The sequence below is a fragment of the Natator depressus genome, chromosome 1 (assembly GCF_965152275.1).
Source record: "Natator depressus isolate rNatDep1 chromosome 1, rNatDep2.hap1, whole genome shotgun sequence".
NCBI classification, from domain to species: domain Eukaryota; kingdom Metazoa; phylum Chordata; order Testudines; family Cheloniidae; genus Natator; species Natator depressus.
This window is the reverse complement of record NC_134234.1, coordinates 214,093,580-214,215,406: the sequence shown is the minus strand read 5'-3', so window position 1 is coordinate 214,215,406 and position 121,827 is coordinate 214,093,580. Positions and strand designations below refer to the sequence as shown.

Sequence of the window (121,827 nt, the reverse complement as noted above, 5' to 3'; positions counted from 1 at the left end):
TCTTTTTGTTTTCTGTTAGCCTCTTTGTGTGTGTGTGTGTAATTTCTTTACAGAAGTTTTCCTTTAGGCAAAATGTTAAAAAGCAAGCCTTTGTTTGGGGAGAGAGGGGGTTGGCAGGCAGGGCTGAGAGAGAGAGTTTTAATATCATACTCTGGCGATCTTTATTTCACTACCAAACTCATCTTAGTCACAGTGTTGTTTTTCATGTTAGCAAAAGACTTTAAAAAAGGGTTTATCTTACATCTTCAAACAGTTGGATGTGGGGGGGTCTCTTGTTTTAAAATCTTGGTATGATATGATTGATTCAGGAAAATGCATTCTATGACATAGCTATAGAACAGCTTCTGATTGGTCAGACCGAAAGGCGTGGTTTGCACCCAAGGCTCGCTGCCCAGAATAGTTGTCATTTCACTACAGGCAGCCGCTGGGGTAAGCTGCTTCGCTCCCTCACTCTCACTCTCTCTTTGACTGATCTCCAGCCACCACACATAAAGTCTCACTTAAAATCTTTGCACAAGTGAATGAAGTGAAAATATCATCCAGAACAACAAGCTGTGCACTTCCCCCTGCTCGCTGCGCCACTGTGATGGTGCAGTCTGGGAGCTACTGGAACTGCTGTGCTCCGTAACCATTCAGCTGGCCTCTCTCACACTGCTCTGCTGGTGACACAGCCAGCCTCTCCAGGCCCTGTTATCACCCAACATGACAGCAGGTGGCACCACATCCACAACTGAGCTACGTGAGTGCTTTACCTAAGCTACTCAAGGGCAAACAGGAGACAACAGCCAATTTCCCAGCTTCCCAGCCTTGCACCCCTACAGGAACCTAAACCCAGAAATACATTGGCTTGCACTGCACAGGGATCTATACAGGGAAAGCTCATTAATATAGTTTGCTTCCCCCTTGATGTGGGAAAGATATGCAACAGCCTTTGTTTACTGAGCTGAGATTGTCCCAGACACTTCACTCAAAACACACTGGTTAAGATAAAACATAAACAAGTTTATGAACTACAGATAGATTTTACGTGATTATAAGTGATGGTAAACAGACCAAAGCAGATTACCTTGAAAATAAACAAAAACGCAAGCTAATCTTAATATATTAGATAGCTAGGATTTGAATTAGCCATATCTCACCCTGACTGATGATACAAGCAGGCTTGCAGTTTCTTAAGGCACAGACTGCAACTGCTATGCAGCCTGGGTTTCCCTCCCCCATTCCAAGTCCTTTGTCTTCCAGAGCTTCTTTCAGGTGTTGAGTTGTGGGGGAGTGAAGACAAGTCATGATGTCACTCCCCACCTTATATAGTCTCTCCATATGGCGGGAACCCTTTGTTCCAAGCTAAATTCCCAGCCCAGTTTGTGGAAAAATACAGGAAACAAAATGGAGTTCAGTGTCATGTGGTTTGGTCACATGCCCTTGCATGTCTTGCTGAATCATAGCAGCCATTATCCATAGGTTGCCAGAAGCGTTCCCAGGAAAGCTCACCAGGTGGGGGATAAGCTTCTTCTAAGGCCTATTGTTTCTCTTAATGGCCTATAACCTTGAATATGCCCTTCACAACCAGCTGTCTAAACTGGAAACATCTTGCCTAGTGGGTGTTACCTAGGTGTAACCACATTTGAAATACAAATGCATAGTCAGTCTTCATTACTTCAGATACAAAAATTATACACGTGTACGAATAGGATAATCATATTTAGCAAATCATAACTTTTCCATAGACACCTTACATGACACATTTTGTACAAGATGCATCATAACTATGTCACTATTATATCATAATGATACCACTATGATGAATATGGGGTGCAGTGTCACAAGGGTTACAAGCGGTTTATGGTATATTAGCATTGTAAATCAATCCAGTTCACACATATATCTGTAGAAATTCTCACATGCCCGTACACTTGCCAGGAACCCTTTTCAATCTGTCCATATCATTTTTCTGCTTCTGTGAGTGTGTGAGAGCAGAATGCAACTGGCTTTCACACTCAGAGCCATGTCATTGCAACAATACATCACCTAGGCCAAAGCTGCTTATATCTGCATGGACCATTTTGGGTTTGGTCAGATTGGAGTACTTGAGAACTGGAGCTGTTAAGATAATTTCTTTTGCCTTTTTGAAGGCAATTTCTTGATTTGGCCCCCATAGCCAAGATGCGTTGACCTTTAGCAGTTCATTCAGGGGTTTTATCACTGTAGAAACAACTTGTATGTATCCACCAAGGTAATTTACAGACAGTTATACATCTCAGTTCTTTTACATTAGTTGGTGCATTCAGTTCTCTAATTGCTTTTACTTTCTCAGGGCTGTGACTGATTCCATCTTTGTTTAGTGTTGGTCCCAAAACCTCCATATGGGTAGGTATAAAATACATTTTTCCTTGTTTCCAGACTGACTGATTAGGCTTTGGACTTCACTGAGGGTTTTGTTGTGTTCTTCCATTGAAGACCCATATATCACAGTATCATCCATGAGAACAACAACTTCATTTGTGTTCGTTAACAATTCTGCCATCTTTCTTTGGAAAGCAAAAATCTCCCAAAAGGTGTGATAAATGTAGTCAGTTTAGCACTTTGTCTAAAGGAATTTTCCAGAATCTGCTTGAGGCATACAGCTTGGTGAATACTGTAGCTCCTTTCACTTTGGGGATGAAGTCATTCAGTGTTGGGAGAATATATTTTTCTCTCACAACTGCTTCACTAAGTCTATTAAGATTCACACAGATTCATATTTTTCCATTTTTCTTTATAACTGATACAATTGGGGCACATCATGCTGTTGTCTCAGAGATTTTCTCAATTATGCCACTCTGCTCCATTTTTGTTAACTTAATTTCCACTTTATGAAGTAATGGGATAGGAATCCTGTGAGATGTATGTACTCTATATGGTTCAGCATTGTCTCCTAAGATTATTTATACTGGCTCTCCTTTCAAAGTCCAATATCAGCAAATATTCCATAGACTTCTTCCACCTTTCTCACTAGGCCCATCATGGCTGCCATGCAGTGGCTGAGAAGACTGTTTGTCCTTTGATTACATATACTCTGAATGCATAGCTTTTGTCTTTGTAAGTTGTTCCTGTGGTGAACTGCCCTATGCAGTTCAGAATACCTTCAGGGCTGTGTCAGGTGACTTCAGCTCTGGGAGAGGTTGAAGGTGAGTGTAAATCCCTTCTGAGATGACTCTGACATCAGCCACTGAGTCAATCTGAAAGTCAATAGTCTTGCCATGAATGTTCAGTTTCACTCTCCCAGCTGGCTCTGGATAGATCCCAGAAACAATGGCTCTTCATTGTCTGCTTTGGTACAGCAAACAGCTACAAAATGTCCATATTTCATGCATTTATTACACCATGTGCCTTTGACTGGACACGCATTTTGGATATGACTTTTTCCTCATCTTGTGCATATATGCTGGAATTTGTCTCTGTTAGCCTGGGAGTTCTCTCTCCTTGCCTCAGGGATCTTATGATAATGACTTCTGACATTCAGGAGTCTGTTTACAGTTTGTAAGCTAGTTTCAGGTTTGTCGAGTTTTTCAAGTTTCTCTAGGTTTTGCTGTTTCACCGGTTAAGACTGTTTTGCTATTTGAATAGCTGTGGCTAGGGTTAAATCTCACTTCAATTGTAGATGCTCTGGAAGGTTTTTATCTGTTAACCCAATACCCAGCCTGGTATTTTCATGTTTTGCATTCCCCAAAATCAGAGTTTTCAGCCAATGTATGTAGACTCTTATAAAACATTCAGCATTTCCCCCTGATTCTTGAATTCTCTGGTGCAAACATGATATGTCATAAATCAGATTTCTCTGAGGTATAAAGAGTGCATCAAAGATAGCCAGAACCCTTTTATAGTCATCTTTGTGACTGTCTTCAGTAAAATCAAAGGATTTAGAAATATGCTCTGCCTGCTTCCCCAAAGCACTAATTGAAAAAAGATACCTGTATTTTGCCAGTTTCTTTGTGGAGCTTGGTGGCAACGTGAAATCTTGCATAACATTGTTTCCAGTCTGTCCATTTTAAGGTTTGCCACAGCTGAATTTCTCTGGGGCATTGAAGAGTGGCATGTTGATGAGATCCTGCAACTGCTGTTGATTTGTTCCTTCTGTTTGCACCCTTTGTTGCTGTTTTCCTTTTGTCTGTTAGTTTACTCCTGACACCATGTCATTTACTTCTGTATCAGATATGGACTGGCTACAGAGCTCGCTTATACACACCAGATGTGTTCTTCATAAGCTCCTTTAAAGCTCTGCCAGATATGGCTGAGGTTCGTTTAAATAAGGTATTTTACACATAGTGCCACTTAGTCCTAGAACAGGACCTGGACCAATGATAGGCAGAAGAACTTGTGACCATCTTGCTTGGCAGGCTTTGCACTCCTTGTGTGTCCAACAGGGCCAATATTGACTTTGAAGACTTTAAGGAAAAGGTTGTGGCTGCAGTTGGGTCACAAACACCTGAGAACCAGGGCCAGACTGTCACCCACATGCTGAGCCTGGGTTACCCATACCTGGCCCTCAGGCCCATCCAAGGGTGGACTGAAGTTTTCCAGCTAGCATACAGAGAGACCCACAACATCATCACTCAAGACACAGAGGCAGGCTAGCAGCAAATGACCCATCTTTCCTGAGTGTGACCAAGCATCCTGGCCTCCACACACCTTTCTATTAAAATGGTGGGTTTAGTTGCCATCACCTTGGCTTGGGGGTTGCATGAAATTCAAACTCTATGGGTTGGAGCCTCTTATACAATATTTCATAAAGATAGTCAGCCTCTGTGGCTTGTGTCAGAGAGGTCCCTATTTCCAAAATCTGGAGAGCAACTATCTGGAGTTAAGTTTACATTCACCAACTGTTACTCCATTGTCCCAGCTTCTGGCTCAGTTGCCACATTTGGCAATGCTGTACTTCAGTCATTATCTAGATAGGGACTCTAATCACCCACCTTCTTAGGGAGCAACAGCTAACTGCTCACCTGCAGGGGCTGTGTGTGGCCAAATGAAGAAGACAAGGCAGTTACTAACCTTTCTGTACTAACCAGGACAAATTGGAGGATTGGGCCAAAAGAAATCTGATGAGGTTCAATAAGGATAAGTGCAGGGTCCTGCACTTACGATGGAAGAACCCAATGCACAGCTACAGACTAGGGACCGAATGGCTAGGCAGCAGTTCTGCAGAAAAGGACCTAGGGGTTACAGTGGACGAGAAGCTGGATATGAGTCAGCAGTGTGCCCTTGTTGCCAAGAAGGCCAATGGCATTTTGGGATGTATAAGTAGGGGCATTACCAGCAGATCGAGGGATGTGATCATTCCCCTCTATTCGACATTGGTGAGGCCTCATCTGGAGTACTGTGTCCAGTTTTGGGCCCCACACTACAAGAAGGATGTGGATAAATTGGAGAGAGTCCAGCGAAGGGCAACAAAAATTATTAGGGGTCTGGAACACATGACTTATGAGGAGAGGCTGAGGGAACTGGGATTGTTTAGTCTGCGGAAGAGAAGAATGAGGGGGGATTTGATAGCTACTTTCAACTACCTGAGAGGTGGTTCCAGAGAGGATGGTTCTAGACTATTCTCAGTGGTAGAAGAGGACAGGACAAGGAGTAATGGTCTCAAGTTGCAGTGGGGGAGGTTTAGGTTGGATATTAGGAAAAACTTTTTCACTAGGAGGGTGGTGAAACACTGGAATGCGTTACCTAGGGAGGTGGTGGAATCTCCTTCCTTCGAAGTTTTTAAGGTCAGGCTTGACAAAGCCCTGGCTGGGATGGTTTGATTGGGGATAGGTCCTGCTTTGAGCAGGGGGTTGGACTAGATGACCTCCTGAGGTCCCTTCCAACCCTGATATTCTATGATTCTATGATTCTAACCTTTCTGTAACCTTTGAGATATGTTGCACATGTCCATTCCATGTTAGTTATGTGTGTGCCCCATGCACAGTGACTAGAAACTTTTCCCTCAGTGGTACCCATTGGGTAGGATCTAGTGCCCTCTGGTGAGATCTGCTCATGGTGGGTATAAGGGGACCAGCTGACCACTCACCCTCTAAGTTCCTTCTTGCTGGTTAATTCCGGCAGATGGGCAAGAAGGTGAATTATGGAATGGACATGTGCAACACATCTTGAAGAACAACACTTACAGAAAGGTTAATAATTGTTTTTTCTTCTTCAAGTGCTTGCACATGTCCATTCCATGTTAGGTGACTGCCAAGCAGTACCCTAGGAGGTGGTCTCAGAGTTCATGGACATGAGGATTCCAACACTGCTCCACCAAACCGGGCGTCATCCCTAGCTTGCTGGGTGATGGCATAGTGGGAAGAAAAAGTATGCACTGATGACCAGGTTGATGCTCTGCAAATGGCCTGGATTGGGACGTGGATCAGGAACATTGCTGAGGAAGCTTGTGCTTTCATAGAATGGGCAGTCAGGATGGCAGGTGATGGGACGCCCTCCTGCTCATTGCACATGCCAATGCAGGAAGTGATCCAGGATGAAATTCTCTGAGCCGAAATGGGTAGGTCTTTCATCTTATCTACTAATGTCACAAAGAGCAGCATGGATTTACAGAATGGTTGGTCATTTCTATATAGAAAGCTAGCACACGCCTAAAATCCAGCATATGGAGAAGCTGCTCTTCCCTATTCTTGTGTGGTTTCGGGAGGAAAACTGGCAGGAAAAGAACCTGGTTACTATGAAACTGTGAAACCACCTTTCGAAGGAATGCGGGGTGGGGGCAAAGTTGTACCTTGTCCTTAAACAACATTGTATATGGTGGTTCTGAAGTAAGGGCCCTGATCTCTGAGACCCTCCTCGCCAAGGTAAATGCTACCAGAAAGATGACCTTCCAGGAAAGGCATGGCAGAAGGAATGATGCCAGTGGATCAAAAGGAGGGCCCGTAAGTCTTGTCAGGACCAGGTTTAAGTCCCATGTGGGAATGGGTTCCCGCATCTGTGGGTATAGCTTTTCTAAGCCCATGAGGAAGCAAATGGACATTTTGTGCGAAAAAACCTGACTGACCATCCACAGGAGGGTGGAAAGTTGAGATGGCTGCCAGGTGTACTTCAGTAGATAAAATAGCTAGGCCTTGCTGTTTCAGATGAAGTAGATATGTCAGCACAGTCTGGAGAGGTGACCGAGTGGGTGACAGGCCTCGATGGGATGACCAAATGGAGAAACGCTTCCACTTGGTGAGGTAAGTAGCTCTAGTAGATGGTTTCCTGCTGCCTAGCAAAACCTGGCGGACTTGCTCTGAACAGGCCAGCTCCGCAGGATTTAACCACGGAGCTTCCACACAGTCAGGTGGAGGGTTTTGAGGTCTAGGTAGAGCATTCAACCGTGATCTTGTGAGATCAGCTCCAGGAGGAGGGGGGGAGAGGCATTACGGTTTGTGCTGACAGGTCTAGTAATGTGCCAAACCAGTACTGGCATGGCCAGACAGGGCCTATAAGAATAACCCCTACTCTGTCCTGCTCGACCTTCAGTAAGATCTTGTGCATCAGAGGAATGGGGGGAAAGGCATTGTCCGAGGGAGCAGGAAGACATCTGTGAGAGAGCCCTGGCTCTGGCAGTGCAGGGAGCAAAACTGATGACATTTCCTGTTCTGCCTGGTTGCGAACAGGTCTATGAGGGGAGTCCTCCACCATGGGAAAATGGTCCTTGCTATGTCGGAGCAAAGGAACCACTCGTAATGAGAGGAGAAAGACCTGCTGAGGTGATTTGCTTTCTGGGCTCCCTGAAGGTGAGAAGCTTTGAGGTGAATCCAGTGCTTCATATAGAAGCAAACAGCCTCTTGACACAGGGAGGAAGTGCCGCTCTCCCTGCCTGTTGAAAAGATTGTTATTTCTGAATCAACATTTTGGGGAACTTTTCATTCTGTGAAAAAACTTATTTCCAATTTTCATCCCCTTTGGCTCAGCTCTAATTTAAACATAGCTCAATTTGTAACCAGGGTCAGTAGAGATGCATTAAGATTTACTGGGGCTCTGGACACAAAGAACATTACCCCCCTTCACACTCTCCCCCAGTGAGTGCGGATTAATTATTCAGCTTTTATAAAGCAGCTTGAAGTTTAAAAACATGAAATATAAGCTACATATTTATTGGAAAAGCACTAGACTGTAAGCTGTTCAGAGTGGGAGCCTTGTTTCTTTAAACGTGAAAGAATAAACCACTAATATAAAATAGTCAGCACAGAAATAAATATGAATGAAAATAGGTGGTCAATGCACTAAACATGTGGCTATTTTAAAGTTGTTATATTGTACGGTTTTGAATTAATAACCCTGCTGATACTTGTGACGGTAGTTTTGGAGCATGTAGTTTCAGATGAGTGTGGACAGCTGCAGGGGTCTGTACACATAAGACAGTATTATGCCAGAGAACTCTGCCTAAGTGCCAAATATTGTAATAGCTGAGACATGAGGTTTTTTTATTAAAACAATATCTATCGTAAGTGTTGGAGACTGGCAGTCAGGAATCTTGAGTTTTCTAACTAGCAGTGATACTTGATTCACTTTGTGCGTGACTGTAGGCAATTCACTTAACCTCTGGGTGTTTCACTATACCCATGTGTAAAATGGGGGGAAGGAGAGTGTCTGGGGGGGCAGCTCCACATGGGAGGGAGGGGGAGGAGAGGGGCTGGGGGGCAGCTCTGCACAGTGGTAGCATGCTCAGTGCTCACCCTACCACAGCTCCTGCATCTGTCCAGCCTGGCCAGGGGGCAGGGCCCCAGGGGCGGGAGAGGAGGAGCGGAGGGGGGGGGGGGCGGGGCTCCGGCCTGAGGTAGGGTTGCCAACTGTCTAATCACACAAACACACTTGCCCCGCCCCTTCCCAGAGGCCCCGCCCCTTCTCCACATCCCCACCCCCACCCCCACTCACTCCATCTCCTCTCGCTCCATTGCTCGCTCTCCCCCCCCCACTCACTTTCACTGGGCTGAGGAAGGGAGTTAGGGTGTGAGAGGGGGTGCAGGCTCTGGGCTGCGGGGGGCAGTTTGGGAGGGGGCTCTGGGCTGAGCCTGGGGCACGGGGTTGGGTTGCAGGAGGGGACGGGGGGTGCAGGCTCCAGGAAGGAGTTTGAGTGAAGGCGGGGGCTCAGGTCTGTGGCAGGGGATTGGGGTGCGGGAGCGGGTGACGGATGTGGGCAGGCGGCTCTTACCTTGAGTGCTCCCAGAAGCCACGTGCATGTCCAGCTTCTAGGTTCAGGGGCAGCCAGGCAGCTCTGCATGCTGCCCCTGCCTGCAGGCACCGTCCCTGCAGCTCCCATTGGCCAATGGGAGCTTCGGAGTCGGCGCGCAGGGTAGGGGCAGCATGTGAAGCCCCCGTGTCTGCCCCATGCCTAGGAGCCAGTGGGACGTGCCAGTCGCTTCTTGGAGACACGGTGAGCCAGGGCAGGTAGGGAGCCTGCCTTAGCCCTGCAGCGCCACCGACCAGAGTTTTAGCAGCCTATTAAAATCTCCCAGGAGATCAATTCTGATTCCAGGAGACTCCCAGCCAATTTGGGAGGGTTGGCAACCCTAGCCTGCGGGGAAACCTCCCTATTGGCCAGGGCCCCTAGGCACAGGCCCCGTGGACCCATAGGTAATCCGCCACTGTAGTGCAGACAGGCCCGTTAGGGTGTGAATAATGGGCCCCCCACAGCAGGAGACAAAGACCACATAAAATAAGGTGAAAAGCTGGAGAACTAGATGGAAGGATTTCTTTGTTCAGAGAGAAAACTCCTGGAACAGACATGCTGAGAAAGGGCTGAATAAAGTGACCTATGAAGGTATTTTGAAATAAGTGAATATGCATAGTATCAGAGGGGTAGCTGTGTTAGTCTGGATCTGTAAAAGCGGCAGAGAGTCCTGTGGCACCTTACAGACTAACAGATGTATTGGAGCATAAGCTTTCGTGGGTGAATACCCACTTCGTCAGATGCATGTAGTGGAAATTTCCAGAGGCACGTATAAATATGCAAGCAAGAATCAGGATAGGGATAACGAGGTTAGTTCAATCAATTTGCAAATGAACTGAAGCTCAGCAGTTGAAGTGTTCTCCTACAGGTTTTTGTATATTGCTATTCCTAATATCTGGTGAATGAACAATACAGACAACCCGCCAACGTGAAGCATATTCTCATCAGCAACTACACACCGCACCATAGTAACTCTAACTCAGGAACCAATCCATGCAACAATCGATGCCAACTCTGCCCACATATCTACACCAGATCACAGGACCTAACCAGATCAGCCACACCATCACCGGTTCATTCACCTGCACGTCCACCAATGTAATATACACCATCATGTGCCAGCAATGCCCCTCTGCAATGCACATTGGCCAAACTGGACAGTCTCTACGTAAAAGGATAAATGGACACAAATCAGATATTAGGAACGGCAATATACAAAAACCTGTAGGAGAACACTTCAACCTCCCTGGACACACAATAGCAGATTTAAAGGTAGCCATCCTGTAGCAAAATACTTCAGGCCCAGACTTAAAAGAGAAACTGCTGAGCTTCAGTTCATTTGCAAATTTGACACCCTCAGCTCAGGATTAAACAAAGACTGTGAATGGCTAGCCAACTACAAAAGCAGTTTCTCCTCCCTTGGTGTTCACACCTCAACCGCTAGAAGAGTGCCTCATCCTCCCTGATGGAACTAACCTCGTTATTCCTAGCCTGATTCTTGCTTGCATATTTATACCTGCCTCTGGAAATTTCCACTACATGCGTCTGATGAAGTGGGTATTCACCCATGAGACCTTATGCTCCAATACATCTGTTAGTCTATAAGGTGCCACAGGACTCTGCCGCTTTTAAATATGCATAGTTTGGCTAAATAATGAATAACTAGAAGGCACAATTCACTACATGCATTTAAAGGGAAATTCTTTAGGGGACTTGAACAGGTAACATTAGGAGTAAATGGGCTGAAACCGAGAAAAGGGGAGCATTTCAGGAAACATTTTCTAATTGTGACGGGGCTCCCAGACTGTGGAGTAGTTTCCCAAAGGGAAGGGGGTCGGAAGTCCCATTAGCTGAGGCACTTACAACTAGTATTATATAAATCCCTGGAACATGCCATTCAATTCTAGGACAAACCACTTGTCACAATGCTACATGCTGTGGCCGGTGGCACTTCATGGGAGCAACAGGGATGGAACTTACAGGCTGGTGTTCCAAACCCCCAGGCCTCGACCACTTCATCCAAAGGAGACCCCGTTACATGTTAGCCGTATCAGGCCCTGGCACACAGCTGAGTATTTCTGTTTCCATCCCGTAGTGGGCAGAGAGTATCTACAGTCCCACAGTTCATGTTTACAAGTAAGAAACAATCCCGTACTAGTCGCTAACTGGAAAAGGTGAGGGCTACTGGACACAATGGTGCTTAGTAGATCTTTTCGCACAGACCCTTTCCCCCTGGCTGGCTGTACAGGGCAGGGCCCTAGCTGGATGGGACACATGTTGGCCTGAGAAGTCCTGGGGCTGAGCAGGGATAAGGGGGTTGGGAACAGAGAGGCCAGGAGCCATTGGTCAGGGTGGTGAATTCATTTATTTGTAATGTTTGTTTCCCTCTTGTTGCGGCTGTTTTCTCTCTGTCACTCCCTCCAACCACCTCAGCCTGCGCAGAGGCTAAGCGGGTGGGACGCAGGAGGCTCGGAACACGACTCCATCCCTCACACATTGCTCTGCTCGGCTCCCACTGTGAGGGGGAAAGGAGCGGGAACAGGAGGGGTTTAGAGAAGAGACTGGCTAGGCCTCTCCCGGGGCTTGGGCACAGAGCTAGCAACACACATCCAGGGCTGGGCACAACTGCTCTGCCGCAGGGAGCACAGCCCTGCCAGGGCCCCAGGCAGGAGATTCCGTGGCCCTGATCTCTCCCTCCCAGGGACAGGGCCTTGCCTCATCTACCTCCACACGGAGCGTCTCATAGCGCCGGGGAGTTACAGGACAGGATCCAGCACAGGCTGTGTCAGCCTAGAACCATGCCTGCTGTGTCTGACACTGCAGAGCAGGGATGGACCTGGGGCCACAGGATGCATAGGCTCAGCTCGGACATTTGCTTTAGGAGCGAAGTGCAATGTTCCCTCTAATTTTTGACATGCTGTGTGAGCAAAAAAATTTCTTCTGTGCAAATTTTTGACAGGCCGTGTACACAAAAAACTTCTTCTGTGCAAATTGTTGTGCTTCTGTGCAAATTTTTGTGCGTGCAGTGTTTCGCCATGTGCGCAGGGTTTAGGATCTGTGTGTGCGCACACACGTGCACAGCTTAGAGGGAACAGCGGCGAGGTGCTGATCTGGGGAGCACGTCCTCTCCCTGCCCCTTTGTTCCTATGGGACCCGGCCCAGAATGGAGTGAATCCATTTACACAAGAGCCATCAGTGCCCACGGGAGGGAAGGGAGCTCCCTGCATTGGGACTGAGCACCTGCCTGTGGATCAGCACCAGGGGCATGAAGCCCAGAGTAGCCCCTGGATGCTGAGATCCTTCCCTGGGCCTCTCAGTCCTGCAGAACAAGGGCTGGGAGAAGGAGGCTTCTGCTGAGTCCTGCTACTGGGAGACCCTCCCCTCCTCTGTCTGCCTGGCTCTCCTGTGCTTTGGTTCTTTCATTCACTCTCTGATCCTCCCTGTCACAGATATTTTGGCTCCTCTGATCCTAGCCAGAAGCAGGAAGCTCAGACCCAACTGCTGGGGAGAGGGGTAAAGAATCTGAGCTTATAGGACAGGCTGAGAGGCCTCAGGTTCTTATTTTATCTGAGCCCGCACAGCCCATCTCTGAAAACTTCACAGAAACAAGCTGCCCAGTGAGATGGCAGGGACTTGTTGGCTCTGATTGGGCTGGAGCCCTCGCCCCGCCCCAGGAAGAGCCTCTCACAAACCATTGCAATGGCCCAATTTCCATAGGGCTCATGAGGCAGAGGCTGCGGGGTGAATGGAGCACCTATCCCCTGGAATAAGCAAAGATGCCATCAGTGCAGGCAACAAACCCCTGTGCAGGGGAAAAAAGCCACCAGCTCTGAGTGCACGGGGGATGCACTGCCTGGAGCTGAGCTCTCGCAGCGGGGAGTAGATCTGGGGGTGCTGTGAGCAGGACGAGGGGAGGAAATGGCTCTTCATACGCTACCTTTGCTGCAGGGGGCACTGTACTCGGCGATGGCAAATTCATCTGGAAGACACAAGGGAAGGGAGATGTGATCAGGGCTGTGTGAGACCCAACCAGGACTCCTCACACTTCCACCAGGCCCTGCGGCAGAGAGCTGGCACCGCACCAGAGATCTCAGGAAGGAGGCGAGGGAGCCTTCTCTCCAGGGGCACTGGGGGAACCTCAGCTGGGCTCCATGGGAGGAAGGCAACAGTTACCCCAAGGCTACAGCGCAACAGGCATCTCCAGAGGGTCTGTGCCAGGTGCCCTATGTCCGTTTGCACCTCGCCTGACACACGACTGCCAGGATTGCCGTTGGACTCTGGTTTTGTCACCCGATGTCCTAGCTGGGGAGGCAGAGAAGCGAATGTGCCTCCCCCAGGTCACCCCCAGAGCTGGGATCTCAGGGCAGGATCTGAACGCAGGACCCTCCCAGATCCCTGGGTTGGCACCTTCCCTCTACAGTGCGGGAGGGGTCTGGGCTCATGGTGCGAGCATGAGGCCAGTGGAATATGATCCCTCGCCCATAATCCCTGTGTGCCCCACATTCTCATCTGGGAGAGGGGAGATGCTGCTGAGATGGGCCTGTTGTGTCCAGAGATGAGAGGGGGACGCTGTCTGTGTGGGGCAAACCAGTGTCAGGGATGGTGGCGGCAGGGCCGTTCAGGTTCGAAGCAGGAGGAGAAGGGAATGGGGTTTGCCCTTGAACCTGAACGGGCAGTCGCTGAGCAGGCACCGCTGGCGTGAGGTTCTCAGCTCAGCCCCAGGCCTGTCCCCACCCTCAGGAGGCAGCACAGGGGTGGGGAGGTGGATCATCAAGAGAACGAGGCCAAACAGAACCCTGAGCCCAGCGGGTCCCCCTGTGGCTGTGACTGTGGCCTCTCCCCTCCCTATGACAGGCCCATGGTGGCTAACGTCCCCCCAGCCCTGCCCCCACACACACCCGTCTCGTAGTAATCATAGACTTTCACCAGCGCCGGCTTCAGGCTCTGCACGGGGAAGTCCTGCTCCACCGTGAAGGAGAAACTCTGAGTCACATTGCTCACCTGGGGTGTGGGGGGGAAAACAGACGAGATTCAGGAGGACGCTCTGAGCCACTTCACCCCCTCCTTCCCTATCTCCCCACCCCTCATCCTGCAGGTCCAGCATCTGCCCTCCTTGGCTGCAGGGCCTGGCAGGGATTCAAAAAAGGCCCCGAGGGAGAAGGGAGACACCCTGCCCCCCCGATTCCCCTCCCCCCAGGTACAAGCTGCTCTCCCTGATACCCATAGGCTGGGGGGAGAACAGATCCCCAGCTCTGTATGTTGCGGGGAGCAGGAAGTGCTGCACAGAAATGCTGGAGAGCAGTAGCAGCTGTGCAGGAATACATATGTTTGTTTTCCCTGGCCAGTGCCTGGGAGATCCCCGCTCAGTGCCTCTATGAAAGGTATGTCAGGGGATGACTCTCCCTGGCCCATCCCGGCCCCATGTGAGCGCTCACCTGCTCCATATACAGCAGCACATGGTTGGTGCTCAGATCTGTGCGTTGGATGTGGTTATGTCCTTCCAGCTGCCAGTGGTAGAGAGAGAAGCAGGGTGTTACTGAGCCCCCTTTGAACCACCCCAGAATCCTAAGGAATGGGACGCTGAAGCAAACTCAGAATCGTTAGCATTTATCTTTGAGTTCTCCTGGGGGGACGGGTGATTTCCCAGGGGATTGGAGGCAGGCAAACAGAGTATCTAGCTTTAAAAATGGGAACAAAGAGGACCCAGGAATTCATAGACCAGTCAGCCTAACATTCATACATGGAAATATGGCAGAAGAAATTATTACAGTCAACTTGTAAGGACCTAGAGTGTAACAGGACTACAGGATAAAGCCAACATGGATTTGTCAAGAACAAATTATGCCAAACCAACCTCACTTTCTTCTCTGAGAGGGTTACTGGCTTAGTGGATGGTGGTGGGGGGAGAGGGAGAGGAAAGCAGTAGTCATCATATATATTGATTTTAATAAGGCTTCTGACACAGTCCCACGTGCCATTTTCATAAGAAAATCAGGGAATTGTGGTCTGAATGAAATTATTATAAGGTGGATGCACAAGTGGTTGAAAGACTGTACTCAAAGGGCAGTCATCCACGGTTTGCTGTTAAACTGCTAGGGTGTATCTAATGGGGTCCTGCAGTGGTCAGTCCTGGGTCTGGTACTATTCAACATGCTCATTCATCACTTGGATAATAGAGTGGAGAGCATGCTTATAAAATCTGTGGATGTCACCAGCTGGGAGGGGCTGTACGCACTTTGGACAGGATTAGATTTTAAAATGACCTTGCCAAATTAGAGAATTGGTCCAAAACCAACAAGATGAAATTCAATAAAGATAAGTACAAAATACTACACTTGGGAAGGAAAAATTAAATGCACAACTACAAAATGAGGAATAACTGACTAGGGGGTAGTACTGCTGAAAAGGATCTGGGGGTTATAGAGGATCACAAATTTAATATAAGTCAGCAATGTGATGCAGTTGTGAAAAATCATTCTGGGGTATATTAACAGGCGTGTCATATGTAAGACATGGTTTGTAATTATACCACTCTACTTGGCATTGGTGAGGCCTCAGCTGGAGTACTGTGTCCACTTCTGGGCACCACACTTTAGCAAAGATGTGGATAAAGTGGAGAGTCCAGCAAGCAGCAAGAAAAATGATAAAAAATGTGGCAGACCTGACCCATGTGGAAAGGTAAAAACTCTGGGCATGTCTAGTCTTGAGAGAAGAAGCCTGAGGGGAGAACCCGTTAACATATTTGAATACTCTTAAGGGCTGTTATAAAGAGCATGGTGATCAATTGTTCTCCATGTCTGCTGAAGGTAGGACAAGAAGTAATGGGCTTAATTTGCAGCAAGGGAGAGTTAGAAAATTTGTCCTAATATCTAACCTAACTGTAATGGTAATTAAGCACTGGTACAGGCTTCTAAGGAAGGCGGTGAATTTCCCATCACTGGACATTTTTAAGGACAGGTTAGACAGACGCCTATCAGGGATGAGCTAGGTTTACACAGTCCTGCTCCCTCACAGGTGGCTGAATTTGATGACCTCTTGTGGTCCCTCCCACTCCTACAGTAGAGTCCTGTGTGGGACTATTTTTTAATCCCACTCCCACCCGTTCCCGCTGTTATGGCAACGGGTCCTGCGGGATCTCAATCCCACTGCAGAGCACTACACTAGTTGCACACAGGGCTCTATCCTATAGCTCTGTGATTCTTTGCTGGTGCCATAGGCACTGACTCTGTGGGTGCTCTGGGGCTGGAGAACCCATGGAAAAAAATAGTGGGTGGCCCACTGATCAGCTCCTCTCCCTTTCCCCCCCCCCCGGCACCTCCCACCTACTGGTGGTCAGCTGTTCAGTGGTGTGCAGGAGGCTCTGGTGGGGAGGGAGAGAAGCAGGGGCAGGAGAAGGCAGAACGAGGGCAGGGTGCACTCAGGGGAGGGGGTGGAATGAGGTGGGAAGAGGCAGGGCAGGGGCAGCCCTTGGGGGAAGATGGCAGGTGTGGGCAAGGTCTGGGGCACAGCAGGGGTCAAGCAGCCTCGGGGAAACCAGAAAGTCGGTGCCTCTGGCTGCTGCTGCTTTAAAGGAAGAGGGAAAATCTGTACTGTGGCTCCATGGGCAGTGCGTAATGCAGCTGGGAGAGGCTAAGCCTCCCCAAACCTCCACTAATGCACCCAGCCGTAGCCCTGGGGCTGGGCTGCAGCAGGGCTCAGAGCTCCTCCAGGTGGGCCAGGGGTTGGGGCTGCTTGGCCAGGCCAGCTGGGGTTCCTCTGTCTGCGGTGGGGGGCTCAGGGCTCCTCTGGCCCCAGTGGGTGAGAGTATGGGGGCATGGGGGTGGGGCCTCAGGCAGAATGAGCAGGTTAGCGGTGGGGCCTCGAGTGGAAGGGGTGGGGCAGGGGCTAGCCTCCTCGAATGGGGGGGTTCGTGCACCGCCTATGTATGGCCCCGCCCTCCTGGTGGACTGAGATGTGAAGTACCACAGTCTGAGACCTGTGCGGCTGGGCCACAATCAAGTGCAGCATCAGCTCAGTGTCTGACCCATCCCGTGAGGGGAGGGCTGGGGCTGTGGGCAGGGCTAGGGCTCTAGGCACTGCCTCCCCTGTGCTGCTCTTAGGCTTCATTAGTCTGATGGCATCCCACCTCAGGGCCCCTCTAGGGACACCTCCCAACATCTGAATCTCCCTGAGGAGATGCAGGGCCCAGGGTGGGCTCAGGAGTTGTGTGTGTGTGTGTGTGTGTGTGTGCGCGCGTGCGCGTGCGTGCGGGGCGGGGGCGTTAGAGCTGGGGGAGAAGAGAGGGATGCAGGGAGGTGGGGGCTCCTCACTCTCTCTCCCAAGCACCCTGTGAGCCCAGCCTGACTTCCCCTTACAGGAGCGCTGCCCCCTCCAGGGGAGACTGTGAGATGCCTCCAGCCTGGCCTGCTCCCCCTGTGTGTAACAGTTTACCAGGGAGTCACAGAGTGGGAGCTCAGGGGGATGGGATGGGACGGGGAAGGAGTGGGGTATCAGGGGAGGATCAGAAAGAAGAGATGGGGTCAGAGAGATGGGAGACAAGTGGGGGGCTGATTCTGGAGAAGGGACTAGGGAGTGGCCAGGCTGCACTGGTAAAATGAGGGGTTGCGGTTTGGAGTTGACCTGGGGCCAGATACCCCTCAAATGGGGTTGGAGGCAAGGGGCCCTGGATGCCCACTGGTTGGGGTTGTGGGGAGCTGGATGCCACTTGGGTGTGGGGCAGATACCCTTGGCTGCGGCCCATACACAGAATGGGCCGTTACCTTCCTCACTGATGTCTTCACAGGGATGAATCCTGAGAGCATCTTAACGTCAACGATGACCATGTTGGAGACGGGGCGTTTCCCTGTGTAGCTGGGAGACCAAGCAGGAAACAAAACAAGGTTTAATACATCTCAGCACAGAGATGATTCACCTCAACCCTGACCTGCAGCACCTCACACCCTGCCTGGCTCCTGCTAGTCTGGCCCTGGTCCCTGGCTCCCTGCTCTGCCACTACCTTTCATTCCTGCCCTGCAGCCCAGCCCCGCTGCTATCCCAGTCCTGGGCTCCCCACACAGCTCTTCCAGTGCCCCTCAGTCCTGCCCTTGGAGCAGAGGAAGCTTGTTGAAAGTCCCTGAAGCAAGACGGCATCCTTTCCAATAAGGGGTTTAGTTAAATTATTCCATCATTGGTGGCAAGAGGAGGAGGGAACAATTGAAATCAGGAGTTAAATCACTTGGTTTTTTTAAATTATTGATTTAAAATAGAGTTGAGGTTTTGTAAAAGCAAAGTAAGTATTGGTGCTGCTGCTACGTTAGATTACAGTTTGTGATGAACTAAGTTATAAAGACTTGGGTTTCTAAATACCACTACGACTAGGGGATCCTATCTGAATTTGACAGAACTTCTAGACAGAAAAACAAAATACTGGAAGTGAAGGAGCTGTGTCTACAAACTGTTTAGCAGGTACTGTAGGGGATATATAGAACAGGTATGGTTTGAATGATTAATAACTAGTGATTCTTTCCAGCCCTCAAAAATGAGAAAAGCTATCCACCTCTGTTTTATCCCCAAATAGGATGTACTTAGGAATAACATGGTTCACATCAGGTGAGACCCTTTGTCTAAGGACCCACAGATCAGCCAAGGTAAGGAGTTGCTCTCCCCAAGAACAGAAACTAAAATGGCTAATGAGAGTATTGTTAATCACCTAGAAAAGAATCTCTCATTATTTGCATATGGACAAAACCTCTTTCTCCCTCCTAATCTAGCTAAAAAGACCCCCAAGTTATCAAGAAAGGGTCATTCCCTGCTTTCCTATACGAAGTGGCCCACTGCACATTGCGTGGATCAAGAGATGGGTGGGGAAGCTGCAAGCTAAACTGTGGCAAATCAAGTGTAAAAGTAAAATTAGGCAGGCCAAAAAAGAATCTGAGGAGCCACTAGCAAAAGGCATAAAAACTCACAGCAATTTTTTTTAAGTACATCAGAAGCAGGAAGCCTGACAAACCTCAGTGGGGCCACTGGACGATCAAGGTAAAGGAGCACTCAAGGAAGAAAAGGACATTGTGGAGAAGCTAAATGAATTATTTGCATTGGTCTTCACTGCAGAGGATGTGAGGGAGATTCTCACACATGAGCCATTCTTGTTGGGTGACAAATCTGAGGAACTGTCCCAGTCTGAGATGTTAATGGAGGAGGTTTTGGAACAAGTAGAGAGATTAAGCAGTAAATAGTCACCAGGACCAGATGGTATTCACTCAAGAGTTCTGAAGGAACTCAGATAGGAAATTGCAGAACTACTATCTGTGGCATGTAACCTATCGCTTAAATCAGCCTCTGTACCAGATGACTGGTGGACAGCTAAAGTGATGCCAATTTTAAAAAAAGGCTCCATTGGTGATCCTGGCAATTACAGTCCGGTAAGATTAACTTCAGTACCAGGTAAATTGGTTGAAACTATAGTAAAGAACAGACTGATCAGAAATAGATGAACACGATTTGTTGGGGAAGAGTCAACATGGCTTTTGGAAAGGGAAATCATGCCTCACCAATCCATTAGAATTCTTTCAGGAGGGTCAACAAGCACGTGGACAAGGCTGATTCAGTGGATATAGTGTCCTTGGACTTTCAGAAAGCCTTTGACAAGGTCCTTCACCAAAGGCTCTTAAGCAAAGTAAGCTGTCATGGGATAAGAGTGAAGGCTCTCTCATGGATCAGTAACTGCTTAAAGGACAGGAAACAAAGGGAAGGAATAAATGGTCAGTTTTCAGAATGGAGAGAGCTAAAGAGCAGTGTCCCACAGGGATCTATACTGGGACCCGTGCTGTTCAATATATTCACAAATGATTTGGAAAAAGGGGTAAACAGTGAGGTGGCAAGCTTTGCAGATAATACAAAATTATTCAGGACAGTTAAGTCCAAAGCTGACTGTGAAGAGTTACAAAGGGATCTCACAAAACTGGGTGACTGGGCAAAAAAATGGCAGATGGAAATTCAATGTTGATAAGTGCCAAGTAATGCACATTGGAAGACATAATCCCAACTAACATACAAACTGATGGAGTCTAAATTAGCAGTTACCACTCAAGAAAAAGATCTTGGAGTCACTGTGGATACTTCTCTGAAAAAAAATCTGCTCGGTGTGTAATGGGGGGATATGACTGAGGTCTATAAAATCATGAATGGTGTGGAGAAAAGTGAATAAAGAATAATTTAGCCCTTCACATAAAAGAACCAGGAGTTACCCAATGAATTTAATGGGCAGCAGACTTAAAACAAACAAAAGCAAGTACTTCTTCAAACAATGCAGTTAATCTGTGGAATTCTTTGCCAGGTGATGCTGTAAAGACCAAAAATATAACAGGGTTCAAAAAAGAATTAGATAAGTTCATGGAGGATAGGTCCAACAGTGGCTATTAGCCAAGATGGTCAGGGACGCAACCTCATGTTCTTGGGTGTTCCTAAACCCGACTCCCAGCAGTTGGGTCTGGATGAAAGGGGATGGATCACTCAGTAATTGCCCTGTTCTGTTCATTCCCTCTGAAGCATCTGGTACCAGCCAGTGCTAGAAAACAGGATACTGGGCTAGATGGACCATTGGTCTGATACAGTAGGACTGTTCTTATATTCTTATGACCAAACTACTTTCTCTTCACCATCTACAGGGGTGGGAAAGTACATCTTTCTGTAGTCTGCACAGAGCTGTATTAATCTCTGGTTAAATAATCTCATTTGAGCTTGTTATTTGATAATCTTGAATCGTTATTAAATTCAAACTTGCAACATTCTATATGTGGAAAATATCTCTTGTTTTAATACATAATGTGAAATGCTTATGTACAATAAAAGAATGTGTGGAGCATGTCCTCCAAATTTAGAAGATTATAAGGGATTTTGTTGGTTTTCATTGTAAATAATTGCTGTGGTCTAGCAGTAATAGGAATTGTCTGGCACAAGGAAGAAGAAATGTTAAAAGATGTAAACCAGGGTATAACCTGGGAAAGTGAAAGCAATTGCTTAAAAGGGGGGATCCTAATTGATAGTAGGGACTAAAAATGAAATACTGTCCTTGAAATGAATAAACAACCTCCAATAAGAAAATAATTGAACAAATTTGTTACACACAAAGCATGTACTGAATACCAATGGAAGCAGCAAGCAAACTGAAAGAATAGGAATAAGAGGATGCCCCTTACCCTCTTAGGAGCCCTGAAACTAGAATATATAAACTGTATTTTTAGTAAAAAATTCTCCTTTAGTGGCATAAAATCTCTGTCACTTCAGATCCAAACTGGTTCAATGTTAGCACTGGGAAGTTATTTCAAAACACTAGCTAAGTCATTGTGAGCTTTTTGATACACACTTTCAAAAATAGGAGCTTAAAGTTAGGTCTGCTCTACACTACAGACCTATATCTATGTCACTCTAGGGTGTGAAAAATCACAACCCAAGTAATGTAGTTATACGAATCTAACCCCCCCCCCCATTGAGACAAAGCTATGCTGGTGAGAGAGCTTCTCCTGTCAATATAGCTAGTGCCTCTTGGGGATGTGGATTAACTACACTGATGGGAGAGCTCTCTGCTGTCGTTGCAGAGCGTCTTTATTAAAGTGCTACAGCAGTGTTTTAAGTGTAGACTTGTCCATAGGCTCTGTCAAGGTTCCTTCCCCATTCTGAACTCTAGGGTACAGATGTGGGGACTTGCATGAAAACCTCCTAAGCTTACTTTCACTAGCTTAGGTTAAAACTTCCCCAAGGTACAAACTATTTTACCCTTTGCCCTTGGACTTCCACTGCCACCACCAAACGTTTATCTGGGTTTATTTTTATTAGGAAAGCATGTTTGGAAACATCTTTCCCCCCAAAATCCTCCCAACCCTTGCACCCCACTTCCTGGGGAAGGTTTGGTGAAAACCCTCACCAATTTGCATAGGTGACCACAGACTCAAACTCTTGGATATTAAGAACAATGAAAAAAGCATTCAGGTCTTACAAGAAGAATTTTAATAGAAGAAACAGTAAAAAAGAAGTAACAATAAAAAGAATCACCTCTGTAAAATCAGGATGGTAAATACCTTACAGGGTAATTAGATTCAAAACATAGAGAATCCCTCTAGGCAATACCTTAAGTTACAAAAAGACACACAGACAGGAATATCCATTCTATTCAGCACAGCTTAATTTCTCAGCCATTTAAAGAAATCATAATCTATCGCATATCTAGCTAGATTACTTACCAAGTTCTAAGACTCCATTCCTGTTCTGTCCCCAGCAAAAGCATCACACAGACAGAGCGAGCCTTTGTTTCTCCCCCCCTCCAGCTTTTGAAAGTATCTTGTCTCCTCATTGGTCATTTTGGTCAGGTGCCAGCGAGGTTATCCTAGCTTCTTAACCCTTTACAGGTGAGAGGATTTTTCCTCTGGCCAGGAGAGATTTTAAAGGGGTTTACCCTTTCCTTTATATTTACGACAGGCTCTGAAGCCTATATTTTGGCATCTTAGGGTGGGTATTGTAAAAGCACTGAAATGATTTAGGAGCACAAGTCTGATTGAACTCGGCCTGCAAATCCTGGTGAAGGAGAATGCCTGGGTCAAAGCATACAGCTCCTGTGACTGGGGGACAGTTCGCTCTGTGGGAGGGTGGTGGTGGTTGCAGGTATAGGATGGGCTACTGGCCGGGCAGTTTTGTGTCTGAGTTTGTGTTGCTCTAACACTAAGGGTGTTACTGAGATGCTGACTTGTCCTTTTCAGCCTCAGAGAAACCAGCACAGAACAATCACTCTAACAATTTAGCGGGAGAAAGTAAAGAGCTAGCAATACAGAAATACAAAATCTGATTGACATTGAAAAGAGCAATTGCAATTAAGAAAATATCCTGATTTAACGTAAAAAATCCGTTTTTAATTTTTGGAAAAATCAAAAATATTGATTTGTATCAGCTTTTCTGGGGGCTCCCCATACCTCTGGAATGACTTGTCCCCAGCCCTAGGGCTGCTCTGGAAGGTCTGGCACTGCGAGGGGGAGTTACCTGATGTTTATGGTGATGTCAAAGGTCCTGTGAGCCTTGACGCTGTCACATGTCTCGGGGACCGTGTGCACCTCCAGCGTGAACGGCGCCTCACCCGGCTTGGGGAACACATTGTACCTCAGGCTGGTCTGGAAGAGAATACACTGTTCTCTGTGTGTGTCCATCTGTCCCTCTCCTCTCTGCTCTTCTCCTCTATCTCCTCCCCTCGGCTCAGTTTCATTCTTTCCTTTATCTCTTCTCTCTCTCTCCCCCCATTCCCCAACTCTCTCTGTCAACTCTCTCTCCTCCTTATACCTCTTTCTTATATTCTCCTCCTCTTCCGCATCTCTTCCTCTCTTTTCCTTCCCTCCCTCCCCTCCCCAATCCACCCCATCATGCCATCTCCAATGGGAATGATACGGGCTCCCCGCAGCAGCAGCCTCTCCTTCTCCCCCGTCCCAGGGTCCCATACCTGCACGTAGACACATCCTTCTCCTGTCACCCCCATGCTGTAGTCCCCTGGCACCTCTGGTAGTGCCATACGCTGGAGCAGCAGACGGTTCCTGTGATCCACCTGGAACTGGGCCTGGAAGTTCCCTGTGGATTGCAGGGTCACTGTGGACGCTCCTCCGCTCTTGGCATAGGTGGAGACTCCATATCGGGATAGCGCCTGGAGCGCCACCACTGTGTCCTGCCAGACAAGAGATAGGCCCAGGTGCCCAAGGGAAAGAATGAGCCATTTCTATGGGCCTGGAGCCCCCACTCCACCAGCTCTTCCTACACAGCAGTGCCCTGATTTTCCCATTTTCACTCATCACTCCCACAAGCCATTCACTCTATTCCCTTGTCCCAGATTCTCAAAGGTATTTAAGCGCCTTTCTCCTACTGAAAGCAGCCAAGCATCTAAGTACCTTAGGGAACCTAGGCCTTGGTATCTCTGACACTTCACCATAGGCATCTGAGGGAAGATGCCACCACCCTTCCCTGAAGGACCAACCCGAAGGGACAGCTCAGGACCAAGTGAAATGGGAGCTGCCTGTGGCTCAAAGAGGACCATAGTGAGGCAGCCAGGAGGCTCAGTAATGGAGTATGAGAAAGTCTTACAGCCCTTTGGGTATCAAGTCAACCAGGGAAATGGTGGAACATGGGGCCAATGATTGGTCCTGTCTAGAGAGGTCATCTCCTGAGGTCCCAGCCTCCAAGTACCAGCATGGCCTGTACCCGCTCAAAGGGGGAGGTGGCATCTCTTGTTTGGTTGTCACTCAGGATGGCGCTTCCTCCCCTTTCCAGGTGTGTCCGGAAGTGACTGGCTGCTGCTGCTTCTCTGGGGAGGCCTCAGCTCCCGAGCTGAATTGGCCTGGTTGGACGGGGTCAGTGCTGGGGGAAGCTGGGGATGGCACTGCACTACCTTGCGAGTGCTCAGGGCGACTCTTCTGACCTCCATACACAGGAGCATCACTTGTCCAGTCTCCTGCCTCATAAGCCCCCCTGGGCCTGTGAGGACCTGATGTAGCCATGCTCTATGCTGTGACTATCCCATTATCTAAACTAAACTATACAGCCAGGGGAATGCTACCCCTTTCCTCTCCCCAGGTCAGCCTTCCCCTCCCCCTGGATTATTTGTCTGTCTCCTGCCCTCTCCTGTCTGCCTCCCACTCCTGCCCTGGATGTCTGAGGCTTGGGAGGGGAATAGATCACCTGGGTGGAGGAGAAGCCCCCATTGGGATTCTGCTGCTTGCTGATCCACTTTGCAATTTGAGCTGCTAATGACAGGTCTCCTTGGGATGGTGCCGGCCGCGTGGTGAGGTAAGCGAGGAGCACATAGGACGTCATCTCCACCTCGGCAGAAGGAGCACGGGGGTGATAGAAGGGGAGATCTGCCTCCGGCTCCTTCCCAGGCCTCTGCCAGTGAATGGAGCCATCTGCAGTGGGAGAAGGAAGAAGGAGGGCAGGAGAGAAGGAAATACAGATGCTTAGTACATGCCATTTCTAAGGGGGTTATTGACCTGCTGCTGCTGCAGGTGGGAGAACAGAGCCCCCCTTGCTAGTCTGGCATATTGTCATGAGACTCAAAAGGATTAAATAGTCCCTCACTTGTTGATCTGGTGGAATTATACAAATCTTGTGGTATGAACACTCAGTGACTAATCAGGCTGCCACCTCTGCCACCAATCACATTTGGAGTTGCAGCTAGCAAGAGATGTTAAGAGTAACAAGAAGGGTTTCTTCAGGTATGTTAGCAACAGGAAGAAAGACAAGGAAAGTGTGGGCCCCTTACTGAATGAGGGAGGCAACCTAGTGACAGAGGATGTGGAAAAAGCTAATGTACTCAATGCTTTTTTTGCCTCTGTCTTCATGAATAAGGTCAGCTCCCAGACCGTTGCACTGGGCAGCACAGCACGGGGAGGAGGTGACCAGCCCCCTGTGAAGAAAGAAGTGGTTCGGGACTATGTAGAAAAGCGGGACAAGCACAAGTCCATGGGACCGGTTGCGCTGCATCCGAGAGTGCTAAAGGAGTTGGCGGATGTGATTACAGAGCCATTGGCCATTATGTTTGAAAACTCATGGCGATCAGGGGAGGTCCCGGATGACTGGAAAAAGGCTAATGTAGTGCCCATCTTTAAAAAAGGGAAGGAGGAGGATCCTGGAAACTACAGACCAGTCAGCCTCACCTCAGTCCCTGGAAAAATCATGGAGCAGGTCCTCAAGGAATCAATTCTGAAGCACTTAGAGGAAAGTGATCAGGAACAGTCAGCATGGATTCACCAAGGGCAAGTCATGCCTGACTAATCTAATTGCCTTCTGTGATGAGATAACTGGCTCTGGATGAGGGGAAAGCAGTGGACGTGTTGTTTCTTGACTTTAGCAAAGCTTTTGACACGGTCTTCCACAGTATTCTTGCCAGCAAGTTAAAGAAGTATGGGCTGGATGAATGGACCATAAGGTGGATAGAAAGCTGGCTAGATTGTCGGGCTCAACGGGTAGTGATCAATGGCTCCATGTCTAGTTGGCAGCCAGTATCAACTGGAGTGCCCCAAGGGTCGGTCCTCGGGCCAGTTTTGTTCAATATCTTCATAAATGATCTGGAGGATGGTGTGGACTGCACCCTCAGCAAGTTTGCAGATGACACTAAACTGGGAGGAGAGGTAGATACGCTGGAGGGTAGGGATACAATACAGAGGGACCTAGACAAATTAGAGGATTGGGACAAAAGGAATCTGATGAGGTTCAACAAGGACAAGTGCAGAGTCCTGCACTTAGGACGGAAGAATCCCATGCACACTACAGACTAGGGACCGAATGGCTAGGCAGCTGTTCTGCAGAAAAGGACCTAGGGGTTACAGTGGACAAGAAGCTGGATATGAGTCAGCAGTGTGCCCTTGTTGCCAAGAAGGCCAATGGCATTTTGGGATGTATAAGTAGGGGCATTACCAGCAGATCGAGGGACGTGATCATTCCCCTCTATTCGACATTGGTGAGGCCTCATCTGGAGTACTGTGTTGTTTTGGGCCCCACACTACAAGACGGATGTGGGAAAATTAGAAAGTGTCCAGCAGAGGGCAACAAAAATGATTAGGGGACTGGAACACATGACTTATGAGGAGAGGCTGAGGGAACTGGGATTGTTTAGTCTGCGGAAGAGAAGAATGAGGGGGGATTTGATAACTGCTTTCAACTACCTGAAAGGGGGTTCCAAAGAGGATGGATCTAGACTGTTCTCAGTGGTAGCAGATGACAGAACGAGGAGTAATGGTCTCATATTGCAGTGAGGGAGGTTTAGGTTGGATATTAGGAAAAACTTTTTCACTGGGAGGGTGGTGAAACATTGGAATGCGTTACCTAGGGAGGTGGTGGAATCTCCTTCCTTCGAAGTTTTTAAGGTCAGGCTTGACAAAGCCCTGGCTGGGATGATTTAGTTGGGGATCGGTCCTGCTTTGAGCAGGGGGTTGGACTAGATGACCTCCTGAGGTCCCTTCCAACCCTGATATTCTATGACTCTATGACTCTGTGCCTACATCCCCTTTATCTTATAAAGGGACATCCCAGGAATGGACAGTAGCAGCCTTTATTGGGCTCTTTGATCCAAAAAGTGTGAGGTCACTAAGTGGCCCCAGGCGCTCAAGGCCGAAGGGTTACAGCAGTGACGGTCACACCCCACTTCAGCAGGGTGAAGAGCCCATAAGTCCTTCTCTTACCAGCACAGTCCCAGTTCTTCCTGGGATTTCCTGGGACATCAGGACCCTTTTTTGGGCCCCCCCAGAATGATCTGTTTTTTCATTTGATCTGTCCAAACATCAGGCTTCTCCTCTTCGTATGTCTCTTGCTGTAGGGAGCAGACGTCACTCTGTGCGGACCAGGGGCCATCGCTCCCATGGAACGAGTGTCCAGAGCGAGGAGCAGCGCTCGGAGTGAGGAGTGGAGCGGAGCCAGCGAAGACACCGGCAGAGCTGTGCTATTGCTCAGTGGGAATGGTACCATTTGGTCAGGGTTTCAGGATATGCTCACTCACAGCACTGAGGTGTCGGGGGACCCCCCAGATACACCTGTGTCACTGCAAAGTCAGGCACCGGCAGCCCTGGCCCCAACTCATGTTTTTTAAAAGTTTCCTTTGTCTTTACATGACTATTTCAGCGCCTTTAAAAAAAAAAGCCACCATCAAACCGTCCCCCAGGAACTAGCCCTAGGGAAAGGGGATTCAGCCCCAACTCTCTCTGCCCTGGTGATGCCCCCTCTGTCTGGGGGAGCTGTAAGGCATCTGCCAGTATCCTAAAATGTGCCCCCTTGATGCTTCTCTCCATGTAATGCCCCTTGGACCAAACCATCCTCTGCCTCACCTACTGCCCCCTGAGCTGCTCTCGGTGCTGGCCTGCTCCTGGGCTGCTGTATCCAACAGAGCCTGCGGGGGGTGGAGGAAGCTAGATGCCACTGAGATGCTTCCTCCCCCTGCAACAGACTCCCTCCTCAAAATGGGCAACAGTCCGGTGGCGGGGGGAGGGAGGGGAACAGGAATCCTCCTCCTGAGGCAAAGGGGGAGAGGAGGGTAGAGACGGCCTGGACCCAAAGGAGTGGGGAGAGGGAGAGGGAAGGAGAAACCAGGGGAGAAAGAAAGAAAAACCTTGGGTGAGAGATCCTAGGGAGGAGGGCACGAAAGGGAGGGAGAGACACTCAAGGAGGGTGGAAGGGAGAGAAGACGCCTCTAAGACCTGGCCAATACACAGATTCTGTGCCACGACAACTATTTTGGCTAGGGCTGTGACTTTTCTACTGGTGCCTCTAGTCTGGGCACGGTTATACCAGCATAAAGGTGCTTTGTAGTGGTAGAGCTGTAAGGGAACAGTTCTACTGGTATGAACACCTTCACACTGCTATAACTGCATCCACACTGGGGGAATCGCACCACTTTAACTATACCAGCACCGCTACAGCAGAACGACATGTGTAGACAATGCCGGAAGGTTCATTTACCCTGGGGAAATGCTCTGTGCTAGAAAAGAAAAAGCATTAATCAACACGCTGGTCAACAGTACTCAGCACCTAGCATAGGCAGGGTTGGCTGGGCTTATAAATGCATTTGCTGTTTGTAAGCTTAGTCTATGGGGCGCCCTCAGGTGAGCCACAGGCAGCTAATGTGATTGGGTTGGCCATGACCAGCTGCTGTTTTTCACCCCACCTGACCCTGTCTAGACTAGATGCCTAGTTGTCTTTAGCAATCTGTCAGCTAATGCACTTTCTAACACAGTGAGTTTCCTCACCTGCATGAGGCCTATGAGTGTGGGGCTGAGGCTCTGTGTTTGTGGGGGCTGGGGTGGGGGACAGAGAACCCAGGTGTCTGTTGTGAGGGGAAGGGAACTTGGAGTGTGTGTGTGCTGGGACCCTGCATAACAAGTCCCATGTGCACTAGGGTTGGGGGCAGCTTGCGAGTGTGTGTGAATAGCTTTCGGCTGGGGGAGAAGGAGCCTGTGTGTGTGAGTGGATCCTGGGGCAACCTGGCATGTGCTTGTGCATTACCTTGTGCCTGGGGCAGGCTGTAGTGTGTGTGTGGGGGGAGAGATTTGGGGGGTGCAAGGCAGCAGGACAGTATGCCTGGGATTTTGTGGGCTGGGAAGTAGGGAGTATGTCAGAGCTTTTGGTGTGGGAGGCAGGAGAGAGATTTGGAGACTTGGGGGAAGGAGGAAGAGAGCACAAGGAAAAGCAAGGAGAGACCAGTTATTTCACAGTATAGAAAAGAGGAAAATGGACTGAAACAAACAGAGGAAAACCTAACAAGCTCCGGAGTAGAGGAAGGGGGCAAATGGAGGGAAGGCAGGGACAAGGGAAAGGGCAAATACAAGGGAGACAAATGCAAAGGGAATGTTGATATTTTACCTAATAGGTAGGTTGGATACTGAAGGGTGAATCAATGACCCAGTTTAAAAGAACAAGGAGTCCTTAAAAGGGCAGGGATACAACATGCTGTGAGGTCAGAAATGTGCCAGGGGCCAGCCCTGGCTGCCTCTCTCTCAGTCTTGTTTCTTCATGTCAAATAATGTTCTCCCGCCTGGTCTTGGTCCCTCCTAACTTTCCCCTGCTATGATTTCCCCTCTGAGCACCTGTATATGATTCTCAATACATGGTCACCTTACAAGCAGGGGATGTAGGGCCCATGGGATGGGATTCAGAAGAAGGGGCTGTCAGGAATTCTCACCTTCTTTCACAGCTTCCTTATCAAGCGAGTCCAGCAGTGCCCTGCGCTTCTCCTCCCTCCCCACCAGGGCAAAGGCGTAGGCGAGTAGCGCCCTGGTGTACACGTGGTTTCCTCCCTGCTCTGCGGCCGTCTCCAAACAGAACAGAGCATTACGGACCACAGAGTGCTGTGTTGGGAAAGAGACATGAGCTGAGAGGGGGAGGGGAGAGGTCACCATAGCGGTGAATTCAGTCTATGAGCTCAGCAGACAGGAAACAATATGCACTTTTTCCATTTTATGAAGTATTTTTTCCAGACTTTCTGACACATGGGTAACTCAGAACAATAACTGATCTTTCAGAGCCAGATTCCCCAGGACACTGTCTCGCTTTCACCACTCCAGCAATGCGTAGTGGCTGGTTTACAGCTGCTTTGCATCACTAGGCTGGCACTAAGTACCCAGAGCGAACCAGTGAGTTTGGCCCTTCACTTTTGGTGAATGGCAATGGTGTACTGGGGAACCTGGCCCTTTAAATTTGTCCTGTGGTCGGTCCTTACTTAGGAACATTTGAGAAGCAAAGTTTGGAATCAGACATTCCCCGTAATGACATTCCAAGGGATACCAATGTGCGCAGGTCCATACGCAGCAGGACAGTTCATCTGTTTTCGTCAATGGCTGAGAATGGAAAGTCCAGCAGACAGCCCCATCTTCAGTGGCTTGAAACTTTTTCAGAATGTTTTGATCTGAACCTTCCTACCCCTTGGTGTCTGCTAAGCTAGAGGTTCTTTCTGGGAAGTTGGAGAGAATCAGCTTAGCTGGTTTTGAGACAGGAAAGCCTGAAAACAAAATGCCTTGGGGTTTATACTCCTTCTACCAGAGAAGGGCTTAATCAGGACATCAACTTTCCTTAATTAACTACAGGGGATCAGGTTAGTCTAATGACAGTGGATGGGAACTGGCTGCCACTTCATCAGAACAACGTTAACAAGTAGGCCATGTAGGGCCACATCCACTTGTCTTGTCCGACCGCAGCCGGTAGCAGCGCACATCTAAAGCCTGGTCTGGACTCAAGTTACAGAGCTCAGGTTTTCTGGGCACAGCCTGGCACACGTCCACGCTCAACTTGCCTACTGACAAAAACCCTACACTTTTGGGGGCATACTGACTCCCTTTTCTGGAGTGGCATAAGCCCCATGCCAGTGGAGTTATATCTACACAGTGGTCAGGTGCATGTTCACCGGAAGTACCAGGGTAAGCGGTCTTTCCACTGCAGTCCCATAGTGCAACTTTCTCTTTAGCAGAGACGGTCTGGCAGCTCTTTGAACCAAAGGGTCCCAATGTTGGGAAGCCCGCCTGGCTTTTACACAGTCAGCACATTCTCCACAGCCACAGCTATTCCTGCTACTTGCTACCTTTTCCCACATGCTGAGTGAACGTTTCCCACAAGCACAGCAAAAGCTACGCAGCAAAATGTCCCCACAAGGCAGTGCCACTGAAAGCGGCACAGAGGACACTGGGATGCCTACTCACAATGCACCACACTTTTGCCAATCTGGCCTGATACTAGGTGAACACAATGCATTCGCACGAGTGGTCCAGTGTGAACTCACTGCACCAAAACAGTCTTTTCGGTTGCTCGCTGGTGATAAAACTTTTAGCAGTGCGACTTCTGGGTGCGGAGCAGACCTAACTGAAGGAGAACAGAAATCAGCCCTCAATGGGGACCCATTTGGCTGGTGCCAAGGAGTTAAGTGCCAAGTGGTTAAGTGTTATTTACCCAAGTGTTAAATATCTGTAAAACTCGGAGCTGTAGGCTTGTAAGAGAGGATCAAGCAAACACCACCTCAAAAGTTTTAAAATAAAGATCATATAAAAGGATTAGAGATGAGAGAGAACCAGCGCCCTGGACTGGAAGGGAAGCTGCAGAGAAATCCAATCCCAGATTTGGACCTCAATTTAAAGTCTTTTCTTACTGGATTTCCCCCTTTTTTAAAGGCTTCTCTCTTGAGATGGGAGCTGGGGACCCCCAAGTTGGCAGCCTATGTCTGGCTTGAGGGGTTACAGCTACGTACAGTGATGGGCAGAGGAATCTCCAGCAGTGCGATGGTGATGTAGGCAGAGAGCGTGACCTCATCGTCCACCCCGCCCTGCAGGAAACCACAGAGAGAGACATTAACCCTGAAACCCTGCCCACTGGCCCCTCCTCCCAGGAGTGTTCTACATCCCTGTTCTTCCCACACTATGGTAGCTTCCATGTATCTGCTCCTCTTCTCCCTTCCCCTGCCCATGGTGGCTCCATGTATAGTATGGTACCCCCTGCTCTTGCCTCCCTTAGTAGATCTCATCTGCCCCAACCCCATGTGCGGCAGTGGCTGAGCTGTTCCCATGAGGAGTTGCACGCTCTCTCTGTGTCACTGGAGTCCTGTATGGGGCCCATGAGAAGCCGGCTGGGCAGATACGTCACCTTTATGGCGTTGTTCAGGAGCGTCCCGGAGCTGCGGAAGCAGCCGTTGTCCTTCTGCTTGCCAGCAAGCCAGGCCAGGGCGTCCTGGATGTGCTTCTCCTCGATGAAGATGTGAGAGCGGGCCTGCGCAAAGGACTTGAGGACGAAGGCCGTCAGCCTGCGACAGAGAGTGGCCAGCAGTGAGAGCTCCTTCCCATGCCCTCTGCTCGCTGGAGGGGTGGGGTCTTGGGGCATCGCCAGCCTGAGGGGAAGCAGCAGGGGCCGGAGAGCTCGTGGCCCTGGGTCAGGGACCATTAGCTCGCTCAGCCACCTACTGACATGCAGCAGAGCCTGGCGGCAAGACCCAGCAGTCGTCTGACAGGGCACAGCTAAACTGCCCGTTTTAGGACAGGAAGTGAGCCAGCTTCCTGTGTTGGTTTCAAATGGCTGGGGCACAGTTTAGGGGTGGGTTTAGGGGGTGGTTGTCCAGAACCCTTGGGAGAACAGACCTCAGAATCTTCAGTGACCAGGAATGGCCAGGACGCTGGCTCTGCACTTTCTTATGATAAAAACAGAAGCACATCGCCCTCTAGCATCAGACTGGGGTCAGCACTCAGAGGGAGAATGCCCCTTACTGAGCCACCCACCCCGTTCCCTGCAGCACAGCGCCCCCTAGCACCACACTGGGACAATAGAGTCAGTAGTGGCAGAGGGAAAAGCAACCCCTACAGAGCTGCTCACTGCCACTCCCTGCAGAACCTGTTTGTTCACCCGGCAAGGCATGCACTAAGCATTGAGGGGCTGTGATGGCTCCACCCTCAGTTACCTGCCTCTTCATTGTCCTGAGGGCAGTGGTGGTCAAACTTTTCTGGTTGAGGATCAAACACGTAATTTCAGAAAGGTCAAGTATCCACAATCAGAACTTCGGGGAGGATTCTCTGCCCTGTTCTCACCCTTGCACACTGCTCAGGTAACACAAAGGGAGCAGAAACTAACAGCAAGTCACCCAGCAGGGGAATCTTTGGCCGGCACTTTTATGCCATCCTCCCTATAGCCCCTGGTACAGAAAGTGAGTGGCTGGAGTGTACAGTGTTCTGGATACACCTAGCTGATATATGGTCCTCAGGGGACTGTGGCCAGCTGGAGCAAGTTAGAACAGCCCCCAGGCTGCTCTAACCTGAGCTGAGCAGGGAATGAGGAGGCTGTAAATGGTTATTAATCCAAAATCAAAGGCCTCTAGCATATAAACTAAAGGAGATCTCCCTTCCCTACCACCTCTCATAGTTGCCTTATCCCACATCATCAGCTCTAGAGCTCCTCCCCTTTCCTCTGCACCTTCATGATCAGCACCTGTTAACAATGGGCAAGCACCAGGTTATATCGAGAAGAGAAAGAATTCAGCAGCACTGACATCTTACCAGGTGTTCCCTGATTGCCCATAACGTGGCCCAAATGTGCTGTAGGAGCCGTCCAGGTGTTTGTACTGAAGCTGTGTCTGGTAACCTGAAAGGGAGAATGAAGTTGTATTTTACTGCAATAAAGACCAGCTGTAGACGTCAGCCAGGAAAAGAGAATTTTCAGCCCTGTCTACACACAAACATTCTGCTTGAATTGTACCAGTAGTGTTAAAATGCAGCGAATCCCCCTGTGTGGATATAGTTACGATAGCATAAAAGTGCTAATACCAGTACAGCTTGTTCCCAGATCGGAAAGGGGTAGAACTGCATCCACACTACGGGTTGTACTGATTAAATTATTTTGGTAAAATATCACCACCTAACTGAAATAGTTACACTGGTACAAAGCTGGGTTTAGATCAAGCCTTAGACGCAGAAGCAGGTCCGATGTAGAGTACACAAGCCAGGCAGGCCTCCCATTCCTAAAAATAGCCTCAGTCTCTCAGCAGAGATGCCTTGGTCTTCTATTAGGTGTTAAATGAAAGTACAGGGAACAGGGTTATGATGTGCATCTACTAGCCACCTTATACCAGGTTCAAGGATCCCTTTGCAGCACCTAAAATAAATGGGAAGGCTGCCTCTGAAAGATTGCTGAACCTCATTAAAAACAGGGTGGAGCAGAAATGGAGAATGAGGAATAATCAAAGGTGTGACCCAAAGTGGGGCTGTTCTGAAAAGTGACTATGTGGAAAGGGCCCCTTTTCACTCAGCAGCTCTGCCCTGCATGTGTTCAGAGTCATGGCTACTGGCTTTACTGGCAAAGGTCATGTCCACATAAGGAATAAAGGAGCATTACCAACATTGCTAGCTATCACGTGTTTAAATCCTAACACAGACAAGGTACGTGTAGTTTCACACGTTAGCTGGTCGAGTTAACCTTAGCGAGGAGCTTAGAGTTTACCTTGATCATCTAACATGTATTAAAACTACAAGTCGGCTAAATGTGTTACAAACAGACAAATCTCCACTAGTGAAAACAAGGATTAAATCCAGATGTCATAAACATACAGCAAAGGGCAGCATAAAATCCCTCCTTTACCTGTAAAGGGTTAAGAAGCTCAGCTAACCTGGTTGGCACCTGATCAAAAGGGCCAATAAGGGGAGAAGGTTCAAATCTGTGGGGGAAGGTTTTTGTTTTGGGCTTTTGTTGTTCTCTCCAGAGATAAAGAGAGAAACCAAGCAAGTAATCCAGCTCCTACTGAATGATACATCCAAAATTACAGAAATTGTAAGTAATAGCAAGGAAATGCATTAGAGTATCTTTTGTTTTAGCTTGTGAATTTTCCCTATGCTAAGAGGAAGGTTTATTCCTGTTTTTTTGTAACTTAAAAGTTTTGCCTAGAGGGGAATCCTCTGTGTTTTAAATCTTATTACCCTGTAAAATTATCTTCCATCCTGATTTTACAGAGGCGTTTCTTTTACTTTTTTTTCCTTATAATGAAAGTTCTGTTTTTAAGAATCTGTCCTAAAAACCCAAGGCTCTGGTCTGTGCTCGCCTTGTTTATGCTCAAGCCTTCCCAGGAAAGGGGGTGAAGGGACTTGGGGGGACATTTTGGGGAAACAGGAACTCCAAGTGGTCCTTTTCCTACATCTTTTTCTAACTCACTTGGTGGTGGCAGTGATACCGATCCAAGGACAGGGAAGAATTTGTGCCTTGGGGAAGTTTTTAACCTAAGCTGGTAGAGATAAGCTTAGGGGGTCTTTCATGCAGGTCCCCGCATCTGTACCCTAGAGTTCAGAGTGGGGAGGGAACCCTGACACCAGGTTTTGCTCCATTTACTGCTGCCAGAGCTGCAGAACCAACCCAGCTCTTCTTCTTTGCCTTGCACGTCATCAGCAGAAATGCACCCAGTGCACCCTGTGCAGTTCACCCAGTGCAGTGCAGCACCCAGGCTGTGTCATTCAGTCATTCATCCACTCGGACCCATCTTCTCCCATCGAGCACTTCCAGAGAGTAGAGTTCTCTGCATTCCTAGATGTCGCCCTAGATCTAAGCATGCTACTGTGCTATGGCACCCCCTGTTGGGAAGTGATCTATTGTAACACCAACCATTAAAGGAGTAACTTCTCAGTGTAGCTCCTGGGAAAGGGAATCTCTTTCCTCTGGTGCGGGGTGGGGTGGGAGGGGGTGTCAGAGGCCCTGGTTCAAAGGTGTATGATGAGGGGTCAGTTGTGACAGTGCTGCCAATACACTGGTGGCTAGGAAAGGCTTATAGGCCACCTGGGAAGCCGAGTCTGGTTTCCTGGGGTAAGAGTGAATTACCACTGGGCTCACACACTGGAGAGCAATGGGGATGACAGGGCTGAGAAGGTTCAAGTGGGCTCCCCCCTAGAGACAGGTGGTCCCCTCAGTCCATCCATCCTTCCCAGTGGAAGCATTATCTGAGCAAGGCAGACACAAAAAGCTCCCAGCACGACCTTGGAAGGGAGCAAGTGAAGAAATAAAAGCCCCGTCCCTCCTCACCGCTGACTAAGTATCCGATGGCCTTGGATTTGGTCTCCTCGCTCAGCTGCCCTGTCTTATTCAGATAGTCCAGGACGTAGATGTTGGGGGCAAACAGGACCATGTTCTGCTCCCCGCAGCCGAAGGGCATTTGGAGAAGCTGCTGCAGGTTCTGCATGGCTGTGCCCAGGATATCGCCTGGGGATGGAGACACAGGGAGTCAGTGTGGCCCAGCTGCCTGCCTGCGGAGGCAGAGTGCACCGCAGAGCAAGGATGCTAATGTGAGACATCCATAACAGGCTTGTGAGATCACAGGCAATAGGAGGGAAAGAGAGACACACACACAACTCAGAGAAAGGAGGAGACAGAGAAATATGCTCTGAGAGAGAAGGGACACATGAAAGGCAAAGTGAAGGGCGTGCTGCTGGAAGGACAGATGGGAGCACTAGGCTGGATGATAGCTAGAGACGTGGGCCCAGAGGCAGAGGTGGGGGGAAGGAGAGAGAAAAAGGGGTGAAGTGCTAGCAAGAGACTACAGCAGTGGGCAGCTGGGGGATAAGTGGAGGGGCTGTGATGGGTGCACAAAGGGGTGAGGAGTGGAACGGGTAGAGAGACCAGAACCGTCAGGAAGGGGGAGGGAACGGCAGCAGCACCCACTGCTGGGCTCCTCGGACTGCCTCACTTACCCAGCACTGAGAAATAGGCTCTGGCCGAGCCCTCCACCACGTTCTCTGGGAGCTTCAGGGGCATTAGCTGCGGCGCTGTCTTTCCTGGGGAAAAGTGACATAGACGGGATTGTAGTAAAATCCCCCCCTGTGTAGCAGTGAGCAGACCCCACCACAGGAGCTAGGACACTGCCCCTGCTGCTGTCTTTCCCTGGCACTGCACAGGGGCTCCCTGCCTTTAGCAACTCCATTTCTCCATAGCTTTATAGTGAATCCATCTCCAACTCCCCTCTCAGGAGTGGATCCCCTCACCCGCCACCCCAGCCCTCCACATGGAGCGAGGTGTCACCACCTGGCGAGACATGGGAACTGTAGTCTCCAGCTCTTTCTCTGGCACCTTCCACTTTGTAATTTCACTCCATGGAATCAGAGAGTGAGAGAAGGGGAAAGCCACATTAAATCCCATCTAGCCCATCCTCCCAGGACCCGGGTCAGGAACGTTCCCTAAGGCCTACGCTTCCAGCCCTTCCCTTGGGCACCATTCCAGCCCTTCAGTGTTAGGAAATGTTTCTTCGTTATCCAGCTGGAGGTGTCCCACTTTCTTCAGTCCCATATTACTGCTTCTCGTCAGCTCTTCCCCTCGGACACCCGGGGTTTCCACCCTTCCCTTTGCAGAAGCAGGTCAGGAGGGGTGGGGCTCTTACCAGCTGCACAGAGCAGGAAGTTGTGGGTCGTTTCCTTCTCAAGCCCTTCAGGCTTTGGGTTGAGGAGGAAAAGGGAAGGGGAAGAAAAATCAGAAAGGTGAGAACCTGCAGAGACATTGAGCACCTGGTTTCAGAAACATCTGGGCAGGGGTGATGGAGAGAGATGGGGAGGAGGAAAAAGTTGGGGAGAAGAAAAAGAAAGAAAGAAAGAAAGAAAGAAAAGGGACTGAATCAGAGAAAGAGGGAGACTTGCAAATTCTCATGTAATAATAATTCTCATAAAGCCAGCAGATAATAGTTGGAAATCAGCTACTAAGAAGTTATTGCCTCCTCACTCCCAAGGGGAGGATATTGCAGTGATCTACCATGGGTGAGTAGTTGCTGTTAGCACACTGTAAAACATGGGCTTTGCTTGTGATACAGAGAGAACTTCCAGCTTTACACCAGGTGCTGGTGCTGATAATATGCTGTGATGCTAATGAAGTGAGGTAGGGGCTCAATCCTGCCAAGTGTTTAAGCCTGTTTGAGATCAATGGGACAACTCATGTGCCTAAAGTAAAGCAAGCTTTGCTGAGTCAGGGCCAAAGCGCTCAGTGCCCTGAAATGACATATTGTAATGACTGCAGGGCCACCTAGAAATTCACTGTTACACACTGTGGCCGATTAGTTCTGTAGGGCTACAGTAGGGATAGAACTCAGCTCCTCTTGCTCCAAAGGCCCAGACCCCCATGGCTTGAGCGAAGGAAGAAGCCCTGTTATTTATTGAGATGATCAGAACAGTTTTGACTAAAACTCACGAACTAAATGTTGTGAAAAAAGAGGGTTTAGTCAAAACAATTTTTGTTTTTGAAATACACCCCTCCCCCGCAATATTTTAGTCTTAGAATAGTCGGTTTTCCTCCTTTTTCCAATTTTTCCCAGGTAGTGAATAGTAGCCAAGTGTGAAAAGTGGGCTTTCCCTCTCGTTCTTCACCCACTTATCATCCAGGTCCATCCCCGCAGCCCTGGCTCTGCTCCAGCCCTTGCGCTCGCCCAACCCAGACCGGGAGGACACTGCGCGCCGGGTGCATTGCGCTTCGCCCCGGCCAGCTGGAGGGAGAGGCACAGCAGTGGCAGAGCTGCGGAACGCCAGATGCATGTGCCCTGCACGCACGCAGCAGTAGGAGGAGGGCGGGCGGGGTGGCTTGGGGGTGGCAGCGGCAGAGGAGATCCCCAAAAAAGGTCAGCCTGCCGTGCCATCTCGAGGAACTGGGCCCGGCGTAGGGCGGTGGGACGGGATGGGTGCTGGGAGCTGTGTGCAGTGGAGAACGGCATCTCCTTCCAGAGCTGTGGGCACATGTGAGACCCCTGGGGACCCCTAGCCAGAGCATGCGTCGCCCCCGCAAGGCCAGCCGGAGGAGATGGGACCCTGATCCCTCCTGCTCCCCCTCTCCCTCATCATTGCTCACCCACACAAAGTCGGGGCCCACCCAAATGTCCTATGTTAGCTACACCACTGCTGTGCTAATGCTTAACTACTCTTATAGTTAGAAAGTTTTCCCTAATATCCCACCTAAATCTCCCTTTCAGCAATCTAAGCCAATTACTTCTTGTCCTTGGTGGATATGGAGAACAATTGATCACTGTTCTCTTTATAACACATATTATTCCTGGGGGAATTCTGCACCAAAACTTTAAAAATTCTGCATACAATATATTAAAATTCTACATATTTTATGTGCCAAAATTACGCAATTTAATCATACCCGTTTCAATTATTTTGGTAATTTATTTCAACTACAATACAATGGATGGAGAATAGAAGTAGGGATCATTGGAGGAAATCCCCAAACCTCTTTGTCTAATAGTAATGTAGCTAGGCTTGACCCTTTATTTCTAGTTATTAGTCAACATATAACAATGTTATATGCAGCCATATGTTCATATTACATCACAGGCAACTGAAGAGCAAGTGAGGGCTGGGGAATCAAACTCATAGTTTATATTGGCTACTGACCATCTCCAGAAAGGTCAGAAGTAAACAGTTAATGGTGTACATTTTGATAGGAAAATGTTTCAGTCCAAAAATTTAGACCAGTTCTAATCACTCAAGCACCATAAGTATTTATAAGGCCATACTGTCATTTACAATAGGGCTCCTTTACACCACTCTGGCAATGTAAAGGATCCTTAAAACTTTTACACCTGTTTTATGCTCCTGGGGGAATTCACTAAGAATGGGAACAAATAAGCAGGCAGGTTGCTACATTATGCTCTGCCTCAGGGGTCAGCCTGCCTCACACCTTCCTCCAAACACCCCGAAGCCCTGTCCCTCCACGCTGGGCCTGTTGCAATAGCAAGCCAGAGGGACCGAGTCTCTCTCATTCGTTCGCTTGCTTTCTCACCTGCCCGCGCAGTCCTCCCCGCCCCCCACCGTGCTGATTTACATCTCCCTTTGCTGCTCCAGGCTGCCAGGGACGGGGGAGTGACTGCACTTCCCTTTGCTTCCCCTCAGAAGTCATTTTTCTGTGGGGAACCAAAGAAAACTGTAGACAACATGGTGCAGAATTCCCCCAAGAGTAACATATTTGAAGATTTTTATCTTGTTCCCCCTCAGCCTTCTCTAGACTAAACAGGCCAAATTCTTTCAACCTTTCCATACAGATCAGGTTTTGTAAACCTCTTATAATTTTTGTTGCTGTCCTCACTCCAATTTGTTCATGTTTTTCCTAAAGCGTGGCACCCAGAGCTGGCCACAGGACTCATTCTTACCTTGAAGCTTACAGAGTTGTTTTTTCTGGGTTGATACAATAATGTGAATCGTACCTTTGCCTTACTGAAAAAGCGGGATGCATTTCTGTAACTCAGGGAGGAGCTGCAGTGTTAGATCACGTGTTACTGCTTACATCAAACAATTTAAAAATGATTAGTGCTTTCCTATAATGGAGAGAGGAGTGGCCACCTTCTATCATGTGATATTGCTCTGATCAGACTATGTAACAAATTATCACTACTTCCCTATTACATAGAATAGCTATGGAGGTTTATATTATGAGATATTGTTTAGGCTGGCTGGGTGTCATGTCAAAAAAAAAAATGGGAAAAGCCAGGGGTTCCTCATCACAAAATACTGTAAGAGACACAAATTTATAGAAAAATATGCAAACAAATCATTGGCTCACATTACCTTGAGCATTTTTTAATTTTTTGCAACCAAATGATTTAAAATAAATAATGATAATTCACTAATCATTCACAAATGTTTTAAAATGCAGTCACTTTCCCATATTCCACTACACTGGTCACATACAGCACAAGATTTGTTATAGTTCCTGGAACTGTCCTGTTTGGGAATGGGCCGGCAAGGTTTACAAGTAGATCTGGGAGAAATTTTTTGGAAAAGCTTGTTTTTCGCAGTAAAATGAGGATTCGGATTGACAAAAACCTTTCTCACATTTGTGCTAAATTCACCAAATTGTTTTAGTTAAAAAAATCAAAACATCTTGTCTGGACATTTTCTAAACCAAATATTTAGATTTTTCAATTCAATGTTACTTTTTAAAAATTTTAGTTTAATTCTATGTTGAAAAAAAGTAAAAGAAGTTCAAAAAACAACAATATGATTCATGTCAGGTCATTATCAAACTTTTTGTTGGATTTAAAACTACATTTTTTGTCAGTTTTGGTTCATCAAAAAACCCTGAAACATTTGGGTTGGCCCAAGACGATTCTTTTTTTGATTTTTCAGTTGGCCAGCAAACCAAAAAATCAGCTATTCGCACAGCTCTATTTACAAGGACCACGGTCCACAATCACAGCTGGTGTAAATCCGCAGAGCTGCATTGGATTGAATGGAGCTATGCCAATCTACACTGCTGAGGGCTTGATCCCATGACTTGTTATGGAGAAAACCGAAAAGTCATGTTTTCTGTCCCAGAAGACATGGCTGTGGCAAACGTATCACCTTTGCTCATTATTTCAATCACACGGTGCAACAAGGTACCAGTATTTTCCTGTAAGAAGTGATGCAGTATTACAGTTTATATTGGCCAATGTAGTGACTTATCGCTGCTTCCTTTTACAGCATTAGACAATGTGTGATCATATGAAGTCATTAAGGCTTCCCTGTAAAACCAAGAAGACCTGCAGCATTATATCAGTTGTCACTACACAGCAGTAAGTTATCATGGCTTCTCTATTCCACAGGGACTAAAGAGCCCACCTACCTCCACTAACAGCTGTTTGATCACCGTGTCCCTCTGCCCTTTGTCCAGGGACTCCACTACCTCGTTCCCGCAGGGCAGATCTGTCTTCAGGGCCTGAGCGCTCACTGAGAAATTCACAGTACCTGGAACAAAGAAGGATAAGTGTTCTGCCAGGCACTGCAGGTACAGGGGTGTCAGTGTCATTCGCTTGGTGTTGTGCTTTGCAGCACCACTGATTACATGGAAACCTCTCTAAAGAGGGCAGAGCTCAAGTCACATGTAGGTTAGCACTATAGCACAGCTCTGCAGAAGCCTTAGTTCCAACCCCTAGGCTTCAACAGCTACACTGAATGGGGCTGGGCAAGATGGAGAGGAGGGGAGTACAGGGGCAGGTCTTCAGATTCTGACACTCAGACCCCTGCATGGTGTCACAGCCATCATCTTTCTTTTCCAGAAATTTCAGACCCAACCAGTCTGTCAGTCCAGGTATTTATATGGCCCTCATCGCAGTCGTGTACTGCACTTCCCATACATGGATTAATGTATTATTCCAATTTTACAGATGGGGAAACCGAGGCACCGGGACATTGACTTTCCCAAGCGCTGGACACTGAGTCTAGGTCTCCTGAGTCCAGTCCAGTGCCTCAGCCATAATGCCAGCCTTCCTCCTTTCACAGCAGATCAGTCCCTTCCAGAGAGGTTGGAAACGCCAGAAATCTTATCCAGAAATTTCGGTGCCATTTGGTCCCTTTCACAGAGGTTTTGGACCCATCCATTAGTCCCTGATCCTGAGATTTTGAAGTTGCCAGGTCCCTTACCCAGAGATTTTGGGGTCACAGCCCAAGACACTGTTTTCCGTCCGTTCACACAGAGACAATAAGATTCTTCTTCCTTCTCCACAGGGGTAGCCCGGAAGTCATTAGATGAAACCAGTGAGATGCTGACCTGTTCATTGTACAGAAAGGTGCCGTCAGGCAGGGAGAGAGAAGGGTTCAAGGGGGTTGTGGGTAAATGGAGATGAGACAATGCAGGGGAGGAGAGGGGGCAGGGAGTTTGGGGGCCACAGGGATTTGGTGGGGCAGGGATTGAGGTGGGGAAAGCTGAGGGGTACCGTGGTTTGGGGAAGTGCAGGAGACTGAGGAGGGGCAGAGAGTTGGGGTGCATGGCTCTGAAGAAACAGGAGATTGCAGGGCCTGAGGGACTCAGGACCAGTTGTGGGAATAAAGACAAAATGGTGACTTCAAATTTACCACCTTGGCATGAGTCTGAGACCCCTCTGGTGTCTTGTTAGGGGAGGAGGTGAAGTGCTGGCTGTGGGGGGCGGGGGGCTATCTGGGAGAGAGAACAGAATTGGGGACCATCAGTGAGCGTAGCGAAGGGCAGGAAAGGGATGGGGAAGAGGATGAGAGTGCCTTGGGGGCTCTTAACACCATAGAGCTTGTTCCCGCTTCACTTTATCTAGAATGAAACCCATTTAAATAAAAGCTGAGAGAAAAGTCACCACAATTTTGCAGGGACCCCCTTCCTGAGTCCCCTCCAGTCCCTTGTGCTGGAGCAGGAATACACTGCAGGCCAGTGGGGCTAAAGAGTCAGTGCCGTTTCCATGGATGCAACAGGCCAGTGAGTTTCCCAGCAGCTGTAGTGCAGCTGGGGGGCTTGTGTGGCATGAGGCCAAAGGCCAAGCACGTGTCCATTCCAGGAAGCCGGGAGTCTCCGCTAGAGTAAGGGGTGATGCACAGTGTGTGGTCACCCCAGGTATCTTGCTTGCCATGGGGTCATGAGATAGGCACAGGAGGTCTAAGGCCAGGTGCCTTCAGCCACACAGGAAGTTGGTCTCAGGTATATCTGCAGCTCGCAAACCTTTGTCAGCCAAACAGATTCCTTCTTTCCTAATGCCCACTCTGTACTCCAGTAGTAACACACACCTAGGAGCCAATCAGATTCCTCCTTTCCATCACCCATTTCTTACCACTGTAATAAGACAATTTCTTAGGGGCCAATGAGCTGCCTCCCCTGGATGGGAAACCATGTTGCAACTGGCCCATGTGGTCTCCTCCCTGCCCCCTGCTGAGGAAAGCTGCAAATGTCCCTTACCCTGATGCAGCGGGTCAGGTAGTTGAAGACAGTGGCCTTTAGCGTGAAGGCCTCGCCGCGCACCACAGAGTAGGGCAGGGTGAGCTCCACGAAGAAGGGCTGGAAGGCTCTGAGGGACACAGTCGGGGACAGGCCAAAGCCAGTATCACTTGAAGTGCAGAACGCATTGGCTTTCCATTCTGTGATGGTGTCGGGGATGGTCACGGCCAAATCAGCACTTCCGTCAGACCTGGTGACCAAACGAGAACAAGGAGATGGGGGGAGCTTTCCTTGCTTTGGGGGAAACAACCATGTCCCTCACAGCATCCTGAATTAACCCCCTCCCCCATTTGTAACTGCAGGGTCCTTTGGGAGCACTGGGGTGTGCATGCTGCTTGGTTATTGTAGGCTCACTGCAGAGCACTTCCTCCCATCCCATCCTACATCCAGCTCTGCAGAAGAATCATCCAGGTAACAAGACAAGGGGTGGGGTTCCACGGTGAACAGAAAATCCCTCAGACACACGGCTATAGAAAAGGATGAGATGCATAGCTAATAGTGACTTCTGCACCAGAGCTGGGACCAAAAAGAAATTACACCTCCCTCCGACACACACACACACTTCCCAGGCAGGTCACCTCGTGCTGGATCACTTAACAGGGGATTGTCCATTGTGATCCACACAATTAATTGTCTCCCAGTTACTGAGAGGAGAAGGAGTGGCTGTGGTGTATTAGTAGAACTAGTTAACTTACTTCCTGCCTTTCCTCTACCTGCCTATCCATCCCTCATGCTTGTCTCTCTCTAGTCTATCTACAACAGATACTCCATCTATGACAGAAGGATATAAGCACATCTCATGGTGTCTGAGCAATTTCTTCTGAGTGTCTGTGTAATCCAGTTGACCGCATTCACCACATCCCATAAACATCACTTACTTCACTGAAACTAATTCCCAAATCCACGTCTCAGGGAAATACTTCCGGATGGTCTCCACTGGGCCATGAGTGAGATCTTCCATCATGCCATCACCTGAGAGATCTGCATCATATGAGAGCCTCGCTTTAGATGTTGGAGGAGATAAGGGAGAGAAAGGTGATATGTTAGACCTCATTCCTTATCATGGCACTTTGTTTCCAGTTCGTGACAGATTGGATTCTAAACCCTAGATTTGAAACCCCCCTCTTTTCAAATTCAGACCCAACTTAAACCTATCTCTGCTTGCAACCAATCACTCCTTTCCCCACCCCACTCTCCCAATATCATCAGCTGTCTTTTCTGAATTTCTTTAGAAGCCAGTGAAAAAACATCTCTAGAGCCCTATTATGAGCTCAGCAACGTCTGTTTTCTAAAGACTTCTGCACTTCTTATAGGGGTGATATGGATGGATGAACATGTTTATTCTGCCTCCACCAATCATGGCATAGATGGGAAGCTCCGACATAATAACTGTGTTGAAGCAGCCCTCCAAGCCCTGCCTATATCCATGTCAAATGGAATTAACCTGTGGAACTCACTGCCCCAAGCTGTTATAGATTCAAATAGTTCAGTGAGTTTCACAGGAAAAAATCTTGTGTCTGTATATGACTAAGAGTAGCAGCAACTCTAGTGACACCAGCTCAGATTCAGATGATCCGGGATATCAGTTCTCGTGCTTCAGGACATAAGCTGATATCCAGCCATAGATCAGGAAGAAATTTGCCCCATAGCACAGTGAGGTGTAATACAGAGGTGTTCCACCTTCCTCTGAAGCAGCCACCATTGGCCATTGTCTGAAGAGGGACTCTGCGCTAGAAAGATGACAGTGCTGATCCAATATGGTCAGGAGGCAGGACACTGCCATATATAGACCAGTAGTCTGATGTTCTACAGTAGGAATGGGGACATTGGATTAGAGGGTCAGTGATCTGATTACTCTTCATTTCCACTGGTGTAACTGAGAGCATAATTAACACTAACATTTAGACATCTAATCTCAAGAGCTCTTCACAAGGCTATGTAAGTATCATTAGTCCCCTTTTACAGATAGGAATATTAAGGCACAAAGAAGTGACATGGTTCACCCAAACTCACATAACCAAGGCAATGGCAGAGATGGGAATGAAATTCAGATTTCCTGACTCCCAATTCTAAACCCTCTCCACAAGTTCACACGGGGTATGCCTACATTGCAGTGTAAGCCCAGGGTTATGAGAACTTGAATTAGCAGATCCTGGGTTTGTTAATCGAAGGTTTGAGTGTCTACACTCACTTGTAACCCCAGTTTAGGAATTGTTGAACCCTGGATCCCAGCTTGGGGTTCCAGCATTTACATTGCATTATGTGGGCCCATGTCCAACCACCTCTATCCCAGACTTCCTAGCGCTCTCCGAAAATGTGGCCACACTAGCCCTTTGTTCATGGAGCACTGTGGGAAAACTTGACTGTTCACCAAACTTCACTGTCCCATGGACAAAGAAAGTCGACCTATGGGATGCTTTTGGCAGACCCCCAGAGCAACAGTCCAGTGGGGCTATATCTCCACTGCAAAGCAATAGGGTTTGAACCCTGGGTCCTGGCTTGACTCAGGCTCCTCCTTGCACCCCTGTGGGGTCCTGGGACCCTATGTCCAAGCCAGGAGTTTGCACGATTTGTGCATAGATAGATGAGAGTTTAGGCTACAGCCTGAGTTAAAACCTTGGGCACACACTGCAGTGTGAACATACCCACTGCCTCCCCTTTGAACTTGGCCCCCTCTCTGCTTAGTTTTTCTTCTGGTGCTTGCTATAAAATGGAAATGTGGAAGTGGAAATCGTCCTGTTCCATAAATTCAACAAGATTTAGCAGCCAGTTTGTGCCAGTGCAGCACATCTACATTAGGGGGTGCAAGGTGCCACTGCACCAGTGTAGTTACAACAGTGCACATTTCCTTAGCTGGTGAGCAAGCAGGTGGAAATGGACCAGATTCCTATTTCAGGCCTGACTTTCTTAGACTTCGGCCAGCATAGCTGAGAACAGAGTCTGGTCCTACTGGTCTAGTTTCCATGCAGAGGAGAGGGTGAAAGGGAGGGGAACAGGAAAAGCACCTAACAGGGGGGTATCAGGAGGGCAAAACAAAGCAGGCTCTTTTCCCGCCATTACCATATTCCATAGATACACCGGTCATTCTCTTCATGCAGAGTTTGGGCTTATGGACCTTGGTGCTGGTGAAGACTTTTAAACCCATCTCCTGTAAAAAGATAACCCAGACAGGCATGTGGTAAAGTAAACCATACGTCGGGAGATAAATGTGCCATCTGGACTGGACCGGGATGTGACGGGCTTATCACAGTGCAGGGATGGGTCATTGCAAGAGCAGATACTAAGGCCTGAGGGGTCAATGCCTGTGTGGCTGGCGGGAAGCCAAGGGCAAGGTCTATGTCAGTGAAAGACGCCGGACCAGCAGCTGGAGACGGACGTCCTGTGTGTCCTCAGAGCAGGTTCATCAGAGGCATCAGCCATGCAAGCTTCCGCCATGCACTCAGCCCCTGCCGGCTTGCCTCAGCCCTGCCCTGGAGGGAGATCAGCCTCTCTGGCCCAGTCCATCCCCTGCCTCTCTGCTGAGATGCCTAACAAGTCATTGTCAGATGTGCTGGGGATTGGGTGATTTGGGAGTGAGTCCCACTGGCAACAAACCTGAGATCCCGCAGGACACCAAACCCTCACCAGCTGGGGCTGGGTAATTACCCTGGGTGCTGGCTCAGAGCAGCACTCCGCACATGTGTGCATGTGCGTGCGTGTGTGGATAAAATGGGGACTGGCACTTCACAGAGACCTACATAGATGGGAGAGAGAGTGTGTGGGACAGGATCTCTTTGACAAAATGGCTGCAGAGGCTGAGTCGCCCATTTCTGGGCTCTATTTCTTTGCCCCAGCTATTAGGATGTCTCCTTGTCATGTTTAAATTAGTGATGGGAAACCTCTAGAGTTCAGTGGTTGAGAGAGGCATTCAGTCCTCAATGCTGGGGGATTCCCATCGGGGGTTTTCTGGCCCAAGTTTAGTTATTACCTTGAATGAGCTAGCTAACAAGCACCCAACTAAGTGCGCTCAGACAGCACCTATGGGATATGACAGGAGTTTGCTCCGCCAAGAACACGGTGGGGAAATCTTCTGAACAGCGATTTCACACACTAAAGGGAGACGTGGCCCTCACCTTGAGAACGTTGTAGGCATCCCCTTCACCATCAGGAGAAATGGGTCCATAGATGAATCCATTTAAAATGACGTTCTCGAGTGTCACACAAGGGTTATCATCTTCTTCCTCCAAATGGTGCTCCCGGTAATTATAACCCCTGATCTCCTTCACCGGAAGCAAATCATACACCTGCGGGTATGACACGTCTTGATGTCAGTGACCACAGGCCCAATAATAATAAACCAGCGTGTGCCACCCTAGTGATCACAGACAACTTTAAGCTAACACACCTGTGCGTGCAATCCCAGTGACCAAGAGTGATCGTACAATAACAAACCCTACAGTAACAGAGCAGAATGTCTGACTCCAGGGCTCAGCACTGACTTTTCAATAATAACCCAGTGTGTGCTGACCAGTACTCACCAGCGGCCCTCCAGTAATAGATCAGTATGTGTGGTTGTGTCCTCATAAGCGGCCCCAGAACTATAAATCACTGGGTGCAGCAACAGTTTTCACGAGCGCCCTACATAGATCAAGCAGTGGGCGCAGACCCTGTGCTGACGCGGGACCCTACAATAACAGGCAGACTGCTCTGCCCTAGCTCTCACGAGTGATTCTCCGCACTTTCCAGACAAGATCATCTCTTGTGCCCGTTGATCACCAGGCCAGGCTGGCACTTACAGAGCTGGGCGAGAGCTCGGCTTCAGGCTTCATGAGGAGGACGCTTTTGTCCACAGCACGGACGGCGCACAGGGAGCCCGGGGAGGCTCCGAACCGGAGGTGAGTGTTGGAGGCGGGGAGGCCCTCAGCCGGTAAGAAATGCAAGTCAACCTGCAACCCCAGGAAAGGTGTTAGAGGAGCTACTTCTCCAGATACCTTCACATGCTGCCCCGCAGCACAGCTCAGTCCTGGAACCACCTCACCCAGCTCTGCCAATGCCCCTCAACTCTGCTCTGCAGCCCCCTGCTATTCCAGTCCTGGGCTCCCCACACAGCTCTGCCAATGCTCGTCAGTCCTGCCCTGCAGCCCCCCCTGGTATTCCAGTGCTGGGCTCCCCATACAGTTCTGCCTATGCCCCTCAGTCCTGCCCTGCAGCCCCCCTGCTATTCCAGTCCTGGGCTCCCCACACAGCTCTGCCAATGCCCCTCAGCCCTGACCAGTGCAATTCAAACATGACCAGCAGCGCTCCCGATACGTCAGTTCTGTTTCCACCCTCCATAATTCTGCCTATGCAAATTAGTCCTGATGTGCATTCATCTCTCATATTCAATTGCTGATCTATGGTCAGTGCCTGGTGGGTCATGAAGCCATTGAACATTTCCTGAGTCTCCCTTGAAATTTGCCATTCCAGGTTCCACAGGTGGGCCATTGTCCATGGGGTGAATGCGAGTTATAGAAACCGGATGCTCACCTTATTGGCAAAGCAGTTTTCAATCTTGAAATCTTCGGAATTGGCGATAACTTCCCCGCTGGGTAAAGTGGTGTATACGAGTACCCGGGCCAGGGGGGCGATATCAGGCCTCACAGGGAGCCTCAGCTCAAATACCTGGATAACTGGCAAACAGAGAGGGGGGTGGCTAAGCTATAGAGAAGCAGCGCCAGGGCCACACATTTCCTTAGGCTCCCTCATGATGGCTGCAATATCAGCCACCCTGAAAAATGCGCTAGCCAAGGGTAAGAGTTTTGGCGCATAGTTGAGGCTTTTGACTCTTACTGCAGACACCTGGTGTGGGATACTCAGGTGAGATGGGTTTGGTGGATCTCAGCATGTCCTCTAAATCCATGTCAGCTAGAGTCTAGCACTGTCCTCCATCAGTGCAGGATGCCCCTGCCCCTGCAATAATGAAGGCGAGGAAAGAAGTGCGTGTTGTACAGTGGCTCTGTGCGGAGGGTTGTGCGCACAGGGTTGCAGAGGGGGTGGGATTCCACACTCCTGCTCCTCAAGGTAGCGTTTGCCCAGCCAGCCTGAATCAGTCAAACTGGGAATCCCTTGAGACTGCCATTAATGAAATGAAATCGGTCAGGGGAACTGTGTGTGTGTCAAAGGGAGAGAGAGACCATGACTAGTGAGACAAGGAGGAGAGAGTAAGAGAGAAAGTGAAGAGGACAGAAGGGTGCTGTTCTCGTCACCTCCTACAGACACAGCAACTCAGCCTCCCAGGACAGACAGAGAAAGGCGTGGGGAGAGCTCACGAGAATGGGTGGACATTTTTCAGATGATTTTTTGTTGTTGAAAAATGTAGACTCAGATCAAAGAAAACATTTCACAAATTTGTGTGAAATTCACCAAATGGTTTTGTTCAGAAAAAAAATTGGCAACAAATCAGAAAGTTTTGTTTCGACATTTCCTCAATGAAAGGTTCCATTTTTCAATTCTAAACAACTCCTCATTTATAATTTCCCTTCAATTCTATTTAAAAAAGATGAAAGCAGCTCAAAAGTGAAATGGTTCAGCAGCTCCCAAACAATTGTTTTTTGAGATTTCTGGTTCGCCCAGCAAACCGCAAAGTCAGTTATTCACACAGCTCTACTCACGTTCTCCATCCCGCACGGGATGCACCTTGGGGCCTGCCCTCACGATGCCTCCCTTGGCCATCACCTGTCAGGAAGAAGAAACCCACCTGTTACAGAGGTCCTGGTGGGACGTGCAGGATGCTCACGGAGGAATGCTGGGGGGGGGGGGGGGTCTATACCGATGCTTTCCTGTGGGGAAGGAGCAGAAAATCCCGCAGAGCCATACAGAGAGTCCCAGACCCAGACTGGAGTTTATTGGGACCTCGACCAAGTCAGAAATTCTCTCTCCCAGCAGAAACCATCCACTCCCCGCCAGCCAATTCTGCATTTCCTTCACTGGCTTTTACATGTAAATGTCAAAGTCAAGTGAACCTGGCCTCGGGGCAGTTTGGTGGCCTGGGACATATATGGGTGTCTGGCCTCCAGTGCTGTGTCATGTGTACGGAAGTAGAGGTCATGAGGGCTTACCAAATAGTAAAAGACGATTTCCTTCTGCTCCCCCACGGCCTCTGGCTTCAGGATGTAGTGCACCCGGACCACCACATTGGAGCCACAGCTTAAAGTCTGAGACATGGGCTCAATTTTGAGATAGCTCTTACTCGGGGAGTAAAAGCGTGTTGCTGTGTGAATGACGTTACCATACACAGGGGTGACCCAGTCTGTGTCGTAACAGTTCAGTTCAGATTTATGGTTTGCCTGATAAAGAAGAACATTTTTACCTCAGATCAAAAAGTGAGTAACAGGTCTACTAGCATTTCAGAAGGAAACAGTGGGTAATTTTAAAAACATGTTCTTGGCAGATTTTTCAGTGCACGGTGCATTGATCTGCATTTTCCATGCTCGTGTGGAGAGAGACAGAGATGGAGAAACAGAGGGAGAGCGACCGAGTGTGTGAAGGACAGAGAGAACAAGGGACAGACAGAGAGAGAGCAAGACAGAGAGGAGGAGACTCAAATTCCCAGCCAACAAACTCTTTGTTTTATCTCCCGATGGGCAGAGAGATCAATAAACCCACGGACATTTCCCCTGGAGCTCAGCCAGTGACACCTCCCATCCCCTAGCTCCCTGGATTCAGCCACTCACGGTGATGTGAATGGAGGTGTCTGTGAAGTTGACAGTGTCTATGGAAAACCGGACTCGGCCCTCTTCATTCGTTGTGTAGTTGGCTTTGTATTTGTTTCCCCCTATGGAAATCCGGATTGTTTCATTGGTGATTGGAGCATCGGTCCCGTCCACCAGCTTCACCTAAAGGAACAAATCCAATCTCCGTTGCTCATACCAGGCAGGGAAAGCAGTCCCCACAGTCCTAATGAGCCTTTGCCCACGTTATTCCCCTGAGGCAGCTCCAGAGGGTGTTTCCTACAGAGCTGACCACGGGGCAGGTATGTGCGAACATGCTGGGTGAGTCTGAACCACCTGAGGAGGTGGCTTGTCCTCCCAGAGTGTGTGATTGGGAACGTGGGAAGGACTGTGCCGGCCACACCAATGGGCCTTCTCCTCTGTATCCTGACTCTGACAGCACCAGGGGGTCAGAGGAAGGTGCTGCAATTCCCACTAATGGCAAGGATACCACAGCATGTGTAGAGGCAGAGGGAGATGGCTCCTGTTCCCGTGGTTTGTGATCGTCCCATGTTTTCCCTTTTCCATTTGCACGTTCTCATTCTCCACAGACAAACACACTCATGTCAGGTAATTTCCTGGGCTCTCAGAGGTTCCCTACCTGCCCAGAGAAGGGGATCCCTGGTTTGTAATGAGAGTCCACCTGCTCAAAGCTGATTGTGCTCATGGTGCCTGTGATCTCACTGGAGCCTGTCCCAGTTAACTCCACCCCTGCAAGAAAACACGGCAAAGAGGGGTTTGAACTAATGCACTGACCTGCAGCTCCTTCAGATGCTCCAATGCTGCCCCCCACGTTGTCCAGCTCTGCCAGTGCCCTTCAGTGCTGGCTTGCAACACCCACTGCTATTGCAGTGCGGCCCCACAGCTCCACCAGGTCAGCATGATGCATACCTGTACCCTCTTCCGTGATCTTGCCTTGCACCTCAATTTTCATCTCATAACCCTTTCGCTTGAGCTGGAATATTTTAGTCTTCACCACATTGGAGACACAGCCTCGAACATCCGCCTGAGCCAGACACCAAAGAGGAAATTACCATGGAAATCCCTGTACAATTCAGGTCCGTGTGGAACAGGAACAGATACTCCAGTACCCAAGACATTTGCCTGCTGCTTGGTTTGCCTTAATCCCATCCTCTTACTGGCTTGATCTGGCCTGACTCCATTTCTTCCCTTCTTCCTCAACAAAGCAATCAAGGCATCTCTGGTCCCAGTGACTTATCCAACATGCAGCCCTCTCTGATGCATTTCACCACAAATTCTCCTAGTTACACACCTGGTTCCCTGATTGTTCAAATCACACCCCCTAGATCTGCAACTTCCCATCAGTGTGATAAATCTCCTTGTGTCTTTTATCTACCCTTGGAATCCTCTCTCTTTCTTCATGCATATTCTTGCTCTCTTCTTCCTTCTCTTGTTCTTTCTCTCTCTTTCTTCTTCTCCTCCTATCTCTGTCTAACCTACTTCTATTTTCTCTCTCTTACTTTCTTCTCCTTCATAGTCTCTCTCTATCTCTTTATGGCTCTACCCCTATTCTCTCTACCTCTTTGCCCCGTCTCTCTCTTTTTCTTCCTCTTGAGTTCTCTCTCTCTCTCCCAGATCTTAAAGTTCCCTCTTGCTTTCTCCTCTGCTCTGCTCCCCTCCCCATCTCAATCCCGTTCACAGACACAAAAACCTCTCAGGGTCTTTTCTTTCCCAGCTAGAAGAAACATCCATCCAGGGGTGAATCCTGATCTGACTGATGTCAATTGGAGTTTTGCCACAGATTTCAATGGGGCCAGGATTTCACCCGAGGGGTTTTTCTTCATAATTTATATCCCCCAGCCCTGGCATCACCTCCTAACCAATACCTTCCTCCTGTGAGACAGAGCCCAACCCAGAACACACAATCCCAGCTGAGGTCTAACAATCCCCTTTGACAGACACAGATCACCCTCCTCAAGACAGTCACCTCCTGCCTATGGGATGGGCCTTGGACTCACTTGTCTGGTGAATTCCTCACACACAGCCTCGGCCTCTCTTCCATAGCAGTGTGACCTGGACTGGGAGAATCTCCGGCACACACGGACATTCACCAGGCCGGGGACAGGGGTCCCATAGGTGTATCTGTAACCAGAGAGGCGTTAAAGAGACACAGGGTGCTTAGATAGGGAGACAGAGTCAGGCAGAAGAGGCCTTTTGAGGCCCTTTATACCATTACCCCTGAGGACTCTGTTGCTGGTTTCCTAATGTCTATTCTCTGGAGCGCTGTCTAGTCCTGTTTTCCAATGACTCAAGTGACGGGGTTCCAGCCATTTCCCGGGGGAGATTATTCCATTACCCAGCAGGCCTCCCCATTAGAAAATGTTGCCTGATGGTCAGGCTCTTCTGCCCGTTAATCAGTTGAGTTTCCCTTCTCCCAGCTCCCTCCCATTTGGCCACACCTTTCTGGTACGGAAGAGCCCAGACCTGCGGACAGTATTCCAGGTGCAGTCTCCTCAGAGCTGTGGGGCCCAGAGCTGAACACTGTCTTCCAGGTGGGGTTGCACTAAGGCTGTACAGAAAGGGATTATCATCTCCCCGTCAACGTTACATGACACCTCTGGAGCACTGTTTTCAGCTCCGGACACCTCTTTACCCAAAAGCCATCGACAAACTGGAGGGAGTTCAGAGAAGAGCAAGAAATACGAGCAGGGAGCTGGAGGGAGGAATTTATGAGGAGGGAAGGAAGAGTTAAATCTGGCAAGTCTGGTTACGGGATGTCTAAGAAGGGACGTAATTTCTACCTATAAGTGTCTGAAGGAGGCATCACCAAGGGGGGCCGGGATAATTTACGGAAGCACTTGGGGGTCTGATTAGGAAGGATGGAATGATGTTAAGAAAGGGGAAATTTGGGTTGAATAATGGAGAAAACCTTTCTGAGAGGGAGCTGTACGGGGCTGAGGCACTGTTTCCCGGGGCAGGGGAGGAGCCCCATTGCTTGGGATGTTTAAAACTTGGGCTGGATGCAGACTAGACAGTAGGGAACAATCCTGCCCAGGGCCCTTGGGGATGGAGAGAAAGTGACCCAAGGGGCCTTCTCCAGCTCTGGTTTCTGGGAGTAGCAGCAGGAAGGCAACGGTGGATGAGCACAAAAAACGGTGACTCAAACCCTGAAACTCACAGACCACAGACGGCCACTTTCAGCTCCTCATCCTGGATGGTGATTTTCTTGGGCAGCTTCACCGACACCTCGTACTTGGGCAGCACTGAGGGAGAGAGACGGGCCAGACGTTGAGCAGAGCAGAGGGAACACGTGTACATCACTGTCACTACCACACTGAGTGACAGACACAGCCTCTCCCCCTCCCCCCCGCAATGCATGGTGCCAGATCCTCAGCCTGCTATAAATCACCACAGCTCCATGCCCCTCAGTGCAGCTGAGCCAGTTTACACCAGCTGAGGATCCGGCCAGGGACTGTGGAATTGAAGAGAAAGACACCGTAACCCCTGCTCCACTCCCCTTCGCTCCCCTTGCCCAACCCTGCCCGCAGGGCTGTCATTGCTTCAGAGACTGTATTCCAAACTATGCGACGTAAGTGATACCTAGTGAGGGCCCGACTCCCCAGCGCACCATCGTCACTCATCAGATTTAAAGGGCCACATTCACTGTGTGCTCTGGCTCCTGTGCTGCTCCGGTGAAGCAAAGCAGCCATAAGCCCGCTTACTTTGCATCCCTGCTGGAGTGGTACAAAGCAGACGGACTGCACCAGTGAATCTGGCCCTGAAAGTTCAGCCATTTTAAACTTATCCCTGCATGAAAAGAGTCAGTAAAAGCAAATATTGTTTCCTGCTGGCTGAGTTCACAGACTGAATTCACCTCCTGACTGGGCACTAGAATGTTAAGTTTCAGCCCCAAAGTGAATTTTCTCAGAAGTTCTGAACTAACTGAATGAGGGGGTAGTAATGGGAGAGAGACACTGGCGGGAGGGGGGGTAGGGGGGAGGGAAGTGGAGACCAAACTCGATAAGAGCTGCTGTAGGTATAAGGCTCAGGCAAAAGCCAGCATGGCTTGGAGTGGCACATGCAGAGGCACCCCAAGCAAGAAGGTGGCAGTCTGTCCAGAGCCAGGTCACACTGGAACCAGTGAGATCGGCCCAGCTGGAGCACAGGCTGGTCACAGTGCCCGCACTGCCATGCTGACTGGTGTTCGGAGCTCTGCGGGTTTGCCTACAAGAGCACTGCTTTAAAGCCCTTCAGTTGCGACGCCCTGTGGTACCTATCCCGCAGTTCCCAGCACAGACCCCAGAAGCAGTGGATTCTGGGAAATTTCAGAATGCCCTGTCGGACAGCAGCAAGAGGCCTCATGGAGCCACTGTTACTAAGCCATTCAGAATGAGCTGGCTCTTAGGCTTGCTGAGAGCAAGCTCTTAGAATGCATGTAAGTGGCTGGAGCATTTCTGTGGGACTATTCACAAGTGGTCGGGGTGGGGGCTGGAGTGGTACATTTCCCTAGACTAGAGAGAGCTGTACTTTCTCTCTCCTTGGGTGATTAGTGGCAACCACTGTAATTAAGGTTGCAGAATGGGTTCTCTGAGAATCTACCACTCCTGCTGGCCTCATTTTCCTTTCCTCATAAACCTTCCGAAAGTTTGCCCTTTGGGGCTGATGTTTTCCAGGCTTGGTCTCCAGACAAAGTGTCTTTATTTATTTATTTTGAACATTTGAAGATGTTCTGGGTGCCAGGGGCTGCAAGGACAAAGGTGTGAAGACCAGAGTGGGAGAAGGGAGAGGTGAGTTAAGCCAGTTTCATTGGCAGAGCACAGGGGAAGCAAACTGTGCCACTGTAATGTAGCATTCACATAGTTTGTTCTGCATCCGTACCATATACTGCACACAACTGGTAGGAAAGACCCTACACAAAAATAAAGCTGCATTGTACTGAGACTGGAATCACAGCCCAAATCCAGTAGGCCCAAGGGATGGGCCTTTGTATTCAGACCCAGACACTCCCAGGCTTACAGTGAACAGTGACCCTGACAGTTCAAGTGCTGAGGAGAAAGCTATACACCACTGGATGCGGGCTCAGATCCTGATCCCTTAAAGAATCCAGTGTTTTCCTGGCCCATTCCTCAGATAACTCTTCACACATCTACACCCCAGACAATCCTGAACTGGATTTTTGTGCCTAGAACGGATGAATCCCAGACAGTTGCTCCTGCTTCCAACACCCCTCGTCCCAGCACGAGTGGGACCCTTTCTTACCGTATTCCTCCACAGTAAAGGAGTGTTCTAGATTGGTCCCCGTCTCTTTTTGCACCACCACGTTGTAGGTGCCTTGAATGGGCTCGGAGGTGAGGGGGAAGGAGAGCTGGGTGAGGCCCCCATTTAACTCCACCTCTCGCCACTGATACACACGGTTTCTCTGCGGGTCCTAGAGGTGAGAAGAGCACAAGGTCATAAGACAGGATGACTCTTAACCTTTCATTTACAGGCAGGGTGTCTACACAGCATGAGGCTGCAGAGCGGGGTAGTTGCAGTCCAATGTTTGGCAGAGATACAGGATATATACACGATCAGCTCCCTGGCCTCTCCTATAGCTGAGGTTAAGGCACCTGGTGGCCAGCTCTGTACTTTCCCAGTAGTCTGTAAGGATTCAGTCAAGTCCTGTGCAATCAGCGTGTGATTAAACAGCCAGATACCAGCACCATATCTATTCCATTGTCTGCCCACCTGATCAACATGCCCACATCCAGATGGAGTGGGCAAGGAGGATGGGAGAGAGCAAGGCTAAGAGACCAATGCACAGACGGCAGGATGCAATGAGTTTTTCTGTGCCCGGGAGTTTTAATGTTACATTTGCCGTTCGAGAACTGGCAACTGCTCTGGCTGAGGACTGAAATATTCAGGTTACCTATGGGGCTGAGAAAACCCTCCCTATGGACGTATGTGGAAGGCAATGGGCTATGGAAATGCTAATCTGGTCTTAAATATGTAGTTGTTTGAGCTACCTCTCTGGTTCAAGCAGCCAGTATATCTTTGACCAGTATAGCTTATCCCTGTATGGGAAGGGGAATGAGCTATGCCAGTATAAGGCACCTCTATGTTGGTATAACCGGGCCCATGCTAGCGGCTGCACTGGTTTAACTATTTCGGTATAAAATCCCACCCCTGACTGACACAGTTAAACTGGAATGAAATCTGTGTGCAGACCAGGGCTCACTTTCACAAAAGACCCTTTTCAGGCTCCTTTAAGCAACCTAAAGAAGCAGAAAAGGTCACGGGCCCATTTTCCCCCTTTGCAGGTCAGGTTCCAATGTTGTGCTGCAGCTGAGGACTGAAATCTCTAGGGTGATCCAATGCTGAGATGATCCAGTGATCACCCAGGGTGGGTGGGGTGAATGCAGGACTCTACTTCCTGTTCCCACAGACGCACCCCTACTTCCTTGCTCTGAGCCCCCTAGTGGCCGCACTACCCATTCACAATGAACACCGCACTACACACCCCCTCTGCTGTGGAGCACGGGAGTCTCCCCAGCCCCGCAGCAGCCCCAGCTTTCAGTTAGTGGCCGTGAGAGTAAAAATCAATCTGCCACTTACCTTGATGAAGACCAGTGGAAACTGTGGGGAAAACAGGGAAAAGCAGAGTTAGAAATACAGGTCAGACATGCACTGAGCTCATCTACCCTGTTCAGGGGACTTCTGTGTCTCTGCATTTCCCTCTGCCCCTTGCTCTCTGTTACTCAATGAGAAACGGGGCCTTTTAATGTTTTAGAGCCTGAACTGGTCAGTTTAACACAGCTGTGAAATTAAATACTTCGTTTTGCATTTAGGGGATTCACGGTAAACATTTCAAAATCACCTAAGTGAGTTAGAAGCCTTTTTCAAAAATGATTTAGGCATTTGAGGCCGAAATCCACAAAGGGATTTGGGTGTCTAACTCCCACTGATTTCAATGGGAGTCAGGCCCCTACAGACCTCTGAGGTCTGTGGCTTAGGAGCCAAAGAGCCACTTTCAGTGAGACTTTGTAAAGATGGCAGATTTGTAAAGGTGTTTAGGTGCCTAACAATGCAAGTGGAGTTTCCAAGTGCTGAGGTATCTAGTTCCCCACTGCAGCCAATCGGAGTTAGTCTCCTAACCTGCCTATGTGCTTTTGAAAATCCCACTAGGCACCTACCTACAGCTTTAGGCACCTAAATCCCTTTGGCAATCTGGCCCAAAGTGCCCAAGTCACTTCTGAAAATGGGACTTGGGTTTCTAAATCACTGAGGCACTTCGGAAATGTGCCCCTGAGTGTGTAGCCATTTGGAAAGTCGCTGGTTTCCAGGGCTTTCAGGTGGCAACTCAAATCTCTGTGTCCTGCTCTACGGCATCAGGCGGGGCCTGCTGCTGGGATGTCTCTTGAGGGACCCCTGCTCCTGCAAACTCGCAGTGAGGTTGTGGAGGGGGGTCAGCTAGATCACAGTGTACCATGTGCAGGAAGGTGTGACAGAGCCAGGTATAGGGGTCTTGAGGCCCAGTCACATGCCTTCCCACAAGACAGAAGTGATCTCCTCAGGGCCTGACTCACTGCTGGCCCACCCCTGGTGCTGTCACTCACATCCAGTGCAAAGTAAGGCACACAGAACAAGCCTAATTTGACGTTTTATGCCCACTTTGCTCTGGTGTTAATGATGCCGCAAGGTGCACGGCACTGGGGAATCAGGCCCTTAGGATGTTCCTAAAGCCACCACTGAAAGTCTCTGATTTCCAGTCCTATCAAATGGAGAAGCCCAGTGCTTAATTAGTACCAGGGCTTGCCAGAGCAGAGCCCCTGCACCTCTAAGCTTGGCAGTTCATAGCCCTGGCACCTCTGGGCTTACTGTGTCAGTTATGAAAGTAAAAAAAAATGCTTGAGCCTCAGCACCTAATTGCTTGAGCTTCTTTCATTACAAATTCATTTCACATCTCTTTCATTACAAATTAAGCTCTGGAGAAGCCAGTTTTTACTCGGCATGTGGAAACCAACAGCTTCTTTTTGATAGTTAATCTTAGCAATTCTGTTCAATGCACTAACTTCTCTGGTAGTGTTTTATGTTTCCTTGTGATCAGATGAAGTGATCAGACTCTCCTTGTTACACTAGCCTGCTCCTTTACCTTCAGAATAATGATTTGCCTCTGCAGATTCATCTGCCCTGCTGTTCATTCCCTCTGCCCTGAAATCCTGTTTCCTATATTCAGAGAGCCCAAAAGGATGCCAAAAACAGAGGATTATGATTTTTAAGATGTAACAGAAGATGGAGGGAGGTTCTTAGCTCCACCAATTGTGGGCAATTTATCATGTAGTCCTCCTTCAGCCTTTTCTTTTCTAGACTAAACATTGACCAATTCTTTCAACCTTTCCTCATAGATCAGGTTTTTGAAAACTCTTGTAAATGTTGTTGCTCTCCTCTGAACTCTTTCCAGTTTATTCACCTCTGGCAAAAAGATCTTAACACGACAATTTTCACTCCCTGCTCCAGGGGCAAGATGAATCTCTTTCCCAAGTATGAGGAGAAGAAAACACTGAGAAGATTTTTGAACTTCCCCCCTGAAACTTTGGAGATCAGATGGTTAACATTGCTGGACAAAAACTGAAGGTATTATTGGATAAGTTTAATATGATACCTGTAAATGGAAGTGTAGGGACATTTCACATAAATTTAATTGACTGCTGGGAGTGTTATTGATAATATTATTATCATCCCTGTGTCATTCGTCATTGTAGGGATTTCTCTGTAATTACAAATGATGTGCTCTTTCTAGTGAGATTTTTATTACCCATGGGTGAGGATGCCTTAATTACCCCTTTGGAACAATGTGGTTGTAAAGACTAAAGCTCAGCCATTCCTGACAAATTATCAAGGAGACTGGAAGACTCTGATGTTAGATTTCTCGGAGACATCATTATTAAGTCCTTGAATTCCTCTCAAATTTGTGAATCCTATGAGTTGCTGGTAAAGTCCTTGCAACCACTTGTCTCTAAACAAATTGATTTTGCTTTTAATTATTCTAAAAATGCTTTCAAAGGTAAGTACACTTGGCTTGATGCAGACCGTGTGAAGGAAAACACAGCTCTAGCCTGTCTAGCTAATAGGGTAAGATGCAATCCGTCTCCTAATTTACTTCATAATTTAGTAGCTGCCAGAAGACAATTAAAGGTTTATTATATCAGAAAAAACAAGATTATCTTAGATCCTTGTGGAAGGGGTTTGAAGCAGCAGCTAAAGCTAAAAATTCTTCCACATTTTAGAAGATGGCGGCCACGGGTTCTGGCAGATAATCTCTGAATGATGAACCCCATATTAATCATGAACCTTGGATAGCACATTTTGGCCAGATCTTTAATGATTCCCCTCAACCAGTTTTTAAATCTAATTCTACCATAGTTGATGCAATGAGGAATCCTCTCTTTGATTTACCACTCTGGCTTTCAGTACAGTACAGTGAAGTACACTCATTAATTTTAGCCCAACAATGGAAAAAAAAGATCCAGCAGAAGATTTTCTCCCTGATGAAGTTTTTCAGGATAATCCTAATTGGTGGTCTCCAGATTTGGCTAAATTATTTACTGTCATTAATCATACCGGATGGATTCCGTCTGGCTGGAAGTTCACTATTATAGCTCCTATTTTTAAAAAAGGGGACAGAAAGAATTCTGCTTCATGTAGAACTGTTGGTCTGTTAGATGTAGCAGGGAAGATTTAATGCAGATTTTTATTCTCTAAACTTGAAATATGGGCTTTAAAGGCTAATTTACTACACGAAGAGCAGTCCAGCTTTAGGTCTGGTAGAGCCACAGTGGGATAATTATTTTATTTTATCCTACATGATTTATAAATATAGTGTGGTTAATGGTAGTAGTTTACATGCTGCTTTCATAGATCTAAAGATGGCATTTGATTTTATTAACCAAGAAAAACATTGGGCAAAATTAAGAAGGATGGGAATCGATCTAACACTTTTGCATATTTTGGAGGCTCTACACCAGCGCAATATGGTGAGGTTAAGAACTAAAGCCAATGGAGAACGTACTGTTTTCCCTATTTCTAGGGGAGTATGCCAGGTTTGCTTTCCAGTGCCTCTCCTTTTTAATGTATATATTAATGAAGTGGTGATGTTGTAAAGAAAGATAATTTTTCTCCCCTGTAAATTAAGAGTAGATCCATTCCAGTATTGTTATATGCTGATGGCATGGTTGTATTATCGCAGCATCCAAGAGGCCGCCAGTGGCTATCTTGTTTTTTCTCTTATTGTAACTCTCAAGACCTAGTTCTCAATTATAAGCCCAAAGTCATGATTTTGGGGAAGAACAAAACAAGTCTTTGCTTTTACTTATTTAGAGATAAAGTTTCATCATTTAGGCCACTGGTTTCCTTATCATGAAGACTTAAAACAAAAGGCCCTTAGCTCTGGCAAAGGGGTGCTCTGTTTAACCTGCCCATATGCTGGGAACAGAGCTGCCCCAGTGCTAAGAATCTTTATGCAAAAATAATGTTGTAGATGATCTATGAGGCTGAAGTTTGATTGAGGGGCCAAATTTCAGCCTTAGAGATCATTCAAAATAATTTTTTGAGAAGACTTACGATTCTCCCGAATTTTAGCCCTCCTTTGTTTTTACGTGCTGAGGTGGATGGTTTTACTGTAAGTTATAGAGCTTGTATTGCTTTTCTTAAATTTTGGTCTAAGATCTGTACTCTTCCAGATAACAGATTGCCCCACTTTTGCCTTCAGGAGATGGAGGAACAACCTGTGCACTCCATATTGCCATGATATAAGACCTTCCAATTTATTATACATAGGCTGGATTTTTCTATGACTCACTTATTGTCGGTATCTTTTAATCAGTCTAATCAACTACGCAAACAAAGAATGACAAATATTACCTAACAAGAAGATCTGGCTGTGATTCATGGTTCAAAGTTTGTCTTTTGGTTTTCTACTTTGAAGATGGCTCATGTTTTTGAACAGTATTTGACTGCATTATGAAATCCTCATTTTATGTAAGGGATACACTCAATTAAGATGCCAAACCATGGAAATTGCTGTCCTTACAGGTAGATATGGAAAAGTTCCTTCACATCTTCAGTTTTGCCCATATAACTCTGGAGCAATGGAAGATCTACCGCATTATCTTTTGAACTGTAGATTTTTCCAGCTTCTGAGAACATGCTTGATTTTACCTCTTTTATATAAAAAGAATTTTTATCACCATCTCAAAAGGATAATGTTTTTAGTTTTTTCTCAATCCCTGGTAGTAATCAAATCACTGGCAATTTTTGCCCTTTCAGCATTGGGCCATGGAGGAGTGTTTTTATTAGGCTCTAATTAACCTTTTAAGGTCGTATATGTTTTATATGATGTTGCTGTTGTAGACTTGTATGTTTTTCTTTTTGTATTTGCACAACTTATGTTTAAATTAAACATGATTTGATAAAATTGCCAAAAAGTTTTGACATTAGCCAGTTTTACATTATAATAAAGCATGATTCATATTATGTCCTATGTACATTCTGTCAATGAAGTTGAATGGGGTGTAAATCATGGTAGAATCTGACCCTTATGAAGAAGATGCGGGGAGCCAGAAGGCATCGCTTGCTTTACACAGTCACTTTTACGGCTCTAGATGGATGTCAATAGAAATAAGTTCCTCAGGAATCACAAAGGACTTTAAAGGGGTCATATCAGCGCTCACCATGTCAGCCATGGAAACTGATCAGCGATCAAACCTACCTTCTCATTCCGAGGATGGAAATCTTCGTCCAGAGAGACGATCCGAAATAGAACTGCAGAGGGCATGATTGAGAGAGGAAGAGAATTTCACTGTCAAGCTTGCAGTCGCTCACCCAGGGACCATCAGTCAATGAGGCAGCTGCTGTGTGTGTGCCTGGCCCAGATGCAATGACCGGTGGACACATGGCAAGGTTAGATGCATGTACCACATTCCCCCAGCTTTGTGACTGGTGGGGAGGCAGTGGGAAGGCAGGTTTACTGCCAGCTGTACTAACTTGGTGACGACTTGTGGGGTCTCTGGGGAGGCAGGGAGGATTTCCTGCTCTGTATATAATTTTCCACCCAATTCCCTATACCTGTTTGTCCCGGTTTGTAGATGGGTTTGTCCGTCTGGACAAAGACCAGGCTCTCTGAGTTCTTGACCAGCACCGATTTCCGGCTCCTGAACTCCAGCGTTGGCCCCTTCACCAGCACCGTGAGAAACGCTGCTGATGAGCTGCTGGACTTTGGAACCTGGAGAACAGCAAAAGAGCTGCTGCCTTAGAGGCTCCCCCTTCTGCACTGAGCCTTTGGAGACTGGAGTTGTACATGGAACCCAACAAAAAGGTCACCACATACCTACCAGAATCAGGGATTGTGGGGTCTGGGGAAAGAAAGCCAGGCTCTGCCAGTCTCACCTCACCCTGGTTTTGCAGGACTCTTCTCCACCATCCCCACTAATGTCTCCTCTACGCTGCCAGAATCTTTGCAATGATAAGGCCTCCAGCACCTCCCCCAGAGGAGACTCTTCCTGCCACCCACTGCCATCCCCTCCCAACCAGAAGTCTCTGACTCCTCCACCCCAGTAGCTCATATCTTAAGAACTTCCCCCAGTGTCTTAGTTTCAGCTTTTTCTTCTGCCCATCACCCCTTGTGCTGCCTCTTGCCAAGACTGGGGGTCATTTCTCTTCCCTCATTATGCTCCTTCCTCAAAGGGATTGATGGACTGTGATCGTGTCCCCCCAGCTGTGGATCCCAGTGACGGAGGAAAATGGGAAGCTACATCTGATTAATTACTTCTGTGCTGGGTCCATTTTCTTCTACTGTCCCCGCAGCCAGCCTTGAGAGCTGCAGGGAGAAATCCTGGACTGGCCCCCGGGAGAGGCACAAGATGAGCTCATGGACATCAATGGTCTCGGGGAACTTCTCTAACCTCCTCCTTCCATGGCTTTCTTTCCGGTCTCACTCAGAGGCTTGTGGAGCCCCCTGAGAAATGGGAGGCCAGGCTGCAGCCATAAGGTCAGCACTGACTCAGAGAGAAAACCACCCAACAAAGCCAGCCACACCACAGCCTGTAGCAGAGCCTCTCCCAGCATTGTGCCGGGCACTGAGCTCAGCACTGACTGAAGATCACTCCTAATGGGTCTCATAGACTCATAGACATTAATGTCAGAAGGGACCGTTATGATCATCTAGTCTGACCTCCTGCACAATGCAGGCCACAGAATCTCACCCACCCACTCCTGCAATAAACCTCTCACCTATGTCTGAGCTATTGAAGTCCTCAAATCATGGTTTAAAGACTTCAAGGTGCAGAGAATCCTCCAGCAAGTGATCCGTGCCCCATGCTGCAGAAGAAGGCGAAAAACCCCCAGGGCCTCTTCCAACCTGCCCTGGAGAAAAATTCCTTCCTGACCCCAAGTATGGCGATCAGCTGAACCCTGAGCATGTGGGCAAGATTCACCAGCCAGATACCCAGGAAAGAATTCTCTGTAGTAATTCAGATCCCACCCCATCTAACATCCCATCACAGGCCATTCGGTCTATTTACCCTGAATAGTTAAAGATCAATTAATTGCCAAAATCATGTTATCCCATCATACCATCTCCTCCATAAACTTATCGAGCTTAATGTTGAAGCCAGATAGGTCTTTTGCCCCCACTGCTTCCCTTGGAAGGCTATTCCAGAACTTCACTCCTCTGAGTCACCCACAGCACTGCCAGCAGGAACCATGGTTTTCCTTGAATGTCTCCTTCCTGAGCCTGTCTCTGTTTGTGATTTCTGATGGTATCAGGCCTTGCAGGGGTTGGTCCCAGGCTGTCACTATCTTACAGACTCAGGTAATAAACCCTGTGGGAGTCAGATACTCACTGTGAATGGGATGCACTTGAACACGTCCTTCTCTGACACCACGTCTGCAATCAGACTCCTGTTCGCCCCTGCATATTCCAGTGTGGCGCTCAGCGTCACAGACTCGTTCAGGTGGGTCAGCTGGATACAGACCTTTTCAGGAACGTTGGTGTGGATCAGAAAGGGCACTAGCACCATGTACTGCCTGGGAAGGGGAAGGGCACAGGTCAGAGAGGCGGGGATGGGGAATGGAGAAGGTACTGATGAAAGGGCATGGGCTAGTGTGACAGCCAAATCCCGACCATCCATCCGCACTGTAATTTGTACATATAGGATGGTGAATTTCATTTTGTTTTTGTGACATACTAGCTGGTCTGCTCAGTCAGCCAGGAACCTAGGACACCACCTGGAGCAAAGGAACTAGTTCTGTGCTAGCAGCGATTGCTGTCCAGGGGCTGTTTGTTCAGGCTCCCAGCAGGGCGTGGAGATGGCTTGAAAAGTTCCAGGCTGTTAATTGATGTTTGTGTATCCCACAGCCCCTCGCTGTATTATCTGAACAGCGGAGAGGGAGCTCAGATGAAATGCTTGTTGTACCTCCATGGAGACTGGCAGGCAGTTACAGAGGAGTGTGGATCAGGGCTTTTAATCTAACCCCCTCTCTAGCTGTCTGTGGATCTAGGTGTCACCAGCTGCCCTCAGTAATGGAGAGATACAAATGTAGGGATGGCTGTGTGAGATGACATCTGAATGTAGGGAATGGCCATTGTGCTAAAGGGGCAGCGTGGCCTAGTGACAGGGCTTTGGCTGGAGAACTCATTGCTATTCCTGGGTTTGTCAGTGACCTGCTGTGTGCTACTGGGCTTCACTGCTCTGTGCCTCAGTTTCCCCATTTCTCCTGAAGATGCTGCTTCCACCCCCCCCCCCCCCCCCGGCCTTCATGTGCATGGAGATCTTTGGATAAAAAGTGCTAGCTAAGTTCAAATGTTAATGAGGACTTTACCCAGCTTGGCTCGCCCCTTGCCAGCAACAGAGTGATTTGGGCTACAGAAGGATATTTGACTGTCCATGGGTTCAGCCTGCTGACTCAGAGCAGAGATGCTGTCAGAGCGTCACTGCTGGGAGGCTGGACGTGCAGCAGTGTGAAACCCCCTGGGACACCCAGCTTTCTGCCAGGAGGTTGTTCATCTTGCTGAGCCAAGATTTCAAAATGACAAAGTCAGGTAGGAGTAGCCTTAACCTGGCTCTGATTAAATTCCTCTTCGCCCTTTGTTAGGCCTGAGCCAAAGCCCATGGAAGTCAAAAGGACTCTTTCCATTCCCCTCACTGGGCTTTGGATCAAGCCCTGTGTGATTTTCTCTCTATCTTCAATCTCAGCCAATAAAGGCTGGGGGCTGATTCTCCCCCGCCTGACACCTGGTGCAGAGTGAGTGCAAAGGGGGCCTGAAATCGGCTCTTCTGCTCTGGTAGTATTTTACATCCTCTCTGCCCTGCTGTAAATGGCAATACGAAGAGCAAGGCCATGGAAAGGCAGGGCCTATGTTTAGCGCTGCCAAGCGTCCTGCCTCGTATGTGACACTCAGCTGCAGCCTGTCACATGTCCCTTCAGCTCAGCTGGATTCTCACACATCAGAACAGAAAACCCTGCACACTACCAAAACCAGACACTGCTCCAGTGCTTAATAACTTGTGCCAGGGCTTGCCAGGGCTGAGCCCCGGTGCCTCTAGGCTTGGCAGTTCATTGCCCTGGCACCTCTGGGCTTGCTGCATCAGTTACAAATGTAAAAATATTGCTTGAGCCCCGGCACCTAATTGCTTGAGCCCTGGCATTTCTTTCATTACAAATTAAGCACTGCGCTGCGCACACTTCTGCCTCTGGGGTGAGGATGACAGAATGAACAACACGTGACAGTCACGTTGCGTAACACTCTAATGGCAGGCTCGCTGGTACTGCAGTGATTAGCACACTATGAGATCCTCAGTGAATAGCTGAGCCGTAAGAAGGCAGCAGGCAGTTTCCTGCAGTTGCCCCTTGGCTGCTACAGGCAGCTGTGGCATTTGCTGAGCAGGCAGCCAGGTGTCTCCTCTCTCCTTGCTGGCTCAGAGCAAGCAGCCTGGAGGTGATGACAGAATGTGAGAGACCTGATACTGGCCCCAGACTCCCCCCAGGACAATTCCCCAGCCACTGTGACCTGAACAGCCCAAAGCATCCCAGGAGTTCCAGCTCCAGCAGCCCTACCACTCAGTAACAATAACCCCAGCAGCTCCGCATCTGACACCCTTGGGCACCTGCTACCCTAGCCAAAGCTGCCAGGTTTTGTTGAGCTTCCTGGTGAACACCAGCCTTTCCCTCCTCCTCTCCTCCCCATAGGGTGACCAGATGTCCCAATTTTATAGGGACAGTCCTGATTTTTGGGTATTTTTCTTATATGGGCTCCTATTACCCTCCACCCCCTGTCCCAATTTTTCACACTTGCTGTCTGGTCACCCCACCTCCCCACCAGCTTGGGGCAGAGTATGCCAACTGTAAACTAAGCACGTATGCAAAATACTCACTAATATGCCGATTACTTAATTAAACAGTTAGCATGAAATGCCTCATGAAGCAGAATCAAACTTGTGACTGTGCCTCACATTCTGTTCTTCCCTTGCCCTCTCAGCCTGCACGGACTTCAGTCTAGACTGAGAGAACGAGACTGGACGCAAGGCAGGTCTCGGTAAGACAGATGGAGAGAGAAGAGCGGGGCCCCTCCTGTGCAGAAGGATGCAACCAAACACAAAATGGCAGCGGCTTCTGCAGCACAGAGGGGTCTTCTCTCCATTTAAAGGTGCAGGACGCAGACAACATATCTGACCAGACACAAGCTACATGCTCAGAATGGAACAGAGCTGGGTGTAAAAAGTCTTGATGAAACTGTTTTCTGTCAGAAAGTGTAGTTTAGTCAAAATGGAACCAGTTTGTGGGAACATGTCAAGTTTGCCCAGGGGCCCGACAGAAAAATGATAAAACAAATTGTTTCGACTTTCTCATTTCAATAACGTCAAAATGTTTCATTTTTCCTTTAATATTCTGCTATAGTATAATATTTATATACATTATAATTATTCAATATTATCATAACAAAATGTTGTGACATTATCAAAATGAAACATTTCTATGTTTCTGAATCAAAATTTTCTGGAATTTCCTTCCTCTCAAAATTTAAACTGCACGTTCCAATTTGGAATGAAAACAAACTTTAAAATGTCAGGCTTTCCAGTGGCATGGCAATTCCAGCTTCCAGTGAGCTGTAAATTGTCTCCCTGTTCTGTATTTGTATAAAGCCTAGCACAGTGGGGGCCCTGATCCATAACTGGGGTGCATAGGCACTGCTGCAACACAAACAAACAATTCTAAAATGGCATTCCTTGGTTTAAGAGATCTGACATCGGAGTTTTGGGACTAGATCCATCCCCTCTGAATCAAGGCAGCATAAATTGCACCTGCTCATGTACACCAGTGAGGAGGGATGCTACATCAGGAGAAAGGATTGAGCACTGGAGGGTAAACGCTCTAATCTATGCTGGGCTCCAGGGGAAGTCTCTGCCAGTCGACACTGCCAAAGGGATACCCTGAGTCCTCCCAGCTGGCTATACTGGCTATACCCCCCTTCAGGCCCCTCAATGGAGGCGAGGTTGCAGCCAAGTTGCTAGTTTGCAGTGCCCCAGGTGGATATTCCGGCAGAGTGTGCCACAGCCAGGGTCTGTGCTGACAGACAGGAATCTAGGTCACAGACTCTCTTTGGGAACAAGCACAGTCTGTGGCTGCCAAGGGAAGCAAACTGGCTTTAAAGAAGAAGAGAAAAGAGAAATACTTTTCTGAGCTCTCCCTCACAGGCAAGGAAACTGGGGCCCATCCACAAAAGGTACCACAAGGCAGAGGACATATTGCCCATGCAGCCGCAGGGAGAGCCAAACTCCTGAAGATGTCTAGGTAGGGATACAGGTAGAGAGAGCTGTGTGGGGAGCCCCGGCGTGGAATAGCGGGTGGGGCTGCAGGGCAGGTCTGAGTGGCATTGGCAGCGCTGTGAGGGGGATGAAGGAAAGAAAAGAGAAGACAGCACGAGCCCCCTCTGCGTGTGCAGCTTACGGTTCAGTGGTAGGCGACGTGTCTCCAGGGAGGAGGAAGAGGAGCAGGAGGAAGATGTTCGGGCCACCGGGCAGCCTGTCCTTGCCCATGGTGCAGAGCGAGGATGGTGAGTGAGGCAGACACACAGCCTTGTCCGCTGGCTCCCTGCACCCTGGCTGTCCGCTGGGTCCGCCCCTTTATACCTCTCTCTGCAAACAGCCCCCGGGAGGGGCAAGATAAGGGCAGGGGGCCAGGACCATCTGGGAAATGGAGAGAGGTATGTGAGGAGGAGCCAGAGCCAACAGCTCTGACTCATGGCACAGAGACTGTCCCTGGCCAGACCCTGACAAACTTTGGGGGGGGGCGGGGGGAAGGGTATTTGTTGGAGGTGTTCATGTGAGACACTGTCCTGTGTTTGAACCATTCACCCCCATCCCCTCTTTGTATCACTCCAGCAGCACTCTGCGGTGGTTGGAGAAGCCCTTTAGCTCATTACTGGGCCGGTCCAGCATTCTGTGGGGACTGGAACAAACTCCCCAAATCCTGCCCAGTGTTCCCAGAGAAACCTTTCCTGTTCGTATGCTGTATTCCACTGGTATGATAGCCAGCTACTTCCAGTAATATCTGGTACACATCACAGGGGATGCTAGTGAGAGACCGTTTTGTGTACCATTGCCCCCGGCTGCATGGCATGTGTCAGCGCTGGCCATGGGGATAAAAGTGCCCTTTGCTGGCTGCAGGAGTGGAGCTGCCCCTCTAGGGGTGTGTTTGTGCCACTGCCCTTGTTAGGAGTGCATAGAGCACACTTGCTCGTGTCCACAGCACTAGCTCTAGGCATATCAGCACCCTCAGTTGTTCGAGGGAGCGGGACTGCTTCCTTAGCTCCCCAGGAAGCTGGTGCTAGTTGTGAATGGTCTCTTTGGAGCACAGTAAGATTGGCACACTGGGGCTCTAAACAGAGGAAGAAAAGTCTTGTGAGAGAAAGTTGGGAGAAGTGGGTTCATTTCTCAGCCCTGCCACCGATTCACTGTGTGACCTTGGGCACGTCCACACCCCTCTCTGTGCCTCAGTTTATCCACCAGTAAAATGGAGGTAATGATCCTGACCCACCTTGCAGGGGTGTGTTGGGCTCAACTGACTAATGGTTGTCAAGTGGTTTAGGATCTTCTGATGGGAAGTGCTATAGAAAGGCAAAGGAAGAAGCCCTTTGGGGGGCATATGGGAAAATAGAAGTCAGACATTCTGAAGATTAATCCCTTACCCCATTAGGGAATTAAGATCATTCAGGGAGTGTGGGCAGTCCCTGCCCTACTTCCACAAAACGGAGATCTGAAATACTGGGGAAGCCTTAGTCGGGGAAGGATGGATCCTATTGAGATCCCCAGCAGACCTGGGAGAATGAGTAATTTTTCAGTTCCTGACAACCAAAAGTTTTCTAAAGATTTACTGAAGTGAAAGGTTGAAAAAAATTGTTTTGGCTCAAATGAAACATTTCATTCACCCTGAAAGAAAACATTTCATTTTTATGTTGAATCTTTTTAAATGTTTTTAAGTATTTTAAAAATAAATTAAAGAAAATTTTGAAAAGCCCCCCCCCAAACAAAACCAAAAAACCCGATAACACATTAGTGGAAAATTTCAAAACAAAACATTTTCTTTTTTTTGTCATTTGGTTTAAGGTTTTCCCCCCCAAAAAATCCAAACTAATTTGCAAAATGTTTTGCTGTTGCCCAAGCTGCATTTTTGCTGCCAAAAAAAGAGACTTTTGTAAAAAAATGCCACTCAGCTGTAATCCCAGATCCACACGGGCCCAGCTCTCGTCACTTCCAGTACAAACAGTTGGAAAAGACAAACAGTTGGAAAAGGTTATGCAATTGGCTGTGGGTGATAACCCAGCCTTCACCTCCCTGTGGGTCCAGGAGTGGGAAGTGAAAACATGTGAAGAGTTAGTACTTTAAAACTCCTTGGACCACGGATTCAGAGGGTCCTGTCAATGAACAGGACAGTGAGTTAATATCCCCTGCACAGTCGCCTTCATACTGTCCCTCCCTTTATGCTCAAAGGAAATTTTTAATGCCCCAGCTGTGAGTTCATAATGAGAGTTCGGGGATCAAGAAGGCTCTGGGAAATAACGGTCTTAAGAGAGGTCTGGGGGGGAGGGGGGGGACAGCAGGGAAGGATGAAAGGTATTGGCAGAGCTGTGGGGGGAGTCCAGGAATGCATTTGGCACTGGTGCAACCACTGCTGGAATACTGTGTCCTGTTCTGGTGTCTACAATGCAAGCAGGGTACTGATAAACTGGAGAGGGTTCAGGGAAGAGCCTTGAGAATGATTAAAGGATTAGAAAACATGACTTAGTGATAAGATAAATAGATTGAACTCCTTGAGGCTAACAAAGAGAAGGTTAAGGGGTGACTTGAACCCAATATAAGTTTGTACATGGGAAACAAATATTTGATAATGGGCTCTTAACAAGATCTAATGGCTAGAAGTTGAAGCTAAACCGGGGTTCTCAAACTTCATTGTACCACAACCCACTTCTGACAACAAAATTACTACATGACCCCAGCAGGGGGGACCAAAGCCTGAGCCCGCCCAAGCCCTGCCTCTGGGCAGGAAGGCCAAAGCCGAAGCCCCAGCCCTGAGCCCCTTCCTGTACCCCAAACCCCTCACCCCCAGGTCCACCCCACAGCCCACACCCCCAAATGGAGCCATCACACCCACACCACAACCTCTCAGCCCCAGCCCTGAGCCCCCTCCTGCACCCCAAACCCCTCATCCATGGCCTTACGCTAAAGCCCGCATCCCCTGCTGGAGCCCTCACCCTTCCCGCACCCCAACCCCCTGCTCCAGCCCCCTCCTGCACCCCAAATCTCTCATCCTTGGCCCCACACTAGAGCCAGCACCTCCAACCAGAGCCTGAACCCCCGCACCCAACCCCCCTGCCCCAGCCCAGAGCCACCTCCCATAGTCCAAACCCCTCGGCTCTATCCCCAGCCTGGAGCCTCGGAGAAGAGGTACTCCAGGGGTGGGGCCTCAGAGGAGGGATGGGGCAGGGCAAGGTGTTCGGTTTTGTGTGAAGTAGAAAGTTGCCAACCCTACCCTGGGCTGAAGCTGAAGCCCAAGACCCGCTGCCAAGGGCTGAAGCCCTTGGGCTTTGGCCCAGGTAGTGGGGCTTGACATTCAGCTTCAGCTCCAGGCTGTGGAGCTAAGGCTTCAGCCCCAGGCCCCAGCAAGCCTAACGCCAGCCCTGGTGACCCCATTAAAACAGTGTCCCGACCCACTTTGGTGTCCCGACACACAGTTTGAGAAGCACTGAGCTAGACAAATTTAGACTGGAAATAAGGTCTACATTTTTAACAGTGAGGGTAATTAACGACCAAAACAATTTTCCCAGGGTCACAGTGGATTCTCCATCAGGAGCAATTTTTAAATCAAGATTGGATTTTTTAAAAGACATGCACTAGTTAAAAAAAATCATCTACAACCTGTGTTAGACATGAAGTCGGAGCAGGTGATCACAATTGTCCCTTCTGGCCTTAGAATGTATGAACAGCGGGCTGCCGGGCAGAACTGAGGGGCATCATCTGAGCTATGTGGGGAGCCCAGGTCTGGACTAGAAGGGGGACTCCAGGGCAGGATTGAGGTATGTCTCTGGATAAAGCTTGTGGGACCCCTTTTCCATACCATGGTGGGGCTTTTAGGGTCTCATTGACAAGCCTGAACTTTCATGTGTGGGGGAAAGAAGCTGTGTCCTAGCTGGCATTAAGCAAAGACCATTTGTGGAAGTGGCTGAAAAACAGTCTCCCTTTCTTGGAAAAAATTGAAATTGTTTTGAACAGAACAAAACAAAACTCTTTTGTCCTGAGCAAAGACAGAAGGTGAAAAATTTGAAATTTTTGTCAAGGAGGAAACATTCCCTTTGGGGAGAACCAAGCCAGAATTTAACTACTTGCTCCAGGGGCTGCCTGACTCCCTATTCATTTGGCTTCCTGGGCTGGCTGACTCTGGGCCAAGGAATGCCCTCAGAGCTGTCTGAGGAGCCCTGGAAGCAGAGGCTCCAGCCAGCTCCCCAGGTGTGGAGCCACGGGAGACTGGTGATGAGCTAGCAAAAAAAGCAAGCAGGTTTCTGTTGAATGTTTCATCTAGATCTACTCAGTACCAGGGAACATTTTGGTTTTGATTAATCATCATTTTCCCCTGGAAGAACTTTCCCCTGGCGATTTCCAACACCCTCTATTTGCTGAGCATGTTGACAGAGTGGGAGTTTAGGAGAAGACAGGAAAGCAGTGAGCAAATAACAGAGGATTTCAAAAGTGGGACAGAACAGAATTTGCTGGTTCATCACTTAATGACTTGGCTTCCTTACAACAAGGGCCACGGGGAGCACAGTGGATTTGAGCCAAACAACAGAGCAACCAGCTGCATATTTACAACTGAGGCACTGACTTACTGCAGGGTCCTGGCCCATGTCACCTTTGTTCTAACAGGAGGGACATGGAGTAAACAACCAGGAGACCCAGCAAGGACATATAGGTTGCCTTTGCGTCAGCTTCCCTGGGGCCCATAGGTGCTGGAACTGTGGGTGCTGGGGGTTCTGCTGCACCCCTTGGCTTGAAGTGGTTTCCATTATATCCAGGGTTTACAGTTTGGCTCAGTGGTTCTCAGCACCCCCGCTATACAAATTGTTACAGCACCCCTGCTGGGGCCAGACATTATGCCAGTGGGTTCTGCAGCCCTTTCCTTCTGATGCCCATTGAGAGCGAGAGAGGTCCACCCACCCACCCAGAACTCCAGTCCCTCACCATGTGGCTCTCAGCACATTCCATCCTACACAACACTGGGATGGACTCCATGGTGCAAACCTATGGCCTGAACCAATGAATAAATAAGAGTAGTTATAGTGACTCTTAGAATTTGGGCCAGAATTTTGATCACTGGCGGGGGTTTGCAATGCTGAGAAGAGTCCACTTCAGTGAGGCAGCAGGGTTAATAGACAGGAAGCTCAGAAGTCCTGTCTTCTGCTAGTGGCCAGTGCCAGGTGCTTCAGAGGGAAATGACCAGAACAGGGCAATTACCAAGTGATTCATCCCCTGTTGTCCATGCTGAGCTTCTGGCAATCAGAGGCTAGGGACACTCAGAACATGGGGTTGCATCCCTGACCACCTTGGCTGTTAGCCATTGATGGACCTGTCCTCCAGCAATTTATCTCATTCTTTTTTTAACCCAGTTATACTTTTGGCCTTCACAGCATCCCCTGGCAATGAGTTCCACAGGCTGACTGTCCGTTGTGTGAGACAGTACTTCTTTTGTTTGTTTTAAACCTGCTGCCTATTAATTTCATTGGGTGACCCCTAGTTCTTGTGTGATATGACAGCGTAAATCACACTTCCCTATTCACTTTCTCCCCACCAGTCATGATGTTATAGACTCTATCAGATACTCCCTTAGTCGTCTCTTTTCCAATCTGAACAGTGCCAGTCTTTTAAATCTCTCCTCAGACGGAAGCTGTTCCATACCCTTACTCATTTTTGTTGCCCTTCTCTGCACCTTTTCCAATTCCAATATATCTTTTTTGAGATGGGGCAACCAGAACTGCATGCAGTATTTAAGGTATAGGACTACCACGGATTAGGAGTAGAATGGCTTTATGATATTTGCTGTTTTATTATCTATCCCTTTCCTAATGGTTTAACATTGTTACTTTTTTGACTGCTGCTGCACACTGAGTGGATGTTTTCAGAGACCTATCCACAATGACTCCAAGATCTTTTTCTTGAGTGGTAAACTGCTAATTTAGACTCCATCAGTTTGTATGTTAGTTGGGATTATGTCTTCCAATGTGCATTACTTTGCATTTATCAACATTGAATTTCCATCTGCCATTTTTTTGTCCAGTCACCCAGTTTTGTGAGATCCCTTTGTAACTCTTCGCAGTCAGCTTTGGACTTAACTATCCTGAATAATTTTGTATCGTCTGCAAATTTTGCCACCTCACTGTTTGCCCTTATTTCCAAATCATTTATGAGTATGTTGAACAGCACTGTTGCCAATACATATTCCTGGGGGACACCATTCTCCATTCGGAAAACTGACCATTTATTCCTATCCTTTGTTTCCTGTCTTTTAACCAGTTACTGATCCATGAGAGGACCTTCTCTCTTATCCCATAATGGCTTACTTTGCTTAAGAGCTGGAGGGTTTAATCTGTGGAAGGAGTCTATATAGTGCTATTGTTCTCATCCTGCCTCTCTGTAACCTGAAAAATTTAGCTGCTTTTTCTCCTACAAACCCATATCTCAGTATCCTTGGTACTTCTAAAGAAGTTTTGGGCCGAGCTGTGTGATGAGTCCAGGACTGGAATATCAGGGGGGCTGCAGAGCAGGACTGAGGGGCATTGGCAGAGCTGTGTGGGGAGCCCATGGCCATGGGTGCCAGGTTTGTATAATTTTTGGTGGTGCCCAGAACGGGTCCAAATCCTATCCACCACACCTGCCTTTTAAGCCAATATATATCCTTACCTGGGGCTGGGGCCGGGAGCAGGGCCATGTCTCCAGGAGGGGGGACCTGGACAGAGGTAAGGGGGCCAAGGCTGGGGTCACAGCTGGGGGTGGGCACAGGCCCAGCAGCGGAGCCCCGGGAGGCAGCCGGGACCCCGGGCGCAGGGCCTGCAGCGGAGCCCCAGACATTGGTGGAGCCGGGCTCATGCTTCTGCATATTGGTGGAGCATGGGCACAATGGGCTCATATAACTCGCCGCCTATGTCCAGGGCTGGAATAGCAGGGGAGGCTGCAGGACAGGACTGAGGGGCCTTGGCAGAGCTGTGTGGGGAGCCCAGGGCTGGAATAGCAGGAGGGCTGTAGGGCAGGACTGAGGGGCCTTGGCAGAGCTGTACAGGAAGTCCAGCTTTGGAATAACATAGCTTGCATTTACAGAACTATGCAGCAGATTTTTGCACTTCATCTTGTCCACAGTAGTCCTGACTATCAGCCCATGACCCTTGCACAACTCCATTGCCCTTGTGTTAGTGGCTGGGTCACTGGCTCTATAACATTGGCATTAGCTCGGACTAGTTACACACTTCATTGCTTACTGAGGCTGAGCTGTACACCAACATGAGAGAAAGCAGTATATTGAACTATTGCTTATGATTGTGTAGCTAGCTGCAGAGGCACCAGAGAAATTCCTTTGCTTGCAGCACCACAGCGGGCATGCTGTAGGCCTGATTTTTCTCACACCGGTCAAAAGTGTGAGACAGTTGTCACATTACAGACAAACGAACTCCACCAAGTTGAATGTAGGGCCCGACTTTGCTTGGTCAACAAATGATAATCATGCTTCAGTGAGCAAAGACAAGATAATCAGGACCCAGACCCATGGAATTTGATTATTACAGGGAATATTATATGCTATATTTCCAACTGTTGTTCTCAGTCAGTGTGGAAGTAGGGTAGAGGGTTGTCTATATAAGTCTGGAGGGAGAGTATGAAGGAACATGCGGGCTTGGGCTGAAACCAAGCCAAGTTACCTACTGCACAGTCACAACCTGAGTGACTGCATGCTGTAAGTGTAACATTTACCAACAAGTAGTAGTGGAGGGATTGCAGAAGGAAAGAGGGGAAATAAATGCACTGGCTTCTTTTCTCAGTCTGGGTTTGTCCTGTGAGGAAAAAAAAAAACCCAACAAGAAAAAAATAGACTAAAAATGAGAATGATGAAAATGGGGATTTTTTTTTTGTATAGCTCAATTTTTTCTCCCCAGAAAATGATGGTTAGCTGTACAGAATGACAACAGGCCTGTCCTGAAAGGGGGTTTCTGTCAGTTCCTTGTGGGACCAATGAAACATCAGCCTATTTGGCCCCATGCAGAGCAATCCTACATCCCCACCCATTGGACCCTACCCATCCTCTCTCCATCACTGCTGTAACTCTTTTGACTTCAGAGGATTTACTTTTGATTTATATATGTGTGTGTGTGTGTGTGTGTGTGTGTGTGTGCTGTAACTCTTTTGACTTCAGAGGATTTACTTTTGATTTATATGTGTGTGTGTGTGTGTGTGTGTGTGTGTGTGTGAGAGAGAGAGAGAGATCAGAATCTCCTATTAAAGCCAATGTGCCAATTCTGGTTGTGCCAGGAGGACAAAACCACACTTAATCCTTCTGCCTTTCTTCTCCTGCTCTACAAACCACTGCAGCTGCATGAAACAGATGAAAATTTAACTGCAGAATTAAGCACAGACATTTTCGCCAAGTTTCACTCCCCACAAGTTTTACTTTTCCAGAAAACTCCCTGAAGCGGCTGGTTACAACACCAGCACCATGTGAAGTTTCAAATCCTGTATATGCAAGAGTTCCAATTCCGGAGTCACCTCAGCTGATGGGTGGGATTTTCAGAAGCACCTCAGGAGCATTAACTTTCAATATCATGTGCGCTCCTAAGTCATTTAGCTGCTTTTGAAACACCCCCCCACTGTTCCCGATGGGGCCATTTTCTACTCAGAAAGTGGCTCATTTTCACGGTGAAGGGATCTGTTTCCAAGCTCAACATCTACAAAATCTTGTATATTTTTCCAGTGAAATCCATCCCACTACACGACTTTCAAATTCCTTACAAAGTACATCAGAGCCCTCAGGTTCTGAACAGCTCTCCCTTTCATTTGGATTACGTGACCCAGTCTCTTGTCCACTTTCCCCCACAGCCTTGTTCTCTCCCATTCTTATTGTACTCTCTGGAGAGTACCACTCACAATTCGCTCTATCTGGTGCGGACTTGTAGCTGCTTTCAGAGTGAGATGTCTGACCATAGGCTGTGCTGTACTTAGCAAGAACATGCTCATCTACAAAAGAAGAAACCCAAACAGATTCAATCAAAATATTCCATACCCTTAATAATTGTCCCCTGCCCCAGTTACAGAAACTTCTCAGCTCACAAACACCTTTGAGAACTTGAAGCATCCCTTGTTTCAGAATGACCTGTCTTCATGGCTGATCTATAAACTCATGGTCAGCATCTGATATGTTCAATAAGTCCCTAAACATTTGATGAAACGCCGTTGCAATCTCCCCGTTTCAGACTGATCCATTCCCAAGGCTGAGCTACAATATACAGGCAGTGTCTGGCGAGTTCCAAGGTGTCTACTGGTCCCATCTGGGAGGGACATGGGACTAACATCCAATATAAAAGCTGGAAGTGCCCTCCCCCAGTCAAAATGTATTAAGGCAAGAGTAATAGCATGTAAACAAACACCATCTATCTTAGTGGAAATAGACAAGGATCTCAGCCAGGCCTCCTACCTATTTCATAGTGATCGTAGATCAGCACTGAAGCTGGTTTGATGTTGAACACAGGAAATTCTTGCTCAAAAGAGAAAGTGATATTCTTCTGTGAGGCCTGGGAATGGAAAGACAGACAAGCTTGTCAGATTATTTTCTTTTAAAATATCAATTTCTTTCCACCAAAGACCCCTAAAGTGCGTCCCAAACACATGGCTGCTTACCTTGTATGATACCATCTGCCCAGAGTCCCTGTTCACTTGACTTGGTTGCTTTACAATTGCCTTGTTAAGACTTTTGGTCTTAGGGGAAAACAGTTTTATAAAATATACACAAAAAAGTCAAGAAAAACTACCACTTACAGACTTACTCAGACTTCCACTCTCCAAGTTGAAGAGGTCACGGTTGTTCTTGGTTTCCACCTGTATCAGCATACGATCACCCGGAAGCTTGAAACAAGGGAAAAGGAGAGAGATTCCATTTATTAACACAAAAGACATCCCAGAACCTGCAGAAATGGCCACATGATGTCAATAAACACCTACCACATTCTTAATTGGTGCAAGTATTGGCAGCTCTATTACCATGGAACAAGTGTTGTGTAATAGCCAAGGTGGAAACTGCATAATAATCACTAGGTGGCAGATTGTCAGAGGTAATTAGGCACCTAAGAATGCAGATGGGCAGGTGCCCAAGTGAATTTTTCTAAAATGCTTAAGTACCTGATTCCTACTGATTTTAATGGGAGCTAGGTTCTTTTGGATGTCCCACTAGGAACCTAAATGCCTTTAAAAATCTGCCCTTGGGTGGGGGAAGAGGGGGGTGCTGTAACACATACACACACACAAAAACTGGCCCTAGGTGTATGTGTGTATATATTTGGCCCAAGCTAGTCAGTAGCAATTTGTCAGGCATCCACACACAGCTTAGTATAATGTTTGTTTCATTAAGTGGGTTACTGGTTGTATGTAATGAAGGGGATGGCAATGTGTCCTGAGCCAGGTGGGCTCCAGTGAATGCCCGCATGGCTCAGAACACTGGTTGGCTGGCCTGGTCCTCTCCTTTTATCCAGCCCAGGGTATAACAGCCTGTAACCCCCCTGCCCATAGGGTGCTTTATTGACCTCGCTTCCATCCCTTACCTTCCGCAGGGATAATCCGACAGGGACAAAGCCTAAGAGCATCTTGCCATCAACAATGCTGGAGCTATTGCACTTCCCGGCATAACTGCAATGAGAGAGACAAGATCAGTCTGGACCATGAATGATGAGGAATCACAATGATACGTTCTGCTCCAGAGCACAAGACCTTTCTGATTTACCTGTTCCATTTTGACTTCTTAGAGTATGTCTGCACTTAACACACTACAGTGGCACAGCTGCAGCACTGCAGTGCTTCCGTGTAGACACTATTATGCTGACGGGAGGAGTTCTCCCATTGGTGTAGATAATCCACTTCCCCAACAGGCTAGATAGCTATCTACACCTGGGTTTAGGTCAGCTTAACTACACCTCTCAGGGGTGCGGATTTTTCATACTCCTGAGCAACATAGTTAAACTGACTTAGTTTTCTCGTGTAGACCAAGCCCTGATTACATGTAGGAGAGAGACAGGGCAGCAAGAAGCATAAGTGCGTGAGAGGGATAGGGCATGGAGAGGAGATCTATTAATACAGCATCTAGTTTCTGTGGTGCTGGTGCTCTATAAATACCTAGAGACAGAAAGGGTGTTGCAATGAAGCATGATAAGTTCCATGCAGGGTGAGGGAGCTAATGTTCTGAGTGTTTTTTATATTCCTAGTCACAGGGACATGATCCAAAACTGTTGGACTTGCATTTGGGGAGAGGTCCCGGCATCAGGAACAGGCAACAGATGTCTCAGCAGGAGAGAGAGCATCAGGGGACTCGGGCACCACAGGGCTGTGGCTGGAGAGAACCCTAGCGTACGTACAATGGCTGCTGCAGTGGCAACTGCCATTTAAATGATTCATTGCTTATTTGCACGTTGTGGTTTATACGCATCCAAACAACCACCATGTGGCTAAAGGGGTGCAGGGAGCAAATGTGAATCATCCCCATTATAAAACAGCACTTACACTGTACTCAACTGTCTAGTGTATATGCGCACTGCAGGGCATTGTTGGATGGAATCAGAAATGCTTAGTTGTGTATCATAGGCCCAATACTGCTAACAGCTAGTGGAGAATCTCCTTCCGGCCCATTCATTAAGACCTGGGTTTTCGGGGTAGGAGAAGCCGTGTCCTATGCTCACAATCACAGGGGCCATGGTGAAGTCCTTGGATGCCAAGGATTTGTTGCAATATTTATAATCAGCCTTGTTTTAAAACCCTCTTCCTCACCCCTTTCCCAGTCAGCTGATTCTTGTCATTCAGGGAGCTGGGGCAGTGAGGGGAGGTTACCTGGCTGAAACGACAAGGTCAAACTTTGTTGGCACATCAGCGGTGCAGGAAGCATTCACTGTCTGCACAGAGAGAGAGAGAGAACCCAGATGCCTTCTCAGGCACAAGGATGTTGTATCTCAGAATTATCTAGAAAAAAGGGAAAATAATCCTGACAATAAAACCCCAATCACTCCCATCCTCCATTTAATGCGGTGGCAGTTCTCAAACACCTTTACGACAGATCTGCCTCTATCCTCTATTTTCCACATCAGTACTTCAGCTCCAAAAATGCTTCACTTGTGACTCAAATACTACCACACAGTGACTCCAGGGTAAGGGTTGCATCTGCATCAGAGACACAATCCATTACTTTTAATGCCTCTCAGAAACCTCACAGCCTGGGAAAGAGGAAAATCAAAGACAGCGCAATAGGGTGCAATTGGCAGAGTTTTCAATTAGAAACACAGCTACTTCTGGGTGCAGAATTGGACCCAAGATCCCAGGAAGGAAAGTTCCCTCAGAAAAGTGAAGGAAACACTGGAACGCAATACATGAAAGAATGAAAGAGAAAGGAGGAACAAAAGAGAGAGTGGAAGAATAAACCAAACCCAAGAGAATAAAAGAAATGAAACAAAGAATAAAGGACACAAAGAAAGAATGAACAAGCCACAAAAACAGGAAAGAGAAAGAAGAATGGTTCATTACTGGGTGGAGCTGCCCCACAGTGAGGGGCAGTGGGCTGGGGATCTCTGTGCTGCACGTAGACACAGCCATGGCCATTCACTTCCATGCTGTAATTTCCCAGAATATCAGACAGGAGCAGCAGGTGGTACTTGCTGTTCACTTGAAAGCTCCTTCCGAAGGACTTGCTGGAGAAGATTTTGACAGGTCTGAATTTTGTCCAAATACTTCACTGCAGAACACAAAGGGCCAGGCCAAGGAAAGACCTTCAAATACAAATAGGAAAAGTATATGAAACAGCAACATGGAATATTATAGTGTGTGTAGGGATAGGCTGGAACCCAGACCTCCGATATGAACAATTCCAAGGGGGAATGAGGACAATATGAACCCATATTTGGATCTGAATTTTGAAACTGATCACTACCTTTCTAACGGGCTTAACGCAAATCTTAGATCTGCACAGTCCTGATTTGGATCCAAATCTGAATTTTGTGGTGTAGGTCCATCTTTGTTTATATGTTGATGGGTTGTTACAGAGGATTTCAAACTGATCAATACATTGGTAGCTTCCTGGATGTATTTGAGGTGCAGTTCCTATGCATACTAGAATTACAGTGATCATGCATCAACAGAACAAAACAAGCTGTACACCATAAGTTGTATGCTATCTTAGATCTGTATGTTTATAGTACACTAATATGAACAGAATGTGTTAAAGTGGATGGTTGCTTCTCCTCTCCATTACCAGCAGATAATGAACGCATGTTCCTGTACATCCTCACAAATTATCACTCCCAGTGCCTAAACAATCTGTAATGATTTTAATACAAGGAAAATTGACAGAAGTACATTTTCAGCTGATAACCACCGTGAAGGAATCCTTACCAAGCCGGGATGTCCAGCGTTGAGCAAAGCCATGGTGATGTAGGCTGTGAGTGAAAACTCGTCATATACTCCTCCCTGAATAGAACACAAAGTGAGCTAGTCAGTCCAGGGGAGGAAAACAGGGACCCATCTTCTCCCCTTCCTCTTACAGTATCTCACTAACACATTGTATGCCTGGATGGTGGACCACTGATACCTACTCTATGGGTTTGTTCAAAATCCACATCTTCATTGTCTCTGCCCCAACCTCAAGAGTGTGATGCCAGGATGCACCACTTAGAATAATAGTCTGGTAAAGGTTCTAGCAGCATGAATTTGTGATGGCAACCATATCTGCAAATAGCAAATTTACCTCCAGAATCACAGCATTCATAGATCTGGTCCATCTGAAGACTGAGTGTGTTGATCATGGCAGGTTGACTTTAAAATGATGGCTTTTAAAAAACTTATCAGAGGTTTGTAAAGTTAGACTAAATCCTGGTGGATATGAATTAGTGGGCAGAGTGCAGGAGAGATGGTGAGAGATACAGTTTTCATTGATATCAACATATATGTGCTATAAAATATTTCTAGCTGGACTGTGTAGATGTAGTTGATTGCCCTATTCTGCTCTTGGATGTGGTAGTCCAAATCCTGATGAAAGTCAATGGAGTTACTCCAGATTTACACAGGTGTTACAGCAGAACTCAACCTAGAGTATTTTGCACACACTAGTAAGCCCAGTGGTAGATCAAAATATGCTTGGTAAGGACAGTATTTTTTAGTGGTTACACTAAATATGCAATGGCTGAATATGCAGAGACACATCACTTTCAAGTTGTTATTGAAGAGTTTCCCAGCATTTTGGAATCACCAGTCTGGCTTCTGTTTGCTTGCCAGCCAGACCAGAGTTTGAGAATGGACCTTGTTGACAATATAGATGTAGCATTTGGCTTGTGCAAGTGATTTATATACGAAGGCGGAGAGCCTGCAAGGAAACCACAGAGACATGAGCACCTACTATGAGTCAGGAGCAGTAAAGCTCAGCTCAGATCCCTTTCCCTCCACGCAGGCTCAGATAAGAAATTGGAGTCTATGTAGACAATGCTCAACCCCGCCCCCCCACAGATTCCCAGCTCTCACCATGTGTTCCTTCCTTCCTTATCTCTGCTCCCAAAGACACTGTAGGATCTATCTGGGTGTTCGTAAGACAGCTGCTTCTGGTACCCTGAAAGCACAAGGAGGAGACTGAACCATTCCCTGCTTTTAAAGTTAGGGTAAAATCCATTTTTGCCATCAGTTAAACCCCAGTCTCCAAACAGCTTTCCATAGGATTTATAAACTAACAACTGGGGACTAAATTCTTTTGCCATTTACACCAAAGCAACCCTATGAAAATCAACCGACTTGCAGGACTGCAAGTGAAGAGATAATTTGGTCCTGGATAATGTGACAAAGCTATATAGGAACAGAAGAAGGAAGTGTTCTTCACGAATTATAATTTGATGAAAAAAATTGCCAAGATCTGCCACAAATGTAACTAGCCCTAAAATCTGTGTTACTGGAGTAACAGTATTGCATCTATGCCAAGACGTGAGGTGCGCAGTTGTTTCAGCAAAGCCAGTCACATATTAGAAGGAGGAATCCTCTAATGCCCCTCACCGTTGGCTAAGTATCCGATGGCCTTGGATTTAGTCTCCTCGCTCAGCTGCCCTGTCTTATTCAGATAGTCCAGGACGTAGATGTTGGGGGCAAACAGGACCATGTTCTGCTCCCTGCAGCCGAAGGGCATCTGGAAGAGCTGCTGCAGGTACTGCATGGCTGTGCCCAGGATATTGTCTGGAGATGGAGACACAGGGAGTAGTGCACCAAAGCACCCAGCCTGTACATACTATAAGGTTCAGAAAATCCATTTCTCCTCACTGGAGAATAGGTGTCCCCGTTGCTACACACAATGTTGAGCAAGGACAGTGAGTTTCTAAGGGAAAGGAGCCAAGCTCAGAGTTCAGAAGTCGGTGTCTGAGACACAAGAGTCTCAGTATGAAATTAAGCATGGGAATTAGTAAACTTACCAATGACAGAGAACAAGGCTGTGGCTGATCCCTGCACCAGGTTTGCTGGCTCCTTCAGATACTCCAGCTCAGAAACTGCAGAGCCTGTGAGTAAATAAGGAATAAAAATACTCTAAGTTATACAAATATAAATCTGAGTGAAACAAACAAAAACATGTTTCAGTTTCTTTCTGGACCTGGGACTGAACCCCAATCTCTCACTTCCCATTCCCCACCTAACATTCTTCTAGCGTGCAAAGAATTATTTATGCAGAACGTGCCACTGAGCAACTTAATTTGCATACATACACGTAAACAAACATGAAATAAAAAAAATACTAGTCAACACTCTGCACTTAACATAACAGTGAGTGGTTTTATAAAGAAAGTGCATTACTACTTGTTTGTAGACCTCAAGCCCGGTTTATCCTTGTTTTAACTGCAGTGTTATGCCAGGGATGGATCTAAGCCCACGCGTCTCTACTGTGTCCAACTGCTGGATCTACCATATGAAGATTTTAATAAAATGGCAAAAATCAGAATAAATTTCCCAACCACATACATAATACAATATGATGGATTAAATGTGATGCAAAGACTCCAAGACAAAGTGAGATTAAGTCCAGGGATGAAAGCATCTGCAGTGCAGATGGAGAAGAATCGCTGAGAGGTAAATGAAAAACTTGCCTTGCAAGAAGACAGGCATTTCCTGTCTCTTTCTCCACCTCTCCTCAGTTGGAGACTCATTCCTCTTCTGTTGAAGTCAGTGGGGATTGAAGGGGCTTAACACCAACTTTTGGCCTTATGAATCTGAAAGGGCACATTTAATTTTGGAGCAGTTGATTGGGCCAAGTGAGGTTTCAGGACACAAGATTGCTGTTCTAGGACCCGAAAATCTGCACAGAGAAAAGTTGTAGATTGTCTTTAAAATAGGAAGACATTTGATGCTGATCGCTGTCCTGTCTTTCTGATCTCAGCACTGAGACTGCCACAGCAAAACTGTTGGTGGAAAGAAGGCCTCCTATATTCAGTTTCATGGCCCTCTTCTCTTTAACAAGAAAATTAATTTCTTCCCTACCCCTAACTGAACAGAAGTGGAACTTTTCCCCATGTCTGTTTTGCCAGTTTGTTGGAGAGACAGCCTGCGAGCGCGCATGCAAGACTGCGTAGACAGGAACTCCAGCGTCCATCAGGCTTATGACCATGCTGCCAAAGAATTTACATTGTGTCACCTTACATATTAACTGACCATTTCTTCTGGTATTACATTGAATAAGAAACACTCCTTAAACTTGCTTTGGGCTGTCACCTGTTAAGGGCAACTATTAGGACATACTGAACATATAACTACAAAGCACAAATTCTGCTCCAAAAGACTGTACTCTCCATCTCCTCTTCATTGCGTGGTTGTCTTCTGAAGTGATTATTTCATTATTTCCATCTTTATGAGAAATACAGTCAGAACAGTATGTGGTTGCTCTTAAGGGGAGGCTTGCACAAAGAACTAAGCTCATCCCAATCATTAGGGAGTCCCACCATCACTGAGGGTCCTCCTCGGAGAATGCCATGACTCCAGGCCTTGAGAATGTCATCCTGAGCTCCAGCAGCCTCGATAGCCCTTTGGAGCCCAGTGTATTAGGGAGGGAGAGACAGTTCCCAAGATAGGTAAACTAATGGATTTAGGGCTTTGAAGATTAGACCTAAAAGTGGATCTGGAAACTGTCAGGAAACCAGCATAAGGCAGAGAGCCACAGAGGTTTAAAGTTTGTAGAAGACCTGCACATGTCCTGTCTCTCTTTCTCTCCTTTCAGCAAAACCTGCCATCCAGTTGTTAGTGCCTACCTGGCTTTCCCAGGCTTTCAATATTATTTGATAGGGAAGGAGCTCTTTTTTCCCTAGATCTTTCAATTTATTGGTAGTCTCTGTTCTGGACCCCAACTGGATGTATTGTTGCACCTTTGTAATCTAGCTATTTGTGTTGATTAGTTCCTGTGGCCGTGCTAATTGCTGACAATAGTGGAGATGAACTAGAATCCCTATTTCCAGCAGGTCTGTGGGAGGTTGCCAGATACCTGAAGAAGAGGTGGAGGGAGAGAGACTGCTCCCCCTGTTGGTATCTGGTTCCTGGTAAAGGTCGTTTTATATTGGTATGCCTGTTTTGACTTTTAGGGCCAGGCTCCCCCAACAGATGAACCAGCAAGACATTTTGATGACCAGCGTGAACTTTGGGCGTGCAGCTTCAAGCCACTTGAGAAATCCTATGTTCAAATGGTGACACACAAGTCATAAAAATCCAGCTATAATGATAAGTATATTTGCCAGTCATACTACCAGCCAGCCGCCCCCAGGGCGGGCTCTAGGTTTTTTGCTGCCCCAAGCAACACATTTGCTGTCCCAAGCTCCAAGAGCACAACTGCCCAAGCAGAAAAAAAAAAAAAGGGTGGCTGGAATGCCCCAAACACGTGCATGCTTTGCTGGTGCCTAGAGCCGGTCCTGGCTGCCCCTGAGGAACACATCTCTATAGGAGTCTTCACGGGTCTCTAGCAGGCAGTTTTAGTTGCACATCTTCAGCCATTACCCATGTGAGCAGGTCACTAGAATCTTTTCTATTTGTTTTGGAGTGCGTAGACAGTGTATTGAAGCCATCTGCAATATCAGTAACTAGAGACAGGCCTGAATAAACTTGAACTTGGGGGGACGCCCAGATCACAACTTTATTTATCTAATGGGCTGGACCGAGACTCTTGATCTCAATGCTATCTCTAATGCTACTTGTGAAATAGCAATAAACAGCGTACCATCTCTACGATCAGTGAAGGGAAAACCTCAAACATGTCCAGCAGACCACTTTGAGCTCTGCAGTAGTCTTAGGACTGCTCTATGTGGTGCAGTAATGTGCACTAGAAGGCGTGATTCTAAAGTGCACTAATGTGTTGCACACCAGCTGGTCACTGTACACCCTGTTGGATGCACACTAAGTTCCCTAGTGCATATTAACATACCGCAGGTTGAAACACACAACATAAATGTGTATGTTCCTCACAATAATTTTCTCAGAAGATTTCATTTAGGCATCTGGAATTGTTTCTCCAGATACGCAAGAAGAGAGAAGCCAGGTAAACCATAGCTCTCATGCTATAGAATTGACTGACAGGTTGAATGTGCCTCCTTTTAGTATGCATTAGCATTAAGGAGGCTTAGCAATGTAGTCACAGGCAAACTTCAAGGGGAAAACAAAATGACCCCTGTACATTTGTTTTCTCTCTTTTTGAAAGACAATCCATGGAAATACTTTTTCAGTGAAAATTTTGAATGTTTCCTGCCAGAGTTCGGCCCACGAAACACACAGCCAGGCCTGAAGGAAGCTGAGGGGAGCAGCAGTTTAAGAAGCTCCTGGATGCACTTAGACAGCAGAACTTAACTCCTGAAGTGGAGTCATGGTGACAGTCTACAGGCTCTCTTTCCACTACCCTCAGCTTTAACCGCTTTAAAATGGCAAGAGGGCAGTAGCTGGATAAAGCACCTTCCTGCCTCAGTATCTGAGGATCAGATGCCGCCCTAAATCTCACCATCAATGTTGCGTTCTGGTGGGATAGCTAGAGTGGGACGAATCTGCTTGGGTCCAGCTCTGCTCTGAATGTGGCATGGTGTGAGGGGATCACGACTGTCTGTGTGAGGAGAGAAGGTGAGCAGTGGTGAGACTTTCACAAGGAAAGGACATCTGAAGACACAATGCCAAAGACAAAAGGACAAATACAAAATGTTGAATGCTTTAAACACCAGCCCTTGCAGTGGCACTGAGGTGATTGCAAATGGAAACACAACATGAAGAAAACTAAAGGAATTTTTGCAGGAGGTGACTGTGGATCAGCAGGGCTTAATTATCTCAGACGATCAAGACCCTATGCAGCCATCATCCACCTTGTTCTCTGCATCTAGCTAGGCCTTCATACTGCATAAAAAGGCAGTCATGAATCTATCAGCCCTGCCCTCCTCTGGCCAACTTCCCCCATGCACTAGAGTATGGGAGGAGGGGGCAGATCCTCAGCGATAGGTCCCCAAATCCTAACCTCCTTCCCTTCCTCCTGTTTTTCTGCAGCAGAGATACACTGAATCTGCTGGGTCAGGGCCCTCCACACACATGGAGGAAGGGCTATGGTGGACCCCTATGAAATTGCAGCAGCTGCTTTACTTGGAGAAGGTTGAAATGGGAAACTCATGGGCAATATATTTCACACTTTCTAGTTTAGCCTCATTTGCACTTCATTTTTGCAAAGTGTAGCCACATGGTTGCACTTTTAGGAAAGCCCTATGCAAGGGGTGATGTGTGAACTGATCCAGTTCAGGAGGAGCCCTGGGAAGCACCATGCCTCGGATACCCTTCTGAGGTACAAGTCCCTCACTTCCCCCTTGCTCAAGGGTGGGTAATAATTTGCTGTTGGCCTATAGCAGCAGCAAGTTACGGCATTCCCCATGCTGTCTCAGCTGAGCCCATTTCCCACCCTTACCCCCAGACCCTTACCCCCAGACCCTTGAGGAGTGCATGGGAAGTTCCTAGCCCCCTCATGTTCCTGCATACAGTGCATTCCAGGTCACAGTCTAGCTCTGCATATTTAGTATCAATTAAATTTGGCTTTGTATTATAAATCCACTAAAATAACTCAAATTTAGTGGAGACTAAGATTCTAAGTTTTCCAGCAATTCAGACATTTGGCTGTGATATCATATGCTGGATTTATAGCCCTCGACATGGAGGCTCTTAGATGTTGAAGCAAGGAATCTTAGCTAAATGGGAAACTAATGGGCAATCCTATTTTGAAAAGGGATGCTGGACCAAAGCATGCTCCATACGTTACCTAAAAAAAAGATTTCCTTCTTAAACATCACCGCCTGCAATAGAGATCCAACAGGACAAAGGATGCCCTCACAGACACCTGTGTAACCCCATTGTCCTCAGTGGGTTTACACAGGTAACACTGATCAGCACCTATTGAATAATTTGCTGATGCACAAGAGGTGCAGACACCCCTCTCTCTGAGCTGAGATGGCTCTGCAGAGTAAACAGGAGGAAAAACAAACTTGCGTCCCTAAAGTAAGCAGCTCTGACTCTAAAAGCACACAGGGGGCAGGTCTGCTGAGGAAGGTGCTGTTTCCACAGTCACATTTCAGAAAAAGAACGGCAGTTTAATGGTCCGCAGTCACCCCAGATTTGAATTTTCCCACTGATGTGGGGTTGTTTAGCTGGTTGTTTAGAACTTCTGCAAGAGCAAGATGCAAAGTTGAGATCTGGATCCAAGCCTCCCCAAAGTTCTGAGCGAGTCACTTGTTTGAACCCTGCCTAACGGGTGTGTTTATCTAAGATTCTCTTGTAAATGCTCAGCTTGCAGAGTCTTACAGGGTATAATATATTAATAAAAGGATCAGCCAGTTGGACTCATTGCCTTTCCTGTACTTGCTGTTTGGCACTGACGGCCTCGGAGCTGAAGTGTAGTAGTGTTATGAATACCAAGATGTCTTCATGAAATGATTACAGTATGTGACCTAGTCAGGGAGTTATTGTAGATTGGCTTATACAACTTTCCCGTAGGACTGGATTTTAGGAGTAACTGCTGGTTTGGACAGAAAGGCACTGTTTAAAAATTCTTCCCGTCTTAGATTGAATAAAACAGCACCAGGCTTGAGCATCAAAGGCAGAGAGACCCAGCAGCACTGACCTTTCAAGAATGAGAATTCCCAAATGACAGACCTGCTTCAGCTAAGGAGAGAAACTCCTGGGAGTGGCTGGGCACTGACAGGGTAAAATGTCATGGAGCACCTAGCTGATCGCTGAATATGACATGGAGCAAGATAAATCTATATCGCTATCTAGGGACATTTTGTGGAATGGCTGGATATTTACAGCTTCTGGAGCTGTAGAGTATCTGGATATTTACAGGATAAAAATTGCATAGAGTGGCTGGGTACCTACAGGGACAAATGCCGTGGGATGGCTATGTCAGGGTTAAATGGCATGAAGTAGCAAAATATTTGTAGGAGCAAGTGCTGGGTAGTGACTGGGGATTTGACAGGAATGGGAGTGGCTGGGCAGTTATATCCATGAGAGATACATGACTGTTATTTTTGCTTCTATTAAATGCACTCATTGTGTAACCTGAAGACAGCTCCAACAGTATGAGACATTTAAGCCTCAGATTGGACAGAGCTCAAGTATAGATCCGAGTGAATCACATATTTTGATCCAGTGGCCAAAATTAAAAAAAAATCTGGGAAATGTTTCAAAACAAAACAGAATATTTTTTGGGTTTTTTTCTTCGATGAATCAAAAAACATGTTGAAACGAATGGTGACATTTTCTAAACGAAATGTCAATACAAATCAGTATTTTCAAAATGAAATGTCAAAATTGTTCAGTTCGAACATGTTAATACAAAAAAAAAGGGGGGGGGGTTGTCAGAATATTTATACAAATCTTTGCTGAATTTGACCTGAATTCGTGAATGTTTCAGAGCCACCCAAAATGCATTTTTTGGCAAAAACAACCTATTCCTCAAAGAAATGTCACCCATCTCTGCTGGAGTATATACATAATAAGGTGTATTCCTGCATCAGCTGGAGTATGCCACATGGAACCGCCAGAGAACTAGATGCCCTGAGAAACGTTTCCAATCTCTGACTTAGAGGATTTATTAAGCTGTACTTACCTGTTAGTGATTCTACACCGCTACCAGGTATATAGTGAGTTCTTACCATACATGATATGTGCTGTGGAAATCTGGATGGCATTTCCCCCGCCCCCCACCCCAGTAATGGGGCATCACTTGCAGAACACAGGCCATAGAAATAGCGAAGCATCTGAGCTATGTCACAATGCTGGCCCAGCTGGAAAGCGGTAAGTCTAGAGAGAGGATTGTAGAACAGCCAGGCACTCCACAGCTTTCCTTGTGGCAACAGGCTCTGGCTCAGGCAGTCGAGATGGGATGAAGAGAGCTGAGGAATGGCGGAAGCACTCACACAATGGTGACTAGACCCCCAAATCCGGGTCTCGGGGAATAATTTCTGAACAGCCTTGAGCACAGCTTTTCCTTCCACCCTAGAGGCAGCATCCCCACCAGTCATTGCCTCTGCTTCACAAGAAGGGAGGAGAATCATTACACCTTCTTTATGCTATTTGAGGTGTAGAGCCCTCCCCCGAGCATGCTCAAATCAGACTCTTCAGAGAAGGTGGATCTGGCATTCTGGGGCAGGAAAGCCACATTAGACAGTGAAACCAGAACTGGGCTGGGGGCTCATTTTAGGATGTCTTCTTAGAGGGGAGAGAGGAGTTCTGACGGGGGTTTGCCACTGTTCCCCATATAGAGCTTCTCTGTGTGTGTATGGAACTAGCCAAAGCCAGGGGACAGTTAGAATAACCCCTGGGATGAGGATCTACTCCAGGACTGTTCCCTATTAAAGGTTGTTCAAGGCACAGTGAGGTGACTCTAAGGGAAGGAGGGGTTCTTAATGGAAACACCAGGAGTTGTATCCCAAACTTTCAATATTAGAATAAGGGTCAGGTTAGAGGCAGGGAAGCCATCAGGTTAACACTGGGGATTCTGTTCTGCATTTAGTGTTAACTGCCCGATAACATTTTCTGTATTGTGGCTTAAACTGAAAAATACATGGAAACTTAGCCATGATATCTGCATACACTGCCCCACCGAGTTGCTAGCTCAAACCACATAGAATCATAGAATCACAGAAGATTAGGGTTGGAAGAGACCTCAGGAGATCATCTGGTCCAACCCCCTGCTCAAAGCAGGACCAACACCAACTAAATCATCCCAGCCAGGGCTTTGTCAAGCCAGACCTTAAAAACCTCTAAGGATGGAGATTTCACCACCTCCCTAGGTAACCCATTCCAGTGCTTCACCACCTTCCTAGTGAAATAGTGTTTCCTAATATCCAACCTAGACCTCCCCCACTGCAACTTGAGATCATTATTCCTTGTTCTGTCATCTGCCACCACTGAGAACAGCCTAACTCTATCCTCTTTGGAGCCCCCCTTCAGGTAGTTGAAGGCTGCTATCAAATCCCCCCTCACTCTTCTCTTCTGCAGACTAAACAAGCCAAGTTCCCTCAGCCTCTCCTCATAAGTCATGTGCCCCAGTCCCCCGATCATTTTCGTTGCCCTCTGCTGGACTCTCTCCAATTTGTCCACATCCCTTCTGTAGTGGGGGGCCCAAAACTGGATGCAATGCTCCAAATGTGGCCTTACCAGTGCCGAATAGAGGAGAATAATCACTTCCCCTCACATCCCCATCCCCACACAATATCAGAGCCAGATTTATTAATAATTATATCTCCTCCCATCCCCCTTCCCCCCTCCCCCTCCATTACTTCGGGGATCTGGTCCTCCAGCAACATCATAATCGAGAGGGGTGCTTGGACATTATGACTCTGGCACACATCTGGCTTCTGTAGCCAAGAGTTAGTAAGAACCATTAGCCCCATGTTCTTCCAAAAGAAAAATCAGGTATGTCACTTCCTCTCATTTGAGTCAGCAAGAGCAACATGTCCAGGTTTGTCTGCCTATTTCTTCCCATCCAGGCCCCCTTTAATTACCCAGGTGTGTCTTATGAAAAAATCCCCCAGATGGTGCTGTCCCAGACAACAGTCGAGATGGTGCTCCAAGCCTCCCATGAGGCTTCAGGCCAGTTTGGCCCCCAAGAGACCAAGATGAACATACACAGGAGGTTCTGCTGGGTGGGGATGGCCCAAGCCACGCAGGAATGGTGTGACAACTGCTTTCTCTGCCCAGCAGATGAAACCTAGGGTTAGGGGACAGAGCCCTCCTCCATCCAACAGAGACCAGTGCACCCTTGGAATTGGTAGCATTGGACACCATGAAGGTGAAGCCAAGCCTGAGCTGTGCATCCTGACCATGGTGGTTCATTGCACCAAATTCCTGGTCACCATGCTCTTTGGGGAGATTACAGCCAGAACAACCACAGAAGTCTTCTGCACTACTTTGTCCAGTCCTATAGCTACCACACCAAGATGTTCATGGACCAATACATGCCCTTCGAGTGACAGATGTTCAAAAACTATGCTTTCCATATAGCAGCCACAAGCTAAGAGTGACAGCCTACCACCCACAAAGTAATGGTCTCTGTGAGCAAGCCAACCAGATGCTGCCAGTGGAACTGAGGACCTTTTGAGATTGGCTGTCTTATCTGCCAGACCTGATCTACATGTATAACACCATGGTGCACAACTCCATGAAGTACATCCCCTACTTCTTGATGTTTGGCAGGCGTTGACTGGCTGCCAACAGACATGACCCTGGGCATCCGACCAGGGACCCTAGAGAACTAGGGTCCGAAGTCCCAGAATGCATCCATGAGCATCTCCAGTGCCTCTGGGAAGGCAGGCCGTTTCATAGCCACTGATATGGACCACAACCAAGGTGGACAGAGAGAACTATGAAAGACATGCTGGTGCTGGGCCATTATTGCAGGGGAGTTGGGTCCTACTCAAGCAGCAGAGGTGTTCCAAACTGGATTCAGCCTGGGGCCCCAAACTGTACACTGTATGTGGGATCCCACACCCCAAATGGCTGGTATACAAGATCCAAGTAGAGTCTGTGGATAGACTGGAGAAGGTCCACCGGAGCATGGTGAGGCCTTGCTGCTTTGAGCCCAAGCCACCAGACAGGTTGGGGGAGGGGAGGAAATCCTAGCCCATGTAGCTGGGGCCAGAGGGAGTACCTGGGCTCCCACGAGTGGGGTGGATCCCATTGGGGGAATCCCCACTAGAAGCACCCAACCCTGGTCCAGACAGGGGAAGAACAGAGTGAGGAGGGCAGGAGACCCAGGGAAGAAGCACCAAGGTCTGGGCAAGAGGCACCAAAGTCTGACCCTGAGGCAGGGATGGGAGAGGGAAAAGAGCAACAAGGCAGGAGCACCCCAAAGTTCTCAAAGGGCAAATAGGGGGATCCCCCTACCCAAGTGATACAGCAATGCTGAGAGTGGCCAAGTCATGGGGCATGCCCGCTACTTGGGAACAGGTGTGTTTACATGGTGGTGGGTATGGAACTGGTGAGAGAACTCCTCCTCCTTCTCCTTCCCCCTTTTACTCCCTGCCTGCTATTCTGCACATATCTAATTGGCTAGGGGGTGGGGTGTGCCACTCCAAAACAAGGACAGAATTAACTCTGGGAGGGTTTGATCAAGTGAGCAGATGGAGGCGGGAATAGGGACTAGCCTGGGAAAGTCAGAGAAGACAAAAAAAAAAGTGGGATCCCTGAGCTAAGCAGAGAGGGAGCTGTTTGGGGGAGAGCCAGCTGCTTGCAAAAGGGGACTGTCATAAATGCCCAGGCTGTAGCTGAAAGAACACCTGAGATCATGAATCAGGACTCACCATTCTGAACTCACACTGCATGCCAGCAGCAGAGTGCATGGACAGTTGGACTGACCCAAAGGTGGGAGGGGAGTGAACTGGTGTGGAGCAGAAAGTCTGTGTCTAGCCAGGCATGTGGTGCGGGCTGTATTGCTGTATGCTGTGCCAGGGGCAAGGAAGTCTGTATCACCCCTGCTCCAGATCTTGACGTGAGTCTGCTCCTGGCTTTGCCTAGGTTAGAGAAGTGTTGTTCTATTGATAAGTATGGTGCTTGTTCCAGGGATTAACTCTGACCCCATTAGCAAGAGGACTGGTGTTTGTGCAGAAGTGCACAGGTGGGACTTGGGATCCCTTTCCCAACCCTGGGAACCCCCCACCTGAGATGTTTCCATGGTGGACAGATTTAGGAGAGGCTGCTGGCACTTACCCTGACAACTTCATAGGCATCTGGGCCTGAGTCAGAGTTTACAGGTACATAATACAAGCTGTTGTGAAAAAATCTTATCAGCCAGCACACATGGCTCTTTGCTGTCGTCCTCCAGGTTGAGCCCATTGAAGTGGTAGCCATAAGACTCTTTCAAGGGAAACAGTTTGTACACCTGTGGGAGGGGAAACAAAGAGAATCCTGCAGGTGGAGAGGGGTCTGTAGCGGGTTCATTCTGCTGGGATGGGGCAGGACTGGATATAGTTATCCCTAGGCCATCCCTGAGAGATGGGTGTTCCAGCCTCAGCTCTCTACAAAGTGTATCCAAAAATTTACTCTAAACCTTCTCTAATGAAGGTTAATCCCAGTACAGTGCCTTCTGGCCTCATTGTCTAAGAATAAGTTATCCTGGTCCTCCACTGGATCATCTCTTTCCATAGTTCTAGTAGAGGCAACTCTCTAGTAGAGAAAACTCTCATCCAAACACCCCTGATCCCTGTGGAAGTTCAGGCCTTGATCTGTGCTTTGTGGCTCAGTCCTATCTCTAATTTATAGACCATTCTCATGTCTCCCCTTGTGGAGTGTTTTCAACTGGATTTGGATCCAAGTCTTCTTCCTTGGGCCCATCAGGGTCACATTGCTGAGGTGACCCTAACCCCTAGAGAATTATCTTGTGATAAACTTTGCCCCATTTCTGCCCTTCCCACATGGAGGAGGTACAACAGTTGAGATCTCTTGGTAAAGTGGCTAAAGACTGGGTGAAGGGTGCTTACGGTCTCAGCAGACAGCTCTCGCTTAGGCCTCAGGAGTGGGATGCTCTGAGCCATTGCCTGCAGGGCACAGTGAGAGTTGGCAGTGGCATTCAGGTGGATGCTGATGTTGGAGACTGCGAGCCCCGGCTTCCCGGAGAACTGTAGATGGAGCTGGAATTGAGCAGAGATGTCAGAGGGGTTACGCCAAGAGTTCTGTGAGCGCGTTGGTCCTGTGTCAAGGTGGACAGGGTCCTACACTTTACCATGGCCTCATTCTACTCCCTGCAGAACCTGGGCCCCTCCATCAAACTGAATCTCCCAGAGTTTTTGCTCCAGGGCCAGATATGACCACAAAGGTCCTGCAAAGGCTTCATGTTCATTTCTCCATCCCTTTACCATGCCTTCCACACATCCTCTGCCTCTCATATAGCCAACTTGTCTCCCTGCTCTCACTTCCTCAGTCTTCACTAGGACTGCCTCCCCATGGTATCTGCCTTCTGAGTCCCTGAAGACCAGCCTGAGTGCAGGGTGCAAGTAGACACAGTTGCACTCACTCCCCTTCTAAGGGGAGAGAGAGCAGAGCACTCACTTTGTTCCTGAAGCACTTCTCAATCTGGAATCTGATGCTATCCGCCACCAGCTCCCCAGCAGAGTGCACCGTGTAGAATAGCATTCCGGCAACAGGAGCCAGCTCCTTGCTGACTGTGACCAAGAGCACGAACCTGCCATTGGGAACCAGGGGAGGAAAGGAAGTAGTGATTAGAGGAGCCAAGGGAACCTGAACTGGTCTAGATGCAGCCATCTTGGGTCTCAGTTATGTCCCCATTTATAGTCAAGCCAATGGGTGGGTGATACTCCCATCTAACTGAGGGCAGGATTGGGCCCTTTTTGTCAGAAAATCCTGACTCCAGGTGATGAGATCTAAGGGAAAAGTGACTCTTAAGAATCCTGCCCAGCTAATTCTCACCAAGAACAGCACTTACCTCCACTGATGCTGACTTGCTGTTGGCCATTCCTAACAATCGCACCTTTCGCCATCACCTGGGCATAGAAAGATTTTTCAAGATGGGAGCTAAGGGACAGCAGCCTAGGTCAGGGAGACAGGAAAGTTTCTATAATCCTAAAATCCTCACTGTGGCATCTCAGTTTGTAACTGAGGGGTGAATCTGGAGCCACTCAGGGTGTGTCTACACTTGGAGTTGGGAGTGTGATTCCCAGCTTGTGTAGACATACTGGGGCCAGCTCTCTTTGAGCTTGCGCGCTGAAAATAGCAGTGTAGCCACAGCAGCATGGGCAGCTGTGAGCATCAACATGAGCTAGCTGTGCAGATTAAAAACCCGCCTGAACCCAGTGGTATATCCTCAGCTGGGAATCACAACCCTAGCTTGTAGCGTAGACAAAACCTTGGCGTGAGCAGGTGTTGCACAAGCTCCCCTTACACACAGCTTTGCAATAATGCCAATGTCATTCACTCTGCTCTTTCATTCCCGAGTGCCACAGCTCTGGTCATCTTCTCAGAGCTCTGGTGATGGACTGCTGGGAAGGACTGAGGCACCCCTTGCTATTCTGATTTAGGACTCTCCTGCCTGCCAGTTGTGCAGCTTCGTGGACTGACGGACAGTCCACTCAGTGGTGAGTCTCTGCTTCCCACCCTCTGGGAGATGAGTTTATCAACTGGCGATTATTCAGTTTGGAGTTTTGCTGGGCAGATCCCAGAAAGAGCCCTTTGGCAAATCTCTGATCTCTGCCCAGTTTACAGATTTGACCAGTAGTCAGCGAAGGCTTTTAGGGAAGCAGAGCAAACACCCAACACTTACCACATAGCAGAAATGTGCACTGGTGGCCTCCCCGTACCCTTCTTTGTTCAGGAGCTAGTGCACAGTGATCACCTTGTCCTGGCAGCTCAGCTCTTCCCACATGGGCTCAATCTTCACAAAGCTTTAGTCCAGGAGCAGAAGCACTGGACAGAGTAATAGGCCTCAGGATAGAAAGGTACCAGTCAGCCGGCACTGTAGCACTGGTTTTATATATTGCCTGACAGGAATGTGGGGAGGTGGGGAGAAAAAAGTTATGATACTTCACTGGAGAAGAAGCAGAAACATCAAATCACACAAACTGTAGATACCAATAGTCACAAGCCATTTTTAAGATGTGTGCTTACACTGAATTTCCTACATTTACTGTGTCGATGCACTTGAACATTAATGCCAGAGCTGTGAGAACTGCAGTTTCCATAAGTCTTGCAGTGATTACTATAATGAACTGGCTACTGTATGCATGTGTGTGTCCACTTTCTTCTGAAGGACTGCATCAGACTTGTTCAGCTGTGTAGCAAATGCCCTGTATAGCTAACAGATTCTGATTAGATTCAGTGGCTGGAGGCTGTGATTTGGGAGCAAAAGGATGTGAGTTTCCATATCCAAAACAGACAGTCTGTGGATACTTCTGCACAAGTCATCACTGTATACATGGGGCTGCCACTGAAGAGTTACTGTCTGAATCATTATGGGATCTGGGTCAAAAGTGGTGACCAAATTTGGGATTGTTGAGGCAATTCAGGGTTTTGTTTCACCCCAATATAGAGTTAGGGCCAGCTGTGCTTTTCACATCCAGATCCAGAGTTCCCCAAAGTGAACCTGTGTTCAGATTTGAGGGTTTGGTTTGAGCCCCATCTCTAGCTTTGATGATGGCCAAGACCATCCCTCAACCTCCTCTGCAGAGGGACTTTCCAGGGCACAGGCTCCTCTTCTCTTTGGTTACTCACTCTCAGGTTGAAGTCTGGATTGAAGAGCTCAGACATGTTGATAGAAAGCTGAACAGTGCCATTCTCAGCTGTGGTGTAGTTGCCCACATTCTTTCCATTGAGCTTCAGCTGGACAGTCTCATTGGCAATGGGAGAATTGTCCTCCTGTACTAGCTTGAGCTAAGCCAAAGGGGAAAAAACACCAGACAGCTAAGACATTCAGGAAATACTGAAACTTGAGAATCTCTTCTCCCATCCCTTAAAAACATCTGGTGAGCCCTGAAGGTCAAAATTCTTTGGTATGTTACAGTGAAAAGCAAAAGCCTCTCCTACAAATATTAACATGCATCTAAGACTCTTCTCAGCATAAGTTACTTGTTTTCTGATCAGACAAAAGGGAAATTCCCCCTGGTGATGAACACAATGGAGAAGAAATCAGAGAAAGCAGCATTAAATAAACCTGACCACGTTTGTAGTACTTTACATCTTCCAAGCAGCATATCAACACTAAGTAACCTTCACATCTCTCTGACCAGACTGGGAAGCTGTTATCCCCTTCTGAAAGATGAAGAAACTGAAGGATAGGGAAGGGAAGTGACTTTCCCCAACACAGCAAATCAGTGGCAGAATCAATAGTGGGATCCAGGAGTTTCTAGTGGTATGCTAAACCCACTATTTTAGACTAGCACCTCCCTAGATATTTTGACTAGGGACTAATCTCCAGACGGTATAAGTGATTTCACCATCCACCATGCACTCTTAAGGGCTGATGGCTCTGATGGGAAACCCATCTCAATGCTCAGTTTAGTGGCTTCAGAAGGTGGTATAAATGCTGTCAAGGAGGAGTCTGGTGTCTTGCTCTTAGTCTGTGGCTTCCATGAGGCAGCAGAGGATGGAAATAATGGGTGGGCGCACTCCTAGTTCACCATATGATGTACATGAGGGGCATTCGTGGCTACAAAAAGACACCTCCTTGTCAATCAGGAGCAGTGTGAATGGAGTGTGGAATGGGAGCTCCCTGCAGTGACTGCTGGCAGAAGCACAGCTGTGATGGCACAAGGCCAGAGTGCTTGGGGACAGAGATTATTTAAGAGGCCTTGTGTATAATACCCTCATCAAACAGTGCCCAGCAGTAAGAAACCTGGTGCTCGGTGGAGGCATTTTGCAGTGGTGGCTAGGAAACCCAGCACTGGAGAGAAAGGGGCAAAATGTCATAGAAAGCCCCCTCCACCATTCTGCAACCCCAGATGCTTTTTGCCCAAGATGTTCACTCTGACTGTAGCCATGTAGTAATTACCCCTTTATCTTATGATTACTACTATAAGGAATTGATTGCAGAAATGCCAGCAACCTATAGGCCCTGACCCATAAGAAAAGCTTAAGCAGTTAGCACAAGTACAAGGCATTGCAGTCTGAGTAGGAGTACTGCTCAATGCGTTAGCATAAGTAAATAAAGTAACAGTGACCTTAAATCACAAGGTAGCACAAAACTTTATGTATTGTTTTGTAACAATCACAAGTGTAGCGGGAAGACAGTTTGTACCAGTTTGGAGTATTTTTGGAGGGGAACATTAGCAGATCCTCAACTGCAGGTAAGCATAGTAATTCAATGAATGTATTTGTTAGTGAGTTTAGTTTAATTAATATATAAGCCTATAGAATAAAGGCACCCCAATCTTATGAGGGTGAAGAAGTTAAGATAAAGTAAAGGTACAGCCATTGCAATTCTTCATCAGTAGCATGCCAGAGCCAGACTAGGACCTGTCTCAATTTCTAGAACTCTCCAAGGATAGAGCGAGTATATACCTGTTATGGTGCAGGCCGTCCTTACAGCATTGTATTACATCACTTCACTTGTTTGGATTGTTTTATTTATTGGAATAATCATTGTAATAAATAAAACTTTTACTATCACAGAAGGTCTTCCCTGAGTGTGAGTGCTGTTGTCACTCCCATGTCTTACTGGGCTCCTGAACCAGTAATTCTGATAATACTGGGCCTGATCTTGGGACAAGTTTCAGTGTTAATTGGGGATTCTAAATTAATAACCTAATAAAAAATTTATCAGGCAACATGACGTCCTACCTGTCCAAAATAAAGAATTCTCCTTTTGGAGTAGGTGTTCATGTTCTCAAACTGCACCACAGCCCAGAATAAAGCTGAGATAAACACCCCCAAACTAACTGCTGTTCCTGAACTTCTGGGAAGCGTCCTTTGCTCTTTCCTTCCTTTTCCTCCATCTCCCAACTCACCCCACCTTCCACCTTCCAGGCCCAGCACTGCTGCTCGTGGAGGTCATCTCAGAGCCCCATGACTTGTGCCCTCCGTGATGTCTGGGAGCATCAGGCAGTAAGATCTCATTCTGTGGGCAAGTTAGTGACGGACAGGTAAGGGGTTGTCATTTGATTCATAAAAACCTACAGAATCAATTTCAATAGCATCACCCACTGCTGCTGGAGCAACTCCCGCCCCCGCCCCCTGAAACTCCAAGTCCTACAGTGGTGGAAATTTTGATAAAACAGTGTTGTCAGAGTGGGTCAAGTTGGATATCATTCAAAAGCCCTTTCTCCCAAGAACACGGTGGTACCAAACATGACAAACCTAGAATTATTATGTAGCTATAGACTTGAGAGGTGTTTTTTTTTAAAACTAAAGATTTTTAAAATTACACTTTAACACAGGGATATATTCCTTAAATAGATTGATCTCTGGTAATCTTAGGGAAGTTAACCTTGACATGCAGGACTGAAAACATTTAATCAAAGTCAAAGTCATCAGTTGTCATCTCTAAGGCACCACGGCTAGATATGCTGCCACAATGATCCTTGGCCGCCCTGCACTTGCAGGTTTCTGTACAAGGCAGGCTGATTGCCAGACATTTGCAGGGTGGTGAGCATCTAGTCTTTGCACGTGAGCATTTGATTAGCTGAAGGATATACCAGGAGCACATGGTATATCACACACAACTGGTGTGATCAGTCCATCCTCCAAGACCCATCCGTGCCCAACATGGGAGGGCAAGTTTTGGATACTCTCAGTCATCCCAGAGACATTCCATTGCTTGATAATTCACCCTCTTGACAGTGGGTATAAATGCAGCACTTATTGGTGGCAATTTTTCTCTATTTGTCTGCTTCTTGGAAAATACCTACCGACATACCAACACTTACAGAACTATATTGGTCTTCAAATGATAAACCTGGCACATGAATGCCTCCAGTGCACTTATGACCTCATCAAGCCATTCCTAGAGTAAGGAGAGAGTGTCTTTGGAGGCTGAATCAAATGACTTCTAGTAAGATAATTTGGTCTTTCCAACCAACCTTCCAGTCGTCACATCCTAGAAGGGAGTGGAAACCTGTCAGTGCAGTGGCTTTTAGTGGTCTACATGATAGCAACACATCATCTGAGGGACATACAGTGAGTCTGTTCCCCAGCAACAGGCACAAAACCCCAAATCTTTTGGAAGTCTCTAGTAGCATCTCACAGAGAGCACTAGAACATCTGTCTCTTGTGTAAAAATCCACAGTTCAGAAGCATCTCTTGGTGGTGTAGGCCTTACTGGAGCCTTAGGCATAACTAAGGGTGTGAACCAGAGCAGGCCTGGCCTGGTGCTAAATAGCAGTGCACCAAGTGTCAGCTAACCAAGTAAGCACATTCCTGACTGGAAAGGACTGTACCAAAACCCACACAGATCTCTCAAGTAACTATGTAAACACATTCTGAAGGGATGGTACAAGAACATATTGTCCCCTTGTAAGATAAGGATGGGGTGACAGGATAATGGATGAGGATGTTTTGTTCTAACTGTTAGGTACACGGGTAAGGGTAGTAACTAACTATGTCAGGATTGTAATACATAACTTGTTTGTATCAATGTATAAAAAGGTAAGTCATAAGCTGGACAAAGTCGCCCCTCCTAGGAGGCAGCAGACTCCTACTGCTGACTGAGTTGGTCCATTGTCACCGGCATACATGTGCTAGTGTACCTGTAACCATGGAGCCAGGGTGTTAGGACCGTGCTCTGTCGACAATAAACCTGGTAGAGCACCTTTGCCACTGAACTGAGCCTGTGGTCTTTATGAGTGACATTGAAGTCTGCTAAATTAGCAGATTGAACTCTCTGCTTATGCTGATAACACCGGAGCTCCAAGAACAGAAGCAGTGAATAGCTGTAGCAGTTTTGCAGCCTGGACAGTGGTACCACAGCAAACACAACATTCCACCCTTCTTCACAGAGCATTGATGGCATGCAGAATAACTTTAGTGTCAGTCTCTTGATGGGAAACTATGAAGAAATTCCACTGAACAGCAGCACAAGGCAACAGCTTCATTATGCTATGAGACAATAAGCAATTATTTGCATGCTGGAGCATTTTTGCTGCAAGTTATGCAGTTCATAGAATATCAGGGTTGGAAGGGACCTCAGGAGGTCATCTAGTCCAACCCCCTGCTCAAAGCAGGTTCAATCTCCAATTTTTGCCCCAGATCCCTAAATGGGCCCCTCAAGGATTGAACTCACAGTCCTGGGTTTAGCAGGCCAATGCTCAAACCACTGAGCTATCCCTCCCCCAATTAATTTGTTTTTTTGGAAAGTGTGAGATAGTAGCTTCTTCACTGTTACACTGTAAGTGTTCGTGAATCACTGATTTTATATTGGAAAGGTACAATACCATGGATTCGATGCTTTCTGTAATATTTTTAATTCCTGTGCATACATGTCAAACATGAAGTGGACTTTATCAAGGTCCAGTATTTTATCTGTAGCCTCCTCATAAAATGTTCAGCCACATCTTAGCAGGTATTAATGGTTTCTGGTTTGTTGAGAGCTTGTACCTTAGCCATACCATCTGTGACTGCTACACTGAAAAGCCTCTGCTGGCCTGAGGTACTGATCACTTTGTCAGTAGGTGCTGGCTTAGGAAGACCTTGCAATGTGCAAATCTGTTTGATTTTCACCTGGAACACGTGCATTATCCCATCATATTCAAACATGGTACCATTGATCATGATCACTGATCATGGTACCATTGAGAACTTGTACTTTCCCAAGTTCTCATATAGATCAACATCACACTGAAATCTGGATACAATCAGGAGACAAGCAAACAATCACCTGGTTAATTCTATAATAGACTAATGCAAAAATAAGGATTTTGTAATAGTTAATTACAAACCCAAAGTTATATGATGTAACTATGGGCACACTATTTGCGGATGGATTCCTGTAATTTCTGGCTCGATGCGGACAGCTTAACCAGTGCCTCATTGCAACTCTTTTGGCATCTGTCATAAATATAAAGGGAAGGGTAAACACCTTTAAAATCCCTCCTGGCAAGAGGAAAAACCCTTTCACCTGTAAAGGGTTAAGAAGCTAGGATAACCTCGCTGGCACCTGACCAAAATGACCAATGAGGAGACAACATACTTTCAAAGCTGGAGGGGGGGAGAAACAAAGGTTCTCTCTGTCTGTGTGAAGCTTTTGCCGGGGACAGAACAGGAATGGAGTCTTAGAACTTAGTAAGTAATCTAGCTAGATATGCGTTAGATTCTGTTTTGTTTAAATGGCTGATAAAATAAGCTGTGCTAAATGGAATGTATATTCCTGTTTTTGTGTCTTTTTGTAACTTAAGGTTTTGCCGAGAGGGATTCTCTATGTTTTGAATCTGATTACCCTGTAAGGTATTTACCATCCTGATTTTACAGAGGTGATTCTTTTACTTTTTCTTCTATTAAAATTCTTCTTTTAAGAACTTGATTGCTTTTTCCTTGTTCTTAAGGTCCAAGGGTTTGGGTCTGTGTTCACCTATGCAAATTGGTGAGGATTTTTATCAAGCCTTCCCCAGGAAAGAGGGTGTAGGGTTTGGGAGGATTTTTAGGGGAAAGACGTTTCCAAGCGGGCTCTTTCCCTATTATATATTTGTTAGACGCTTGGTGGTGGCAGCAATAAAGTCCAAGGGCAAAAGGTAAAATAGTTTGTACCTTGGAGAAGTTTTAAGCTGGTAAAAATAAGCTTAGGGGGTTTTTCATGCAGGTCCCCACATCTGTACCCTAGAGTTCAAAGTGGGGAAGGAACCTTGACAGCATCACAAACAAAGGTCATAATCAACACCACCAAACCACTTATTTTTGCTGATGATGGCAAATCAACTTAATGCACTCCTTCCATTTACAGTAATCTGTAACATTAAAACAAGTCAGGTATCACAGAGGACTTGGAGCTGGGAGCCAAGTGCGGAGGTTGGGGGGGAAAGACAGTGACTGCCCCTTTGCCACAGTGCGGAGGGTGGCACCATTGAAGTAATGATTCTCTAGATTTGTATGAATCAAATGACTGCTTACCTTTCTATGATTAACTTGCCCACAGAATTGCACAACCTCCCAGATGATTACATGCCATCTCTACTACTACTGTAGCCTCTTCTGGCTAATGCAACTATAGCCTAGGTCAGAGAATCAATCCCTTCACTTTTTGGCTGTGCTTAGGTAGTAGGAAAGCAGCACATTGACAAGTTCAGATCTGGGTCTGGGAGTAAAACCCGCAGCTTTAGTCCATCCCCGATATTTTCACATTTGTTTGCCTGGAGCCCACATATTGTTTTCCCACATAATTTAAAGAGTTCAATAGTTGTGAAACACTATTGTGACGTATTCCCCGGGGGGTGCCACCTGGACCTGGGGTACGACTGAGCCCCCTGATGCACCGGCCTGGGCTCCCTTTCACACTGTACTGGTATGACAAAAAGCAAAGCCCTCCAGCCTGCACTTTCACCAGCATTCACACAGGTAGGGACACACCCAGCTGCAGTTACACACAGGCTCTCTGGATCTGTAGCTATCATGTTAACTACTGAGTCACAAAAAATGACTCCGTAATATGATATTCCTGTGCTGTGTAGGGTTGAGGTATATTTTTGGCTGAGCTCTCTATGCTACGCTAGATCTACAGGGTATCAGAGATTTTGAAATTTTCTATCATTGGTTGGTCCAAAATGTGAGAAGTAACAGAGCAGAGGGGGAACTGCTCTTGGCTAAATCTAGTTCTGGCCAAGCTGGGAGAATCTGCCCATTCCTCCTTCACCCTATCAGGGTGGCAAAGGGGCTACATACATGCCCCAGCCTCTGTACCTCTGCGGTTGGGTGTCTGGGTCTGCATTTTAGCATGAGTGTAACATTTTCAAAAGTGTCTCAGCAACTTAGGACCAACCTGACATTTTCCTTTTCCATTTTCTCTCGTATCTGCATTTTTAAAGGAAAGGAAAGACGTGGCATTGAAACAACTGGAAATGAGATAATGAAAACGCTTCACAGTCACACAGGGGGTTCTTCAGTGGCCAGTGACATGATTAGTAATAATTACAGCTCAGTAATAACAATCATTACAGGAGTTGTTCTGGTTTTTGTTCATTTCTCATTAGGGTCACAGGCACACGATGCCCTCTAGGTTCAAGCCCTTTTGTCTCAGGGGATTTGCCTTTCAGGACTGAGCTGGCTGATTCTTACCTGAACAGGTCACTCCAGCATCCTCTCCATTCCCGCAGTCATTCTTACCCCATCCCTCGTTCCTACAGTGCCAGAGAGCAGACTTGGTACCATCACAGGCAATGTTTTTTTAGCCAAATTGGTCCAGATCCTCGTCCAAAATGTGCATTTCCAGGAGCACTGACAGCAGCTCCACATCCCAACTGCTTACAGACAACCCCAGCATCTGCCATGTCCCAGCCGTGATCACACTGTCCCCCACTGATCCTGGTGTTTAACCTCCACTCTCCCGGCACAGGGGCTGCCTCCATCCACCAGCCTCAGCAAGTTAACACTTTTAAAGAGAGACACAGAGAAGGGTCAGAGCGAGCAGGGAGCCCCCCCTCCCCCAGCGTTATCACAGCAGAGTCGGCGCTCGCCAGCAGGGGATCCGCACCCAGAGCCAGGAGAATGGGATATGCCCAGAGCTGCGTCATGGCGCCACCTTCTCACATCTCAGGCCCTTACGCTTGGGGCAGTCAGTGCTGCAGCTCTCCCCATTTTATCTCCATTCCGGCAATTTGGGGTGTTTACCTGTCTCATGAGAACATGAGGAAAGGCACCAACTCATGGATTTTCCCTTATTCCAAATGGTGCCATCTCCTGTCACTGTCACTGGGGAAGTGTTGCTATTTGCAAATGGCTAAATCATTCCCGTCGTGTTACAGTGACACGGTAGTTGGTGTGAATGGTTGATGTCAGTGTGAAGGTCTCCAGTATCTCTGTCTGTAACTCACCCCTGACCAGTAACAGAAGTTCTGTGTGTGAGCACGAACCATGCTGTATGAATTAGCTCAGTGGCTGTCAAGCTATTTCCCAGCCCATCCTTCGTCTGTCAGAGGAACTGAACCAGGATGGGAGAGCAAAGGCAGTGCTGAGCAATGGATGGCAGTTCCCCATCTCAGGGGTGAGGGGAGGGTAAGCGCAGTCTCCAGCTGAGCAGCCAGGGGAGTCGTGCAGTTCAGGTGCACTAAAGGGTGACTTTTCAGCCTGCAATTCTCCCCCCAACGCTGGCAGAGGAGTAGAGGGGGATTCTAAAGACAGATGGAAAAATGAGACTGGATGGTTTTTTTAACCTCACAATTTTTGTTCTGTGGCGCTTGGCATTACAGCCTTGTGCTCCCTACCGGAGCTTCCTCTCTGCACCTGCCCCACACATTTCTCTCTTCCACTGGTCGCTTCCCACCCTCATCCCTTAGGCTCTTTCCCCTCCTCTTTTCCCCTTTCTACCTGGCCTCTCTGCCCTGCATGTACAGGCTGCTCCTTCCCCAGATGAGGAGCAGACTCTGCCCCACTCCCTGCAAGCTGCTTTTCTCCCAGTTGCTCTGAGTTCCACCCCCTGCCCCCAGTTGTCTCTAGGGCTGTTTGCATTTCTGGGGGTTGTGGAGAGGCAAAGCTGGCTGCTGGGAGGGAGGCAGTTCACAGGGACTGTGAAGTGGGGCCATTGCCTGCCACACAGTCCTCATATATTGCCTGGGAGAACTAGCCCCCAGGACAGGGTTTGACGACCCAGGACTTTTCCTGAGACTGGGAGCAATTCCAGGCATCATTACTACGTCTAGGAGCTACGGCTACATGCAGAGTTCCACTGTGAGCCCTGGAACAGACTGGTTGCAGCTGTGGATGGCTGAGCCAGGGACACCATGTGTAAGGAGCCTCCATGGAGCTGAGAGAACAGTGCAATTCACACCAGTACGTGGCCAGACCATCCTGGCAGACCTTCCCTGCCAAACATCCTCTTAATACCAGCCAAACAGGTTCCAATCACTGTATTATTTAAATCATATCTGGGTCCCACATTTGATTTTAATCCTATTGTTAATCAGTTTTGGAATCTCTGGGCCAGATTCACTCCCTGCATTGTACAAGCTCATGCTGCTGTAACACAGGACGTAGCTCCACCCCCCCACCCCCACTAGTGTTACGTCTGCCTGGAGCTGGGACACAGCTTGGCAAAGAGCCTTCAACTCTCTCTGTGCTGGAGGAATGAGAGCAGCCCTGAAACTGGGCAGGGGCAGCCTTGAGGGAATGAAACCAATGTGGCCGTGAGAGGCCCTGATGCAGCACCTCTGCCATGCAGCTTGTGCTGGTCGGACTTCTGAAGACACCAGCTCAGATTCAAAGCTTCTCTGCTCCAGCAGAAACCTTAGGAGAGGGAGGGAGAGAGGCAGGGCTCCTGCAGGATAAATCTTCCTGCTGGCAGAACTTCCAGTACCCTCAGGTGCACAGGGTATTGCACACTGCACCCTACCTCACACCCCCTCACCCTCTCTGTGGCATGAATCAGCTCTGGGTTTATTTGGATAAATCCTGCTCACTTCAAAATTGCAAAACTTCTACTGGCTTCAGTGAGTGAATGGGGGAGTGAGGAGCCAGGACTTGAACCTTGGAGCTGTTGGATTCTGGACCAAACAGACATTTCTGTTGGATCCCAAATTATTGATGTATTTATTGGGATGTAAAACACTAAAGTGACACCTAGCCAAAGCTCTAGGCACCCGGACGGCATGAATAACACACAAATTCCAGCAGCATTAAGTGACCATTTCAATAGGAACTCAGCTAGCCAGACACCTACAGAAACTCCTTCCACCCCTTTCTCATTATGTGATGCACTGCCTGTGTCCTTCCCAATCCCCACCCCTCAAACGAGTGTATTTTGCAGTGTGCCCAAAAGGTCATCACCAAATTTGCACTATTTTGGCCCAAAGGGTGAGCAAGTTCCAGAGTCCTGGAGCCCTCACAGAGAGCACCCTGCCAGCCATCCCTCTCCTTTATAAAAGGGGGAACCAACTTGGGCACCCTGCTGACCACAGCTCTGGCCATACGGCACAGGGAGAGAGGTGATCCCTCAGAGAGGCTGGTCCCAGGCCATTTAGGACTTTATAAATCATCACCAACACCTTAACCTCCACCCATAGCTGGGCAGCTAGTGCAGACCCTCCAGCATGGCTGTAACATGCTCCCAGCCAGATGCGCTGCTCAGTGAGTTGCTGCCATTTGCACCAGCTTCGTTCTCTGAATGGTTTTAAGGTGCAGCCCCACACAGAGGTCATTGCATTAGTCCAATCTCAAGGTAAAAACAGCCTCTGTAACAGTGGCAAGGTCCAATCCCAAAAGGAAAAGTCACAACCTCCAAGCCAGCCATGGATGGTAAAAAGTGGACTGTAAAAGTCACCACCCTAGTTCCAGTTAACCCAGCTCCCCTGGTGAAACACTGAGGAGACTTACCTGCTATGACCTGAATTGTGCGGAGAAGAAGCCACAGCACCGGAGTGGAGAGATGTCCCTTCATTGCCAGCCTGACTTGCTGTCCCCTCACTCACTGCACTGGCTGCCCCTAAACACCTGCCAGGGCTCCTCTGTGTCTGACAAGTGACAACAAAGCAGTGGAAGGGAAATATATAGATTCAGAGGCTGGCATCAGCTGTGCGAAGGAACCAATAGCAAACCCATCTGCCTTTTTAGTTATTATCAGTGGTTTTATCTGTGAATGTATGAAGCTAAAACATCCAATAAAACTGGAAAGCAACAAACATCACCATATATGAGTGATGCGCCCCCTCCTGATGTCAGGTTTACCACAGCCTCAGATCATCAGCTAAACCCCATCTCTGGTGCAGGAAGAAAAACTGCTCTACAAACTGTATGTATCTATGTTGTTTCTCACCCTCATAGATTCTATATTGTATTAGACATCAGTTGGGAGACATTAGAGGCAGATGATTTTATAAACTAGGGAAGAAATCCCATGTGTCAAAAGTGATCATTACAAGACCAATTACCAGTGTAGGACATGCCCAATTGTAGACAAGGACATGTCACTTGAACCAGGTTGTGTCACTCAGATCAGCTGTTGTGCAAGAGAAATTACCCAGCACCACCTGTAATATTGACAGTTCTTCTACTAATAGACTTTGGGGTTTCCTGCCAAGACCATGATCATTAGTGGTAGAGGCAGATCTTAGGGCTTCCTGAGTAGGCCATGACCCTCTCTTGTGGTAGCAGAATGTTTGGCACACATTATGCCCATCAGTTCTGTCAGTAGGGGGAAGACTCCTTGGAAACAAGTTTACTTGATTCTTGGGACATAGACAATTAATGGAACAGGCACAAGACAAGGGACATAGAAAGCTCAGAATAATGACTGGCTGGCATCACACCTACCTCAGGCTCTTCCTAAAGAGAACTATTACAAATACTTGGATTAAGGGAAACATCTTTAACTCTTTACCTCTCCCTTTTCTCCCATGCTGCCCTTTCTTTATGGAGAAAACTCCCCGAAAAAATCTGTGCAGCCAACACCTGATCCTCCTTCGAATCCCTTCTTGAGATCCCTCCCTCTGTTGTGATTCCAGAAAAACACTTGACAGTGACTAGCTTGGCAGGTGAGGAGCTCTGGGTGTGCCTCTTGCCCTTCCTTCCCTCTCCTTATTTTAACCAACCTCCGCTCCCCAATCCTGCCATTCCCCCTCACTCAGCCCTACTGCTACTTAAACAAACAGTAAGGACAAAACAGGAAATTGTACCAATCATCACCATTTGAATTTGCTTCTATGTTATTTCTCCCATATCCAATCCTGCATCTGTTCTTGAGTCTTTTGGACTGTCAGGTCTCTGGAGCTGGGAGTGTGTCTATATCTGTGACCTGAATGGGCCTTTGGGTGCCTCAATAATATAAATGTAATAACGATTTGATCATTATTAATTATTATTATTAATAATAAACAATTAATCCATCTCCTGCTTTATTAGCAGGGGGTTTAAAGAAGAAAGAAGAAGGGCTGCAGCAGTTAAAAATAAACCAACCTGGCTTTGAGGGGAAGTGAAGGCTGCTATAAAAATTAAAATATCTATCTATCTATCTATATCAGGTACCTATTTATCCACTTGTTATTATATATTTATATTCAACACTATTATAAATGCTGGAGGGGAAGTTGGGTTTGTGGGTGGTGGCTAACCGCTCGCAACCCTCCATGTAATAACCTGGCAACCCCTTGAGGGGTCATGCCCCCCCCCCAGTTTGAGAACCCCTGAAGGTAATTATAGGTCTGTGAGGCTGACATTGGTTCCAGGGAAAATAATACAACTTCTGATATGGGACTCAATCAACAGAGAATTAAATGAGTATAATTTAATTAATGCCAAACAACATGGGTTTATGGAAAATGGATCCTGTCAAATTAACTTGATGTCCCTTTTTGGTGAGATTACAAATTTTGTTGATAAATAATTTTCAACTTGGTTATGGATTAAAAAGTGGCTACCTGACAGGTGTAGCCTTTGATAAATTTAGGGTGCAAATTGAACAGGTCACTAATAACAGGTTCCTTACTCAGGGAGTGACCTAAGATTATTATCAAGTGAGACTGGTGAATCACACAAATAGAAACAGGAAGACTTTGTTTAAATTTATTTAAAATCCAAATAAATCTAAGCATAAGTATAATTATACGAAAACATATATATGTAAGTAGAGCCAGAATGAGATCTACCTTGACATCTGGTGCTGAGCTGTGGAAAAGGACTTTAGGGGCTGCTCTTTTTTGCACGGGAGGCGGTTACGGGCAGGGGTCCGGGGAGGGGGCAGTCAGGGGACAAGGAGCAGGGGGGTTGGATGGGTCAGGTGTTCTGAGGGGGGCAGTCAGGGGGCGGGAAGTGGGAGGGGGCAGATAGGGGGCTGGGGCAGGGACCAGGCTGTTTGGGGAGGCACAGCCTTCCCTACCCAGCCCTCCATACAGTTTCGCAACCCGATGTGGTCCTTGGGCCAAAAAGTTTGCCCACCCCTGAGCTAGGTGATCACAGTGGTCCTTTCTGGCCTTACAATCTCTGAGTCTCTGTGTTGTGGGTCAGCCATCAACCCACATGAGCAATGGAAATTTGCTCCACTTTTGCCTCCCAGGACACCAATGTCTATAAGCAGTGAGGTTCTGGGAAGAAGCTGCCTGTCACATTTCCTACCTCCTCTCCCTGAAAACAAGAGGTGGCAAGGAAAAGGGATTTATTGCAGAGTGACTGGCCCCTTTAAAGGGAAATGGGCCCAGCCCCAACATTGACGCTTTCCATGTGGGGAGAATGACAGTGGGTCACATGACACAATCTGGCCTTATTTAGCCTAGCAGTTTAGGCAGAAAGGGTTAGTGGCAGATGGCTGCAGAAGTTGCAGAAAGCAAGAAGGCTCCTGCAGGAGACCCTGAGGCTGCAGGGGAGAAAAGGTTTCCAGGTAGGTACTGCTGGGAGTGACCTGCCAAGGCAGAGAAGAGGCCAGGCTCCAGAAAAAGCACTGGGAGTCAGCGCTCTGGTAAGGATTAAGACCAGGTTTGTTTAAGGAGAGTGTGAAGCCCAGGAGGGCGCAGGAGACTGTTTCTGTTTGTGTTGAACTTGCACTCCCAGTGGGGCAACCCCAGATAGTGCTCCCATGAGAGAGAGAGAAGAACTGTGAGTTGAGCTCAGGAGGTGTGATGAAATGGGACTGTTCTTAATGTTTTCCTCTGAATATTGTGGAGGTGCCTCAATTTCCCCTATGCAGTTCTTAAGTATCTAGGTGGTGGGATAAGGATGTATGATCATTGCAGAGCCCTAGAGGGCAGGTGTGTGAAGGGGTCTGGACACAGAGAGTGGCCAACACCCTGTTTCCTGGCACCTGATGGCCTGGCCCTTCCCCCCTGCAAGGTGAGAGCTAAAGGGTTGGAGAACAAAAGAATCAGGTGACCTCCTGGCCCGGGAAATGGACAAAGCCCAGAGGAGGAGGGGCTGGAGAGAGTTTCAGTTTGGGGCTGGTTGGGGATCTGGAGTGAAGTGCAGATGTGGTTGTCTGGCTCACTGCCCCCCAAAATGGACCCAGCTGAGGGGTCCTGTTCTCTGCACCTACAAGCTCTGGTTTAGACCATGTTCCTGTCCTCTAATAAACCTTCTGTTTTACTGGCTGGCTGAGAGTCATGTCTGACTGCGAAGTTGGGGTGCAGGACCCTCTGGCTTCCCCAGGACCCTGCCTGGGTGGACTTGCTGTGGGAAGCGCACGGAGGGGCAGAGAATGCTGAATGCTCCGAGGCCAGCCTCAGGAAGGTGGAAGTTGTGTGAGCTGTGTGTCCTGAAGACAGTCTGCTCACAGAAAGGAGACTTCCCCAGAGTCCTGCCTGGCTTCATAGGGAGCAGTTCCAGAGCATCGCCTGGGGACTCCATGACAGGAGGGATGGAAAACCTTTAATTCATGTGTGACGGTGCTGCCCGTGGGAGCCAGCTGAGGTGACTCAAATAGGGTGAACTGCAAACAAAATGGGGCAGACAAACCCCAAACGCTGGTAGATATTCCAATACTTAGATTTGCCAAGCCAGCACAGAACAACTTCTGTATTACCTCCCTGGTTACTCAGAAGTCCAAACAATGCAGTTCCCTTAAAGTGCCCAGCCTCAGGCCTCCATCCAGGCACACATGTCAAACGTATGATGATAAATTCTGAAAATCTTATTTCATCATATAAAAGAAAGGTTCTCCTGACCCCAAAGGACCAAGCCCCAGACCCAGGTCAAATAACTTGGATCTTACCCCAAATACACGCTTACAGTCAATTCTTATTAACTAAACTAAAATCTATTAAAAAAGAAAAGAGAGTGTTGGTTAAAAGATCAATATCCAGACAGACTTGAGTTCAATTCCTGAGGTCCAGATACACAGCAGAGATGAGCTTGTAGTTGCCAAAAGTCCTTTTAAAAATAGTCCATAGGTTATAGTCAATGTCCATATTTAGGGTGACTCCAGTCAGTGACTGGGGATCTCAATCCTTATGGCTTAAGATTTCCCCTTCTTGAAACCCAAAGCAGATCTGAGATGAAGGATTGTGTCCCAAGATTTTTATACATTTCCAGCAGCCTTTTGGCCTGAGAAAACAATAGGCTTAACTTTTCTTCTTCTAAACATCATGGCAACTAGCACAGGATAATTTATCCATGAAACAGTTCAGACACAGGTTATCACAACCTTCAAAGAGACATAGACAATAATACTATTTCACTCAAGTATTTTCCTAAATGTTAATATTCCTTTTTTGATCTTTGAATCAAAGCTATAGCCATAGACAAGACTTGTTTGCTTACATCACAAGACCTGAGCAAATAGCTACTCTTCTATCTCTAACAATACAGGCTGCATTTCAAAGCTCTATTCATTTACATCTCTTCCTAACCAGTCTCTAAAGTTCCGCCATGGGTCAGCTCAGTCTGGGAGTTAATTAACTCTTTCTGGCCCTGTCACCTTTCAGTGAGATATATTACACTCATAACGTCACATCATGTTAACTTGAGACTATTGCCACAGGTCATGTTTATTTTGTATTTTGAGTACCCTGAAAGGGGCTGAACTCTGGGAGTGACCTGGCCGGAGGGCTGAGCAATGTGAATTCTTGGGAGAGATGGAAAAGCCTGGTGAGGAGACACTGAGGCAGAGGCACCTGCAGAGCCATCCCCAGCCATGACAGGTGCTCAGAAGCAGCGACCCCATTACAGGGACACAAGAAAGAAGCAAACCTAAATAGTAGAGCTGGGGGAGGGGTGGTTTTCCCATCCTGCAAATTTTCAAAAGATAAAATGGAGATCCCATCCCAAATTGGGACTGTAGACAGGTTCTGTCCCAGGGCAACCCTTTGTGGCCTGGGGTGGCCCATCAGTTTCCCATTAGCTTCCCAAAAATAATCCACTCACAGCAAGAAGTCTTCAAAGCAGTATTCCTCCTCTCTTGGGGTCTAATATATTCAACCGAGTTCAGCTCCCCAAAGTGAGCCCCTCAGGTCACGGTTTCCACAATCTGCCTTCTGGGGCTGTGTGGTTCAAATAATCTCCAGCCTGTAATTTCACCCCTTTAGATCAGGGTTCGTGGCCCTCCTCCTAGGGGCTGTGCGCTAGCTGAGTTCTTCTGCTCTCTGGGCTCCCAGCAGCTGAGCTCCTCCTTGACTGAGCTGGGAGCTTCCTGTTGATTCACCTGCCCAGTCTACTAGCAACCAGACAGTGCCCCATCCTCACTGGGGCTGGATCCAGGCAAGCAAGGGAAATGAGGGATGCCTTGTGTGCCCACGTCCTGGCAACGCAGGGATGAGGAGCCTGTAATGCAGTGATGGGGCATGTGTTGGGGGAATGTGATGCAGGAAGGCTTCATACTGTTGCACTAAATCTGTCAGAAGTCTGGCCCCTGCTCTCCTGCCCCCAACAGAACGTGTTGCCCATGTTGCACATAGGTGTACAGGCGATGCAGGTGGTGTGCACAGGGAACATCTGTCCATTCCAGCGCATACAGCTGTTCACTGACCACCCAACCGCAGAGTTTCCAGGGCCTGTTCCGGCTGCAGGACGTGGTGCCCTGCAGAACAGTGCAGCCCTGGAGTGGAAGTTTGTACTCTTGGAGTTGGTGCTGTAGTGAGCTGTGCCCTGGTACTGGAGTTGGAGGTTGTACCCAATGGCCACCAGGTCGATCAACTGCTCCATCAGCAACTGGTCCTCGTCCCAATTGCTCTCTTCATGCTTGAGGAATTGAGCCAGTATTCTTTCCTCCTGATGTGCGTCCCATTCCTCCTTCGCCTTCTGTTACTCCAGCGGGTCATCAGTGCTGTAGAGCATGTTGCTGAACATCTCATCCCTGACCCTCTTCCTTTTTCCTTGCTGACTAAGAGTCCTGTCCCAAAGAGACTGAAGAGGGTTAGTCCAGCAGAGATGGGCTGTCCCTAGCCATTTGGGTGCCCTATGCAGCCCCCCCTGCGGGGGGGCTGTGTGAAGCCCCAGGCCTCCCCCTCCACGCCCCACCAGGGTCTGGGAGGCAGGAGCTGTCGGGGGCCACTTTTGGGGGCCCTACAGGCCCAGAGTGGCCTGGGGGATTAGCGGGGAGCCAGGAGCAGCCCGCTCTGCTTCCCTCGCCACAGCTCCAGCCGTGTCGCTTGGGGAAAGAGGTTTCGGGAAAGGGATCCTACCCCCCACTCACTGACAGCAGTGGGAAGCAGAGCAGCCCGGTCCCAGCCCGTTCTACTCTGCCAGCTCCCAGCTGTGGCACTCCGCTTCCTGCCGCCAGTGAGAGCGTGGGGCAGTCCTTTCCCCCACCCAAGTGACATGGCTGGGGCCAGGGCAAGGGAAGCGGAGCAGGCTGGGCCCACGTTGCTCCACTTCCCACTGCTGGTGAGTGTGGGGGGGCGATCCTTTCCCCACACTCACCAGCACCAGGAAGTGGAGCGCCGTGGCTGGGAGCTGGCGGAGTAGAGTGGGCCGGGACCGGGTTGCTCCACTTCCTGCCACTGCTGGTGAGTGTGGGGTCACTGGGGGAAGAGGCTTGCGGAGAAGAGGTGGAATGGGGCGGGCCAGGGGCGGAGCAGGGGGAAGGGTAAGAGGCAGGATGGAGGGAGTTGTCTGGGACCCCCCCCCCCCCCAGGACTGCCCTGCCCTTAGTAGTGGGCACAGCCTGCGTGGGGCTGGCTGAGGGATGGGGCTGGCTGAGGGATGGTCACTGGGGCTTGGGCTGCTCCGTATGCAGCACGCAGCTGCCTAGGGGCACCATGAAATTTGGGACACCAAATTGCCCCAAATTTCATGGTGCCCTACGCAGCTGCGTATGCCTAGGGACGGACCTGGCTTCCGGCTCCCATAACCATGGCTGGCTCGCTCCCGCCCCTCTTGTTTTGCAGGTGTGTTGGGACACCCTCAGCAGTGCTGCACAATTCCTGAGGTGGCGCCAACTCGGTGCCCTCATCTAGCAAAAGGAGCTGTGGCGAAGCTGTGACTGCCGGGTGAGGGAGCCCTCGGATCATTCACTGCACAACCCTCGCTCGCAGGAGTGGGGGAATCGGTGGATAGGGCACCCCCCATTGCCCGGCTCTGTGCCCACACCAAGCCCCAGCCCCGGGACCATACCTGGCCCTGGGTGTAGTCCCTCTGCGTAATCCCCCCGGCACAGGAAGGAGGGGGAAAAGCAGGACACTCCACAGACCTGGAACCCGGCCTGCAGGACGGAAAGGCCTTTCATAACCTGGTGCTCCCTTGTTCTGGCTCCTCGGTGGCGCGCTACAAGGGGAGAGCAGAAACCTTCCTGTGTCAGACTATGGCCTTTCTGGAGAACCCACAGGCTCCAATTAGAGAAGTGGCCATCAGGTTCCTAGGTAAGCACAGAGCAGAGGGGTCCCTTTAGCAGGGGGGCTGGATCCGGTCCCAGGCTCTGCTCAATCCCTGCCAGCAGCGAGAAGTAACCCCTGGGCTCCTGATTGCCGAATGAAGGCTCAGGGGTATCAGAAACCTGCAGGAGCAAGCTCACCCCAAACTGCCCTGATTGGCTGATGGGCCCCCTCTAACCCCACTGCTCCCCATGCAGTACCCGTCCCCACCATGGCCCGCCATGGGCTCTTGGTAGTGGAACCTCAAGGCGCTATGCTCTCCTTTGGCAACCAGCCCCACAGCTATCCCTGGGAACTCATCCTTGCCCTGGGGATTCAGGAGCACGTCCTGGTCAGCGAGGGGCGGGGGAAAGCCCCGCTGCTTGGAGGGTGACAGATGCTTTGACACCCTTGCTGGGGATGTGGGGAGGTGACAAGCTGTTTGTGTGTGTAGAGGGCTCACTGCCTGGCAGCTGGACCAGAGGAGCCAGGACAAGCTGGATGCCATCTGCAACGGTGAGTAGTAACCGCTTTGAGCACTGAGCGTTAGGGGGACGAATGGCCCAGAGCCGCGGGCTGGGTTCAATCTCCGACGCCAGCAATGTGATCGTGGGCGAAAGCCACAAAGGGATGCAAAATGTAGATCCCCCAACCCCTGATCAGCTGCCCCCTCACCCTGTTGTGTCTCCTGGTTGGCACATGCCCAGGTACTTAGCCCTGACCTCAGAGCTGCGGCCTGGCAGATCCCCAAACTGGGCCTGAGCTGCCTGGCCTTCGCAGATGATTGCCCCCCCCTCCGAAACACAGCCAAGGTGGGGTCCTGCCTCCCCCCCCTTGCACTCACTAGCCCAGTGTTTGGGGCAGTCACCTCCACGTGGGGTGCCTGGGGTCAAGCCACTGTTCCAAATGAGGCCGAGGTGACGTCCGGTCATCTACCTCCCTGCTGCATGCCCGGACCCCTGGGCCAGTGCAGGGCAGAGCAGCGTCTCCTTCACATTTGTTGGGTGAAAAAGGGGGACAGGGGGTGACATAGCTCAGGCTCCTCACTCCCAGAGCAGGTTCACAGCTGGGCCTCCCAACCGGAGCTAGAGAATGGCTGAGCTCCCTCCTGGAGGGCAGCAGGGCACCTGAAGTTAGGTGTAGCCTAACAGTGCCCAAGCCCCCTTTGTGAATCTCCCCCTCTCTGGGCCTAAGTGCCCATCTGTTCATTGTGGGTAAGGGGGAGGGTAAATACAGGCAGGGATGAGGCACTCAGATACTGCAGGGATGGGAAAATAGTGAGTGAATGGGATTCATTGTGACTTCTTGCCTGTGTCTGGAGGCTCCCCCAGCTATGGAGGCCAGCGGGGATGTTTAGTGAGGGTTGCTAGTTGTTCCCGCGAGTCCCCTGCCTCCAGCCTGCTGCCTCCTTGTCGCGGGCCGAGAGGTACAGCGCTGGCTTGGTCTGCCGGGGCTTTCCAGAACTCAGTGGCTCTGACCTCTATTTCCTTCAGGACAGGACAGCAAGTCCTTGGTCCGATGCCTGGCTTCGCAGACCATCCTCATCCTGGATACTTTCAAGAACCACCTTCCAGCCCACTCCAGCCTATGGACATTGTTCCACAGGATGACAGTGATGTGCACTAGGGAGAGCCCGGTCATTGGAGCTGCCCTAGCTCTAGTTAAAGCCAGCCTCCCTTCTTTGGGGGCTTGGAGCATGAGAGCCTGCCTGGAGCAGGGTGGAGCACTTCGTGCCAGACCATGGCTTCTTCCCCATTGGCCGCCTGCCCTCCCCAGCCATGTGAGTAGTTAACTGCTTGATAGCTTTTATCACCATGTACTTTTTGACAGTTTTCCATGCCCCGTGTAGGGTTTATGCCTCCATTCTGGTCGTGTACGTTTTTGGTGGTGTTGGACATTTTGAAAATTTATTTTGTATTATTTTTCTGTGTCTGGCCAGGAGAAGGTTGCATGCTTGTGTTTTGACATATTTAGAGGAAAAGTATGAACGAGTAGAAAGAGAGGCTGTAAGGGGATTGCAGCTCCCTCCCCATCTGTCTGGATGGGAGACCACTCCACTCGCTACAATACTTCTGGGGTACCTTGGTTCAGGGGAAAATTAGCTCAGTATTAATGCTTCTGGCCTGCAGTCAGGCCAAGCAATGGTAGGGAGTCTGTTTGCCTGGGGCCCTGAATCAGGGCAGGGCTGCAATCGAGAAGGAGCTCTGGCCTACAGGCTGAGCAGCAGGAGGTCCATTTGCCTGGCCCTTGATCAGGGCTGGGCAGCAATCAAGTAGGGGGGTTCTGGCCTATAGTCCGGCAGAGCCGTCACAGTCTAGGGGAGGTTAGCTCTCTGGTGGGAGAGTCAGCACAACCATCTGGCATCCTGATTCAGGTGGGTGCCAGACCAATGCAGGCCTCCTGACAACCAGGTGGGGAGGCTGCCACTCCTGACGGTGGGGTGGCGGGGGTAGGGGAACCCAGGCCTTCCTGCTCCACTGTGTCCCAGCCCAGGGCCCTAACAGCGGCGGAGTGGTCTGCCACTGGGGCAGCAGGGAAAATCTGATGGCAACACACTGGCCGGCTTGTAATCAATAACACGGCTGACCCCTATTCGGCTGCCCTGGGCTCCTTCCTACATGCCCATTCCGTGTGTACATGGGTTCCAGGGTTGTTCGCTTCACTGGGGTAGATGGCTAGTGGCAGCCCCACCAGCTCCTCCGAGTCCCCGGCATCTGGCAGCTCCGGCAGCCCCTCTGGGTCTCTGTCAGGAGAGTGCTCTCAGTCAGGTCTGGGCTCCTGCAGCGGGGAAGAGACATCCTGCTCATCTGGCAGCTCTCTCCCATCTGAGCTGGAGGGCCGGCCTTGCATAGTTCCGCTTCCTGTCCTGCCCTTCTGCTTCTGGCAGGGCAGCCATGGGTGTCCCGGTTCTGCCCACCAGGGGTGTTTGTGGCTCCCTCCCAGTCTGTCAGGGCAGGAGACCACGCCCCTGTGCTCTGTACCCTACACCCCCCATCTCTCAGCCCCCCCTGCCAGGTGTTAGAGGACGTTGTGCTCTGTATCCTACGCATCTCCCAGCCCTCCTGCCCGGCGTTAGGGGGTGCTGCGCTCTGTACCGTACATATTCACTCATCTCTCAGCGTAGCACAGGACTTGGGGGGCACCTGCTGGCAAAGTGGCCTCAATCCCCACCGTACAGGCAGGGGTCATTCAGCCGGCGATAACCCTTCTCTCGAGCCCAGAGTGCCTGGGTGTCATGGCTGCCTGCAGGAGTTCAGGGCCAGCAACTGCCTGGCGGGAGGGAACAGGGCCTGGTTAGGCAGGGGCTCAAACCTGTGAGTGTCAGTTTGCACCCCTACGGCTAGCTGGGGATCCAACACAGTGGGGGATCAACTCCAGCCGGTTCCTCATAAACCTTGTCCCTGAGGCCTCAGTAGAAATGGGGATGTTCACCTGGCAGCACGCAGGTGCGAAGGCCTTGAGAGGGAGGTGGCAGACGTGCCCTTTTGATGCCCGAGCACACGGGGAGAGCAGGGGCATAGGCACTGCTCTGTGGTACTGTTGGCAAACGTCTGTGACTCGTGTGCCCTGGGTACACACGCCCCTACAGTGGAACGTGTATAGGCACAGCACAGCCTGAAGAACGCCAGCTCCTGTGTAAGGGAAGTCACCGTTTTTTTTTACAAGAGCTGGAAACTGACATTGGATAAGCCAGGAACTCCTGATTGGCACTTTGTCCCTCCAGGAGACCAACCCATCTAGCGCAGAGAACGGGGGGACACAAAGGCTGAGCTGAAGCTAGATTCATGCTCTCCACGAGGCCGGGGCACCCACATGGTCTAGCTGAAGATGGCCTGGGGGTTCCCAGCATTGCCCTCGTGCTGTTTCTCTCTGGGAGCCCTCGCCCTGCACCCTGGCCTGTCTGTTCTCAGGAGGCTGCGTGCTGCCAGGTGCACATCCCCAGAGCGGAGTTCCTGGTTTAATGCCAGGGGACAGCGACTGGGAAGGAAACATACTGCCATGCCAAGACTGCGAACGGGCTGGTGATAATGTCCTGGGGTGCCTGGCATGTCAGTACCCAGCAGGGCCGGGAGCCAAGCGCCCCCTGGAGCCATCTGTAAGGCGCTGAG

The 121,827-nt window shown here is 48.4% G+C and overlaps 1 protein-coding gene across 1 annotated transcript; it reads right to left on the bottom strand.

Annotated features, from left to right (window-relative positions):
• Positions 1 to 11,539: 11,539 nt before the first annotated feature.
• LOC141984894 (alpha-2-macroglobulin-like) lies at positions 11,540 to 69,683 on the bottom strand. Its single transcript, XM_074948402.1, has 36 exons — positions 69,529 to 69,683; positions 65,424 to 65,607; positions 63,649 to 63,805; positions 63,293 to 63,345; positions 58,141 to 58,161; positions 56,806 to 56,974; positions 54,725 to 54,809; positions 53,565 to 53,688; positions 52,477 to 52,591; positions 52,187 to 52,296; positions 51,550 to 51,711; positions 50,935 to 51,162; positions 50,488 to 50,551; positions 49,364 to 49,506; positions 48,634 to 48,783; positions 47,971 to 48,141; positions 46,919 to 47,006; positions 44,737 to 44,860; positions 43,820 to 44,048; positions 42,544 to 42,670; positions 41,747 to 41,868; positions 37,542 to 37,593; positions 36,859 to 36,942; positions 36,194 to 36,370; positions 33,691 to 33,775; positions 32,294 to 32,450; positions 31,902 to 31,976; positions 29,850 to 30,015; positions 24,863 to 25,086; positions 23,637 to 23,855; positions 23,186 to 23,313; positions 17,938 to 18,028; positions 14,614 to 14,682; positions 14,077 to 14,179; positions 13,116 to 13,157; positions 11,540 to 11,693 (listed from the first exon to the last, which is right to left on the bottom strand). Exons 1-36 carry the CDS (start codon positions 69,615 to 69,617, stop codon positions 11,668 to 11,670), a joined length of 4,413 nt encoding a protein of 1,470 aa, XP_074804503.1. The 5' UTR covers positions 69,618 to 69,683; the 3' UTR covers positions 11,540 to 11,667.
• Between the last annotated feature and the right edge of the window lie 52,144 nt (positions 69,684 to 121,827).

Coding starts and splice junctions, on each gene's coding strand:
- LOC141984894 (XM_074948402.1), bottom strand. CDS start 69,617: ATGGGCAAGGACAGGCTGCCCGGTGGCCCGAACATCTTCCTCCTGCTC. Junction 33,776..36,193: donor CATCGGATACTTAGTCAGCG/GTGAGGAGGGAC, acceptor TCTCCCTTTCAG/GTTACCAGACACAGCTTCAG. Junction 30,016..31,901: donor AGATTCCTCTGCCCATCACT/GTACGTAGCTGT, acceptor TTCCCAACACAG/CACTCTGTGGTCCGTAATGC.